This window comes from Odontesthes bonariensis, chromosome 18 (assembly GCF_027942865.1).
Source record: "Odontesthes bonariensis isolate fOdoBon6 chromosome 18, fOdoBon6.hap1, whole genome shotgun sequence".
Taxonomy (NCBI): Eukaryota; Metazoa; Chordata; class Actinopteri; order Atheriniformes; family Atherinopsidae; genus Odontesthes; species Odontesthes bonariensis.
The window spans coordinates 2,473,214-2,617,392 of record NC_134523.1 but is presented as its reverse complement, the minus strand read 5'-3'; the positions used below and the strand labels follow the sequence as shown (position 1 = coordinate 2,617,392).

Sequence of the window (144,179 nt, the reverse complement as noted above, 5' to 3'; positions counted from 1 at the left end):
CCTTAATCCCTGCTTTTGTGATGTTAACAACAAAGAAAGAGAAACGTATGTAAAACAGTGTAAAAAAAACCAAAAAACCTGTTACTAAGATTCTAGAATGGCGCTCCTCTGGAGGCAGACATCTTGCTGCAGTTGCTCTGGATATGTTGTCTTTTTTTGCATCTACTTGAGATTTTCCTCAGATTTTTTTGTTTGTTTGTTTCTTACCCTGTGGGAGCAGCTAACCGAGCTTTCCAAAGCCCAAGTATTGCCTGAATTAGACCTCAAATCAAGATGAGTTGCAGAGGAGACGTCTAGGTTACAGAGCAGGAGGGAAATGGGAAAAAAGGAGGAGGACATTTCCACAATTTCTTTCCTTGATTAGCATGGAAAGTGTGAAATCACTGGTAGATAAAATGGACAAACTTGGACCCCTGATGAGGACACAGCAGGGATATCAGGGAGAATATATTATTTTTTCATTGAGAGATGGTTGCAGGAACAACTCAAACACCGCTCTACTCAGCTCCTAGACTATACGGGAAGAGAGGCTGCAGACAGAGAGGTAACAGTGAAAGAGGAGAATTACAGTGCAGATGGTGTAATACTGGACATGTCGCTGTGAGTGTTTATGTCCATGTTCACCCGTGCTACCTGCCAATACTCTATGTGTACTCATCAGCTAAATTGTTGCCAAACCGCAATAACAGCATCCTAATCCATTCATGATGATCTATGCAGATTTCTACCACACTTCTCTTTACTACACTTTTAGTTTTGTTTTCTACCTATTACAACAGCATCTCTTATAATAATTTATACCGCAGCAATATAACTTGTGGATTAATAAAGTATTATTGAGTTGATCGATGTCTTAAGCCCAATTCACACGGGATAAGTATTACCTATGGATCACTGGTAATTCGCAACTACCCCCGCACCTCTGTAATTTTTTGTGGCACATTCGGACGGGACAAGCAAAAGTCTGTAATTTACTGAAATCACAGACATCATGAGCGGATATTCCGTAATTGTCGTAACTTCCTGTTTTGCCCCGTTGTACCTGGTTGTACACATAGGTTGAACACACAGGTGTGCGTTCAGACGGGACTTAAATTACCACAGGACGTCTGTGTTTCGCCGAAATACAGTAGGTAATTCGCGGCAGAATTATTACCCCACAAATCACGGACATGGCGCATTCGCACAGGACTAAGAACTCAGACATTCTCCGCAATTATTCCGAATTACGGGGGGTCCATAGGTAATACTTATTCCGTGCGAATTGGGCTTTAGAAGTCGATTATCACTTAGCAACATTTTATCTTAGAAAAGTTACTGAAGAAGTTAGAAAAGCTGAAGAAAGTTGATGTTTAGGTAACAACACATCTCTGAAAGCTGCCCAGGAACACTTATTACATGCTTAATAAGACAATCTAATATCAGATCAGGTTTTGATATGGCCCAGCTGTTTATATTTACCATATAAATAATAAAAATATCTCAAATAAAAATGAATTGTCAAATTAATAGTTTTGATTTGACAATTGTAAGTGATTTGAAATGCCTTTGTTTCAACCTTCACCTGTGGCCATAAGATCTGAGTAGTGACAGAAAGAATGAGGTCACGGATACAAACAGCTGAAATGGGTTGTCTTCGGAAAGTGGCTGGTCTCAGCTTTAGAGATAGGTTGAGCAGCTCAAACATCCGGAGGAGCTCGGAGCAGAGCCGCTGCTCCTCCCTAAGGAAATAAATCAGCTGAGTTGGTTCAGGCATCTGATTAGAATGCCTCCTGGCTGTATCCCTTTGGACATTTTTCGAGCAACTCCAACTGGTAGGAGGCAGACCCAGAACTCGGTGGAGGGATAACATGTCCCATCTGGACTTGAAATGCCTTGAAATCCCCCAGGAGGAGCTGGAAAGGGCAGCTGGGAAGATAGAGGTCTGAGTCTCCCTCATGGACTTGTTGACTATCATATTCACACGCTGGCTCTGGAAGCTACCAGCTGCTCACTCACACACGTTATTTAAATTAATTTATCATTCTACATACCATAACAAGATCCAGCAATGCTCCCACATGTCGAAGACGCCTTCGCCTGATGGCACTCCGTCGATTCGACGCAGATATTTCTAAAAATATCCGAATAGCCCAGGACAGCGCGAACACCACAGCACCGGTCATGTTTGTTTACTTCTGGCTAAAGCTGTCGCTTTTGGTGACGTAACAACTGACGGCGCGGACTTATTACGTTCGTGAGTGTGAAGTGCTGTCCCAATTCGAAGGGGTGACATTCCTAGCCCTTCGCCTACCCCTACGTTTGAAGGGGCGAGGGGTAGGAAAATAGAATTGGGATTGGGCCAGAGAACTGCTTCAACAGATTATTACCACCTTATATTTATATATATATATTTTTTTTTTTATAACCTTTATTTAACCAGGACGATCCCATTGAGATTAAGAACCTCTTTTTTAAGGGGAGACCTGGCAAAGATGGGCAGCAGCAAATACAAATTACACACCCCCTGCTGCGTCCTGTGAGCAGAGTTCCAGCCTCGTTTTGGTGTTGATGAAGGTAGTCCGGCTAGTTGGCTGGGGTTTAAAAAATAAAGCACCTTGCTTCTCAGAACAATATGCGTTCAACAGAGTAATACATTTGCATCACAGAATGGTTCTCCAGGAAAAAGTCAGACCTCACAATCTCTTGGCCCTATTTTCTCTCCCTTCGTATCACTGCCGCCTGCCGACAGCCGCGCCTGTTACGCTGTTTGCTGCTCGCTCTGCACAGCAGGCAGTGATACGCAGTGATTGGAGTTAGTCAGAGAATTTGAGAGGTTGATCTCGCCTCATAGCTGAAATTCTCTAAGTGTCAGCTCTTTAGTAGTTATATTGGCTGAAAGAGGACAAATGTTCCTACATTTTAAGGTATAATTTGTTTCTCTAAGTTAAACTGTATAAACTGAAAGTTAGAGGTATTTGTTTGAAAAAACTGAAAAAGTTGAAACTTATCAGCACGCACTCAGCTGTGTGCTCATTCATAAAAATCAAGAAGGAGCAAAATGTTCATGTTTTTGAAACTGTCATATTTAAAAATTGGCTGAAGATTTGAAAAAGCTGAAACAATTGGTAATAGCTGAATGTCTTGTGACCCATTTAAAGTTTGAATGGTGTCTCTAGCTGAAAGCATGCAGAAGTAGTTGGGTTGGAAAGAGGAAGATGATTTGGAAGAGCTGAAAGCAGTTTCCATTCATTTGAATGACGGGAAAATTTGAATAAAAGTTGAATATCTTAAAAAGCGTAAAAGTTAAAAACACCTGAAATGATGGCAGGAATCTGCTGAAGGAGCTGAACGTTTTGATACCACAATTGTAGAAATAGCTGAAAGTATGCAGGAGTAGTTAGGTGCCGAAAACTGGCGGAATAATAATGATAAAGGGAAACAGGAACTTAATCAAAGTAGTTTCCCAGAGAGAACGTCTGGTCCAGCATCTCATGGCTGTCTCTGCGTGTCTCAGTTCTGTCCATGGACATCAGTGAGGAGGATCTGAAGTACGCTCTGGAGGGAGTCGCAGGGATGGGCCGGCTGAAAGTGGCAAAGCAGGGAAGCTGCAGGCGGCCCAAGTGGAGGGCGGAGTGGCTGACGGAGCCCGGAGACCAGCCTCTGATGAAGGTCCGACTCTGTGCTCCGAACAGCTGTTACTGACACAAAAAGATCCCACAGACACGTGAAATAACCTGTAATTTACAGGGTGGAAGTTTGTGCAGTTAGATTTAAGGTGAAATGACCTGCTTATGTCTGTGGGATACAAGATTTAAATGAGTCAAAGTCATAAAAAGTCATTTTAAAGAGTTAATGCATCACCTAACTTCTCTGTTTCCCTCCAAGCAGCCAGACTTTCCTTTAATCTTTAAAGTGTCCTGATCAACACTTCTCCAGCTTTCTGAAGCTCTTTCAGAGTTTTTCTTTGTTAAGCCACTTAACTCTGAACTATGAACCATTCAGGCAGGAAAAAGGCTCCTAACTCAAGGGATGAACCAGTGCTGTGTCCACATTTTAAACTGGATCTTTTGGCACTTTGTTCCCAGCAGCCTGTCACAGAGACACATCATTTGTTCCCATTTCTTTAGCTGCATCTGTGAAAAACAGCTTCATAGTTTCAACTTTTTTCAACATTTACGTTAAAACTGTTTTCAGTTACCAAAAGAGTCAAATTAATATATGAAATTCAGATTAAAAAAAATCCTAATCCCAAAATAATGAACGTTATCACGTCTAAAAGTAGAAAAAAAACGACAATAATAAGAATTATATGTTATTCAACATCAAGAAAAAGTCAATAAGATTCAATTTAAAGCTTAAAAAGGAATATAAGATATAATCTAATGACTAATTATGGAACAGTTAATATAAATGAAATGATTAAACTGTTTTATGCCAGCAGAAATGAATAATCTAGAAGCTCTTTGTGGGTTTCAGACTGGAATTAAGATTTGTTCCCATTTCTTTAGCTGCATGTGTGAAAAACAGCAAAGATAACACAGTGTGACAGACAGAAAACAGGATTTCTGCAGCAACAAGGTGATTCCCAAAGAGCTGTTAGCTGAAAACTTGGCATATCTCAGCCTGGTGTGCAGATATTCACTTTAAAGCTGCTCAGAACCGAACAAACAGTTTGTGTGATGCTACCTTTGCTTGCCTTTAGAAAACATGGCATCTTAGATATAGAAATGAACGTGTTTATGGCTGAAATTAGGGATGATTGTGCTATAAAACTGCACAGTGAGGCTTTACACTAACATAACCCATTACGGATGCAACAATAATTAATTTTATGGTCAAATTACAGCATATTATCATATTATATAGATTCAAGATAGTTTTATTTTCATACACAGTACAATGTGCAGTGAAATTCTTCCTTGTCCTGCTACCAATAAAAAGAGAATTAAAATTAAAAATGAATAAAAAATATTTAAAAAAAAATGTAATACATTTTTTAATGTTTAAAAAAATTAAATAAAAAGAAAAAATTTTAAAAAAATTTTACTTTATTTTTTTTAAATGTTAAAAAAATGTTAAAAAAAAATACGGTGCTTAGAATCAGTACTTTTATTAGCACTCATTATTCACTCATTATATGTAACCAATATACAGAGCAACATGTGTATTGTTGTACACACCTTGTACATTTTATATACATATATTTTTATTCTTTATTTTTATCATTATATCCTATGTTACATGTTTGCACCTTACGCCGCAGCAAATTCCTAGTTAGTGAACACTGTTCACTAACAATGGCAATAAAACGGATTCTGATTCTGATTCTGATTCCGATTCCGATTCCGACCTCCTCTGTTCGGACTTTTGGAGTTTCTCCAGGAAATTTGTGACCACCTGTGAAAGTTCTGGTTCTGATGGTGACTCCTGCTCCTTTCAGGTCGACGGCTCGGCCGTTGTGGGCAAAGACGTCGTCGTTTCGGCCAACGAGAAGAAGAAAGGTGGACTGCTGATCCGAGGCCTGGCGGGAGATTTCTTCCGTGTGGTGGAGAACAAACCCCAGGTGCAGAAAGCGCTTCAACGCCACCCGTCAGCTGATGTGTTTGCATCTATAAAACCTTCAGAGCAGACGCTGTTTTTGTCCCTCTGCGTAGAATTTATGTCATTTGTGCCTCCGGGGAGCAGAAATTAGATGCTGAGGTTTGCAACGCTGTTCGCACATCAACGGCATTCCCTCGAAATGTTCGGGCGACTGCAGCTTTGAGCGGTCAGAGCAGGAAACTCCAGTGGTGACTGGGATCAGCCCGTCTTCAGGTGTGTTGGAAACGAGACTCACGCATGTGACGCATGCTTCACGCTGTGTGTGTTAAAGCTGGCTAAATACCGCTGATGGTTTCAGGATCGAGCGGCCTCGGGACCCTTCTGACGGTCACTGGGACGGGCTTCAGCAACGAAAACGCAACCATCGTGGTGGGAAGAGCCGGGTGTCGGGTGGAAGAGACCACAGGTGAGTCGGCCTTACCCCGGCAACAACACAGCAACACATTATTTGTATTATTTTATTATATATAATCTTAAATACAAAAAAGGTACAAAAGAACTGGACCTTATATTAGATATCACCATGAAACTTCCTCAGCTGATTACTTATACAAGTATGAAAAAAAATGTATTCCAAGTTTTAGAAATTTGTATGTTTAATTATGCAAATTAGGCATTATCTCATTAAATATGCGCACATTTGCATATATTTCCGGAAGATAGATCCAACATATGTGACCTGATCCAGCAAAATGAGTCACAGTGACCCAAATGTCAAAATTGAGATTTTGGTATCAAAAGAAAGGAATGGAAATGAGCTTTAAAATGATACCACAGTCAAAGTCATACGTTGGATGGTTTTTTGAGAAAATCGCGTTTAAAGTCTTTTGCCCATTTTTTTGTTGATAGCTTTCAAAATCCTGTGAATTTAAGGGGATAAACTCTTTATCTTAAAGCTTAATTTTACCAAAGGCATTTGTACACATATAAAATGGTATTAAACCAGACTGAAGCCCAAATGATTAGAAAATATTTATTTTTGTTCCCACACACGCTGCTCGACAGCTCGACATAGCCCTCGTCACCTCATTAATATCAGTCACAGGTTGCTCAATGACTTCATCGTCATCTTCCACATGAGTGGCGAATTCTTGCTCCTTTTCCATATCCGAGTCTTCGACATCGCTGTCATTTTCTTCTTCAGAAGATATCACCTCAGTAAAAAAATCCGTAACTAGCGCTGGCAAGTCTTGCTGTCCAGCAGCAGAGCTACAATTGGACGCCACGAGAGTTTAAAGCTTTCGCGACTTTCTTTAGCGAATGACATTTTAAAACAAAAACACAGATCAACACACTACACTATACTACAGTACTACACGATACTAATATTGTAATAAGACGATGACTTTTTTGACAATGGCGAATATTGAGAGACTTTCTACGATTAGTTTAGGCTACACCAACACAGATAGCTAGTTTGACAGAGTGATGGCTGGACCAATCGCCTGCACCAGTCACTCAAAACGTGACTTCCCGCCTATTGTGGGCCTTTGTGTCACTGTGTGTGTACATTTTTAAGCATTTTGATTGGTTTTATGAAGTGAGCAGAGATAGAGACGTTTCAGAGGTAAAGGGAAATCCTCAGAGGTATAGGAACGGTAGACGTTAACGGGAGAGGAGTCGATGAATTTGTTCAACCTGTTAAATTTTAACGCATTTAATACAACTTGCAAGTCAACTTGAATTGTCATTTACATGCCTTTCCTCAATTATATGGACTATACAACTTTGGGAGATTGTTTTTTAATGTCTATTCTTTGAAATTAGCTAAAAAAAAATTTTTTTTTTTAATTCATTGTTTTTTCACGTTATCTGCCCGTACCTCAAAATAGAACGTTGCGACTTCCGACTCATTTCGCCAGAGCGGGTCACATATGATAAAGCCAGGTGCAAAATTCTTTGTTCATTTTGTTTACACACAAAATGAAAAGAAAATTACAGAGGGGTTTCAGGATATCTGCTTTCATTTCCTAGGAAATCAAAATCTACTGCCCATAGCCTAAAAAACATCAATTTTCGCCATATTTTTTTATTATAATGTCACATAAATCAGGCCAGAAAATATTTATCAACAAATCCTTCTGTAAATATCTTCAGAATACTGCTAAGTGTATAACTGGAAAGTTTGGTGTTAGTAGGTGCTCCATAGACTGAAATTTCGATAATGGAAAAATACAAAAAACTGATTTTGAGAAAACGGCATTTAAAGATTTAAATAGTGGGAATTCATTTTGGTAAATTTGGGCGAAACGCACTGCCACGATTAAACAAAATGTGATGAAATAAACATTTTAATTTATGTTTTGAAATGACACATATTGAAGTAGACTGGCCCAAAATCAAAAAATTGACCACTGCATTAAATCATTGTTTTTTCCCGTCGTTTCTCGCCTTAACAAGAGAACTATTTCCTGTCTGGCGTACAAAATAAAAGCTCTTAACATTACTACAGGATGTTACGTGTCCCTGCTCAAACATCCCTCTCTCTATCCAGGGCTCATAAAAATAGCTTACAATAATAATTCTATATAGGCTATCACGTTCTCCCAAATAACCAGCAGTTGTAGTTTCACTTACATAAAATAAATGCAGCCTACTACCTACAATGGGTGTATAAAAAGCAGTAAATATGTTTGATATTAAATTAGCATGCTACTTTTATTTTGGCGTTACTTCCGCTTCCGGTCTGCCCGCCGTCATGTTCAAACCCACGCATACACGGGGGGAACATGCAGAGTCAGAGAGTCTCTATTATGAGGAGAGGGAAAACTATTTCCGGGTGGTACTGCACTCTAGGGGGCGCCAACGAAGCAGTGCAGAGCACGCCGAACTCTATGGTGGTACTATGAAATCCACCTTAGATGCAGCCATTGCTTTTGATAGAATTTTTTATTATTTTTCATTTTAATTTTCCTAAAGGCAGGATAAATTATCCTTTCAAACCGCACTTGGTTTGATTTTTTTAGACTCACTAGATTTGTTTAAAATACACATTTATTGTCAGTATTGCGTCCCGAGTAACGTCACGCATGTGGCATCACTTTACGGCATGGTCAGTCCTAGCGCTGAGCTAGCAGAGAGGTGTTAGCTCAAATAGTTACAGATTTCAGCACAGCCCTTTTACATACTCTCTGACTAGCCTCTGGTTTAGCTTTGGTTGTTGTTAGCGGCACCAGGTTAGCACTCTGGCACAGTGGACGAGTGCCGTAAAGCAGCCGGTCGTAATCAGCCGTGTGTTCTTCAGATTTCGTTAGCTAGATGCTAGCGGATACTGACTCGCAAATGCCAGACCTGTAAGAAAACAGAAAGCTATAACTCCCAGGTTATTGTACTTTTGATATAAATCCACATCCCTCTGTCAGAAATCACAGTATTATTTTCAGGTTTCAGCCGCTAGCGGGGAGATTTTTTGAGTTATTAGCGCATGCCAGCGCCCCCAGAGAAAATCAACTGAACTGCAGCCAAATTTTTTATAATGGGGCGAATAGGAAGTGGAACGGCTGTCTGTAAAAGGGCTGTGGCAGAGTCCACACAGAAAGGCCCCAGCCGGGAGTTGAAACGAAAAATGAAAAAAGTAATTTCCAAAAAAACAAATTTGGGCCGTTATTTGATTTGGGTTTTTTCTTTTTTTTATGAAGATAGCAAAATCTGTTTTTTCGTTTTTGGTTTAAAACGAAAAATGGAAAAAGGACAGCTTTTTCCGTTAGAAAGATAAGTAAATAGGGACGACTCAAGATGGCGGAGGGAGTAGGAGTGTAGTAAGAGAGCTCGCTTGAGTCGGGTCAAAAATGCCCACAACTAAATCGGAACACGATAGATGAAACTAAGGCATGAGTGGGTTAAACAAGAAAAGAAGCAGGAAAAACGATAAGAAGCAAAAAGGAACTGAAGAGCGGCCAGTAACTGAAGAACTCTCTGAACACGAAAAAGACCCAACAGAGAGAATGGAAGAACACGAGGACACGGAAACGCTGCAAGACGGGTTCGCAGCTATCAGAAGTGATATTAAAGTTCTCCAGCAAGAGCTGTGCAGGGACCTGGCCGTGTTCAAGGACGAGCTGAAGAAAGAAATGAGAGAGGAAATAAAGAATTTTCGACAAGAGACGGAGCGCAGGCTGTCCGAAAGCGACCGGGAGCTACAGGCACAGCGAGGGAGAATAAGCGAGGCACAGACGCGCATAGCGGAGGTGGAAGAATGGAAAATGGATGCTAATGAGATGCTAACAAAGGTGGTAGAACAAGTGCAGCTAATGCAGGAAAAACTAACTGATCTCGAGGGAGATCAAGGAGAAACAATATCCGAATCTTCGGCTTGCCAGAAGATGTAGAAGGGAAACCCACAGCTACATACCTGGAGCAACTTCTTAAAACGGAACTCGAACTTCCGGAGGGGATCAATCTCCAGATTCAACGAGCCCACCGAGCCCTCAACCCGAAACCAAGCCCAAACGCAGCACCGAGGTCGGTCGTGGTTAACTTCCTACAATTTGAGACCAAAGAAATGATCTTGAAGAAAGCATGGCAGAAAAAGGTCCAAGTAGCGGGAAAACATATCTACTTTGATCATGACTACCCGACCGAGATTGTCCAGAAACGAAAGACATATACGGCCATTAAAAAAACATTGAAGGAGAAAGGAATACGTTTCCAAACACCACTCGCTAAAATACGGATACATTGGGAGGACGGAACGAAGACATATGACAGTGCCAGGATAGCAGCGCAAGACCTGAAAGAAAGAGGCTACACTGTTGCTGAGCCAGGAGGAGACGCCGCGGCAGCGGAGGAGAAGCAGCGAGGAGCCGCAACGAGGAGCCGCAACGAGGAGCCGCAACGAGGAGCCGCGGGGTGGCAGCGAGTGAAGGGGAAAGAACGAGATGCAACGCACCGAGTGAGAGAAAAACTGCCAAGTTTCCAATGGAAATCTTAAAATGATGTGCTCCTAGGAGAAGTCGACACTGCGGGACACGGAAGAACGGATCGCGTCATTGAACAGGGTATTCTACCATACCCATGTTGTGTATAAAATAACTGACAGAAGAAGAGACCTGCAGAGGGACGGCTGGGAGTTATTCAGGCTTCTTTTTTATTTTATAAGATTTAATTAGAACCGACTGAGTGAGGGTGAGATGTTAAAGTTGGACATGTCTAGATGGAGTGGTACCCCACAAGATGGGAGTAGTACTAGATCTAGGGAGAGGCCCTCAACAGAGGTGAGGATTTCCTCTCCGCCCACCAACAGGGACCTGGGGAAGAGGGGTACCCCATGTTTGAAAGTCCATTGGGACTTTGGTTTATGTTTGTTCAGCAAAAGTTCATGCTGGTTCTGTTTTGAATTGCTTGGGAACGTATCTGAAGGGACTGGTAAAATGTAGTTATGACTGATATCAAGATAATGTCACTGAATGTGAATGGTCTGAATAATCTGAGTAAAAAAGAAAGGGTGATGACAAAACTGAAAAAAGAAAAAGCACAAATTATATTTCTGCAAGAGACTCATTTATCCAAAACGACACATGAAACATTAAAAAAGTATGGTTACAGGAATTTATATTACAGCTCATATAAGGAGGGATGTAGAAGAGGAGTTGCTATATTAATTTCGAACACAATACAATTTGAATACAAAAAGAAATTAAAAGATAAAGAAGGAAGATACATAATATTACAAGGCAGAATAGAAAATGAATTAATAACCTTGGTAAATATATACGCACCCACCGAGAGTAACAAAAAGTTTTTCAAAAACCTATTTGATTTAATAGCAGTTGAAACAGAAGGAATTTTAATCTGTGGGGGCGATTTAAATGTAGTCCTGAACCATAATATGGACACAACGAGCCACAAAAAAGGTAAAATGCAGTTATCAAAATTTATAAAAGTCTCATTAGAAGAAATGGGAATGATAGATGTATGGAGAAGCTTGCATCCATCAGGAAAAGATTTTACGCATTACTCGGCTGCTCATGGAGTACATTCAAGAATAGATTATTATAACAAAGGTGGATGACAAACACAGAGTGAAGGAATGCAAGATAGGGGCGGCAGATGTTTCTGATCATAATCCAATTTATTTGGAGCTTCGTTTGGGTAATAGGAAACGAAATACGGTATGGAGAATGAACGTGGGAGTATTAAATAGCGAACAGCAGAAAGAGAAGATAAAAGCAGAAATAAAGCAATATAATGAGGAAAACAACAACAGAACGGTAGACCCGACAATACTGTGGGATGCCATGAAGGCAGTCATCAGGGGAAAGTTAATAGCTGCAACTGCGCTGGATAAAAGACTACAATTACAGACATATAGGGCAAATACAGAAAGACTTAGGGAATTAGAACAGGAATACCAGCAAACAAAAGACCCAACAATATATCAAGAAACCAAGGTGGTAAAAGACAAAATAAACGACATACTAACAGGAGAGATTGAAAAAAGAAGCATGTTTCTGAAACAGAATTACTATGCAGCAGGTTCAAGGGCAGCTAAACTGTTAGCTAAACGGATACGTAAACAGCAAACACTCAATTCCATCCATCCATCCATCATCTTCCGCTGGTCCGGGGATCGGGTTGCGGGGGCAGCAGCTTGAGCAAAGAGACCCAGACGTCCCTGTCCCCGGCCACTTCCTCCAGCTCTTCTGGGGGGACCCCGAGGCGTTCCCAGGCCAGCCGAGAGACATAGTCTCCCCAACGTGTCCTGGGTCTTCCCCGGGGCCTCCTCCCAGTGGGACGGGCCCGGAACACCTCACCGGGGAGGCGTCCAGGAGGCATCCTAACCAGATGCCCGAGCCACATCATCTGACTCCTCTCGATGCGGAGGAGCAGCGGTTCTACTCCGAGCCCCTCCCGGATGACCGAGCTTCTCACCCTATCTCTAAGGGAGAGCCCAGACACCCTGCGGAGGAAACTCATTTCGGCCGCTTGTATTCGCGATCTCGTTCTTTCGGTCACTACCCACAGCTCGGGACCATAGGTGAGGGTAGGAACATAGATTTACCGGTAAATCGAGAGCTTGGCCTTCTGGCTCAGCTCCTTCTTCACCACGACGGGCCGGTGCAGAGCCCGCATCACTGCAGACGCCGCACCGATCCGCCTGTCAACCTCCTGCTCCATTCGTCCCTCACTCGTGAACAAGACCCCGAGATACTTGAACTCCTCCACTTGGGGAAGGATCTCATTCCCGACCCGGAGAGGGCGTTCCACGCTTTTCCGGCCGAAGACCATGGTCTCAGATTTGGAGGTGCTGATTCTCATCCCAGCCGCTTCACACTCGGCTGCGAACCGCTCCAGTGAGAGCTGAAGGTCACGGCCCGACGACGCCAACAGAACCACATCGTCCGCAAAAAGCAGAGACCCGATTCTGAGGTCGCCAAACCGGACCCCCTCAACGCCCTGGCTGCGCCTAGAAATTCTGTCCATAAAAATTAGGAACAGAATCGGTGACAAAGGGCAGCCCTGACGGAGTCCCACCCTCACAGGAAACATGTCCGACTTACTGCCGGCAATGCGGACCAAACTCTGACACCGGTCATACAGAGACCGAACAGCCTGTATCAAAGAGTCCGGCACTCCATACTCCCGGAGCACCCCCCACATGTGGGGGGTGCAAACACTCAATTCGATATATAAAATTAAAAACCCATATACAGGAGAACTAACGGATAATCCAGAAGAAATAGAGGAAATTTTTCGAGAATTCTATGAAAAACTATATACACAGCCTGAATTTCCACATGAAGAGGAAATGAGAACATTCTTAAATGCATTAGATCTACCATCAATTGGCAAATTACAAAATGAGACACTGACAGCAGCAATCACAATAGAGGAAGTGAAAGAGGCAATAAATACATTAAGAAATAATAAGTCGCCAGGCAGTGATGGATACCCGGCAGAGTGGTATAAGACGTTTAGAGAGGAGCTCACACCAATACTTACTGCGTCATTCAATTGGACACTTAATAACAATAAAATTCCTCCATCTTGGAGAGAAGCCATTATATCGGTCATACCAAAACCAGGAAAAGATAAAGAGCACTGTGGTAATTATAGACCAATCTCACTATTAAATGTAGACTACAAGATATACACATCCATAATTGCTAATAGATTAAATAACTTTATAACAGATCTGATAGAGGAAGACCAAACAGGATGCATGAGAGGACGTCAAACACATGATAATATCAGAAGAGTACTACACATAGTAGATCAGGCGCAGCAGAAAAAGCAAAGTACCGTATTATTAAGTGTTGACGCAGAAAAAGCATTTGATTTAGTAAATTGGGAATTTCTATATAAAACGCTAGAACGATTTGGATTCAGTAATAAATCAGTACAGTGTATAAAGACATTATATCAACTCCCCACAGCGAGGATCAAAATAAATGGAAGCCTGACTGACAAATTCAACATGCAAAGATCAACCAGACAAGGATGCAGTTTATCGCCTACATTGTTCGGCCTCTTTATAGAGCCTCTGGCACAAGCAATACGACAAGAAGAAAAAATCAAGGGAGTCACAGTAAAGGGAGAGGAACACAAGATAGCAAGATAACTTTCAAGATAACACAAGATAACTTTCCTCGAACAGCCAAATGAATCGTTACCAGAGCTGATGAATCTTTTTGGAAAGTATGGTAATCTTTCGGGACATAAAATAAATATAACCAAAACACAAATTCTAACATTTAATTACATTCCGACAACAGAAATACAGGAATCATTGCCCATTAAATGGAATATGAAAGAGATTAAGTATCTAGGGGTTAACATTACTAAAGGGACATCTTCACTGTACAAAGCAAATTATGATAAAATAAGCCAGGAGATACAAAAAGATATAGATAGATGGACTACTTTACCTCTAGATTTGAATTCAAAAATTGAAGCTATTAAAATGAATGTGCAAGCAAAACTTTTATATTTGTTTCAGGCACTACCAATGGAGGTCCCTCAAAATCAATTTGTGATATGGGACAAGAGAATATCTAGATTTATTTGGGGTGGAAAAAAACCTAGAGTTAAATATGAAACTCTTCAGTTGCCAAAAGACAAAGGAGGTATGGGTCTTCCAAAATTAAGAGAATACTTTTGTGCTGCCCAACTCAGACATATTATATGCTGGTGCACACCGGACTACATGGCCAAGTGGAAAGATATGGAGAAGGAATTTGGAGGATACCCAATTCAAAGTGTTATCGCGGACAAAGATAGATATGAAAAAATCAAGAAATATATGGATCCGATTACAGTATTTACATTGGATTTATGGTTCGAAACATTAAAAGAATACAAGATTAAAAAAGAAATGAAGATGCTCAGGTGGGTAGCGTATGATAGCGATTTCAAACCAGCAATGTATGATAAAGGGTTTAAACAATGGATAAACAAAGGAGTCACAGGGTGGTACACACTTCAGAAGGATGGAGAGCTTGAGAGTTTTCAAAAACTGAAGGACAAGTATAACTTAGACAAACACGAATTTTACAGGTACCTACAATTGAGAGATTGTTATAGAACAGAAATAAAGTGGGATCCCTGTGTTGAAGTGAATGGTATGATTCAAATTGTGATAAATTCATTCAGTGGAACAAAAATTAAAATCATTTCCACTTTATATCAAAAACTGAGGATGAATAAGAATTCAACTAAGTATGTTAAAGAAAAAATGGGAATCAGAACTTAACGTGACAATTCCAGATGAAGATTGGCTAGACATGTGGAAAACGCATCAGACATCCACCAGTTCACGGATATGGAGGGAATTTGCATGGAAAAATCTAATAAGATTTTTCATTTCACCTAAAGTCAAGAATAAGTATAGTGACACCAACCTGGGATGCTGGAGAAATTGTGGATCAGTGAATGCCGATCATGCACACATATTTTGGAACTGTTCAAAAATTGTTCAATTTTGGAAAAATGTACATGAAACGGTGAAGAAGATTTTGGGATATGATATCCCCTTGAGTAGCAGGGTACTATATCTGTGCATTTTTCACGGTGCCAATATAAGGGGAAGGACAGGTATCTGATTAAGATAATGTTAGTAGCTTGCAAGAAAGCTATTACGAGGAACTGGAGAAAGACTGACCCCCCTTGTGAAAACCAATGGACTGACATAATAGAAGAAATTTACACTATGGAGAAACTGACGCATCGACTGAGACTCCAACAGGCACAAATGGACAAAAAATGGACAAAATGGACAATATTTAAGACGAAAGATACTGACAACAAATAGAGAATAACCTACTTATACCAGATAAGTCAAAATTTATTAGAATAACGGCTCCCAAGTGAAAGTTCTGTGTAAAGCGATGTTTAGTGTGTAATGTTCATGTATGTAAAAATGTGAAAAATCCCAATAAACAGAAAATTAAAAAAAAAAAAGAAAGATAAGTAAATAACATCACTGTCCTACTAACAGTTTTTCATACTTATTGGCTTGGCACAACAATGCAAATCTATATTAAACACAAATAACTCTCTAAAAACCCTCAAAGCATTTTTATTAAAACCTGGATTTCCTCATCTGCATCTTTTCGTGGGTTTATCCACCAAAGCAGTTCCAGAGATGGTTCGGAGTCAAAGCCTAATTTATCGAGAGCTGAAAGCCCCGAAGAAGCTCTGGAAGCGATGGTGGAAATGTTTTGGCCCAATAGTACAGACGTGGCTATTGAAAATTTGGAGAATCAGACAACAACAACCACAAACTGTTGAGCAGCTGAAATCTTGGATTCAACCAGAGTGGACACAGATTCCTCTGAAAAACAATCAGTATCCTCAGTTCCCAAAGCATTAAAAAGTGTCATTAAAGGAACACAAAGGGAAAATTGACTCTAGAACAACTTTTATTGAGTTTGTTGATGCATCAGATTCTACATTTAGTTTAATTTTCTTTGGTCAGAAGCTCTGAAAACCCCTTCTTCGTCTTTTTAAATAAAGGTTGGAATCATTTACAAATTACAGGTAAACATTTTTGTTGACTTGCTAAGTTCTTCCTCTAGTGCCTCTGTTTTTTGACGTAGTGACTCGTTCTCTTCATGCATGATCTCAGCTTTTCTTTCAGATTCTTGGGAATTTCCAAAAGTTTTGCAATGTTTTCATTTGTGCTTTAAGAGGTCACCCTCAACGCCCTGGCTGCGCCTAGAAATTCTGTCCATAAAAATTATGAACAGAATTGGTGACAAAGGGCAGCCCTGACGGAGTCCAACCCTCTGGGAGGAGGCCCCGGGGAAGACCCAGGACACGTTGGAGAGACTGTGTCTCTCGGCTGGCCTGGGAACGCTTCGGGATCGCCCCAGAAGAGCTGGAGGATGTGGCCGGGGACAGGGACGTCTGGGTCTCTCTGCTAGAGCTGCTGCCCCCGCGACCCGACCCCGGAATATAATGGGTGGATGGACTGATTCTTGGAAATTTTCTAAAAAGATTTGCCATGTCTTCATTTATGCTTTTAAGACGTTTCATATCTTCAGCGATGGAGTCGTTGGCTTTGATCAACTTTTTGTTGACTTTTGTTGGTGCCTCTGTTTTTTTGGTGTTTTTCCAAAAGATTTTCAATGTTTTCATTTGTGCTTTGAAGAAATTTGCTATATACATCAACAGAATATTGAAAATATCCACTTTGTCTCAGGAGCGCATCTTTCTTTAAAGGCTGATTCATACTCGGCGCAAACGCGCAACCGTTCTGGCTCGAGAACCATTAATGACGTCATCGAAAGCGCCAGCCCCTTCACAGTTCCTTCAGCTCATAAGCGCAGTTTGCGCCGAGTATGCGTCACATTTGCAGTTCTCTCCAGACCAGCGAGCGTCACTGTTGAGGAAACAAGCTGAAAAGCATACGAAGAAAGCATACACAATGCCACCTGTGGTGTCACGTCAGCAGAGGCTGGCACATCTGATGCGGAATGAATTTACTCTGGGTGTAGAACTGTATATGTATCTCAGAGCTAAGCGGCTGCGGCAAAAACAGAAGAGAAGGTGGAATGTTCGTCCTTTGCAACAAGACGAACTTTGTCAAACGTTGTCCCAGTGTAACTTCATAGACGTGTCGTACAGATGTTTGTAGAGGCGCACCGTCTCGGTCACCGCGGTCTCTGCAGTGTTCATTTTTTCTTTTTCTTGGTCAGCTGTTTCCAGTTGAGCGCGCGCGAAGTCAGAAAAAAAGTTGTGTGCGCGACCTTGCGACGCGTGAGGATTTTCTAGCTTGCGAAGGGGGGCGTGGCGGAATTTTGGGACACGTGACCGTTTGCGCCATTTGCGACCAGCTAGTATGAGCGAGGTCGCGCCGAGTATGAATCAGCCTTAAAGCTGCTGTCGGCAGGTTTTCAAAATTCCGAGGCCAAAGTCGGAAAATTCGAACTGATACAACTATTTTCCTGGGTCATGTCTCGCCAGGTCTGCGCTGTTACTTCAAGCTCTTGGGTGATTTTCTTCATCTGATCCTTGAGTTTCTGCAGAGCAGTGGCTTAGTGGGTTAAGCAGCCGCCCCATGTACAGAGGCTATAGCCCTCGCTGCAGCGGGCTCTGGTTCCAGTCCCGCACCGAGCGGACCTTTGCTGCATGTCTCCCCCCTCTCTCTGTCCCTTCCTGTGTCTCTCTAACTGTCCTGTCATTAAATGAGTAAAAGGAGCAAAATGGCCCCAGCGAAAAGGACCCATACAAATGTACAAAAACAGCAATTACATGCCTTTAGCTCGTTGTACTTATCGTCCATCGTCTGCTGCTTTGGTTTGTTTTCTGCATTGTTTGTCAGAATCTGTTGCTCCAAAGTCCTATTTAACGTCTCCTTTGGTTTGTTTTCTGCATTGTTTGTCAGAATCTGTTGCTCCAAAGTCCTATTCTTATTTTGCGTGTCCTGAAACTTTTCCTCCATTTGTTCGTTCTGTAACTTGTAGGTATTGTTTTGGCTTTTTAGGAATTTGGCATCTTTGACCAGTGACTCATTCTCTATGGTCAACTGTTCATTTTGTATCTGGAGGTCCCTTTTCTTTTTGTTTTGGCTTTGCAAACGCTCTATTTCTTTGCGAAGGCTTTCAATCAATCTGCTGTGTTCCAAGTCTTGTAATTCTTCCGAAGTCCCTTGGAACTGAGGACTTTCTTCGACCTCCCTCCTCTGTTTTATCGTTTCTTCTCCATCCTGAATTTTTTCCTGGAGCTCACAAACTGCCTGCTTCTCCTGACGGACAGAAACATTTTCCTGGGTCACGTCTCGACTGGTCTGCGCTGTTACTTCAAGCTCTTGGGTGATTTTCTTCATCTCATCCTTGAGTTTCTGCAGAGCAGTGGCCATGCTCTCTTTTTCCACTTGTAAACTTACCTCCATTGTTTGTCCTTCTGCATTGTTTGTCCGAATCTGTTGCTCCAAGTTCCTATTCTCATTTTGAAAGTACTGTAACGACTTATCCAATGCTTCTTTTTCTGCAATTTTTGTCTTGTCCAAATCCTTGAGTTCTTTCTGAAGGATTTGATTCTCACTTTGGAGAATCTCATTCTCTTTTGAGAGAGCCTGGAGAGAATCTGACATTGTGTTGTTGTTCCAAACACTCAGATTTATGATCTTTGTGTGTTCACTGTTAACTTGTCCAGATGTGTCCGTTACCAGTTGGGGAGTTGGTTAACTATTTGGCTGGGGTATGCAGTCATGACATCATTAATGATGTCATGGAGTCGTGACATCATTAATGATGTCATGCAGTCATGACATCATTAATGATGTCATGACTGTTTGAATGTTTGCTGACATCACACTGATGTGTCTGATCTCATTATGACATCACAGTGATGACATTCTTTTGGTGACTGTTCTATCATTTTTGGCTATGTCACAGTATGTGGGCGTGGCTAAGCTTTAAAGTCTGACCTTTCAGTAAGCCCCGCCCCCTTTGAACAGAACTGTGTTTTTTTTTTCTTTTTCTTTTCTTTTTTTTTTTATCAAAACCCATCCACCATCCAGAACTGTTTTTTTTTTACTTTTACATTACTCCTAAATTCATGCAGGTTTAATGCTGTGTTTGACATTCAACATCCTTCTCTCACCACTGGCTGCAGACTGGAGCCTGTGGGCGTGGCAGAATGGCAAATTTCAATCCCTCGCCGCTTGCATAGTTCAGCTCTAAATCACACATACATCATCCCATTTGCACCTAACTAGATAAGAATGACAATTGTTGGGGGCGCTCGTGTGCTGTAATGGAGTAGACGTGTTTTGCCTTAGCTCCGCACTTGAACATTATATTTATCGCTGCCCTGTCGCCGTCCTGCATCGTAATCGATTGCACTTTGTTTTTTTACGCTATGCCTAAGAAGGACGAGGGTAAAAAGATGACATCCCAGGCGAGCCCGTCTGCTGCTAACATCGATGCTATATTAGCCGCTATCGCTAGCCATGGCGTCGAACTCGTCAAGATTTGCACGCTTGTGGATGACCTGAAGAAGTCCTGGAGGGGCGCCTTGACTCAATCGAAGCATGCCTATCCACTCTTCAAAAAGAACACCGCGAAGCTGAGCACCGCCCGGACGACATGGACGAGGCTCTCTCCGCCACCGATAGCCGCATCGCGGCGCTGGAGGCCACATGCAGGGATTTATCGATGGCTAACGGGCTCCTCAAAGCTAAAGTGAATGACTTGGAGGGCCACTCTCGTAGGCTTAACGTCAGGATAGTGGGCATTAAAGAGGGGGAAGAAAACGGTTACCCAACTGAGTTTGTCTCGCGGCTGATACCTGAGCTTCTTGGCCGGGATAACTTCACCAAGCCCGTCAAAATCGATCGGGCCCACCGCAGCCACTCGCTAACGAACGACCACGGATCATCATTGCAAGAATCCATAACGACAGCGACCTGGTCAGTATCCTCCAACTCAGCCGCCAACAAGCCCCGCTACAGTACCAAGGTGAGAGGGTCTACATATTCCCCGACTACACGGCTGAGGTATCGTCCCAGCGCCAGGCCTCCGGCGCCGTGAGGAAGAGGCTTATGGATGCAGGCGCTAAGTGCTCCCTTCGTTTTCCAGCCAAACTCCATGTTGTCCACAACAACTCCAGCTGACGCTGAACGGTTTGCCATCTCACTAGTTGACAAAACTTGACTGATAAAGCTTCCCATATAGATGTATATACTCTGTATTTAATGTACTTTTATAACTGATGCTGTGGTTTAGCATTTTGTCATTCTTAATGTTTAAGTGTCTCAGCATTTTAACTCTCAGCCCGGGAGTGAAATATGTCACTGGGTTCTTTTTCCCCTTATTTTACATGGTGTAGATACCCCACCGGGATTTTTATTTTTTTAATCCATTACTTAAAGTATTTAGCCCAACTTTGTTTACCCCGGTACGATTTTGATCCATTTTTCTTTTCTATGTTTGATCTACCTATGTTTCACTCCCTCAAACATTCCAAGTATGGGCTTAAGTGACTGTTTGTTATAACTATGTTCCTACAGGTGCACCTTTCTTTCATTAATCTACATTTTGGAGGTGCTCACTGTGCTCTTAGTATAGGCGAGTTTATTTCCGTGCGGTTTAGCCGTCTCTGTTACCCGGCAGCCTCCGCGATGGACAGAGGGTTTTGCCACTTAGTTCTTGTTGTGGCTTTTGGCGTGTTCTGGGGTTTTTTGTTTTTGTTTTTGGTGTGTATTAAGGTAGTACTACGGGGTTATATCATTTCATATCAATCCTCCATTAAAAGGTCCCGGCTGAGGCGTCTTGCAGCTATTGAGGCTGACTTGGCAGCATTGGAGGACACTTACCGCAATACAAATGATGAAGACACCCATAGCGCCATCCTGAAGATAAAGTACGACCATAACCAGATGTTGGGAGAACAGGTTGGAAATTATATACGCAAACTTAAGCAAAAGCACTTTGAGCTAGGAGATAAGCCTGACAAATTACTTGCTAGGCAGTTAAAAGGCATACAGGCAGACAGGGCAATACACAAAATTTCCTCTGCCACTGGACAATTGATAACTGATCCCAAACTTATTAATGACAGATTTTTTGATTTTTTTTTTTTCAGTCAGCTGTATACCTCCAAATCTAACCCCACTGACTAACTCTTTGAACATTCCAACTCTTAATGAAGCCGCCAGGCTTGAATTGGATTCTTACCTCACACTAGAGGAAATAAAAACAGCCATTCGCTCCTTTCCCAATACCCGTCGTCTGCTAAATGTTATGTATTCCACCAATCTATCGCACTCTGCTGCTATTTCATTAGATGCTAAACAAGCGTTTGACCAAATTGAATGGAGATACATGTTTGCGACACTCAAAAAGTTTGGATTTGGTGATAAATTCATGACTCTTTTAAAAATGCTTTATGCATGCCCCAAGTCCACGGTCCTGACTAACCATGACAGAAGTCCCCCTTGCTCATTGTATCGCGGAACTAGACAGGGATGCAGCCTCTCCCCTTTGCTCTTTGCACTTGCTCTAGAGCCTCTGGCTATCTCCATTAGATCTTGTCCTCAGATTACTGGCATCGGGCGTGGAGCATCTGATAGTCCCATTGGTCTGTACGCAGATGACGTAATTCTGACTTTGTCGGATGTTAGAGTGTCCCTCACTCCACTTTCTCATAAAGAACTTCGGACAGCTCTCTGGCTTTACTATTAATTGGGAGAAGAGTGTGTTTATGCCTCTGTCTGATGGGCCCAAACCTGTCTTTCTCGACAACTTGCCATTTAAAGTCTCCACAGAGTACTTTGTCTATCTTGGATCAACATTACCAGGAATCCAAAGCTTCTTTTTAAGTTAAACTATTCTGCCCTGATTGGTGAACTCAAAATTATGATCGACAAATGGAAACTTCTTCCTCTCTCGTTAATTGGTCGTGTCAATATTGCCAAGATGGTAGTTCTCCCGAAATGTATGTATCTTTTCCAAAACGTACCCATATATCTCACAACCTCTTTCTTCAAGTTGATAGATTCCATCATTATTCCCTTTATTTGGGCTGATAAGCCTTCTCGTATCTCTAAGACTCACCTACACAAACCCACAACCGAGGGAGGTCTCAGCCTCCCTGTCTTCTGCCATTACTATTGGGCCTGTAATGCCAGAGCATTGGTTTTTTGGAGTCACCCTGCTGCTGCTGCCGAGCAGAGAGATTCCCTCTGCCCCAGTTGGCCTGTAATAGAGACTCGGGCAGCTTCAGTGCACGCAGGTGCCTCCCTAGCAGCCATCCTATTCTCAAAACTAAATCTCCCTTTTAGATGTTTTAAAGGGACACTATGTAATTTCGTCCCCCATCTAGTGGTGCAATTTTATTTTGCAAAGTTGAATGAATTTGCTCTCTAGTGCCTCACGTTTTCAAATGTGCGCTGCAACTTCTTGAACTACGGCAAGCGGAATGTGTCAAGATTCAAGAAGCTTTAGCTTCAGACTCAAGGTCCATACAAACAAAAAGAAATCAAGACAAACAGTACAAAGGATTATATAACACACATACAACAACACTATGAATACAGATGACAGATAACATGTCAGATAACATAACATCTCCTTTGGTGTGCAAGCAATGCAATTAGTCATATTCCGGGAGTTACCGGAAGTGACGTCGATGCAGCGTTAGCATTAGCAGCGTTAGCAATAGGAGCATTAGCAGCGGTAAATAAACTCCCGGTAAACTTACAAACTTTCTAATGCCTCGTTTTGTGAGCTAAGAGCCTATGTGTACTACGGCAGAAGTTTGGTAACAATCAATGCATTATTAGTGGGATCATTTACGAGATAAAATCTATTTAGCATTTTTTTTTTTAAACTTTATTAGTAAATCAACAAAATAACAGTTTACAAATGTGAGCATAACGCCAAAAAGAAGATATCCAGGGGGAGCATAGGAATAATAATAAAAAGAAGAAGATGATGCACTTACAAAAAGAAAGCTAATGAACACAAAGACATATGTGCCAAGGAATAAAATCTATTTAGCATTAGCGGCTGTAATAAGCCATTTGGCGGAAATGACGTCACAATGACGTCATTTCTGCTTTTAGGCCTGGTGGGGAAATCGCGATTCGAAGTGCTTTATGTCCCTCTCGGCACTTCGTCATTTTTCATAGACCGGAAGGACATGGCAGCCTCCATAGAGCTTACCTGCTCTATGTAGATACAGACAAGTTATTCTTCACTCAGGAGGATAAGGGAGATTTTTGACAGAGATCATTTTACACCAATGAGAACTAACTTATGAATGAATTTGTTGATTTGAGCTAATAAATTACTTAATTTATTACATAGTGTCCCTTTAAGGATGATTTTGCAATGCGTAATACATTGAAGATTCTGAAACAGATAAAGGGTGTGTTAAATCTCCCCGGACTGTCTATCTACGCCCCTATTTGTCAGAACCCTTGTTGTAAACCAGGCACAGTGGATGCTGCTTTTGTACAGTGGTCCAACAAAGGCTTGACTGCCATCATTCATCTTTACATTAACGACCGCTTTCCGTCTTTTGCACAGTTGCAGGCAAAATTCGGTCTCCCTTCCAGCCATTTTTTCCGATATCTGCAAGTCAGAAATTTTGTTAGTCGATCAGTCGATTCCTCACTTTGAAACTTTGCCTGAGCAACACATCTTTTATGACCTAATGTCCAAACCTCCCACCTCCAAACGCTTGATCTCTCAATTTGTTAACCTTTTTAGTTTGGCAGCCCCTTCCCTCCATCTTAAAGAAGCCTGGGTGTCAGACACCGGTGTAGAGATTTCTGATGCGCTCTGGGCCCAGGGATTGAATAGGATCAAATCTTGCTCTATCAATGCCAGACTTCAACTTATTCAGTTTAAAGTCATTCACCGGTTACATTTCTCTAAGACCAAACTGAACAGGATGTTTCCCTCTGTTTCTGCTATCTGTGATAAATGCAAATTAGATGATGGGACTCTGGGTCACCTTTTCTGGTCTTGCCCTAAGCTTCAGAGTTTTAGGGATGACATTTTCCACTTGTACAGGTGACCTGGTGGCTCTTTAAAGACGCTGATGCTTAGAAAATTAACTTTTTCTGTGGCTTTTATTGCAGCTACCACTCAGGTGTGCAGACTGGGCGCCTCCAGCGTTGGGACCTACCCGGTGTGGGTCAGCTTCCCCTCTCTGGGTGATGCACGCTACGCCGGCGGCAGCATCCTCCACTTCACCTACCGGCTCATCGTCTCCTCTTTCTCCCCGTTGTCTGGAAGTCTTGGAGGTGGAACAATAAACTGCTCACGTTCGACCCGATTTCATCTTTTAAATCAGTTTTGAACTAAAATCTTATGGCGTTTCTCTCTCAGGAGGCACGCTGCTGACAGTGAGGGGTTTCGGCCTCGGCCATAACGCCACGGTTACCGTTGGCGGCGACGAGTGTGAGCCGGTTGATGCAGGAGACACGGAACTGAGATGCAGAACACCAGCGGTGAGTCTGCAGGGTGCTGCACACCTTCATACCTTTATCTACCTCACACAGTCAGGAGATACGAAGAAATGTGTAAAATCCCTCCCAAACCATTCAAAAGTGTGATATAAACTAGGGCTGGGCGGGTTAACTCCTTATTATCGAGTTAACCTGTTAGTTATTTAACGGCGATAAATATTTTTGCATTAACAGTTTTTTTGTTTTTTTTATATAAATCCGCATCCGGGGCCGAGGTCAGCAGAGAGGGAATCACTCACAGCTTTAAAGCTGCAGTCTGCAACTCTTTTTCAAGCATAATGCCTGGAACTGTCCGGGGATTCTGAAAGTAGTACATTAAATACCCCAATACAAAAAAAAATTAGCTCTCTAGGTCCCCTATATGTCCCGCTAGGTCCCTCCAAAGCCAGCAGGTTTGTTTACAAAATTGCAGACCGGACCGGTAAAAGGTAACCAATCAGGTTTACGAGCTGGGCTCTGCTGCCTGTCAATCACCGATTGTGCACGCGCGATACAAGGTAGGCTCGTCCCCACGCTTATTTATCTGGACTATTGAACTTCATTACGGGCTGGTCTACTTACTGTGTCTTCCATGATCGCAAATGACAGGTGAGTTGATGAATGAGGAGTCGTGTAAGCGCATCTGGTGTGCACGTCTACGTGCACACCAGATGCACGTAGACGTGGGGCGGGACAGGAAGTTGAATAACTTTTTATTTTTCGGTTAAAAAATAAGCATTTCTTGCATTTTGCGACTACGGAGGTCACCGTTTTCAACTTCAAGCGTTCTGATAGATCATGTAAACTCTTAAAATGCCAAAAAGTAGGACTTTACGTATGACAACAACAAATCTTGCAGACTGCAGCTTTAATAGATTTTATATCTTTTATTCTTAAAGAAGGTCAAAAGCACACAGATACTATCAGATATTATACTGGAAAGTATTTGCATACGTCCTCTTTTAATTCCAAAGGTTTGCACACAAATAACCTGTTCCTGACAACATCAGTGCTGATGTCTTTCCTCCTTGGCATCGTGTTAACACACACCAGTAAACTGACAGAACTTTTGCTTTTATGTAAATGTACTTTATTCATACAGCCCTTTACAGACAATCCTTACGGTGTAACCAAAGTGCTTTACAGCAGGTAATAAATAAAGAGAAGAAGAAGTAAAAACAAATTAAAACAATAAAAGAACAGCGAAAAAATAAATAAATAAAATACAACAATATCGATTAAGATAAAATAAGATAAAAGTGCCATCATGCTACTGGGTATTAAAGCCATCCTAAATAAGAAGGTTTTTAGCCGAGATCTGAAGAAGCCCCGGGGCCCATTGCACAAAACTAAGATAAGAGATTAAGCTGGGATATGTTGGCTATCCTGGCTCAACTTATCCGTGATCCGGTTGCACTAAAGTGGGATAGAGGGGGGTGGGATATGTTCAGACCTAAGTTACCATGGAGATTTATTCTGTGAAGCTAGCCTGCTCCAGACCAGGCTAAGTTCCAGCATCTATTTAATCTCATTCCTTATCTCAGTCAGCGGTCGCCACATATGGAAACCAATATTTATTCCACTGCCCAGAACATATTGTTAAAACATTTAACTATACCCACTATCATTAGTGAAACATTTGTGATCATTAATTGCAATAATTTTAGATAACTGATGACAGAAGCAAAGCATGCAGTTTGAGACAAACCGTTTGTAAAAATGGCCTATACAAATAAAATTGCCTTGCCTATACAGCACAAAAACCTAACAAAAATTCCTCTGCCATTGCAGGCCCAACTTAAATCAACATGAGTATTAATTAAAATAATTTAACACATATTGGTCTCTGACCAGCCGACCACAGTCGTCATCCTGGAAGATGGCAGGAATGTCCCAGTCTATGAGAGCTGGCACTCTGGGGGCCCTCTCCTTTCTCAGGCAGGCCACATGGTGGAGGACAGCACAGGCCACAGTGATATCACATGCCCTGTCTGGGCCGACTCTCAGGTGGGTCAGACACTGAAAACGTGCCTTCAGCAGGCCAAATGTCATTTCTATCCGGCCCTTGTTCTGGCATGGGCATGGTTGTGTGCCAGTTGTGCCTCCAGAGGGTCTGCAAATGGAGTGAGCAGAAAAGGCTGGCAGGCGTACCCTCTGTCACCCAGCAATACACCCAGGAATTCACCTGTGAATACAAAATGTTACCATCACAACCTCATAAGTAGTGACAGTCTTAACACAGCCATGATGTTAAAAGTGGTTATCCATAGAGGTTCTGTGGCTCACCTTGTGATAGGCGCCGATAGATCTCTGAGTACCGAAACACTCGGGAGTCGTGGACCGAGCCGGGCCACTTTGCCACAACATTACTGATCAAATAATTAGCATTGCAGACCATCTGAAATGATAAGATGTTAAACCAATTAATGCACACTACAGGCAATGTGTGGGCAGGCACATTCTTAATAAAAAGTACACTTGTTAAGTATTTGTCAGGGGACTTACCATTCTGCAGGATGTTCTTATATTTCACTTTGACTTGCTGCCATGTCCGTTTTGGCCCAGTCATGTTAAATCTACACACACAAAAACACACGCACACACACAATGAAACAGTGGAGGAGCATGGAGTTACATTTAGATAATTTCACTCACATGCAGTCAATTTCAACTTATTCATAATCAAAGTAGGCTACAAATATGTTTTCAAATATGTTAATTAACATTTTATTTGGATTGTAGCCTAATTGTGATAGTTTCAGTGGAGTGGTGAGTGTGATTTGTGCACTACTTACGCATTCAGGCGCTCAGCAATGGTTTGCCACGCTTGCTCCCTTTGTTTTTTAACTGTGGCAGTATTTCCTTTTTGTTTTATTTTCTCCGTCACCTCTTCATATGCTTCCATTAATAATTTTTGCTCCGCTGGGGAGAAATACGCCGGGATCGGTTTCACCTGGCTTAATGAATCCGTGTCTGCTCATCCTGGCTTGGCCTTTGTGCAACAAACTAAGCCTGGGCGCCATGTTTTGGATTCCTTGAACCTGGCTAAGTAATTCATCCTGGATGTCTAAATCCTACTTTTGTGCAACGTGCCCCAGGTGGGCATCATCAGACTGAAAAGCGATGTAAACAGCAGTTTTATGTGAGGTTAAAGGTTGAATTTGCTCGTTTTTGCAGGTGCAGCTGACGTCCTTCCACGTGTCGAACACCAGGGGGCAGCATCGCGCTGACATGAACCTTCAACAAAGGAGAGCAAATTAGACCCCTCTGCATCTTTGTGTTCATGACCAACTGGAGTGAGTGTCTCCTTTGACTTCTCGGTGATATTCATCACGGTGCTGCTTTATTCGGCCATCATCATGAGAACTTTACACGTAAATAGTTTATTTATTTCTGCTCTAAATAAGCTAAATCACTTCTGTGGTGATTTGTAAAGTTCAGTCTGTGGTTTTAAGAGCAGGTCTGATCTGAATTAAAGGCGCCATTTTGGGTCAAAGGAAATGAAATTCAGATATTTGTGATCGGTGAAAGACAAAGTCGAGTTAAATTCTCCTTCTTTGGCTCGGAGAAGGTTTCTCGTGCACCAACGGAAACGCTCCTTTAACTTAAACTTAAACTTCTTTACTTAAATTTAAAGTTTATGTAGCTTAAACTTAAAGTTTCTTTAACTTAAACTTAAAGTTTCTTTAGCTTAAACTTAAACTTCTTTAACTTAAAGTTAAAGTTTCTTTAACTGAAACTTAGTTTCTTTAGCTTAAACTTAAACTTTTTTACCTTAAACTTAAAGTTTCTTTAGCTTAAACTTAAAGTTTCTTTAACTGAAACTTAGTTTCTTTAACTTTATCCCGAGATGTCTTCAGTTGCCTTGGGCTCAGATTTACTCAGGAAGCTTCTGACTGAAATGAGCTGGACGTATGTGAGCAGCAGCTTTATTTAGTGCTGTCCTTTAGGAGAGAAAGGAGTTCATTCTGTCCCATAATTCCTTGCAGCTGCAGCTTTGACGGATTATTTTCATCCAGTCGTACTTACTGTGATTCATAAATCTGAGTGACAGCACTATATTTACCTTTTAAACAGTTTCTGTCCTTTTTCAGCTACGAGCTTTGTTGAGAAATATTTTCTATACATATTATATTCTATATTCTCTCTAATCTAATATATATGACTCCATGTAACACTGATAAAATCCCATCAGATGAAGCATCTGCAGCTGTTTCTGTAGAATATTTATTGAACATCTGGATTTTCAGAGCTGCAGACCCACATCTCAGCTGAGGGTCGTCTTTTCCTGAGTCCTGAAGGAGTTTTCCTCCATCTGACTTTAACCCCGTTATGTTTCTGACAAGGTGAAGGAAAAGATTATCAGAGAGGTTTGTTCTTGTTTTATTTCCTGCTCTACCGGTACCATCGGTCTCATTCTCACCTGTTATCACTCAAATCTTCATCTTCTTAGTTTCCGAGTGAGAGATGGAGGAAAGAAAACTGGACTCGTTTCTCTGTGATGAAGCTGTTTTATTGAAGGAAGTCAAAAGGACAAATATTTCACTGGAGAAAAAATGCCCCTCCAAAAATAAGTAAAAAAACAACAAATAAAAGATGTTTTTGCTTGAAATAAGCAAAAAAATCTGCCAATGGAACTAGTGAAAATTGTGATATTTAGGACTTTTGAGTTAAAAGTGATCTTGAAATTAGCTTAAAAAAAGCTTGTTTCATGTGAAATGTGACTCAAAATAATTTTTTTTCAAGACTTTTTCACTTAACAAGATATTCCAGATGTATTGTATTAAAACAAGTCCCTATATCTGGCTGAAATGGTGCTTGTTAGGCAGTTGTGTCTTATATTAAGTGTAATGAGATACTCAATGAGACAAATATACTTGGTAAGATTTAGATTTTTTCCAGTGTTCCTGCTCTGAACATGAACTCTGGACTTTGTGCTGTTACAGGAAAACTGCCTCAGTTAGACCCTCGTATCAGTTTGACATTTCCTCCATCAGATTCCACAGAAACTCTGAAATGACAGTTTCTGAACACCTCAGAACAGACTTCCTCATGTGTTGGTCGGTTCAGAAAACAGCAACAACATTTGATCTCTGAAACAAACCAAAGTCAGCGTAACTCCAGGATTATTTTCCCATTTCCACAGCGATGAGATGTGAAAAGAGTCTGTGATAAAGGAAGGTCTGCTGATTCCTCTGCTGGGCTCCATGAAGTGGAAGAGAAACAACAACATGCAGACACACCGACACCAGGATCCCACTGATGTTTAGAGCTCAGAGAAGTTTAGATTTTCATGTGGAGAAATATTTCTGTGAATCAAACTCCTGATCAGCAGTGATATCCTCCATGGCTGCACAGACACAGGAAACAGCAGCAAATAAACAGCAGAACAGCAGAGACATCCCAGCAACCAGCTGTCAGCAACCAGCTGTCAGCAACCAGCTGTCAGCAACCAGCTGTCAGCAACCAGCTGTCAGCAACCAGCTGTCAGCAACCAGCTGTCAGCAACAAGCTGTCAGCAACCAGCTGACTGAATACATTTATTCCACTTTACACAAACTCTGCTGTGGATCCAGAATAACAAAGCCTGATCCCAGCACAGAGCGGCTGAGTGAATGTGGTCTGGACTCTGTGGAGGAGAGTCATGGTTCCAGAGACGCTGTAGAAGGACAGAATACCTGCTCTGTGATCCAGGTACACTCCCACTCTGGAGGCCCCAGGACCTGAGATGGAGGTTTGCATGTTGTTGTACAGAAATATATAACTGTCTAGGAAATAATCTAATACCCAAGATTTGTCATTATAACCAAATGCACATTCAGTCCCTCTTCCTGCTCTGCTGATGTTCTTGTATGCGACTGCTACACCAACTGCTCTCCCTCTCATCTCCACCTCCCAGTAACAACGTCCAGTCAGACTCTCTCTGCTCAGGACCTGAAAACACCATCCAGTGAATCTGTCTGGATGATCAGAATAAGACTGAAGTTGTCTCATTAATGTCACTTTTCTGTTCCCCTCTGACAGTAACAGCTGTCTGTTTGCTGTGTTTGGATCCAGTGTGATTTCACCTGAATATCTTAAGAATCCAGCTCTGCTCGTTGGTTCTGGTCCTGGTTCTGGTTCTGGTTCAGGTTCTGGTCCTGGTCCTGGTTCTGGTCCTGGTTCAGGTTCTGGTTCTGGTTCTGGTTCTGGTTCTGGTTCAGGTTCAGGTTCAGGTTCAGGTTCTGGTTCTGGTTCTGGTTCTGGTCCTGGTTCTGGTCCTGGTTCAGGTTCTGGTTCTGGTTCTGGTTCTGGTTCTGGTTCTGGTTCAGGTTCAGGTTCAGGTTCTGGTTCTGGTCCTGGTTCTGGTCCTGGTTCAGGTTCTGGTCCTGGTTCTGGTTCAGGTTCTGGTTCAGGTTCTGGTTCTGCTTCTGGTTCAGGTTCTGGTTCTGGTCCTGGTTCAGGTTCTGGTTCTGGCTGTGACAGTAAAACATCCACTTCAGCGACTCTCAGTGAGATGTTGGCCCATTCCTCTCTCAGGATGTCCTGTAGTTTATCTCTGAGCTCTGACACAGCTGCTGTCACATCCTCAAAGTGCCTCAGAGGACGGATCTGGATGCTGGGTGAGTGTGTAGCCCCCCTGAGTGCTGCCACTGAGGGCCAGCTGTGCAGAAACTGGCTGTGATCCTCTGTGTGTGAGAGCTGCTTCAGCTCAGCATCTTTCCTCTTCAGCTCAGTGATCTCCTGCTCCAGCTTCTCCTGAAGCTCTTTGACTCGCCTCCCTTCGGCTTCCTGCCGGGATCTGATCTGCTGCTTCACATCAGAGCTTCTTTTCTGGAGGAGACGGATCAGCTGGCTGAAGATCTTCTGGCTGTGCTCCTCTGTTTTATCAGCAGAGCGATGGATGGCCTCCAGCTGCTGCTGAAGCAGCTTCACATCTTTCTCTGCGTCCTGGATTCTCTGCTGGATCTGCTGCCGACTCCCCTCCAGCTCTCTCTGCCTCTCAGTCCTTTCTGCTGCAGCTGACACTGTGTCGTGGCCTTTATGTTCCTCCATTAAGCAGAGATAACAGATGCACTTCTGATCAGTACGGCAGAAAATCTTCATCACCTCATCGTGATCAGAGCAGATGTTCTCCTGGAGCTTCTTGGAGGGCTCCACCAGCTTGTGTTTCCTTAATGGAGCTGAATCATAATGAGGCTGAAGGTGTTCCTCACAGTAAGAGGCCAGGCAGACTAAACAGGACTTGGTGGCTTTCAGCTTCCTCCCAGAGCAGACATCACAGGCCACATCTTCAGCTCCAGCATAGCAGTGATCAGCAGGAGCAGCACGGAGTCCAGTCTTCTTCAGCTGCTCCACTAAATCAGCTAACATGGTGTTTGTCCCCAGGACAGGCCTCGGTATGAAGATTTCCCTGCACTGAGGGCAGCTGTGGATCCCCTTCTGATCCTCTCCATCCCAGTGGGCTTTAACACAGCTCCTGCAGTAGCTGTGTCCACAGGCAATAGTCACCGGATCCTTCAGCAGATCCAGGCAGATCGAACAGGAGAAGCTTTCTCGGTCCAGCTGAACTCCTTTCTGAGCCATTTCTCCTCTCAGATCAGCGACTGAGTCGTCTGTTCCTGCTATAAAGGAACTCCTCACAGCTGGTGCTCTGAACACTTTGGACTTTAACTGGTGTCATCAGGCTCTACTCTTTTTTAGGAGGAGAAACTTGAGATAATATCCAGTAAGTAATAAAAACTGGGTGGTTTTATTCATCATAAAGACATAAAAACAGCACAAAGTCCATCTTAATGTGTCGTTTGGATTTAAGAGAATGAACTGATTAACTTTTCTGAGATGATTAACAGGGCAGGCTGGTTTCATATCACATCAGCTTCAAACTGAGCTGATGAGACGCTTTCAGGATGTTTTCCTCTGAAACTTCTCTGAAGGAGCTCAGAAACTGCATTTAACTGAAATATCAGACGGACGATAGAAGCTCTCACTGACCTGAGCACTAAATTTATCCTCCATTTAGTGTGTGTGAGCAGGTTTGGTGACACACTTTCACTGCAACTGTGGGTTGTAAGTGGCTGAACAAAGAAAAAACACATTAATCTGAACTGAAAATGGATGAAAAAGGCAGGAAATGTCCAAATAAAAGCTATCGATGGAGACCACTGTAAAATATTACAGGAAAGTCTGGCTGCTTGGAAGGAAAATGTGAAGAAATGAGATCTGGATCAGGACCTCTGCTCCATCTTTTATTTTCATGACTTTATTTACTTTATCTGTTCCATCTAAAAGATTTGACTCACTTCCTTAATTTTGTTGGAAAACAACGACTTTTAGTCATAATTGTGTTGTAAACCAATGTGTTAATGTGTTAGACCTGCCATGGGCTAATACCGAGGTATGCCACTAGGGGGAACTCAAGCCCCCCCATACATGTAAGGCACTGCACTGTATGGGGGGGGGGGGCACTGAGTGAGAGTAAACTTACGTAAACGTACTCCAGTCGTCTTGTGTTTTTTGAATCACACAACATGGTGTCAGAAGTGGAGACTTTCACGACCTGCGGACACGAGACAGCGTGAATGTCAGGATCCGGTTCCAGACGACGAAAGGATGAGCGGGCAAAACCAAAACCAGCAGGTGCACGCTGAAGCACCAGGCGGCCACGAGGATGCTAACGTTACAGACCAGCAGGAGGCTAATGCTGTACCCGAGAGCCAAGGAGCGGCTAACATGCTATGTGGACCAGGGAACGCTGCTATCCCAAGTGTAACGTTTACAATCAAGCCACCGGAACCGTTCGACTTTTCCAAACCCCAGGACTGGGAAAAATGGATCCTCCGCTTTGAGCGATTTAGACTGGCAAGTAAACTTAACAATTCTTCCGAGGCAAACCAAGTCAATACCTTAGTTTACTGCATGGGTGACGAGGCGGACGACGTGCTAAGAGGGCTAGAGCTAACCCAGCAGCAGCGCCTGCAGTACGGTGCAGTAAAGAAGGGATTTGATGGCTACTTCGTCCCAAAGAAGAATGTGATTTACGAACGGGCTAAATTTAATCAAAGAGTGCAGCAACCTACCGAATCAGTGGACGCATTCCTCACGGCACTTTATGCTTTAGCGGAGAACTGTGCTTACGGTCCATTGCATGATGAACTTTTACGAGACCGATTGGTAGTGGGCATTGGAGATATAGGACTGTCTCAGAAAATGCAGCTCGATAGCCAACTCACTCTCGCCAAATCGATCACCATGGCTAGGCAGTCGGAGGAAGTTCGGCGTCAACAGACTGACTTGAGGGGGGAGATGAGCGCTGCTAGCAAAGTAGCTGTGGATGCACTGCACAAATACAAAGGAAAACCGCGAAATGCAACGCAATTCAAAGCAAAAGGACATACACAGGGACATGCAAAGACAAAGAATACGACACACACTGCTACGGGACGGAAAGCATGCCACAAATGCGGAAAATCACCACCTCATCCTGCGGTTCAGTGCCCTGCACGGAATGCTGAATGCCACAGCTGCGGCAAAAGAGGACACTACGGAAAAGTATGTAGACTCGCCAGCACTGTGAATGAGCTTGCCGAGGACACAGATGGACTGTTTTTAGGTGTCCTCTGGTGAAGATCCATGGATGGCTGAGATAGGCTTAAAAGGCAGCAAAGTAACTTTTAAAATAGACACGGGCGCCGATGTAACAGCCATACCAGAGCTGGTGTACAAAAGTGTCTTGCATGGTGACGAAGAGATTAAAGCAGCCCTGAAACAGCTGTATGGTCCTGGTGGTGCAAAACTGAACGTGCTAGGTTCAGTCACCGATCACGGAGAAAATCTACATCGTCAAAGACCTACACGTCGGTCTATCGAGCAGGCCAGCTTCAGTGAGACTTAAACTGATTGCAAGAATGGACATGACAGACCAAGAGACAGTGAGGACGACGTACCCAAAACTCTGCGAGGGACTGGGGCTGGTCCAGAAGCCCTACACCATCAAACTCAAGCCGGATGCCCAACCATTCTCTCTGAAAGTCCCACGGCGAGTGCCACTGCCACTCATGGGCAAGGTGAAGCGGGAGTTGGAGAGGATGGAGAGTCTGGGCGTCATCAGCCGCATCGAGGCACCAACCGAGTGAGGTGAGGTGAGAGTATGTGTGGACATGTCACCCCTGAACGTGTCAGTGTGCAGGGAAAAGTTCATCTTGCCATCTGTTGAACACACCCAAGGCATGCTGACAGGGGCCAAGTACTTCTCCAAGCTCGACGCGAACGTGGGCTTTTGGCAGATACCGCTTTCAAAAGACTCAGCTCTGTACACCACCTTCATCACGCCATTCGGGCGGTACCACTTCAACAGGCTTCCCTTCGGAATCAGCTCTGCCTCGGAGCACTTCCAGAGCAGGATGACATCCCAGATCACGGCAGGCCTGGAAGGTGTTGTCTGCCATGTCGACGACATCCTCATCTGGGGGGACACGAAGGAGCAGCACGACAGCAGAGTGCATGCAGTCCTGGAGCGGGCAGAGAAGGCAGGCGTGGCGCTGAACATGGCCAAGTGCGAGTTCGGGAGACAAGAGGTAAAGTTCCTGGGGCACATCATCTCAGCAGAGGGGGTGAAACCAGACCCAGACAAAACAGAAGCAGTCCAAGACACGAGGGACCCGACGAACATCAGCGAGCTCCGCAGCTTTCTGGGAATGGTGAACCAGCTCGGGAAGTTCATCCCCAACCTGTCTGAGAAGGACAAGCCACTGAGAGCCCTGCTCTCAAAGAAGAACACGTGGTGCTGGGAGCACGACCAGCAACGTGCTTTCAGCAATCTCAAGCATGAGCTCTCCTCAGCGCCAGTCCTCCAGCTGTACGACCCAAACAGCCCACTCCAGATATCAGCTGATGCCTCATCTTATGGGCTGGGAGCCGTGCTGCTACAGAAAAGGCAGAAGTGTGGCTACCTGTCGCGTATGCTTCCAGGTCGCTGACGGACACAGAACAGCGATATGCCCAGCTGGAGAAAGAAGCACTGGCACTGACATGGGCCTGTGAGAGGTTCACTGACTTCATTCTCGGAGTACATTTTGAACTCGAAACAGACCACAAACCTCTAGTGAGCCTGCTGGGAGGCCAGGCCCTGGATGCATTGTTGTATCTTTAATCATTATTGTTCACATTCGGATTTAGTTTGGATATTGTATGGATAGTATTGAAAGAACGGTTGTTTCTAGACCTGATTGATTTGTTCTTGTATGTGGTGTTGCATGTTTGGACTACAAGGGGGCGTTTCTTTGTTTGTATGTCAGTTGAGAACAGGTGAAGGTTCGAATTTAGAACGAGAAAATAGCAGTGAGGAAAAACAACGTATATATCTCGAGTTGATAGTTTGTCGTTATTTTATTTGTCCTGTGATAGTCTTTTATTTGTTTCAGTAAAAAACCTAAAAAGACAAAGAGAAGTACTGCTTCGTTTGTACGAGAAGCTGCAGCTAAGTTCCCACATGCATTGCCACCACGAGTGCAGAGATTCAGAATGCGTCTAATGAGGTACTCCTACACAATCTCCCACACACCTGGGAAAAGCCTCACCTCAGCTGACACACTCTCACGCGCCCCACTGACAAATGCAGTGACAAGCAGCGACAACAACCTGATGGAGGACACCAACATCTACGTCAAATCGGTGATGGAGAACCTCCCGACCAGCGACAGATACCTGACGGAGCTTGGCGAACAGCTGCAGGACGACAGCGTCTGCGCACAGGTCATGAAGTACTGCATGGAGGGGTGGCCAGACAGGAACCAGCTACAGGGGCCTGCCAAGCATTACTGGCACGAGAGAGCGGTCCTGAATGTGCAAAATGGACTACTCCTGCGAGGTTCAAGGTTAGTCATTCGTGCTATGAGAGACACCGTGTTAGAGAAAATACACGAGGGGCACCAAGGCTTAGTGAAGTGTAGAGAGAGGGCTACCCAAGCTGTATGGTGGCCTGGGCTGAGCAACCAGATTAGGGAACTGGTACTCAACTGCAGGGAATGCATCAAGGAGAGAGCCAACCCCAAAGAGCCCCTGATGCCAACCAAACTACCTGAGAGGCCATGGCAAAAAGTAGGTGCAGACCTTTTCATGCTGAGAGACAAAACTTACCTTTTAGTTGTTGATTATTTCTCTCGTTATGTTGAGATTGCCCAACTCAGCCCCACAAGATCTTAAACGTCATCGTTCATCTCAAATCAATGTTTGCACGTCACGGCATTCCAGAGACACTTATTAGTGACAATGGGCCACAATTCTCTGGACATGAAATGAAAGCCTTTGCCAGTGACTATTGTTTTGAACATGAAACCAGCAGCCCAAAATACCCCCAGAGCAACGGCGAGGCCGAACGTGCCGTTCAAACAGTGAAGAACCTGCTTAAAGGCGGTAGCATGGTTGACACGTCTGTCACGGCGGTGGCGGACCGTGACGTCAAAATGACGTTTCAGGCCTGGCGCTTCCCTTGAAAAGACGGCGCAGCGCGGTGTCGTGCACGGGTCGATTTTTGTAACTTGGCGGCGCCAACAACGACAGACCGGATGGACCGATGTGAGACCAGGCTCAGTGAGGAGGTCCCTGTGCAGTAAAACAGCACAGGGACCAACGTAAACTCCCCAAACTGGTGCACAGAGATTAGCAGAACTTTGGGGAAAGAGGGAGAGTTCTGTAAGAATGTGTGGAAGAAGCTACGGGACAGATACGTGAAGGCAAAGAAGAGGGCAGAGACTCTGTTGATGCCGGGGGCTTCAGACCTTCACCTCTTTTAACTGAATTAAACAATTAAAATGATCCGAATACTGCAGCAGTATCATTAATGACAGTATTCCTGCTCTTCATTGTTTTCTTCTCCACTTTCGTGGTTGTAGAGTAGCGGTAACCTTCACGTAGCAGCAACACCTCTGTGACGGAGAAAATTGCAACTACTGGCGCATCGACTTGCGCCACTATATATGGCGGGCACGAACTCGTGACGTCATCAACACGCTCGCGCTAGCAGACGCGGCAACCATGCTAGAGCCTTAAGAAAGCCGGTGATCCATACCGCGCTCTGTTGGCCTACAGAGCGACACCCCTGAGCAACGGCTACAGCCCTGCCGAGCTGCTCATGGGACGGCGCCTGCGAACCACTCTGCCCATCCTGCCAGAGAGGTTACAGCCGGCACTTCCAGACCTTTGCGATCTTCGGCAGAAGGAGAGGGAGAAGAGGCGGGCAGACGCACAACACTACAACAGCAGACACCGAGCACGAGACCTGGGTAATGCTGCGTGTACACCAAGAGCGACCTACGCTGCCTGGTAGCGGAGGTCGCTGGAGAAGCTTCGCTTGAGAATTTGCTTTGGTAGCTTTGTTCGCTCGTGACGTCACATTTAGAATGTTAAATTCTTAAAGGCCCCGCGGCTGTGCAGCACCCCCGCGGAAAAAACATGAGGAAAGAGAGGGCAGGGACACGAATAAACGTGATGTTATTTACAATTTGTTATACAAGATATACATCATGTTACAAATGATGTAAAACTACATTAGGTACATCTGAGAAGAGCAGGAATAGCAGAGGCAGCTGTGAAAATAAACTAAATTCGAAATAAAATCCGAAACAAAACTTAATTGCAGTGAGAAAGGTATGCGTGGGGTTACTACACTATTGTATTGAAGCACTCGACACGGCAATTGCAACAGTCTCAGGATTAAACGACTATTGTTTGGATAGGAACTAAAGTTTACACGTCTGTTTCCGTGAACCCCGCGGATTGTCGGACCCCTACAATCTGTGGATTATCATTGGTTTTCGCCGAAACGCGTCATAGCTCATTACCATAATGTTAGCTTGAGTTTAATCGCTGGAATCCGCTCTGGTAGCCCAGGTAGCTCACCCTCCGTAGAGAAATAATGATTTCCGGCGCTCAGGTAGCAGAGGTCGCTTTTGGTGTACACGCAGCATTTCTGTCACCAGGAGACGACGTCTGGATATCCGACACGGCTGAGCCAGGTACTGTGACATCCGCACACAGCGCCCCACGATCTTACCTGGTCACGGGACTACAGGGGACACAGGGAACCGTTCTCACCTGATTCCTATGCCAGAGCTGGGGTCAGAGTGTGAGCAGCAGCCACTTAAAGGCTGATTCATACTCGGCGCAAACGCGCAACTGTTCTGGCTCGAGAACCATTAATGACGTCATCGAAAGCCCCAGCTCCTTCACAGTTCCTTCAGCTCATAAGCGCAGTTTGCGCCGAGAATGCGTCACATTTGCAGTTCTCTCCAGACCAGCGAGCGTCACTGTTGAGGAAACAAGCTGAAAAGCATACGAAGAAAGCATACACAATGCCACCTGTGGTGTCACGTCAGCAGAGGCTGGCACATCTGATGCGGAATGAATTTACTCTGGGTGTAGAACTGTATATGTATCTCAGAGCTAAGCGGCTGCGGCAAAAACAGAAGAGAAGGTGGAATGTTCGTCCTTTGCAACAAGACGAACGTTGTCAAAAGTTGTCCCAGTGTAACTTCATAGACGTGTCGTACAGATGTTTGTAGAGGCGCACCCTCTCGGTCACCGCGGTCTCTGCAGTGTTCATTTTTTCTTTTTCTTGGTCAGCTGTTTCCGGTGGAGCGCGCGTGAAGTCAGAAAAAAAGTTGTGTGCGCGCCCTCGCGCCGCGCGAGGATTTTCTAGCTTGCGACGGGGGGCGTGGTGGAATTTTGGGACACGTGACCGTTTGCGCCATTTGCGACCAGCTAGTAAGAGCGAGGTCGCGCCGAGTAAGAATCAGCCTTAAGTCAGACAGAGGGGAAGAGACTCCTTCAACAGTCATACCGACTGTGAGCTCACCTCACATCACAAGAAGCAGGTCTGGCAGAGAAATAAAGAAACCAGACAGACTTAATCTGTGAAAAGAAAAAGAAAAAAAGTGGTTAAATGTTTGTTGTTATGAAATGTTTGAAATGAAATGAAACTTTTATCTGGTAATGTTAAAGGAAAGAAAAATCTATGAGTTTCAGGAATATTGTTGGCTTAAATGATTTCATGTTGATGGTAAACTTGAAAGAGTAATCATTTTCTCTTCAACTTCCAGTAAGGGGGATGTGGTGTAAACCAATGTGTTAATGTGTTAGACCTGCCATGGGCTAATACCGAGGTATGCCACTAGGGGGAACTCAAGTCCCCCCATACATGTAAGGCACTGCACTGTGTGGGGGGGGGGGACACTGAGTGAGAGTAAACTTACGTAAACGTACTCCAGTCGTCTTGTGTTTTTTGAATCACACAACAATAATTTACCTTTTTTTTCAGTATAAAAGCATTAACTTTCCTCACTTTTGTCCTGTGGGATCATTCGAATCTTAACTAACTGAACATCAGTGTTCTAATCTTGAACTTTCCTGCAAAAAGAACAGTTTTATTACTCATGTTTAGGTAAATTCAGCCTTTTTCCTGCCTGAATGGTTCACAGCTAAGTGGCTTAACAAAGAAAAAACACATTCCTCTGAAGATGCTCAGGTACAAGGACTGGACTGAAGATGAGGGAAGAAGCAGAAAATATCCAAAGAGAAACTCTGAGAGAGCTTCAGGAAGCTGCAGAACTGCTGATCAGGACACTTTAAAGGTTCCAGAGATGAGGCTGAATCAGTTTCTGTAAAGAGTCGCAGGGTAACCCCCAAATATGAGCTAATAGTTGTTTTCTTGCTTTTTCCACAAAGTGTCCAAAGCCTTTTATTATAAATATCTGATAAAACTCCTCCATCCATATTCCCCCAGGTATTTGAGCTGGAAAACTTTCTGTTGAAGCTCCAGAAAAAGTCTTTATTTTTAAGACTTTTACACGGAATGAGCTCTGAGATGTGAATATAAATGAGCATCATCCGGCCTGAATAAGACTCGGTCCGCCTTCAGTTTGTTCTGGGTAACATGCTTAAAACCAGGTGGGCATCATCAGACTGAAAAGCGATGTAAACAGCAGTTTTATGTGAGGTTAAAGGTTGAATTTGCTCGTTTTTGCAGGTGCAGCTGACGTCCTTCCACGTGTCGAACACCAGGGGGCAGCATCGCGCTGACATGAACCTTCAACAAAGGAGAGCAAATTAGACCCCTCTGCATCTTTGTGTTCATGACCAACTGGAGTGAGTGTCTCCTTTGACTTCTCGGTGATATTCATCACGGTGCTGCTTTATTCGGCCATCATCATGAGAACTTTACACGTAAATAGTTTATTTATTTCTGCTCTAAATAAGCTAAATCACTTCTGAGGTGTTTTGTAAAGTTCAGTCTGTGGTTTTAAGAGCAGGTCTGATCTGAATTAAAGGCGCCATTTTGGGTCAAAGGAAATTAAATTCAGATATTTGTGATCGGTGAAAGACAAAGTCGAGTTAAATTCTCCTTCTTTGGCTCGGAGAAGGTTTCTCGTGCACCAACGGAAACGCTCCTTTAACTTAAACTTAAACTCCTTTAACTGAAACTTAAACTCCTTTAACTGAAACTTAAACTCCTTTAACTGAAACTTAAACTCCTTTAACTTAAACTTAAACTCCTTTAACTGAAACTTAAACTCCTTTAACTGAAACTTAAACTCCTTTAACTGAAACTTAAACTTCTTTAACTTAAACTTAAAGTTTCTTTAACTTTAAGAAACTTTAACTTAAAAGTTAAAGAAACTTTTGAGATAAAAGTGATCTTGAAATTAGCTTAAAAACCTCTTCAAATGAAAAAAAAAGCTTGTTTCATATGATATGTGACTCAAAACAATTTGTTTTCAAGACTTTTTCATTTAACAAGATATTCCAGATGTATTGTATTAAAACAAGTCCCTATATCTGGCTGAAATGGTGCTTGTTAGGCAGTTGTGTCTTATATTAAGTGTAATGAGATATTTTTACTAGAAATTAAACAAATATACTTGGTAAGACTTAGATTTTTTCCAGTGTGGGCTTCTTCAGATCCAGGGTAAAAACCTGCTTATTTAGGATGGCTTTAATACCCAGTAGTGTGATGACACTTTTATCTTATTTTATCTTATTCGATTTTGTTGCATTTTATTGCTTTCACTGTACTTTTATTGTTTTTATTTGTTTTTACTTCTTCTTCTCTTTATTTATTACCTGCTGTAAAGCACTTTGGTTACACCGTAAGAATCGTCTGTAAAGGGCTGTAGAGATAAAATATTTACATTTACAATGCATTCAGTTCTGTCATCATTTAAATGAAGAAAGTTTTGCTTAATATCAGCAGTAATATAATATATAATATAATTTATCTTATGAAACATCTGCCTCTTTTCAGCCCTGAAACCTTCAAACTTTCAGCTGCACTGGAAAAAATCAAAGTCTTACCAAGTATATCTGTCTCATTGAGTATCTCATTACACTTAATATAAGACACAACTGCCTAACAAGCACCATTTCAGCCAGATATAGGGACTTGTTTGAATGTTTTAATACAATACATCTGGAATATCTTGTTAAATGAAAAAGTCTTGAAAACAAATTGTTTTGAGTCAGATTTCATATGAAACAAGCTTTTTTTTTTACATTTGAAGAGGTTTTTAAGCTCATTTCAAGATCACTTTGAACTCAAAAGTCCTAAATATCACATCTTATTTCAAGAAATCTTGACAAGCCGATTTTCACTAGTTCCATTGGCAGATTTTTTTTGCTTATTTCAAGCAAAAACGTCTTTTATTTGTTGTTTTCTTACTTATTTTTGGAGGGGCATTTTTTTCCAGTGCTTTTATTGTTTTTACTTCTTCTTCTCTTTTTTTATTACCTGCTGTAAAGCACTTTGGTACATCGTAAAGGATTGTCTGTAAAGGGCTGTAGAGATAAAGAACATTTACATTTACATTTACAACAAGGATTTCCATAACTGTCGTGCATGAGGGCCTCCTCTGCAGGGCAGAAACAGTCACTAACGAGTTTAAATAACCAGTTTAACTAACCAGTTTAACTGCGATCTGTTGGAAAATCCAAGTTGGATCAGATTTCAGCAGATGCTTAATCTTAAATGACTTTTTTTTTACAAAGCAGTAGAAGAGCTGAGAGCTTCCTGCAGCCCAGGAGCAGCTCGGTGAAAGCCTTCGACATGCAGAGCTCCGTGTTTAAGGAACAGCAGCTGAGCAGGATTTAAGGAAACCGCTGCGACGGCCAACAGGATTCGAGTTGTGTCGGTCCTAATGAAGCCTCCTCTCCCTCAGATCCGGCTCGCTTTGGTTTCCGTTTGCAGCTTTTTTGGAGAGATGAAGCTGTAATTTCAGAGCCTGCAAATACTTCACAGGAAATGTTTGTGGTAAGCCAAGGAAATGACAAAACTCTGCAGAGCTTCTCTGATTCCGTCTGCAGAAAATATGCACGTACAGTCGGCTCTGAGTCGTGCTGTTGCTGCTGACCTCTGACCTCCCACCCAGGTGAGTTTCCACACCTGTTTGCCATTTTTCAGCCGGAGTCGGCAGCTCCGGGGAGCTTCAGCCATTGTCTCTGCAGCGCCTCGTGCTGTTGTATCAGGGCAGAGAGTTATTTTCTAAGAAATCTGGCCCACTGCCGCTGGTGACAGAAGCTTCTGCTGCTGTTCAGTCTGGGACTCAGTGTTCTGGCCTGAGAGGATGAGTTACAGCTGCCAGGCCCAAAATAACTCAGATCCACAGAGCTCCCCCTGGGTCTCTAACATCAGCCAGAAGCTACTCCTCTTACTCGTTTGGAGCCACTAGACGCTTCTTTTAGAAGTCCTGGGAGCCGTGCTAGGTAAGAGTCAGCGCACACCTGGACATGAAGCTGACCTATAAGAGGCTGGTGTTGGGATTAAAGGAAGAAATCCAGAGAAAACCCAAGCAGACACGGGCAGAAATTCTATTGTTTCAACACTGATGAAGCATCTGATTCAGATTCAGTTTTATTTATAAAGCTCCAACTGTCTGGTGGAAATGTTCTGCTGTCAGCTGCTCTGAGGAGCATTTATCTTCCATCCAGCAGCAGCCTCAGAGGACATCAGAGCCCAGTGGATGAACTCTATCTGAGGCTAATGTTCCAGCAGAGTTAGCTAAAGACTGTGGGTAAACTCTATCTGAGGCTAATGTTCCACCAGAGTTAGCTAAAGACTGTGGATAAACTCTATCTGAGGCTAATGTTCCAGCAGAGTTAGCTAAAGACTGTGGATAAACTCTATCTGAGGCTAATGTTCTAGCAGAGTTAGCTAAAGACTGTGGGTAAACTCTATCTGAGGCTAATGTTCTAGCAGAGTTAGCTAAAGACTGTGGATAAACTCTATCTGAGGCTAATGTTCCAGCAGAGTTAGCTAAAGACTGAGGATGAACTCTATCTGAGGCTAATGTTCCAGCAGAGTTAGCTAAAGACTGAGGATGAACTCTATCTGAGGCTAATGTTCCAGCAGAGTTAGCTAAAGACTGTGGACAAACTCTATCTGAGGCTAATGTTCCAGCAGAGTTAGCTAAAGACTGTGGATAAACTCTATATGAGGCTAATGTTCCAGCAGAGTTAGCTAAAGACTGTGGATAAACTCTATCTGAAGCTAATGTTCCAGCAGAGTTAGCTACAGACTGTGGGTAAACTCTATCTGAGGCTAATGTTCCAGCAGAGTTAGCTAAAGACTGTGGGTAAACTCTATCTGAGGCTAATGTTCCAGCAGAGTTAGCTAAAGACTGTGGGTAAACTCTATCTGAGGCTAATGTTCCACCAGAGTTAGCTAAAGACTGTGGATAAACTCTATCTGAGGCTAATGTTCCAGCAGAGTTAGCTAAAGACTGTGGATAAACTAGGGTGACCATACGTCCGTATTTCCCGGGACACGTCCGTATTTCACTTCCTGTCCCGGGCGTCCCGTGAAATACGGACATGTCCCGGGAAATACGGACGTATGGTCACCCTAGATAAACTCTATCTGAGGCTAATGTTCCAGCAGAGTTAGCTAAAGACTGTGGATAAACTCTATCTGAGGCTAATGTTCCAGCAGAGTTAGCTAAAGACTGTGGATAAACTCTATCTGAGGCTAATGTTCCAGCAGAGTTAGCTAAAGACTGTGGATAAACTCTATCTGAGGCTAATGTTCCAGCAGAGTTAGCTAAAGACTGTGGATAAACTCTATCTGAGGCTAATGTTCCAGCAGAGTTAGCTAAAGACTGTGGATAAACTCTATCTGAAGCTAATGTTCCAGCAGAGTTAGCTAAAGACTGTGGATAAACTCTATCTGAGGCTAATGTTCCAGCAGAGTTAGCTAAAGACTGTGGATAAACTCTATCTGAGGCTAATGTTCCAGCAGAGTTAGCTAAAGACTGTGGATAAACTCTATCTGAGGCTAATGTTCCAGCAGAGTTAGCTAAAGACTGTGGATAAACTCTATCTGAGGCTAATGTTCCAGCAGAGTTAGCTAAAGACTGTGGATAAACTCTATCTGAGGCTAATGTTCCAGCAGAGTTAGCTAAAGACTGTGGATAAACTCTATCTGAGGCTAATGTTCCAGCAGAGTTAGCTAAAGACTGTGGATGACCTCTATCTGAGGCTAATGTTCCAGCAGAGTTAGCTACAGACTGTGGATAAACTCTGAGGCTAATGTGCCAGCAGAGTTAGCTACAGACTGTGGATAAACTCTATCTGAGGCTAATGTTCCAGCAGAGTTAGCTACAGACTGTGGATAAACTCTATCTGAGGCTAATGTTCCAGCAGAGTTAGCTAAAGACTGTGGATAAACTCTGAGGCTAATGTTCCAGCAGAGTTAGCTAAAGACTGTGGATAAACTCTGAGGCTAATGTTCCAGCAGAGTTAGCTACAGACTGTGGATAAACTCTGAGGCTAATGTTCCAGCAGAGTTAGCTAAAGACTGTGGATAAACTCTGAGGCTAATGTTCCAGCAGAGTTAGCTAAAGACTGTGGATAAACTCTGAGGCTAATGTTCCAGCAGAGTTAGCTAAAGACTGTGGGTAAACTCTATCTGAGGCTAATGTTCCAGCAGAGTTAGCTAAAGACTGTGGATGAACTCTATCTGAGGCTAATGTTCCAGCAGAGTTAGCTAAAGACTGTGGATAAACTCTGGCTGCGGCTAATGTTCCAGCAGAGTTAGCTAAAGACTGTGGATAAACTCTGAGGCTAATGTTCCAGCAGAGTTAGCTAAAGACTGTGGATAAACTCTGGCTGCGGCTAATGTTCCAGCAGAGTTAGCTAAAGACTGTGGATAAACTCTGAGGCTAATGTTCCAGCAGAGTTAGCTAAAGACTGTGGATAAACTCTGAGGCTAATGTTCCAGCAGAGTTAGCTAAAGACTGTGGATGTGCATCTTGGTCCAGTTCCAGGACTGAAGAAGCTGAGCCACAAAGAGGGATCAGTTCCAACTCTGAGAGCCTGAACTTCAGAGCAGGGAAATGGAAGCATCTGAGAAATAATTCCTCTGGGTTTATTTACTGAGTTATTTTCTCCTTTAGCAGCAGCTAAAGCTAACAGTTTAGCTAATGAAGATGACGTACATCAGCTTCTAAGGAGTTATTGCTGTTCCTTTCGGAAAGATGAACATTATTGTTCCCACATTACTTTGTTAGCTGAAGCTTTCTAGCTAACGCTAACAGCTTAGCTAATGAAGGTGACGTACACCGGCTTCTAAGGAGTTATTGCTGTTCCTTTCTGAAAGTTGAACATTATTGTTCCCACATTACTTTGTTAGCTGAAGCTTTCTAGCTAACGCTAACAGCTTAGCTAATGAAGGTGACGTACACCAGCTTCTAAGGAGTTATTGCTGTTCCTTTAGCTGCAGCTAATGCTAACAGCTTAGCTAATGAAGGTGACGTACACCAGCTTCTAAGGAGTTATTGCTGTTCCTTTCTGAAAGATGAACATTATTGTTCCCACATTACTTTGTTAGCTGAAGCTTTCTAGCTGAACGGTTCCGTTCTGTAACTCATCAACCTGCAGCTGTGTGGATAAGGTGTGTTTCCAACACAACACCGGCCCTCTCCTCACTCTCGCTGGGCTAACGCTACATTATCGGCATGTTTCCGGTCTCCTAATACAGTTGTTTAATGACATAAATGTGTATAAAGTGTTTAAACGCAGTAATTAACGGTACACATGCGTTACTACGAGTTACGCTGCGTACATCTCCTAGCATCTGCTGCTAGCTTACAGCTACACTGCTAAACTATTTCCCTCTGGGATCAACAGAGGAACTATCTGTATGTAGTCTGACTGCAGGAACAGCTTCATTACGTCTGTGTTTCTGCATTAAAAGGGTGGAGTTGAGCACCTGCTAAGTCAAAAACTGTTAAAACAGGGCTAACCAACAGATAATTAGACCAAAGTCTGTTTCAAACATCTCAATAAGACCTCAGAAAGTTGTGTCAAAAGAAGGCAGAATGTCACCTTTACTCAACTCAATACAGACCATGAGACGCAGAAGAAGAAGACTGAACAATAGTTTTTAAATGTCAGATTACTTTGTCGACTTGGTGCTGAAACGTAGATCTGAATCGGACAAAAAGAGATTTAATATTTCACTTTATCTCGGCCCTTTCCACCTGAGTAATAATCAGTAAGTTCAGAAGTTTTCTGTAAACTGGGACACAGACGCTGACGCCGCCTCGTGTTGAGAACAGTCCTTTACTTTGTGGCGAGCTCCACGAACACCGACACGATTTACACGGAGATTTACTGTCACACCAGCCACATCTTACAGTTGACGATGAAAAACAAAACAAGCTCATTAAGGTGCTTCGTAAAACGGGAATGTCATGAAAAATGTCCACAGAGTTCTACAGACACCAGTACTGCATCTACATATATACTCAGACCATAATATAAAACTATCTACACAAAAGTAGAGCAGATATTTACAGAACAGACTATTTACAACAGAACGTTTGTTCTGCTGCAGGTGGTCACAGGCTGGCCATCTGCAGCAGCTGCTCTTTGAACTGCTGAGCGTGGTGCGACAGGTCCGTCACCCTGTCCACCATCTCCTGGATGGCGCCGGTGTTGGGGTAGTTCAGAGCGGCCGTTTTGGTGGCGGCCACCACCGTCTTCAGCAGGTCGCACAGCACGTTGCTGGAGTTCATCACCCGGTTGGCCAGCTCGGGCGCGGCGGCCTGCCGGGACAGCGTGTCCCCGATGAAGACCAGTTTGTGGGCGCTGAGGATGACGAACTTGCTGTGCGCCACGAAGATGCGCGGAGGCTGGCCGGCTCGGACGCAGCTGAAGAAGGCGTCCACGGCGCTGAGCAGGGTGACGAAGTGCTGCTCGCACTGCTGCGAGTAGAAGCTGAGCAGCTGGCGGTCCCGGGCGCACACGTGGGCGGAGGAGGAGTCGGACGGCGAGCTGGATATCCACTGCGTGATGTCATTCTCCACGGGTTTGGTCACTTCCTGCTCCAGCTTCTTGAACTGATTGATCTGTGAAAGATGAAAGACGGTCATTTTTCACCATCCATAAACAACAAATATGAGATTTGTTGAGCTTTTTTTTATGCGAAAACACGGATTTCTGAGCTGGTTCGAATGCGTAACCATGGCAACGGGGAAGTTGTTAACCTGTTGGAGCAGCTAACTGAGCTTTTTCATCTTCTTCTTTTTAATGTGAAAACAAAGATTTCTGCAGCTAACTGAGCTTTCCAAAGCCAAAGTAACGCCTGCAATAAGACCTCAAATCAAGGTGAGCTGAAGAGGAGACGTCTGGGATGCAGAGCAGGAACAAAACGGAGGAAAAGGAGGAGGAAGTTTGAACCATTTCCTCCCCTGGTCGTCGTGGGAAATGTGAGATCACTGGAGGACAAAATGGACGAGCTCGGAGCCCCGATGAGGACAGAATTTAAATTCTGTTGCTCCTCTCTGATAAAGTGTAAAATATCTTTATCTTTATGGGCCAGTTTAACTGTGAAAGAACTCAAGGATCCAACGGGAGAATCCATCCTACGGAAAGCTGTGACGCCAAAAACAAAATGAACCTGCAGCGACTTTAAAGTGCTACATATCTGCTGGTTTCAGAGTTTCTACACGAATTAAGAATAAAATGGAGACTGTAGTGGCCACTTGTCCATAAAAAACAAATTAAACTTAAACCAAACAAAATCAAAAGGCCACTGATGCATCATGGGGGATGTGGTTTAACACAGGCAAAAGAAGACGAATGTCCAAAATGAATTCTTGCGTTTTCTGATGATTTAAAACAATAAAAACAAACAAAAGAACAAAGAAAACCTGCTGCTCTCTCCTTTCCCCTGTCTTTTGATTTTGTTTGGTTTAAGTTTAATTTGTTTTTTATGGACAAATGGCCACTACAACAAGTAAAAAACCATCGGCCCACCCAGGTGCATGCTGGTACTCCAGGTGCCCAGTGTGACCCAATTACCAAAAATATTCTAAACAAATAACAAGGAATATTAGCAATAAATCTAATCTAAATAGAGCACTGAAATTAATCAAATAAAGTTACTCATAATTAGCTAATTAAATTTACAACTAGAACCAAAAAACAAAAACTAACTTTACAAATAGCTCCTACAGAGACTAATTCAGAATAATCTGCAGATTAATTAGTTAATCAGTTTTACCCGCAGCTCTTTAACCCCCTGAAAACTAAATTGGTTTCACCCTCTACACTTAAAGGGATAGTTCCCCTCTTCTGACATGAAGCTGTGTAACATCCCATATCAGCAGCATCATTTCTGAACATCTTCTTACCCCCTGCTGCGTCCTGTGAGCAGAGTTCCAGCCTCGTTTTGGTGTTGATGAAGGTAGTCCGGCTAGTTGGCTGGGGTTTAAAAAATAAAGCGTTTTGCTTCTCAGAACAATATGCGTTCAACAGAGTAATACATTTGCATCACAAAATGGTTCTCCAGGAAAAAGTCAGACCTTTCCTTTTGTTTACCTGCTGTGCAGACCGAGCAGCAAACACTGTAACAGGTGCGGCTGTCGCTAGGTGGCTGTTCGCATTGATACGAAGGGAGAGAAAATAGGGCCAAGAGATTGTGAGGTCTGACTTTTTCCTGGAGAACCATTTTGTGTTGCAAAACGAGGCTGGAACTCTGCTCACAGGACGCAGCAGGGGGTAAGAAGATGTTCAGAAATTATGTTGCTGATATGGGATGTCATACAGCTTTATGTCAGAAGAGGCGAACTATCCCTTTAAAGAGGCGAACTGTCCCTTTAAAGAGGCGAACTGTCCCTTTAAAGAGGCGAACTGTCTCTTTAAAGAGGCGAACTGGCCCTTTAAAGAGGCGAACTGTCCCTTTAAAGAGGCGAACTGTCCCTTTAAAGTGGCGAACTGTCTCTTTAAAGAGGCGAACTGTCCCTTTAAGGAGGCGAACTGTCCCTTTAAGGAGGCGAACTGTGAACTGTCCCTTTAAAGAGGCGAACTGGCCCTTTAAAGAGGCGAACTGTCCCTTTAAAGAGGCGAACTGTCCCTTTAAAGAGGCGAACTGTCCCTTTAAAGAGGCGAACTGTCCCTTTAAAGAGGCGAACTGTGAACTGTCCCTTTAAAGAGGCGAACTGGCCCTTTAAAGAGGCGAACTGGCCCTTTAAAGAGGCGAACTGTCCCTTTAAAGAGGCGAACTGTCCCTTTAAAGAGGCGAACTGTCCCTTTAAAGAGGCGAACTGTGAACTGTCCCTTTAAAGAGGCGAACTGTCCCTTTAAAGAGGCGAACTGTCCCTTTAAAGAGGCGAACTGTCTCTTTAAAGAGGCGAACTGGCCCTTTAAAGAGGCGAACTGTCCCTTTAAAGAGGCGAACTGTCCCTTTAAAGTGGCGAACTGTCTCTTTAAAGAGGCGAACTGTCCCTTTAAGGAGGCGAACTGTCCCTTTAAAGAGGCGAACTGTCCCTTTAAAGAGGCGAACTGTCTCTTTAAAGAGGCGAACTGTCCCTTTAAAGTGGCGAACTGTCCCTTTAAAGAGGCGAACTGTCCCTTTAAAGAGGCGAACTGTCCCTTTAAGGGCCTCCTCTGTCCTTCGGCAGCAGGTAGCCTCACCTGTTCCTGGCCCAGCAGAACTTGGCTCTGTTTGATGATGTTTTCCTTCTCCAAAAGTTCCTGCTGCTGACGTTCAAAGTCTTCTTTACCCTGCGGGGGGGAAACAAACGGGTGAGAAAACAAACGGGTGAGGGGGAAACAAACGGGTGAGGGGGAAACAAACGGGTGAGGGGGAAACAAACGGGTGAGTGGGTAACAAACGGGTGAGAAAACAAACGGGTGAGGGGGAAACAAACGGGTGAGAAAACAAACGGGTGAGGGGGAAACAAACGGGTGAGAAAACAAACCGGTGAGGGTGAAACAAACGGGTGAGAAAACAAACGGGTGAGAAAACAAACGGGTGAGGGGGAAACAAACGGGTGAGGAAACAAACGGGTGAGGGGGAAACAAACGGGTGAGGAAACAAACGGGTGAGAAAACAAACGGGTGAGGGGGAAACAAACGGGTGAGAAAACAAACGGGTGAGGGTGAAACAAACGGGTGAGAAAACAAACGGGTGAGAAAACAAACGGGTGAGGGGGAAACAAACGGGTGAGAAAACAAACGGGTGAGGGTGAAACAAACGGGTGAGAAAACAAACGGGTGAGAAAACAAACGGGTGAGGGGGAAACAAACGGGTGAGGGGGAAACAAACGGGTGAGTGGGTAACAAACGGGTGAGAAAACAAACGGGTGAGGGGGAAACAAACGGGTGAGAAAACAAACGGGTGAGGGGGAAACAAACGGGTGAGGGGGAAACAAACGGGTGAGTGGGTAACAAACGGGTGAGGGGGAAACAAACGGGTGAGAAAACAAACCGGTGAGGGTGAAACAAACGGGTGAGAAAACAAACGGGTGAGAAAACAAACGGGTGAGGGGGAAACAAACGGGTGAGGAAACAAACGGGTGAGAAAACAAACGGGTGAGGAAACAAACGGGTGAGGGGGAAACAAACGGGTGAGGAAACAAACGGGTGAGGGGGAAACAAACGGGTGAGGGGGTAACAAACGGGTGAGGGGGAAACAAACGGGTGAGAAAACAAACCGGTGAGGGTGAAACAAACGGGTGAGAAAACAAACGGGTGAGAAAACAAACGGGTGAGGGGGAAACAAACGGGTGAGGAAACAAACGGGTGAGAAAACAAACGGGTGAGGAAACAAACGGGTGAGGGGGAAACAAACGGGTGAGGAAACAAACGGGTGAGGGGGAAACAAACGGGTGAGGAAACAAACGGGTGAGGGGGAAACAAACGGGTGAGAAAACAAACGGGTGAGGGTGAAACAAACGGGTGAGAAAACAAACGGGTGAGAAAACAAACGGGTGAGGGGGAAACAAACGGGTGAGAAAACAAACGGGTGAGGGTGAAACAAACGGGTGAGAAAACAAACGGGTGAGGGGGAAACAAACGGGTGAGGGGGAAACAAACGGGTGAGGGGGAAACAAACGGGTGAGTGGGTAACAAACGGGTGAGAAAACAAACGGGTGAGGGTGAAACAAACGGGTGAGAAAACAAACGGGTGAGGGGGAAACAAACGGGTGAGGGGGAAACAAACGGGTGAGAAAACAAACCGGTGAGGGTGAAACAAACGGGTGAGAAAACAAACGGGTGAGGGGGAAACAAACGGGTGAGAAAACAAACGGGTGAGGGTGAAACAAACGGGTGAGAAAACAAACGGGTGAGAAAACAAACGGGTGAGGGGGAAACAAACGGGTGAGGGGGAAACAAACGGGTGAGTGGGTAACAAACGGGTGAGAAAACAAACGGGTGAGGGGGAAACAAACGGGTGAGAAAACAAACGGGTGAGGGGGAAACAAACGGGTGAGGGGGAAACAAACGGGTGAGGAAACAAACGGGTGAGAAAACAAACGGGTGAGGAAACAAACGGGTGAGGGGGAAACAAACGGGTGAGGAAACAAACGGGTGAGAAAACAAACGGGTGAGGGTGAAACAAACGGGTGAGAAAACAAACGGGTGAGAAAACAAACGGGTGAGGGGGAAACAAACGGGTGAGAAAACAAACGGGTGAGGGTGAAACAAACGGGTGAGAAAACAAACGGGTGAGAAAACAAACGGGTGAGGGGGAAACAAACGGGTGAGAAAACAAACGGGTGAGGGTGAAACAAACGGGTGAGAAAACAAACGGGTGAGAAAACAAACGGGTGAGGGGGAAACAAACGGGTGAGGAAACAAACGGGTGAGAAAACAAACGGGTGAGGAAACAAACGGGTGAGGGGGAAACAAACGGGTGAGGAAACAAACGGGTGAGGGGGAAACAAACGGGTGAGGGGGAAACAAACGGGTGAGAAAACAAACGGGTGAGGGGGAAACAAACGGGTGAGGGGGAAACAAACGGGTGAGGGGGGAAACAAACGGGTGAGGGGAAAACAAACGGGTGAGGGGAAAACAAACGGGTGAGGGGAAAACAAACGGGTGAGTGGGTAACAAACGGGTGAGAAAACAAACAGGTGAGTGGGAAACAAACGGGTGAGGGGGAAACAAACGGGTGAGAAAACAAACGGGTGAGGAAACAAACGGGTGAGAAAACAAACGGGTGAGGGGGAAACAAACGGGTGAGAAAACAAACGGGTGAGGGGGAAACAAACGGGTGAGGGGAAAAAAAACGGGTGAGGGGAAAACAAACGGGTGAGGAGGAAACAAACGGGTGAGTGGGTAACAAACGGGTGAGGGGGAAACAAACGGGTGAGTGGGTAACAAACGGGTGAGGGGGAAACAAACGGGTGAGAAAACAAACGGGTGAGGGGGAAACAAACGGGTGAGAAAACAAACGGGTGAGTGGGTAACAAACGGGTGAGGGGGGAAACAAACGGGTGAGGGGAAAACAAACGGGTGAGTGGGTAACAAACGGGTGAGGGGGAAACAAACGGGTGAGAAAACAAACGGGTGAGGGGGAAACAAACGGGTGAGAAAACAAACGGGTGAGTGGGTAACAAACGGGTGAGGGGGGAAACAAACGGGTGAGGGGAAAACAAACGGGTGAGTGGGTAACAAACGGGTGAGGGGGAAACAAACGGGTGAGAAAACAAACGGGTGAGTGGGAAACAAACGGGTGAGGGGGAAACAAACGGGTGAGAAAACAAACGGGTGAGTGGGTAACAAACGGGTGAGAAAACAAACGGGTGAGTGGGTAACAAACGGGTGAGGGGGAAACAAACGGGTGAGTGGGTAACAAACGGGTGAGGGGGAAACAAACGGGTGAGAAAACAAACGGGTGAGGGGGAAACAAACGGGTGAGTGGGTAACAAACGGGTGAGGGGAAAACAAACGGGTGAGTGGGTAACAAACGGGTGAGGGGGAAACAAACGGGTGAGAAAACAAACGGGTGAGGGGGAAACAAACGGGTGAGAAAACAAACGGGTGAGTGGGTAACAAACGGGTGAGTGGGTAACAAACGGGTGAGGGGGGAAACAAACGGGTGAGGGGAAAAAAAACGGGTAAGGGGAAAACAAACGGGTGAGGGGGAAACAAACGGGTGAGGGGAAAACAAACGGGTGAGTGGGTAACAAACGGGTGAGGGGAAAACAAACGGGTGAGGGGGTAACAAACGGGTGAGTGGGTAACAAACGGGTGAGGGGGAAACAAACGGGTGAGTGGGTAACAAACGGGTGAGGGGAAAACAAACGGGTGAGTGGGTAACAAACGGGTGAGGGGGGAAACAAACGGGTGAGGGGGAAACAAACGGGTGAGGGGGAAAACAAACGGGTGAGTGGGTAACAAACGGGTGAGGGGAAAACAAACGGGTGAGGGGGAAACAAACGGGTGAGGGGAAAACAAACGGGTGAGTGGGTAACAAACGGGTGAGGGGGAAACAAACGGGTGAGTGGGTAACAAACGGGTGAGGGGGGAAACAAACGGGTGAGGGGAAAACAAACGGGTGAGTGGGTAACAAACGGGTGAGGGGAAAACAAACGGGTGAGTGGGTAACAAACGGGTGAGGGGAAAACAAACGGGTGAGTGGGTAACAAACGGGTGAGGGGGTAACAAACGGGTGAGGGGGGAAACAAACGGGTGAGTGGGTAACAAACGGGTGAGGGGGGAAACAAACGGGTGAGGGGAAAACAAACGGGTGAGTGGGTAACAAACGGGTGAGGGGAAAACAAACGGGTGAGTGGGTAACAAATGGGTGAGGGGGAAACAAACGGGTGAGAAAACAAACGGGTGAGGGGGAAACAAACGGGTGAGTGGGTAACAAACGGGTGAGGGGGAAACAAACGGGTGAGGGGGAAACAAACGGGTGAGGGGGGAAACAAACGGGTGAGGGGGAAACAAACGGGTGAGGGGGAAACAAACGGGTGAGGGGGTAACAAACGGGTGAGGGGAAAACAAACGGGTGAGTGGGTAACAAACGGGTGAGTGGGGAAACAAACGGGTGAGGGGGAAACAAACGGGTGAGGGGGAAAACAAACGGGTGAGTGGGTAACAAACGGGTGAGGGGAAAACAAACGGGTGAGGGGGAAACAAACGGGTGAGGGGAAAACAAACGGGTGAGTGGGTAACAAACGGGTGAGGGGGAAACAAACGGGTGAGTGGGTAACAAACGGGTGAGGGGGGAAACAAACGGGTGAGGGGAAAACAAACGGGTGAGTGGGTAACAAACGGGTGAGGGGAAAACAAACGGGTGAGTGGGTAACAAACGGGTGAGGGGAAAACAAACGGGTGAGTGGGTAACAAACGGGTGAGGGGGTAACAAACGGGTGAGGGGGGAAACAAACGGGTGAGTGGGTAACAAACGGGTGAGGGGGGAAACAAACGGGTGAGGGGAAAACAAACGGGTGAGTGGGTAACAAACGGGTGAGGGGAAAACAAACGGGTGAGTGGGTAACAAATGGGTGAGGGGGAAACAAACGGGTGAGAAAACAAACGGGTGAGGGGGAAACAAACGGGTGAGTGGGTAACAAACGGGTGAGGGGGAAACAAACGGGTGAGGGGGAAACAAACGGGTGAGGGGGGAAACAAACGGGTGAGGGGGAAACAAACGGGTGAGGGGGAAACAAACGGGTGAGGGGGTAACAAACGGGTGAGGGGGTAACAAACGGGTGAGTGGGTAACAAACGGGTGAGTGGGTAACAAACGGGTGAGGGGGTAACAAACGGGTGAGGGGAAAACAAACGAGTGAGGGGGAAACAAACGGGTGAGGGGGAAACAAACGGGTGAGGGGGTAACAAACGGGTGAGGGGGAAGCAAACGGGTGAGGGGGAAACAAACGGGTGAGTGGGTAACAAACGGGTGAGTGGGTAACAAACGGGTGAGGGGGAAACAAACGGGTGAGGGGGAAACAAACGGGTGAGGGGGTAACAAACGGGTGAGGGGGAAACAAACGGGTGAGGGGGAAACAAACGGGTGAGGGGGAAACAAACGGGTGAGGAAATGACTGTCGGACTATCGTTCCGTCTTTATTTCACTGAATAAATCTTCTCTTAACGAAGACGTTCTGCCTCACCTGCAGATGCACGTAGTCGTAGTCTTCCATCCAGCTCTTCACGCACTTCTCGCTGTTGTTCATGGCGTCTTTGTCCTGGCCGCAGGACACGGGGAACGGTTTGGTGCGGCCCTTGTAGTTGTCGTTCTCTGAGGAGGGCGAGCTGAGCGGGTGGGTCAGGGTCTCCTCGGGTGTGTTCCCGGCGGAGAAAGACCCGTCGCCGTGCGTCCGTCTGAACAGCAGCTCCGTGTTGCCGCCTATCGTGGACGCCAGCTGCTTGGCGTCGTCCGGGACGGTCCTGGACACCATGACGAAGCGGTCCAGGTCGTCGCTCTTGCCGTGGTGCTTCCCGGCCGCCGCCAGCGCGTTCAGGGCCCAGCCGCAGCCCTCCAGGGCCTGATGGGTCTGCAGCAGGATCTGCTGCGAGTCCTCCAGGCGCCCCAGCTGCCGCCGCAGCTTGTTGTGCAGCGCCGGGTCCGACAGGGACGTGGCGTTGGCCGCGGCGCCTCTGCCGAACGCCACCAAGTCCCCCACGGCGGCCCGGACCCTGTCCAGCGCGGCCCGCACGTCGTTGGCGTGGCGCTCCATGAAGGGAAACGTCCTCCAGTGAGGGGACGCCGCCATGGCGCGCAGCGCCCCCGCGGCCTGCTCCACGCCCTGCTGCAGGCGGTGCAGCCGCTGCACGGCGGCGTCCACGTCCAGCGCCAGCCGCGCCTCGGAGCCCGTGGAGGACGAGGACGTGGACATGCTGCTGCGCGTGCTGCCCGTGCTGGAGAACGACAGCCGGTTCACGCCGTCCTGAGCCGGGATGTCGTAGACGCCTCTGCTTCCGTCCCGGTCGGCGGGCGAGTTCCTGTGCTGGGGGGGCGGCGGCGGCGGCACGCCCCGCGGGAAGTCGTACACGTCCCGCTGTGACCCCGCCCCCGAATGGAGGGCAGGCGGAGGCACGTCGTAAATACCCTCGTTGCCGTTGGAGTGTTGGGCGGCGGCGTCGACGCTCGGGGGGAAGTCGTAGTGAGACTGGGGGCTGTTGGCAGGCTTGGTGAGGATGGGGGGGGGCACGTCGTAGATGCCCTCCTGTTTGGGCTTCAGAGGCTGCGGGAAGTCGTAGTTTCCCTCCTGGAGGGCGGCGGTGGTCCTGCAGGGCGGCACCGAGTACACCTGAGGACGAGGATAACCATCAGAGGGTTTTACTGCACAATCTGTGTTCACCACTCATCTTTAAATCCAGGTTAGAAACATTTCTGTTCTCATGTGAAATCTGCACGATATCTTTGAACTTATCTGGACTGTTGCTTGTTTTTAAAATCATTTAAATGATTTTATTTGTTTCTCTTTATATTCTTTTATGCATTTTTAATGCTTCTTCCACTCCCTGCTGCAATGCTTTTATTTTATATAAAGCACTTTGAATTGTTTGTACATGAAATGTGCTACAAATAAATTTGATTTGATTTTATTTAAATTGATTTATTCACTCATCGTCACAAAGGTTGCAGAGTTTCATCCCACCTGCTCCTCCTCTTTGGTATAAATCAAAATCAAAATTAATTTAAAAACCAGCAACAGTCCAGATAAGTTCAAAGATATCGTGCAGATTTCATGCATAGACACATGAGAACAGAAATGTTTTTAACCTGGATTTAAAAATGTCTCCATTTGGTGAAAGTTTAAGTTTATAAACTCACAAGTCATTTATTTTTAAATCATTTCCGGCATCTTTAAGTGGTTTACAGTGTTTGAACTGTGAGAACCATCAACTCTACCACTTCTGCCTTCAGTTACCTCACTAATCTTCACCTTTTGTCTGTGCACTCTTCATTTAATTACACCCTTATTGTTACACCCTTACACCCAGATTGTTTATTTCTGAAATAAGTGTGGTCCCAGCATCGATCCCTGAGGAACACCTGAAGTCGAGCGGAAATTATACTTCTGCCTGCACACCAGGGCTGCAGCAACCATTATTTAGGCAAATGATTATTCCATCGAAGATGAAAGAAGAACGAAACGTTTCCGCTAGGGCTGTAGCGATACACTAATCTCACGATACCATTTTTGCTATGTCTGACAAAAATGTCCCTTTTCAGAAATTAAGGATTTTTTTTTTCATGGTATATGACGTGTGTTTGAAATTTGGAAAAAATAGTCAAAAATGCACAACTGGACCAAATATGATGAGAATCACTATCCACAGTGTGACATTAGAGGAGAAAGTACACCCAAAGTGGAGCAAGATGTCCCCTATCAGGGTTAAAGGAAGCAGCCAGCTCAGTTTATTGTTTGCAGAACTGCAGTTTGTTTGAGGAAGTGAAAAAACGACCGGAGGGTGTAGATTGTAAATGTGACGCCTCAAAGTTTCTGCCCCAGATTCCTTCCTCTTAACGCAGTGTGATACAACAAAGCGTTTGGCCCTTTTCCAGCCTGACAGAGCGCAGTGTGTTACAACATGCGCCCCACAGGGCATGGCGGGAGCACAGCGAGGTGAGCGAAAACACTGGCCTGCAAGTCATTTCCATCTAAACCTCAGAATCAGCTCCTTCCAGCTCAGACGCGCCTCAGACTGTAATTAGGAAGGACGCAAATAACAGTCCCCCGGCATATTTCAGGTTATTACAAACAAACGTGTGGCGGGCTGCCTGCTCGGCTCTGGTGAAATCCTAGAGGCTCTGGGAACAGAGTTTTTCAGTCATGCAGCCGCACACCAGAGGAGATTTTTGGTTGAACTGGCAAAGTGGAGCTTTAATTTACAGCCGCCACAAGAATGTCATAAATATGTCATCTGATGTATTATTAATTTAATACGGACAATTAGAGGAATACAAGGAGCTGTGTCAACAAACCCTTTTTCCAGCTTCCTTAACTGGGTTTCATTCGACCGAACAGATGGAACTAATGTACGGAAGCTCATTGCATTCACTTTAAAAATAAATAAATAAAAAAAAACTCCGGTTTTTCTGTCACATTCATTTTTTGGTTTGTTTTTCTGGCAATTTTTTCCTGTTTTTCTGTCTGATTTCTTTTTTTTCTGTTTTTCGAGGCAATTTTATTTTTTTTAGTTTACAAAGCAACAATCGATGCATTCATTCCTTTATGAGGGCTCGATTTAATGGAAGCAAACATGACTGGTTTGTTTAGTTTAATCAAGTTTTACTTTGACCTGGGTTTAAGACACTGGGAGATAGTCCTGTCTTTAAGTCATGTAGATGGTAGAACTATTAAGGGCCGTGCATACTCTCGCAGCAGTGTGTCGCAGACACGACGCAGTTATTTTTGATTTATGCCCACTTTTGAAGCGCGGTCTGCGCTACGTTAATTCCACGCCACAACGCAAGAGGGACAATCACGAACAAGCTAGGATTGTGGGTGTGGTGGGTGGCGCGTTTCTCTTCCGGTTACGGAGGTCATTCAACAACAATGGCGACTGGACGAATGCGCACTTTGATTGAGATGCAGCTGATCGATCTAGAAACAGAAGAAATATTGCTACTACTGGAGCTGGCAGAGAGGGAAAGAATCGTCACGGTTAGCACGGTTAGCGTCACCGTTAGCCGGTTAGCAAACCGGAAATACGCATAGTGTAGAGCGGATGTAGAGTTGACCAATCAGAGGCCTCCTTTCTCTCCTCCCTGCGACGATATCTGCGGCACTGTCTGCGGTGAGTTACAATTTTCAAAGTATCTCGGTATTTCCGAAAAAAATGACCACGAAAAACAGAAAAAATTTCCCCGAAAAATAAACCAAAAAATAAATTAGACAGAAGTTTTTTTTCTGTTTTAAGCTTCCGTACTAATGTGCAGTTTTTTGTTGAGCTGAAGTCTTACCGCTTGTGAGGAAGGAGGTATGTCGTAAACGCCTTCTGTCCTGAGGTCCATCTGGGATGGAGGAACGTCGTAGACTCCTTGGTTTCTGGCTGCGCCCTGCTGACCCGGGTACCCCTGCCCCGGTGGAACATCGTACACCTGAAACATGGATTTAATGGAAGATAAAACACCAAATATTTTGTAAAAAAAAGGGATACAGATAAAGTTAATGTCTGCCACATTTGTCTGATTAATAAGTCAAATTTATTTATATAGCACATTTCATGTACAAAACAATTCAAAGTGCTTCACATAAAATAAAAGCATTAAAAATACATATAAGAATATAAAAAGAAATAAATAAAGCAATTTAAATGAATTTAAAAACAAGTAACAGTCCAGATAAGTTCAAAGATAGCGTGCAGATTTCATGCATAGACACATGAGAACAGAAATGTCTTTAACCTGGATTTAAAAGTGTCTCCATTTGGTGAAAGTTTAATCTCCTCTGGCAGTTTGTTCCACTTGTTTGCAGCATAACAGCTAAATTGTATTGAGCTTGTATTCTTTATTAATAAGATTATTTTATTCAATATTGGTATTTAAATCTTTAAATGCCGTTTTCTCAAAATCTTTTTTTTTTTGTATTTTTCCAGTATCAATATCTCAGCCTATGGAGCACCTACTAACACCAAACTTTCCAGTTATACACTTAGCAGTATTCTGAAGATATTTACAGAAGGATGTGTTGATAAATCATTCCTGGCCTGATTTATGTGACATTATAATCAAAAAATATGGCGAAAATTGATGTTTTTTTAGGCTATGGGCAGTATATTTTGATTTCCTAGGAAATGAAAGCAGATATCCTGAAACCCCTCTGTAATTTTCTTTTCATTTTATGTGTAAACAAAATGAAAAAAGAATTTTGCACCTGGCTTTATCATATGTTCAGATCTATCTTCCGGAAATATATGCAAATGTGCGCATTGTGAATGAGATAATGCCTAATTTGCATAATTACACATACAAATTTCTAAAACTTGTCATACATTTTTTTCCATACTTGTATAAGTAATCAGCTGAGGAAGTTTCATGGTGATATCTATTATTTTAAAACATTACTCTATTCACCTGTAGTGTCTCGCCACTGACTGGAAGCCGGAGGAAAGACTGTAAAGCTGGTTTTTGAATGATCTGGTGTGTGGAAGAGTGGTTTTATCAGCTCGATAACAAGATGACTGGACGAAAACCGCCTTCTGAGAAAAAAAAAGGCCAATACGAAGAACAGGATGTGTGGCAGATTCACGCTGAGCAGCCGTGTGGCGGCTTTCTCGTTTCCATTGATGTGCTCGTGTTAAAATATATGCAGAAACCCTGGCTGCTGTTGTTGTTGTTCACAGCTTTATTCCACCTGACAGAAAGGGTCGGTCCTGGCTAGATTTACGCCCTGGGCGAACCATCCCTTATTATATATATAATCTTAAATAAAAAAAAGGTACAAAAATATTCCACATGTAGCTTACAAAATGCCATGTCGATGTATATTAGAAGTTATTTAAGTTGTTTAATTTAGCATATAGCTCATAACAATAAAAATAATCCTCAGTCAGGACTTCTTGTTGTGTTGCAAACACAAACCAGACCAGGTTGCCTTTGGGTGAAATTAGCTGCATGACATGATGCCTCAATTCTAATTCTAGTTCAGCAAAACTAAGAATCAAACACAGTAATAGCAACATGTTAGCAAGAGGCTAACAGATAGCCTATAGCCTACAGCAACATGTTAGCAAGAGGCTAACAGATAGCCTATAGCCTACAGCAACATGTTAGCAAGAGGCTAACAGATAGCCTATAGGCTACAGCAACATGTTAGCAAGAGGCTAACAGATAGCCTATAGCCTACAGCAACATGTTAGCAAGAGGCTAACAGATAGCCTTTAGCCTACAGCAACATGTTAGCAAGAGGCTAACAGATAGCCTATAGCAACATGTTAGCAAGAGGCTAACAGATAGCCTATAGCAACATGTTAGCAAGAGGCTAACAGATAGCCTATAGCCTATAGCAACATGGTAAATGGTAAATGGACTGCATTTATATAGCGCCTTTCCACTCCTTCGAGCACTCAAAGCGCTTTACATTGTATGCCTAACATTTTACCCATTCACACTCACATTCACACACCGGTGGCAGTGGCTGCCATGCAGGGTACCACCCTGCCATCAGGAGCAATTTGGGGTTAAGTATCTTGCTCAAGGACACATCGATGGGGTCAGGTAGAGCAGGGCTCGAACCTGCAACCTTTGGGTTGCCGAACGGCTCCTCTACCACCTGAGCCACCACCGCCCCCTGTTAGCCTCATGTTAGCAAGAGGCTAACAGATAGCCTATAGCGTACGTCCCTGATAGAAATCTGCATCCCTTTATCTTCTGCCCGTTTCTCCTCTTCTTCTCTTTCTAAACTGGGCACCTGATGGCTTCTTTGGTCTTTCACCATGATGATGATCCATGATGACTCCACATTATTACCTTTGCTTTTCCCATTAAAGGGATAGTTCGCCTCTTCTGACATGAAGCTGTGTAACATCCCATATCAGCAACATCATTTCTGAACATCTTCTTACCCCCTGCTGCGTCCTGTGAGCAGAGTTCCAGCCTCGTTTTGGTGCTGATGAAGGTAGTCCGGCTAGTTGGCTGGGGTTTAAAAAATAAAACGTTTTGCTTCTCAGAACAATATGCGTTCAACAGAGTAATACATTTGCATCACAGAATCGTTCTCCAGGAAGCAGGGCACTGCTCATTCTGCACAGCAGGCAGTGATACGAAGGGAGAGAAAATAGGGCCAAGCGATTGTGAGGTCTGACTTTTTCATCGAGAACCATTTTGTGATGCAAATGTATTACTCTGTTGAACGCATATTGTTCTGAGAAGCAAAACGCTTTATGTTTTAAACCCCAGCCAACTAGCCGGACTACCTTCATCAACACCAAAACGAGGCTGGAACTCTGCTCACAGGACGCAGCAGGGGGTAAGAAGATGTTCAGAAATGATGTTGCTAATATGGGATGTCAGAAGAGGCGAACTGTCCCTTTAACGCCGTCCGTTCACCCGTCAACCAACCGGAGTCACGTGACGTAAACACATTCAGTAGATGGCTGCACAGATTTTTATTTATTGTATAGGTATATGGGTCTATGTTAATTTTAGGAATGAAATACAGTTTATTTGGATTGGCAGCAGCTTGTGTTGTGGCCTGGGATCAGTCTACCCCCCCCCTCTGGAGGTGGGGAGGCAAAAAAAGGGGGGGGGGGGATTTGTTTACCATTACATCAGAGCTAGAAAACTGGTGATTGTTTTTTTTTTATTTGTTTTTATTTTATTGTATTTTATTGCATTTCATTTTTAAATTTTTTATTTTAAATTTTTATTGATTTATTTTATTTTTTATGTTTTTATTTATTTCGCCCTCACATAGAGGGCGCCCTGGGCGGTCGCCCACATTGCCCATAGCAAACACCGGCCCTGACGTGGGACACCTACCCCCTGCGACCTGCTGGGTGGGACGTCGTAGAGGTCCTGCTGGTTGTGCTGTCCGGGGCTGAAAGTGTAGGACTGTCCCACTCTGGTCGGGGTCACCACCTGTCGGATCACAGCAGAGACAAACAATAAGAGTCTGAAACAACAGCAGCTCTCAGACTGATGAATCACCAGCAGTCCTGCTTTGTCCATTGTTTCTGCCTTTTTCCCTTTTGTTATGTCTGTTTCTCGTTCCTCGTCCTCGGGCGACCCTGGGACGGTAAGTTATTACGTTTGAGTCATAAACCAGAGCTGGCTACTGCAGAGCAAACGTCCCGGGTCAGCTGTTAGGAAGCTTCCAGAGGAGCATCCAACTCCCCGGTCTGAATCTGACGGGGGCCATTTCTCATCTTCGGACATTTTCTTAGTTTGGATCCAGTGTCCACTTTTTTTAATGAATGAATAAAACGTCTCGTTTCCAAGTTGTTTGAAAGGAAAAAGGCCAGCACACATTTTTTTTTTTTTGTCTGGATGGATCAAGTTGCCAATTATCACTTTTACTATTTTCTTAAGGGGGAAAACACCCAAATCCAAACATCGTTAAGGAAATTATAACGGGACTAAATGCAGGAATTGGTTATATGTTGGTGTGTCCATTGTGTTAATGTTCATGATGGTGATAAAACCTGCTGTTAAATCTAAAAATGCAGTGTGATAACAACATATAACCGACTCTTTTTCTTCTGAAAGTTGATCTTTTTAATAGTCTAGAAGTTTAAGTATTACAAGCAATTTGAAAATAAAGCCAGTTAATATAACTGAGTGTACCAAAATTAACAGTATTTATCTTTAACCAGCTGAAATGAGAATTTTTATGTTGATTTTATGTTAAAAAAAACACAGCCCTCCTTTTAAAAAGCCTAAAAGTTAAAAGAAAGCTAACATTAGCCGTTAGCTAACATTAGCCGTTGTGCTAAAAGCAGTCAAATCACAGGGAAGCTGGTTGTTGTGCCAAAACAAGAGTACAACAAAGTCAACAATACTACAAATTTGTATAATTTTAACCAGCTTTAATAAGAAATTTCATGTTGATTTTCTGTTTTTTAGAAAAACAAAGTCCTCCTTTTAAAAAGCCTAAAAGTTAAAAGAAAGAAAGCTAAAATAGGCCGTTAGCTAACATTAGCCGTTAGGCTAAAACCAGTCAAATCACAGGGAAGCTGGTTGTTGTACCAAAACAAGAGTGCAACAAAGTCAACAATACTACTAAGTTCAATTTTCTAAAAGCACAACTAAACCAAAAATGATTAGCTAACATTAGCCTGAAGTAGCTGCTTAAACAAAACAAAGGAAGGGTGTTAAAAGCAAAACGGTGAATTTACGTGAATAAATGTTTATTTTTTACTGTGTTATTCTTAAACAGCATTTGTTTTGGTCAAATTTAGTTTTGAAGAGGCAACAATGTTAGCCTGTAATGTATACTCACTGAGGAAAAACGGTGTTGGCAGCAAAACCTCATGAATGTACATTTTATTTCTGAGGATTTATGGTTAACGGCTGTTTAAACATTAAGGGGGAGCCGGGAAGGATTTTGTATTCCAGCCAGAATATTCACTGGAAAAAGAGAGAATATTATAAAATACAGCAGGTTAAACATTTAAAACTAGAACCAAACTGATGATGACTCAACTAAGCAATAAAAAATGAGCGAAACCTCAAATCTGAATGGAGGGTATTTGAGAGTCCTGGCTGGGTTGTGAGTTTTTGAATCCCATCGATGTGTTCCAGCACCTGCTGAAGTAATCATTAGGTCACCGATGGACAAACAGGATTTATTTAGTGACATTTCACACTGCGGCGCAGACGAGCTGAAGAAAAACGCCGTGAACACGGCTGGTTTCACTTTTACTCGTGACATTTTTTGACCTCTGGTTAATGTTTTATCACGTTTTCCTCCCCTCTTCCCGTCAATGAGCCCCTCCCACACCCAGTGTTTCCACCCCCCCGCCTAACAGCGTCAGACAGACAAAAGGAATGCTGGGAATGTCTTTCCCCAGCGCTCCTCTCCTGCCCTCTTCACACCACTACCACTCTGGAACGAGCCGGCTTCGTTAGCAGGACTCTAAAACAGGCTCAACCTCCCGGCTTCAGGCCCAGTGTCGGCTCTCCGGCTGCCGCTGATCTCCTAACCTTCAGGGAAAGGTGGAGGTGGTTTGTGATGTGGTATTAAAAAAATAAGGGTAGCAAAAGTAGAAGAAATGTAAAGTGAGAACGGTGGAAAAGGATTCGCCTTGTATGGAAAGGAATGCCATTCATACGCGTCTGACTAACAGTTAGTCCATATGGTTCTCATAAGTGAGCGAAGTGATTTAAGGAGTTCATTTCTGGCATTCCTGTCTGTGCGTTCATCGCTGAGCTGAGAGCTTCAACCCATCAGCAGCAGCAGGATAAACAGATGCTGTTAGAGCCGGTTTTATCCGCCGTACAGGGCATTCAACACGGTGTCTTTGGTAACAAAAAGGGCCTAAAGAGCCCATTTAAAAAAAAATTAATCACGATTAATCGCATTTGTACACAAAATCCAAAAATGAATCCAAAAGGTGCAGCTTACTTGGGGTTATCTACGGTCTGCTCATCCATTTGTGTATTTACTGTATTTATGTTTCACTGTTTGAATGGAGCGCGGTGAAAGGTTCAGCCGAGTGTCACAAACAGATGGCAGCGAGGTGTCCGGGGACCTCCGTGACCTTTACTGCAGGTAAATGCCCCTTTATCCCCCGTCTCCTCCCTCTGTTTACCCCAAATGCCAGCGGGTAAATATTTACTCGGGCGTTTAGGACTGATGACATCATGAAGAGCCACAGGGACTGAGCAAACATTTGTTCCCGCTCAGGTGAGAGGTGCTCAGGATTCCTCCCTGGAAGAAGAGGCGGTGACTAAAGAGGGATCAGGCCCAACCTGGCGCCCCGCGGAGTGGAACGGACGCCTCGTTAACACTCCCACGCGCTGCGGCGACCGACTCAAAGCTCTTTCAGAGGAGACGTGTTTACTCGGCGTGCTGGCAGGCTAAAGTTCTGGCAGGTAGGACCGTGTAGCCTTTACTTAAGAGCCATTTGAGAGGCCTCGCCATGACATCAGCAACGACCTCATGGGTTTGTTTTAAACCCTCTTAGTTACCGTAAGCATTCAGCTTCTCTACAGATTCTTCTTGGATCAAAGTCACAACAAAATGAAGGTTTGTCTTATTAAAAAGCAGATTTTCATCCCGGTTTTATAACATGTTGGTTGAAAACCAGAAAGTATAAATATAAATAAGGAAAACTCTGATAGTAACACACGGCAATGGATATACGAGACCTACAGGAAGATATTTAGTGAAATATGTTTAAAAATACACACTGAAACCATTTTAATTGGATAACGCGAACATATATCTCTCCTGTACAATTAAATAAGTTTGATCCTAACATACTGGATCTCTGTTATAAGTGCAGCAATCACCAGGGTGCATTATGTTTATGGAGATGTGAAGAGATTCAACCATTTTGGAGCTCAGTGTTAAAGTATAACTCTCAGATACACCTTTATGCCCTGAGGTGTGTGTTTTAGGCATTTATCCAGATGTTCTTTATCTAAGGAAGGAAAATGGTCGAGCTTTGTTTACTGCATTATGCTGGAAGAAAGTTGGTTTTTTTACCCGCTGGTTAAATAACTTAACATCGAGTTTAGCTCTTGAGAAACTGACCTATGTTGTTAGAAAGAGGGCTTCTGAATTTTATGATATTTGGGTATTTCTGGAACTGTTGAGATAATGAAAATTATTTAAAATGTTGTTGGGAGTGCAAGCTGCTCTGTTTTTATTTATTATTAATATTTTTATTCATATACGTGTTTATTTACTTATTTATTTTTATTATTTCATATTGATTGCACAGTAATTTGCTGACTAATTACTGCGGTTTAATGCATCTTTTTTAATCATTTAATTATTATTTTCTTTACTGCCATTTGTGTTGGATGTTGTTATATTAACATGAAAAACCAATAAATATATGCTACAAAATGTAGCTGTAACCTACATTTTGAATAATATTTTTAATTTATTATTATTTTTATTATTTTCATTATTTCATATTCATTGCACAGTTATTTACTGACTAATTACTGCATCTTGTTTTAATAATTTAATTATTATTTTCTTTACTGGCATATGTTTTGGATGTTTAAATTGTTGGATGTTGTCATAGCAACATGAAAACCCAATAAATATGTGTTTTAAAATGCAGATGTTCTCTCAAACATCTGCAGCCACCTTCTGTAACTAAACCCTGGAAGACAGATGTTTTAATCCTCGTCTCTCTGCCGTGGGTCACCTCTGAGTTATTGCCGGTGAGCGTATCGCAGTCTCTGACTGAGGCGATGCGTTGCTTCACACCTTTTAATCGGTTGCAGGCGCCCACAACACCACTTCCCTCCTGCTAATGGCCCGCTGACACGAATCAACGACCAAAATGAGGCCGTCTGTCAAATGTCGACATATAGAAGATGAACGCTCTTATCCATCGATCTGGAAGCTGCTTCTGTGCAGCGGATAGAATCTGAGCCAGCAGACCGCTCACACGCTGGATAAGAATTTATTTTATTTATTTAGTTTGATTTATTTATTATTTATTCATTTAATTTATTATTTATTATTATTGTTTCAAATTATATAGCTGTTTTATGTCTTATTTTATTCTTTTAATTTCTTTGTTTTTATTTTTCTGTTGTAAAGTGCTTTATAAATAAAATTGGATTGGATTGGAAGAAAGGAGCTTTTTGTGTGGCCGTACAGCCTAAATGTGTGCGTTTGTATCCTTTAACGATAACCTTTCTGGCTCTGCTGAATCACAGCACGATGACGTGCTTATTAAAGCTCCAAACTAATTAATGCAGGTAATTAAGTCCTGATTCCCACGAGGCCGCCGGCCGTCTCCACAACACATCCGAGCGGCTGAAGCCAAACAGACAGCGAGCTTTGATGAGGAGCGTTAACGGAGAACAGAGCCACTTTGGCTCTAATAGGGCTCATCGTTCATCCTCTGTGATCAAAGCAGCTTTTTAATCCTGTGGCACCGCGAGCCGACAATCAGGAACGTTAATGGATGCGTCTGACGTTCACCGTTTACCTTCCAGGAAAATCCTGAACAAGACGACGGATAATAAGCCGACGAATTCACCAACATATGCAGCCGAAGGGAATCTGCTGCAGATCTATTTTCTTATTCTGGGTTTTATAAAAGAATCCTTTGTGTTTCTTTCTCCTGATTGGTCAACTTCTGGAGGGACGTCACTAGGGATGGGAATCGAGAACCGGTTCTTGTTGAGAACCGGTTCCCAATGTTTCAATTCCTTGGAATCGTTTGGCGACTTTGCAAACGATTCCCTTATCGATTCCAGTGGGCGCGAATGGCGTCACCACGCAACGTTGCGTGGCGAGTCCAGTGCAGCCAACAGCCAACAGTAAACATGGCGCCAAAGCGGTACAAACGCTCGAAAGTTTGGTTACACATCCCTAAAAAAGACGACAACAGGGCAACTTGCAAAGTGAATATTTCACCAAAGGGAGGAAATACTACCAACATGCAATAACTATGAATGAATGATTAACGTCGGTGAATCTGAACCCAGCAACGTTAGCAACGTTAGCATGTCCTCGGCTAACACTGCAGGTAACTAACTAACAAACACTGCCTATCATGTTAGCGCCATTTGCCTGATTGTAAAAGCTGCTGTTAGTAACGGTTAAGGTTAAATGAATGCCTTCTCAGGCATTACATTTAGATGAAATCATGAGAGACAGAGCCTGACTGGCTCAGAGCCAGAGGCTGGTGGTGCTACCCCCAGTTCACCTCTACCTCCAGCTTCTCCTTTCACCAGAGCAGGAAGAGTTAAATTACCCAGGCCAGGATAGACCAATGTGGACCTCACCGTTGTTGGGTTTGTGAGGTCATGACTCGTGTTACTTCTAAACTAAACAAAGTTGATGCTAATCGACCGGTTTGTTGTCCTTTTTCTCCAATGAGAACCGATAAGGGAACCGACAAAGAACCGAATCGTTAAGCAGAATCGGAAATGGAATTGGAATCGTAAAAACCTTATCAATTCCCATCCCTAGTCGTCACGGAAACCTTTTGACCACATTAGTGACCTGAAGCACAATAAGTTGAGTCGTTAGAGTTGCTGATCTGCGGGAGATTTCAGGCCGATCGGCGGAGTCGTTGTTGAGATACTTCGTTCTGAACCAGAGTGGCGGGCTCCACAGAACCGCCGCTGTGGCTGGAAACGCTGAAAACTCGACGCCCTTTGGCTTCTTAAATGAAAGTAATTCCTGGTTTTGTTTGTTTTTGTGATGCGAAACTGAATCTGTTGCAGTTTGGGTTTATGGCTAAAAAAGGACGCGTCGACTCGAGCTTTTAAAGGCGTTCAGCAAAGCATTTCCTGTGTTGTTCTTCTTCTGCTGCCTCGTCACCATCAATCGTTCAAAAATTATGATTACAATGAATTGAATTCCAATTGGCTTGAATTGGACTTTATTATCTAAGTCCCTTGAGATGACATTTGCTGTACTTGGCGCTTTATAAATAAAACTGAATTGAATTGGAACTGCTTTAAACTTCGGGGAGGAGAAAGATTGCTTCGCCGCGGCTGATTTACGAGCTCAGCCTCTCTGTCGAATCTCAGAGAGCAGCGATTCATCACAAACGCGACAGCAGTGAGCGCTTACAGCAGCTGGCCGGCTTCAGGAAGGAATAACTCACTTATGTGTGCCGGGTTTGTGATTAATCTGAGATTAAAAAAAAAAGAGCAGACGCAAACAAACAAGCCTTTTGTTGCACAGAACCTGGTCACCTGGAGTTTTACCCGGAGGCGGCACACCCCGGGCGGGAGCCCATAAACGGTTATCAGACTTCATTAAACCTTTTGTTGCAGCGGCACCTCTTTATGGCACCACGGAGCTGATCGGATCTACGAGAATGGGAGGAATACTCCTACAAGGAGCAGACCTGGTGACGGCAGGAAGAAGGGAATGAAAAGGCCGTCTGGAAGGAGCAGATAAGAGCAGATGTTTGAACTCTGAACCCTCGGGTCGAGGAGGAGGAGGAGGAAACAGGAAGTGGGCCTGACGGGCGAAGACATACACCTTTCAGAGCAGAAGAAGAAAGGAGGACGATAAAAGGCCGTCGACTCTCTGTGTGGCCGAGCGCTCCAGCGTGGGGGGGGGGCGAGGAGGGCCGTCCGAGGACAAGGCCGCCGCACCAAACCAAACCTCCAGAGAGCACCAAACCTCAGGGTGCCTTTATATACCAGAGACGCCACATCAAGAGGAAATAACTGGGCTGGCGAGCACCCCAGAGGACCAACGGGAACGCTCCTCTGAGGCCGAGGACGGCGGCTTCAGAGTAACACGAGAGCGGATCATCAGTCCGGGAAGCCGGCCGAGGCCTCCGTAATCACTTTGGGAAGCAACAACACGCCGTGCACAGTTGGCACTCTTAGCCGGTCGATACACCAAGCTGTCGGTTCTTTAAAAGGAAACACTGGCTTTAGAGTTTCATGCATAAACAGCACAGCTCTGAGCTGAAGTCTGACCCAGACCTCAGTTCTGTGGCATGTGGAAACAGCGGAGAGTTACAGCCAGAAATAACTTACTAATAGTAGTAAAAAAAATGATCAAAACGACACTCCATCAAAAGGATTTTTATGACCGTCCAATCACAGTTCAAATAAAGTTTATTCAAACAAGCTGCTGGCTGCTCATTTAACTTAACGACGAATATGTTGAACACTTCCTCAGTTGTCACGGTAATAATCATCAAATTTAATCTAATAAAGTTGAATTAAAAACATAAATTTCTACTTTTTTTTGCCCAGAACTGTTATTACTTCCTGGTAATTAACCAGAACTAAAGGTTTATGTTCCAGTGATTGCTTTGATGCAGCTTTGATGATGTTTAAAGGGAAACCCAACCAGAAACCCAACCATTTCTGGCCCAAAATGCCAAACCAAAGCGCATCTCAGCATCCTGAAAACATCTCGTATTCTCGGTTTGTTTCTGGATGTTTCACAGCACGTTCTGTTTTTAACAGCCTGACGTCACCGCTGAGCAACAGGCGCTCGTTTGGACGCTCCAACACAAGGACGTGCACGTACGCACGGCCTGAATCTGTTCTTTAAATAGACCAGAAGAACCGCAGAAAATGGCTTTGATAACCACAGATTGGAGGGGCCTGTTACACGTCTGAGATTTAATCTCTCCAATAACACGATTACAGCACAAAGCGCGTCGTCATTAGAGGCGTCACCGAACCTTTCTAATGCCAGCTGAGCCTCGCGGCCTCAGAAGGAGGCGGGACCGCTGTGTTGGTGCCGAGTGATTGGCAGCTCTGCCCCCCCCACCAGGACTCTGGCTGTGTTCGAAACCGCATACCGCATACTACATACTTCCATACTACATACTTCATACTACATACTGCATACTACATACTTCCATACTGCATACTACATACTTCCATACTACATACTTCAATACTACATACTTCCATACTACATACTACATACTACATACTTCCATACTGCATACTACATACTGCATACTACATACTTCCATACTACATACTACATACTACATACTTCCATACTGCATACTACATACTGCATACTACATACTTCCATACTACATTCTGCATACTGCATACTTCCATACTACATACTTCAATACTACATACTTCCATACTACATTCTGCATACTGCATACTACATACTTCCATACTGCATACTACATACTTAAATACTACATACTACATACTTCCATACTGCATACTTAAATACTACATATTACATACTTCCATACTACATACTACATACTTCCATACTACATACTACATACTGCATACTTAAATACTACATACTTCCATACTACATACTGCATACTACATACTTCCATACTACATACTTCCATACTACATACTACATACTTCCATACTACATACTACATACTGCATACTTAAATACTACATACTTCCATACTACATACTGCATACTACATACTTCCATACTACATACTTCAATACTACATACTTCCATACTACATACTTCAATACTACATACTTCCATACTACATTCTGCATACTGCATACTACATACTTCCATACTACATACTTCAATACTACATACTTCCATACTACACACTACATACTTCCATACTACATACTGCATACTACATACTACATACTTCCATACTGCATACTACATACTTAAATACTACATACTACATACTTCCATACTGCATACTTAAATACTACATATTACATACTTCCATACTACATACTTCCATACTACATACTACATACTGCATACTTAAATACTACATACTTCCATACTACATACTGCATACTACATACTTCCATACTACATACTTCCATACTACATACTACATACTTCCATACTACATACTGCATACTTAAATACTACATACTTCCATACTACATACTGCATACTACATACTTCCATACTACATACTTCCATACTACATACTGCATACTTAAATACTACATACTTCCATACTACATACTTCCATACTACATACTGCATACTTCCATACTACATACTACATACTGCATACTTAAATACTACATACTTCCATACTACATACTGCATACTACATACTTCCATACTACATACTTCCATACTACATACTGCATACTTAAATACTACATACTTCATACTACATACTTCCATAATACATACTGCATACTTAAATACTACATACTTCCATACTACATACTGCATACTACATACTTCCATACTTCATACTTCCATACTACATACTTCATACTACATACTTCCATACTACATACTACATACTACCATACTGCATACTTAAATACTACATACTTCCACACTACATACTACATACTGCATACTACATACTTAAATACTACATACTGCATACTTAAATACTACATACTTCCATACTACATACTGCATACTACATACTTCCATACTTCATACTTCCATACTACATACTTCCATACTTCATAGTGCATCCTACATACTTCCATACTACAGACTGCATACTTAAATACTACATACTTCCACACTACATACTACATACTTCCATACTACATATTCATAGATCAGAAACAGTATGCAGAGTGTTTACCCACAATGCATTTCGCTCCTGCCCGAGCCGAAATCAGCCGGCCTGAAGCTGATTTCTCTTAAGCTCTAAACTCTGTAAACTTTAGCAACATTTGAAACATTTTCAGGAGAGAAAGTAGTCGTTTAGATCCCCAACGTGTTGAAAACCTGACAAAATACCGGCTGTTTACAATTTTGTTCCCACGAATTCGGCGCTACTAAAGCTAGCCGCAGTGAGCTAACGCACTTCCGGTTATTTTCACAAAATAAAATACCCGTTGCCTTTTATCACAGGGAAAGCCATTACCATACAATTGGTGCTTTTGTTTTGAAAACAGGAAGTGAACCTACCCTCGTTGTAGCTAGCTTGAAACTGTCGTTTTGACAGGAAATGACGATCGGCGACGTCACGTTACGTTGCATCTTGGGTAGTTTGAGTATGAGTAGTAACCTCATGATGCATACCCAACATTTCAGAGAATCTAGTATGCATCTGGGAACTTTAAAAAAAGTTAAAGTTAGTAGGAGTAGTAGGAGAAGTATGCGGTTTCGAACACAGCCTCTGACTTCATCTCAACAGGCTGGCTTTGGTTCAGTGCAACACGCCCTAAGCTCCTGGCGCCTTCTGCCTGTTTACCTTCTCAGATACCCACCTGAGCTCACTTCTGTGATGGCTGATTTACTTATTTGGGGGGGGGGGGAATCCCTCGGGACATCAAAAGCCCATCCGGCATCTAATTACTACCCATCTCCTGAAGGCTGATCCGATCTGAGGTGCCAGAACGAGTTAAACGGCTGAATGAATGAGACGTTTTCTAATCTGATGATGCCAGTTATCTACCGTCTATTATCTCTTTTCTTCTGTGCAAACTCTGGTTGTGGAACAGCAGCACAAAGAAATAAGAGTCATCAAAACAGTCCTTAAAAGCCAGTTATAAGCTAGTTTTCTAACAACTGAACACAGTTTATTCAATTCAGTTCAGTTTTATTTATAAAGCACCAAATCACAACAACTAATGTTAGCTGTACGTTAGCTCGTGTCACCATTAGCTTCTGGAAGTCAGTGGAATGACCAATCATTTACTGCCGCTAATGTTAGCTGTACGTTAGCTCACGTTTGATAACATTTTCTTTATTTAGTTACTTGTGGTAGCTTAGCTGACATCTGCTAACATAAGCTAACATTTTTCCTGGTGGCTAATGCTACCACACCCACAAGCTAGCCATATTGCCTCTTGGACTTGAACTGAGTAGAAATATATTTTAATGATTCTGATTGAAAGATGGTGTAATTCCTCCTTTTCTACGACAGCCTTGCTGAATTGCAGGTTTTCATAACCTCTCATTTTACAACAATACACATTTCCCTAAATGCTAATAACTGTCCAGATAATGTTTCTGTATCCAAGCTAATTTGACTGTATATGTTCTATAGGGCAGCCTGAGAGATGTGTTATGATAGAGCCACTAACACTCATAATAGACCTGCTGGTTGGTCGATTATTTTATATATTTATATATTAAATGACTGACCAGAGACTGTGGGTTTTCAGCTATCATGTGTGCATTACTTTTAAAAAAAATACTTTCAGGTTCAGCTCCATGAAAATCCAAAAAACACTCGGTGCTGTTTTCTTTTCCACAAGTTGCTCCCATTCGCTGCCTCGGTGACTCAGACGGGCACAAAAACACAACCTGTGGCGAGCGCCAGGCCCGACACACCCTGTCCACATCTCACATGACGCACCCACAATCCCTCTGCCTTCTGTGGGTGGAGCCGTGAGCTGGCAGAATAACACGCCGCGGGCTAAATGTGTAAATAACGTCTCGTGTCACATCCAAAAACCAACACCCGCCAGCTCAGGCCACGCCCACCACAGCTGATTGTTAAATCCATTGTGATCCCAGTGATCCGTCTCCAGAGAAGTCTTCTTCTATTCTTCTCTAAAACCCACTCCTCCCCCCCCCCTCACTGCCATCGAGAATAAACGTCTATTTTTTTCTTCCAGGCGCTTAAATCTGAGGTTTTTCTGTTTCTTTTTTTTTGTTTCCATGTCGCTGTCAGACGAATAATTTTAGGTTACTTGGATAAAAACGGCAGTAAATTGTTTCAGACGAGTTCTACATCGTGCCAGACGAATCGCTCGAGCAGCTGGTTTCACTGATGAGTTCCAACCCTCAACTTCAAGCAGCACTAATCGGAGAAATCAGCAGGTCCTGGATAATTTCTCATCCCTGGGCTGAATTAATCAATTTGGCCAATAAAATTAATGAAATTTCCAAGTTAGTCCAATTCATACAAAGGCAGTTACCGACATTACCAACGATGAGGGAGCTGAAGGACCCGACAGGTAGCTTTTCAAATCACCTTTGCTGCTCGTTAGCAAATAATGCTAATATGTCCTGTATGGTGTCACTCACATTAGCTTAGTGGGAGGACCAGTCAAGTTTTTCATGTTAATGTGCCGAAGAAGTGGTAACTAACGTTAGTTAATGTGTGATAATATACGTTAGCTCACGTCCGCTCACAGCGCTATCTTAATATTCAACAATATGGAAAGTCTGGTCACTTATCAAGCTATTGTTAGCGGTACGTTAGCTCATGTTACCATTAGCTTCTGGAAGTGAGTTGAACGACCAGTCATTAACTGCCGCTAACGTTAGCTATACGTTAGCTTGTGTTACCATTAGCTTATGGAAGTCAGTTGAACGACCATTCCTTTACTGCTGCTAATGTTAGCTGTACGTTAGCTCACGTTTGATAACATTTTCTTTATTTAGTTACTTGTGGTAGCTTAGCTGACATAAGCTAACATTTCTCCTGGTGGCTAATGCTACCACACCCACAAGCTAGCTACATTGTCTCTTGGACTTGAGCTGAGTAGAAATATATTTTAATGTTTTTGTACGTTAGCTTGTGTTACCATTAGCTTCTGGAAGTGAATTAATCAAGAACAAATTAACTGATAAAGGAAGTTATCGTTGGTTGTAGCTTTGGGGAAACTAACGTTATATCTCACCTTGCTGGGTGTGGTATCAGCAGCCAGAGTGCTCCTCGACGGGGGCACCTGGTAGATGTCCTGTCCTGGGGGCACCTGGTAGACGTCCTGTCCTGGGGGCACCTGGTAGATGTCCTGTCCTGGGGGCACCTGGTAGATGTCCTGTCCTGGGGGCACCTGGTAGATGCCCTGCTGCTGATGCTGTGGAGGCACCTGGTAAAGGCCCTGGGCCCCAGAGCCGCCCTTCTGCTGGTAACTCTGAGGAGGAGACTGAGTGGCGGCGGCGGCCGACGGCTGCGCCTCGAACATGGGTCCGATCAGCAGCTTGAGTCGGTTTCCGGGGGCGATGCCCTGGCGGCCGTGCAGGGAGCAGAGCCACCAGCCTTCCAGGCCTCCGGTGTTCTGCTCGATGACGGTCAGGATGTCCCCCTTCCGGAAGGCCAGCTCCTCGGGCGACTCCGGCACATTGTCGTACAACGCTTTGGCCATCAGGTTCTGCAGAAACAAAAGGTCAGAACCCACCGATTAACTTTCTGGAGAAGTGGAAGTAGGATGCAGAGGACTTGTTGAGGGAGCTGGGTGTAAGTGGACAGAGTGTGAGGAAAATAGTGAAGGAAGTGTCAGATGAGGCAGTAAAGTCCAGTCAGTGGATTTGGATTAGAAGAAGCAAAAGCAAAAGCTGGGGGCCCAGCAGGGGGAGCACTTAGAGTAAACAGACTTTTGGAAAAAGCAAGGAAGAAATTAGAGGTGCACCGAAATGAAAATTTGTAGCCGAAACCGAAACCGAATAATAATTAATCACTTGGCCGAATACCGAAACCGAAACCGAAGATTACAGTTCAGTTATCAAAAGTTAGATTTTTCACCATTTTTAAATATTGCTTAAATCTACGCCTTAAAATAAATGTTTAGACATGTTTTTCAAAGAAAATAAATGTTTATTTGAAATCTTCAAAAGTTATTACTAATAACTATAACTAATAACTAGAGATAAGTTTCATTAATTCCCATTTTCAATTAATTCTGGGTTTTTTTTCATTCACTTCATACAACAAAAAATACAACATATTATAAAAGCGTTCCAACACAAAAATGTAAAAACATGCAATATAACAAATTATCTGAGTGTCCTTTTTGGCATAGAGTCTAGGTAGCCTGCTCCTTCAGGAACAGTGGCAGCATTTTTTGTAGTTTGTGTGTTTTGCCTTTAAGTGATATTTTAGACTGAAACTACTACGGTGAGAAGACAATTCAACTTGGCTGTAAATGCAGGAGTTTTTATTTTTAATTTATTTTGAAATACATGCTTTTACGTGGAAACAAGTAAAACAGGAAGTAGCGCCGGTTAGCTCCGTTAGCTTCACACACAGACCGAGGAGCACCTGTAGCGGTGATGTTACCTGCTAGTTTATTTTTATTTTATTACTCCATGCTTGGTGGTGTTTGCTGTAACTGTGTGAATGTGATGCAGAGGAGAAGTGGAAGTTAAAGAATCCTAGCTCTGACCGTGAAGATTGCCTCTGGGGAATGACTCTGCCGTTGGTTGAGAAGCAGCTAAAGTGGCCAGTATTACTTTGATTATTTATTGGTACCAGCGACAATGCTAAGAATGCTATTTCTTTAAGGATTACAACAACTAATGTTGTCTTTTACTTTGTTTACTTGAACATTTAGTTATACGGTGTTGATGTGGCGTTAATAAACATCCGGAACCGGAGTCTCGCATTGAATCAATGGGCGGCATATTGGCAGAGTTTACAGATGACTTTGGTTCTGTCGACTCCGCCGTCTGGAAGTGGATAATTTTGCGTCACCACTATTCGGCCTCCGATTCGGCCACTCATTTGGTGCACCTCTAGAAGAAATTAAAGATATTTAAGTGGAGGGTTTGTCCCATGTGAGCCTTTTGGAACCAGGCGGCCAGTTGGCCTGTATGGCTTTGTTTTTGCTGGCATTTTTAGTGATTATAGGACTGTTTAGGTGAGTTTATGCTCTATACTTTCATTACCTGCAAAGTTTTTTTTTTTTCCATCTCATTCCTACTTATCTTTACCTCTTCTATTTGAATCCCCACCCCGCTGTGACTGGTGTGCAGTTGGTGAGAGGCTGAGGTAGCTTGTGGTTATGTAAAGACAAAATTGTTTGTTGTGGTGTGAGGAGCAGTGATGGCTGGCATTAGGGGGGTGACTCTGGGACGCCGGTGGTCATCGGCTGTGTTCCAAACCGGATACTTCTCCTACTACTCCTACTAACTTTTTGAGTTAGTATGTGAGTTTGAGTAAGGGAGAAGTTCCCGGATGCATACTAGATTCTCTGAAATGTTGGGTATGCATCATGAGGTTACTACTCATACTCAAACTACCCAAGATGCAACGTAACGTGATCGATCGTCATTTCCTGTCAAAACGGCAGTTTCAAGCTAGCTACAACGAGGGCAGGTTCACTTCCTGTTTTCAAAACAAAAGCACCAATTGTATGGTAATGGCTTTCCCTATGATAAAAGGCAACGGGTATTTTATTTTGTGAAAATAACAGGAAGTGCGTTGCTCACTGCGGCTAGCTTTAGTAGCGCCGAATTCGTGGGAATAAAATGGTACATAGCCGGCATTTTGTCAGATTTTCAACACGTTGGGGATCTAAACGACTACTTTCTCTCCTGAAAATGTTTCAAATGTTGCTAAAGTTTACAGAGTTTAGAGCTTAAGAGAAATCAGCTTCAGGCCGGCTGATTTCGGCTCAGGCAGGAGCGAAATGCATTGTGGGTAAACGCTCTGCATACTGTCTGATCGATCAGTATGGAAGTATGTAGTATGCAGCATGTAGTATGTAGTATGGAGTATGGAAGCATGAGTCTGGTCCATTTTTTCTTTAGCACCAGTTTCTTGTGTTTACCTTGAATCTGAAACACCGTAAAACTTTCTGTAGAAAGCAGCAACACTTTTTTTTCTTTGCTTCGTCCATCATTAAATGTACAGAAATGACAGAATGTCGGCGTGTTCATCTACAGCTCCACAACAAAGCGAACAGCAGCACTTAGCAAAGCGCCGTGCTGAATGACACGCCGCTGAACTCCGTGCAGAGCTGCCAGATGTCTTTCCGGCCAGCTCTGAACTGGATGGGATTTTCTCAGCTCGAGCCGGGCTCCAGGGCACAGCGCTCTGAGGGTCCGGTGAGGGTTCAGGGATAATGACAGAACACCACAGATTCTGCAGATTGGAAAAGCCCCAGAGCGTGCCGATTACGACTAATTGCCTGGGTAAATGCACCAGCCCTTCAGCCTTTATTCAATCACGGAAGGAGCTAACTGGGCATGAATACTCCCCTTTCAGGCTCACAACTTTAACTTTTGGGAGCTGCCCAGCCCAACAGCCATGAACTTTCAGCCATGCATGCTCCATTTAGAGCAATTAGGGAAATGAGTGATTTGCCCAAGGGCACATCGACATTAGATACGGAAGAGGACCACGAACTTTGTGCAGCGCCTCCTGTCAGGGTGGAACAGTTTGAATCCAACTCTTATTTTCCTCTGAAACTAAAAGAGTTCTCAGACATTAAACTGCTAAAAAGAAGACGTGTTTCCACGTAACGAGGGCGATCTGATCGGCTTGGAAGCAACTCTGCTGCCGAGTTTAAATCCGTAATCTTGGATTAAATTCATATCAGATTAAATCGGATGCATGAAGGATAAAAACTGGATTTATAATCGGACAGACTCTACATGAAATGTTTGATCTGAGAGGAACTGACTTCATCCCACGGTTTCTTTTATCTCTGGTACCTTTCCTCGCCCGTCCCCCCCCCCCCCCCCCCGCCCCGTCCCAGCAGCTCCTAATGGGAACCAGGAAGCTTATTTTGTGCCTTCTTTGGCCTTCTGTCTCTTTCCTACCAGCCTGATTCAGGCAGTTCCCACGTGAAAGTCTCCTCTGGCGACGCTGTTATCAACCCTCTGTGGGCCGACCCACCCCGACACAGCTACACCCTCACAATCACCCACCGGAGAGTCTGATCACGACCCCGAGCTGACCAATGAGAGCGGTGGGGTCATCCAGGAGGAAACACTTGGGTTGTGTTCGAAACCGCATACTATATACTACTCCTACTAACTTTCTGAGTTAGTATGTGAGTTTGAGTAAGCAGAAGTTCCCGGATGCATACTAGATTCTCCTAAATGTTGGGTATGCATCATGAGGTTACTACTCATACTCAAACTACCCAAGATGCAACGTAACGCGACGTCGCCGATCGTCATTTCCTGTCAAAACGGCAGTTTCAAGCTAGCTACAACGAGGGTAGGTTCACTTCCTGTTTTCAAAACAAAAGCACCAATTGTATGGTAATGGCTTTCCCTATGATAAAAGGCAACGATATTTTATTTTGTGAAAATAACCGGAAGTGCGTCAGCTCACTGCGGCTAGCTTTAGTAGCGCCGAATTCATGGGAACAAAATGTAAACAGCCGGTATTTTGTCAGGTTTTCAACACGTTGGGGATCTAAACGACTACTTTCAATGAGTATGCAGTTTGCAAGTGTGTAGTGTGCGGTTTCGAACACAGCCATGCTGATTACTGTGGTTAAAGCAATATTCAAACTGAAATTAAATGTATTTATCTCATCATTTCACGGCAGCAAACTGGAAATATCTTTCCCTTTGAGAAAGTTTTGATTTCCCAACATAAATACAATTTAAATAAGTTTCAATTGATCCAGTTTAATATTGATTATTTGAGCATATTTCCACCATAAATGCCACCTGTCCGTGATTCTGTGTCGTAACCGCTTTAAAGTTGTTTCCTCTCATGAACACCGGAGGTCATCTGAGAATTAGGGTCCGACTTTCTCCAGTTTCCTGTTCACATGTGCGCCTCAGAGATTCTGAGCTGGAGAGGCGTTCTCACACATGGAAACGGTCCAAAGTGGCGTCTAAGTGGAGCCACAGATCCCGGACACTGACAACAAAATGTGGGAAAGAGGCAAAAAAGAAGGACCACCTGCAGCAGTAAATTCACTGCGACGTGTCTGGAAACGAATATTTTCTATTCAAGGCAAAAAAACAACAACATGCAAATGGTGCCACAGAACATTTAAAGGTCCAATTTTAGGAGCAACATGGCTGCTTATTCAGCCAAGATCACCAGCTGTTGCTGTTCTTTCTGATCTGATGCTTCAAGAAAGAGTCGATTGGATATAATCAGAGGTGTAACGAGTTACATTTACTTGAGTAAGTTTTTGAAAACATTATACTTCTAGGAGTAGTTGTAAATCTCTATACTTTTTACTTTTCCTTGAGTAGATGTGTGCAGCAGAAACTGTCCTCTTACTCCGCTACATTAGGCTACAATGAGCTGGTTACTTTTCTTCTTACCTCTTTGGTATTCTACGCCTCATTATTTTTATCCCCCCGCGTACGCCTCATTTTAATGTTTTATTCTGACAGAGAGAGAGACTTCCGCCAAAGGCTCTACCACCTGACTGTGTTCCACCAATCAGACGCAGCCGTGCAGTCTGGTCACGTGACCGTACTCGATCTCAGCGGCGGGACGGGTTAGCTTTAGCATTAGCAGTCGTAGCAAACAAACAAAGAAACAGATGAAAAATGTCAGAACCAACGGTGGGAAATGAAGACGCAGACGAGGCCTCATACTGAAAGCATGTTTACCTTACAAAGAGTGAGAAACAGCAGCTACATTATGTGTCTTCTGTGGCAACCAAAACAAACGCACATTTCAGCAGAAACTCAACATCTAACTTGAGGAAACATGTAGCGCTAAGTTTCCTAAACTCGTTTTCCCCCATGGATAGGTGAATGTTTGTTTTTTAGGTTACATATGGGTTTCATATGTTTTAAACATTTCCTAAGTCTCTTTTATTCTTTATTGAAGTTCTTGAATTTACCTGGATTATTTTAATCTAAGCCATTTTATAATTAATCAATTCATTTTAATTTATTGTATCAATTGGATGAACTCTAATTTGCCTAAAGATGATTATTTAGTATTTTTGTCTGTCTGATTGAATGCTTGTGTTAACAAATAAATCAGACGTTACTCAACAGTTACTCAGTATTTTACTTGAGTCATATTATTCTGAAGTAGCAGTACTTTTACTTGAGTACATTTTTGGCTACTCTACCCACCTCTGGATGTATTTTAGTCTCCAGCTGCACACATAGAATTCAAGCTTGTGCATAAAGTACAAAACCTATTGAAAGCCCATGAAAACATGAGATGTAACGGGTTCCTTACAGGCTGCTGCAGAAATCAGATGATCATCGTAACCAGATGAGTGTCACCAACCACATGCACAGCTGAATTAAAAGCTGCTGAAACCAAAGTCTGAAGGGGGCTGTGACCCCAGCATCCGTCCTCCGACCACACCGAGCTGCTTTTTCTCTGTTTCACACAGCTGATCACAAACCTTTCCTCAGAGCCCAGATCTAACGCTACATCTGTGGTGACCAACTGTGGTCACCTCTTTGATTCTTAATTCTCCCATTACTCTTGATGTTGTTTTATTCGCAATTTATATGAACATCAGCCTCAGTGGAGGTTTGTTTTTAAAGCTTCTCGTATGAAAGAACTTCCAGAATTAATGAAACTTTACGAAAGAATACGCATTTAAATGAGTTTGAGAACCAATATTTTTACTACTTCCTGCATCTGATTACAGATGCAGGAAGTATTAAACCTCTTTGGAGCTAAATAAACCAAACCTTTCTACTGTCGAGGAAGTAGCTCTGTAGGTGACATAGCAGCAGAGGCCTTCTGTTCTCTGCTAGCTTTATTCTGTTCTCTGCTAGCTTCCTTCTGTTCTCTGCTAGCTTCCCTCTGTTCTCTGCTAGCTTCTGCTAGCTTCCTTCCGTTCTCTGCTAGCTTCCTTCTGTTCTCTGCTAGCCTCCCTCTGTTCTCTGCTAGCTTCCTTCTGTTCTCTGCTAGCTTCCCTCTGTTCTCTGCTAGCTTCCTTCTGTTCTCTGCTAGCTTCCTTCCGTTCTCTGCTAGCTTCCTTCCGTTCTCTGCTAGCTTCCTTCCGTTCTCTGCTAGCTTCCCTCTGTTCTCTGCTAGCTTCCTTCTCTTCTCTGCTAGCTTCCTTCTCTTCTCTGCTAGCTTCCCTCTGTTCTCCGCTAGCTTCGCTCTGTTCTCTGCTAGCCTCCTTCTCTTCTCTGCTAGCTTCCCTCTGTTCTCTGCTAGCTTCGCTCTGTTCTCTGTTAGCTTCCTTCTGTTCTCTACTAGCTTCCTCCTGTTTCTGCTAGCTTCCTTCTGTTCTCTACTAGCTTCCGTCTAGCCTCCCTCTGTTCTCTACTAGCTTCCGTCTAGCCTCCCTCTGTTCTCTGCTAGCTTCCGTCTAGCCTCCCTCTGTTCTCTACTAGCTTCCGTCTAGCCTCCCTCTGTTCTCTACTAGCTTCCTTGTAGCTTCCTTCTGTTCTCTTCTAGCTTCCTTCTACCTTCACTCTGTTCTCTGCTAGCTTCCTTCTGTTCTCTGCTAGCTTCCTTCTAGCTTCCCTCTGTTCTCTGCTAGCTTCCTTCTCAGCTAACAAGCCGACTGATTACCATTAAAATGCTAACATGAAATGTTCCCTTGCGTTTGTTCCGCTCAGTGGACTCGACATGTGAACCGGCTGCTTTCTGCTGAGATGCTGTAACATTGACGTGCTATCGTGCTAAGCTAACCGGCTTTTACAATGGAAACACTGTGCAGTATTTTCTCTTTTCTTTTCTTTGAAATGCTCCCAAACTTTAGACATTTTTCCTCTTTTTTTCTCCAGCTTCCTCCATTAAATCAAGCTGCTACAAACGTTGTGCGACAGTAATAACTTACACTTAATTAATTACAACACTGATTTGGATTAATGCTGCTTTCATCACAGACTGCTGTACAGCTAAACGCTGCCACAAACATGCCGACGATCATCTGTTGTGGTGAGTCTGCAGACCGCAGATATCCTAAAGGAAACGATGTGACACATTTTCACACGTTCTCACTGCTGAGTTTTTATTGGGGGGGGCTGAGCTGCTGGGAAGGTAAACATGCAGATGGTGTAAATGGATGAATCATCATCACTTTTATAGCCGAACCACAGATCTCTGAGGGCCCGTGCGAAGCAGTAAACATGACCTTTAGCTGTTGGCTGTAATAACAACCAGGTACGTGCTGGTGCTGCTGATGGGATGAAGAAGAGGCGGCCATGTTGGCTGTGAGAATTAGACTCGATTGTGACTAAAGGTTCAGAGCAGATGATGTTTTAACAACTCGGGCTCAAACTGAAACCAGATGAACAGGCTGCTAAAAAGACATGAAATCCTGTTCCTGAGCCGGGGTTTGGTTTGTCCCCTCTGGGCTGCTGTAGTCAGCAGGGGGAGGAGGAGGCAGCAAAAACACAACATTTCTTACTTTCAGGGGATTTCACACTGCTTTTCTGCTGCTTTTCTGCTGCTTTTCTGCTGCTTTTCTGCTGCTTTTCTGCCTCAGATCTCCTTTAATGTTTCACATAATTTTACGTCTCGTTAGTTGCTTTAAACCTGCATTTCCTCTCATAGCCAGCAGGGGGCTCCACTTCTCATTCTATTCGTGTCGTCAGAAACGTCTGTTTCGTAGCTTTAATGATTTTAAACGTAGAATTTTAACGTTATCTGGATCAGCACAAATGTTGCATTCGTTCGGAGCCTTGCATAACCTCAGTTTTATTTTTATTTAGCTTCATTTTCACTTGTTCTGCAGCGTTTTTGGATAAAAACTTTTCATTTTAAGGCAACAAAAACAACATTTCTTATATTTTAGATCTAAACTTGAGTCTGGGACCCGCTGTGACTCACGCTCTGCGTCATCGGGCGTCTCGCCTCAACACAAACGGAGCGGACCGACTGTTTGACCTTTCCAGACATAAAGACCCCACCTTTGCTTTCACTGAGAGCTCTCTGGGTGGTTTTGGCTCCTCGTCTCTGCGCCACTAATCGGCCGAACAATGATTGAGGGGAGCTTTGCCTCGGCAGGCTCGCAGCCACTCAACTCCCCAGAAACAGAACCACATCACATGGAAGAAACCCGCGTCCCCATGGCAACCAGAGCCGAAAACAAACAACCTGCTCCCAAAAGAAGTGGTACGCTCCGGCTGTGAGAACCCCAGCGGGACCGTGAGGGCCGTACCACTGCAGCACGTGTCCCGGGGAGGCTCGTACGCGCTCCTTTGGCCTGGTTTCACGGGGCTAAATATAGGAAATAATTATAGTAATGACGGTAATGAGGACCTGATGACTTTTCCGAGCCGCTCCTCGGAGTGCGGCCTGCTGTGGGTGAGAGGCAGATAAATGGGCCGTGTGAAGGTTCTGGTTGGGACGGGCTCGTGGGAACGCTGAGCTCCGGTTCGGGTTGTTTTCAGGCTCGCTTTGAGCTCTGCCCGCGGCCGCGAGTTATAAACATAATTACAGCACGGAGGGGACGAGTCGTTCTAAAGGAAACGGGACACAACACATGCCCTGCTGCCTCCTAATGATCGATTACTCACAGCTGCAGATCAATACCCGGCCGCAGCTCAATACCCGGCAGCAGATCAATACCCGGCCGCAGATCAATACCCGGCCGCAGATCAATACCCGGCCGTAGATCAATACCCGGCCGCAGATCAATACCCGGCCGCAGATCAATACCCGGCCGCAGATCAATACCCGGCCGCAGATCAATACCCGGCCGCAGCTCGGCGGCAGGCAGAGACGTAACCGACTGTTAACGATTGATATCTGGTTTTATCTCGAGGTCGGAGCAGAAACCGGCTTCAGACTGCGTTTAATGCTTCGTGTTTCTGTGTTTGAACGAATGCAACATTTGTGCTGATCCAGATCACGTTAATATTCTACGTTTAAAATCTTTAAAGCTACGAAACACAGATGCTTTGAAGTCTGTTTTATTAATCCTAAATGGGACATAACTCATAGGATTTGTGTAAAACTAGTGATTAATACCGTAAACTCGTTATGAAAAAACGCTTCTGACGTCACGAATAGAATGAGAAGTGGAGCCCCCTGCTGGCTATTAGAGGAAATGCAGGTTTAAAGCAACTAACGAGACATAAAATTATGTGAAACATTCAAGGAGATCTGAGGCAGAAGAGCAGCAGAAAAGCAGCAGAAAAGCAGTGTGAAATCCCCTTAAAGTAAGAAATGTTGTGTTTTTGTTGCCTTAAACTGCGTTTTTATCCAAAAACACTGTGGAATAAGTGAAAATAAAGCTAAATTAAAGTAAAACTGAGGTTATGCAAGGCTCCGAACGAATGCAACATTTGTGCTGATCCAGATAACGTTAATGTTCTACGTTTAAAATCATTAAAGCTACGAAACACAGATGTTTTAAATTATATGGAGGTGTTTTATTCATCCTAAATGGGACATAACTCTTATAATATGTGTGAAACAGGTGATTAACACCGTAGACTCGTTGAGAAAAAACGAACCCCCTGCTGGCTGTTAGAGGAAATGCAGGTTAACAGACCGTTAACGATCGATATCTGGTTTTCGGAGCAGGACTCAGCTTCAGACTGTGCTGTTTAATGCTTCGAGTTTCTGTGTTTGGGCTCTCACTCGACACTCGGCCCTCTGAGTCCTCAGAGTAAACAACACCTCTCGTTTGTGATTCACAGGCTGCGAGGAAGCCTCCACGCCCTGAGGCAGAGGCTGCGTCTGCCCGGCTCAGAGATGAGGTAAGCTCGGCCAGGACGCTGTTACAATCTGGGAGTTTCCACCAGGAAGGTTCCACCTAAATGTCAGAGCTCTGTGATGTGGTCAGAAACTTACTCATCGGCTCCTCCTGCGTTAGTCACAGAAAGTCCAGATGAAACATTTACACCTGCTTTTTAAGATAAAGTTTGCTTCTTTTTCTGTCTCCAAATCAAGGCCACATGTGCTTGTTTTCACTGATAACATCAGACGTCACATCATCATCTCCTCGGCTATCTTCAGATGTTCTAACTTGTGACTGAGATGAGATTTCGCTGCCGTCTCTGAAGCAGTAAAATGGGACTCGTTTACTTTCTAAAAGCCGAATATTCAGAGCTGCAGACCCACATCGAGCAGTTTAAACAGCCAACTGCCCGCTCAGATGCAGTTTGAGTCCTTTTAATATGCTGTGCCACTAAAGAAGTCACTCAGTGGGGTCACATGGCTCTGAAAGGATCGGATTATTGGCTAAATTACAATAAGATTGAGTTATTAAAGGTAATTCTCTTTGGATATGTGGCGGTGAATGAATGGGATCAGAGGCACAAAGCGTGTCATACCCCGGTATGATAGGTGGCGCTGTACCATTCCAGCTGTTGCTAATAGAGCCACTTCCTGTTGACCTCTTCACCACCAACAACAACAACAAACTCAGGCATTGGAGAAAGATGGAGAACGCAGAGCCAGATGAAGCTACGTCCCTCTACATTTGCTCTGTGATGAGCTGCTTGTTGCACAAACTCGATGCCCAACGGAGCATTCTCCATCGCGTTGTTTGTTTCTTTCTGACGGCGACAACAACAGGAATATCGTCTCCTTTGACTTCCGGGTCACGACCCCGGGAAAACATCTGGAGCATGCGCAGAACGCAAAGTCTAGGGCTGTGTTCAAAGCCGCATATTGCATACTGATCAGACAGTATGCAGAGCGTTTACCCACAATGCATTTTGCTCCTGCCCGAGCCGAAATCAGCCGGCCTGAAGCTGATTTCTCTTAAGCTCTAAACTCTGTAAACTTTAGCAACATTTGAAACATTTTCAGGAGAGAAAGTAGTCGTTTAGATCCCCAACGTGTTGAAAACCTGACAAAATACCGGCTGTTTACAATTTTGTTCCCACAAATTCGGCGCTACTAAAGCTAGCCGCAGTGAGCTAACGCACTTCCGGTTATTGTCACAAAATAAAATACCCGTTGCCTTTTATCATAGGGAAAGCCATTACCATACAATTGGTGCTTTTGTTTTGAAAACAGGAAGTGAACCTACCCTCGTTTTAGCTAGCTTGAAACTGCCGTTTTGACAGGAAATGATGATCGGCGACGTCACGTTACGTTGCATCTTGGGTAGTGTGAGTATGAGTAGTAACCTCATGATGCATACCCAACATTTAGGAGAAGCTAGTATGCATCCGGGAACTTCTCGCTTACTCAAACTCAAAAAGTTAGTATGAGTAGTGGGAGAAGTATGAGAAGTATGCGGTTTGGAACACAGCCTGATTCACCACGCGCTTCAGCGTCTACAAGCAGGTTTAGAGTGACTTCCAACCCAGTTATCTCGGGGTCTGAATCCGATCCGATCCAATTCTTAGTCAGATTAAGGTGTCTACATGCACTTAATAACTCAGTCTGATTGTGATTTAGCCAATAATCCGATCCTTTCAGTGCCATGTGACCCCACTGAGTGATCGTGTATCTCTTACTGGACAAAGGAAATAAATCTATATTAATTTTTTCACTCGTTAATTTTATGGTTTTGGCGGTTTCGGCCTTCCATACCCACTACATCAAAGCCATTCTGGATAAACAGGCTCTTAGTTAAAGTTTACAGATATCAGCATTTTCTGCTCCTCTCGCGTCCAACCAATGTTGTTCAACTTAAAGAGAAGAGGTCTTAATCCAATCCGATCCAATTTATAGTCAGAATAAGGTGTCTACATGCACTTAATAACGCGATCTGATGGTTAAGACGACGGTTATCCTGCCGCTCCTGCTGTCACATGACCTGAAAGGTAGCCCCTCCCCCTCGCTGCTGAGCCGGCGGCGCTTCCTGCGAACGTCTTACATCACAGCCCGGACTTTTCTTAAAGCTTTAGACCTGGAGAAGGTTTTTCTGCAGAGTCACTTCAGGACTTTGGAGTTTTTTAAAGTTGTTGCTCCTCACAGACGCCGTGGCGTGGACGGCGTGGACGGCGTGGACGGCGTGGACGGCGTGGACGGCGTGGACGGCGTGGACGGCGTGGACGGCGTGCCGGCGTTTTCCAGCCAGCGGGCGCTCGATCCTGCCAAAGTAAAGACGCAGATTATTCCCAGGCCCCGGTGTGGATGCCAAACGCTGAATGAGAGCATCGGGGGAAACCGTCTGAGACCGAGCCCTCCGGGGGGGCATTAGCCGGCATGCGAGCCGTGTTTCGTGGTATCTCCGCAGGGCCACATTGGACGGTTTTACAAACAGGAATAGCCAATGAGATGGAGATTCACTCCAGTGTCCTTCTGATTTCACGCTCCGCGAAGAACGTCAGACACACAAAGAGGAGCAGCCGAGGCCGCCGGCTTCCCCCGAGACGAAAGGAGAATCCTCCGGTTCACAGCACTGGAAAAATCTAAATCTTACCAAGTATATTTGTCTCATTGAGTATCTCATTACACTTAATATCAGACACAACTGCCTAACAAGCACCATTTCAGCCAGATATAGGGACTTGTTTTAATACAATACATCTGGAATATCTTGTTAAGTGAAAAAATCTTGAAAACAAATTGTTTTGAGTCATATTTTACATGAAACAAGCTTTTTTTTCCATTTGAAGAGGTTTTTAAGCTAATTTCCAGATCACTTTTATCTCAAAAGTCCTAAATATCACATCTTATTTGACTCTTTTGGTAACTGAAAGCAGTTTTAACGTAAATGTACAAAAAAGTTGAAACTATGAAGCTGTTTTTCACAGATGCAGCTAAAGAAATGGGAACAAATGATGTGTCTCTGTGACAGGCTGCTGGGAACAAAGTGCCTAAAGATCCAGTTTAAAACGTGGACACAACACTGGTTCATCCCTTGAGTTAGGAGCCTTTTTCCTGCCTGAATGGTTCACAGCTCAGAGTTAAGTGGCTGAACAAAGAAAAAACACATTCCTCTGAAGATGCTCAGGTGCAACAACACTCCAGCTTCAGCTGAAACATATTTCCATCATCTAAGGAAAATTTTTACATAGAAAATGAAGATTTTTAACAAATTTGAGCTCTAATCTTGTTTTTGAACTTTATTTCACTTTATTTCCCCATTTTTTTCTTATCTATGACTAAATTTTACTCAAATTTTTTTAAATTCTCGTTTATTTTTTTCTTGATTTTAATGGTTTTACTTGTGATAAAAATCTTTTTTTTGACAAACTAAATGAGAATAAAGTGAAACTGAAGACTGGATCAATTTCTGTACGAGGAAGAACATTAAAAACACATTAAAAACATTAAATTTTTAACAAATTTGAGCTCTAATCTTGTTATTTGAACTCCATTTCATGTATAAATTCCCATTTTGTTTATGTTTGTCTCGATTTTGATGGTTTTACTTGTGATAAAAATCTTTTTTTTGACAAACTAAACTAAATTTTACTCAAATTCTTTGAACTTTTTAAACTTTTTGTCTCGCTTTTAATGGTTTTACTTATTTTGAGATTTTTTTTTTCCTCGTAATCTTTTTTTTTTGACAAACTAAATGAGAATAAAGTGAAACTGAAGACTCTGGATCAGTTTCTGTATGAGGAAGAACATCATTAAAAGCAATTATTTCCTATAAAAGTGGGAAATGACGGTTCGCTGCAGACTCTGGGTCGTCCGAGTCTCGGTGGCGAGCGTGTTGGCGTATTAACGAGCGCAGCGGGGGGGGGGGCAGAAGGACCACCGTTCGGGTCGTGGGGCAGAAAGTCCTCACAGGAGGATGAAGTCCTGCAGCAGGACGCCGTAGGAAAGATAATTCCCGGCGTGTGAAAGTGTTTCACACACTCAAAGTTTCCTGAGAAACGGTCTCCGGGTTCCTGAACAAGCGTCTGCTTCCATACAAAGACCCGAGCAGACAGGCTCAGAGCAGAAAGGCCGGTTAACAATGTGAAGGGGCACCTTGAAATAATCCGGTGCATCTCCTGAACGAGCCTCCCATCGCTGGAATGCTCCATTCTCACGGAGCCCCCCCTCTCACCACACTCCCAGCTCTGTTTGCCCTCTGCTTCCCCCCCACAACTTCCTCTGCCTTTCATTTTCTGCAGCCTTACAGATCCTCCTCCTCCTCCTCGCTCTCAGAACAATGTCCGCCCTCCTCCGGCTCGGCTGGCCGGCTGCCGGCGGGCTGAACCCACCGAGCAGAAACGCTCGCCGCTTGGCCACGGTTTGGGTTCAGCTAATCGCTGCGGAGCTATTTCTGCAACACTTACATCGGCTGCAAAGGAATGAGCTGCGAGGCCGAGGAAGTCTCTGGGTGTTTACTCATGAAAGATGTGTTCCAACACTTTAACTTTGCGCTGTTCCAGGAAAAAAATCAGCCCGAAACCGAGCCCAGAGCAAACCGAGGACTTCTCCTGAGCCATTTAAGGCCACACTGGAGAAAAATAAGTTAAAAAACAACAAATAAAAGACGTTTCTGCTTGAAATAAGCAAATAAATCTGCCAGTGGAACTAGTGAAAATCGGCTTGTCCAGATTTCTTGAAATAAAATGTGATATTTAGGACTTTTGAGATAAAAGTGATCTAGACATTTGCTTAAAAACCTCTTCAAATGAAAAAAAAGAAGCTTGTTTCATGTGAAATGTGACCCAAAACAAGATGTTTTCAAGACTTTTTCACTTAACAAGATATTCCAGATGTATTGTATTAAAACAACTCCCTATATCTGGCTGAAATGGTGCTTGTTAGGCAGTTGTGTCTTATATTAAGTGTAACCAGAAAGAGCTGTTCCTGTGAAACAGCAGTGAGAATGCTTATGAGCTGAATGGGGATAGCTGACCATGCTAAAAAAAGCTGAAAATAGTTCAATTTTAGCAGTAAAAACTGTTGCTGAGGTATTGGTTGAAGGGATTTTGTGATTTTTGTGTACTACCAAACTTAACATTGGAGTTAGTCAGAGAATTTGAGAGGTTCATAGCTGAAATTCTGTAAATGTGAGCACTTCGGTAGTTACATTGGCTGAAAGAGGACCATTTTTCCTACATTTTAAGGTATAATTTGTTTCTCTAAGTTAAACTTTATGAAAGTTAGAGGAATTTGTTTGAAAAAACTGTGTGCTCATTCATAAAAATCAAGAAGGAGCAAAATGTTCATGTTTTTGAAGCTGTCATATTTAAAAATTGGCTGAAGATTTGAAAAAGCTGAAACAATTGGTAATAGCTGAATGTCTTGTGAACATTTTAAAGTTTGAATGGTGTCTCTAGCTGAAAGCATGCAGAAGTAGTGTGAAAGAGGGAGATGATTTGGAAGAGCTGAAAGCAGTTTCCATTCATTTGAATGACGGGAAAATTTTAATAAAAGTTTAATATCTTAAAAAGTGTAAAAGTTAAAAACACCAAAAATGATGGCAGGAATCTGCTGAAAGAGCTGAACGTTTTGATGCCAAAATTGTTGAAATAGCTGAAAGTATGCAGGAGTAGTTAGGTGCCGAAAACTGGCGGAATAATAATAATAAAGAGAAACAGAAACTTAATAGTGAGACACTCAATGAGACAAATACAGTTGGTAAGATTGGTAGATTTTTTCCAGTGTAATGCCTGATTTTTAACTTTTAATTGTCTCCAAACACTTAAAAAACAGAGTTTTATTCATGTCTGTGCATTTTCTTTAGATGCCCACAGTCCATGTTGCATCCAAGAATCTGCCACTTGCATTCTTTGGAGCGACCTCTGGTAACCATGGAGAAATTCCTCAGATTAAAAAAAAGCCTCTGGTACGTACAGCTGTAAATTCAGGCTGTGATGGAAGGTGACGCTTTAACTGAAGCACAAACGCATTAACGTGCACTTTCCCTCCTCGTGAAACTTAACGTCGGGCCTATAAAAGGCTCGTTGGGTGTCATTCTGACACATTTTTATTTAAAAACTCAGCATCTCGGGTTAGATTTTACAGCTCGGCACGTCCTCGTTTATAAGGTCGTTTGGAACCAGCTCAGCCTGCACGAAGCTTTCTTTCTGTTCCTATCAGCTAATGTTTTAGGCGTTTAGGACGTTTAATCCGTTTTTAAATCGGGAAATCAGACGTTTGGAAGCTTTCTTTCATATTCTTCAGATTTTTACTGAGCTTTTTTTCTGTGAAAACACAGATTTCTGCAGCTAACTGAGCCCAACGAATGCCTGCAATAAGACCCCAAATCAAGGTGAGCTGAAGAGGAGACGTCTCGGATGCAGAGCAGGAAAAAAAATGGAGGAAAAAGAGGAGGAAGTTTAAACCATTTCTTCCCTGAAACTTTCTGAGTTAGTATGCGAGTTTGAGTAAGCAGAAGTTCCCGGATGCATACTAGATTCTCTGAAATGTTGGGTATGCATCATGAGGTTACTACTCATACTCAAACTACCCAAGATGCAATGTAACGTGACGTAGCCGATCGTCATTTCCTGTCAAAACGGCAGTTTCAAGCTAGCTACAACGAGGGTAGGTTCACTTCCTGTTTTCAAAACAAAAGCACCAATTGTATCGTAATGGCTTTCCCTATGATAAAAGGCAACGGGTATTTTATTTTGTGAAAATAACAGGAAGTGCGTTGCTAGCTTTAGTAGTTAGCCGTCTGTTCTCTGCTAGCTTCCTTCTGTCCTCTCCTAGCTTCCTTCTGTTCTCTCCTAGCTTCCTTCTCTTCTCCTCTAGCTTCCTTCTATCATCCTCTAGCTTCCTTCTCTTCTCCTCTAGCTTCCTTCTGTTCTCCCCTAGCTTCCTTCTGTTCTCTGCTAGCTTCCTTCTCTTCTCCCCTAGCTTCCTTCTGTTCTCCGCTAGCTTCCTTCTCTTCTCCTCTAGCTTCCTTCTGTTCTCCCCTAGCTTCCTTCTGTTCTCTGCTAGCTTCCTTCTGTCCTCTCCTAGCTTCCTTCTGTTCTCTCCTAGCTTCCTTCTCTTCTCCTCTAGCTTCCTTCTATCATCCTCTAGATTCCTTCTATTCTCCCCTAGCTTCCTTCTGTTCTCCGCTAGCTTCCTTCTCTTCTCCTCTAGCTTCCTTCTGTTCTCCCCTAGCTTCCTTCTGTTCTCTGCTAGCTTCCTTCTGTTCTCCCCTAGCTTCCTTCTGTTCTCTTCTAGCTTCCTTCTGTTCTCCCCTAGCTTCCTTCTGTTCTCTTCTAGCTTCCTTCTCTTCTCTGCTAGCTTCCTTCTCTTCTCCGCTAGCTTCCTTCTCTTCTCCTCTAGCTCCCTTCTCTTCTCCTCTTGCTCCCTTCTCTTCTCCTCTAGCTCCCTTCTCTTCTCCTCTAGCTTCCTTCTCTTCTCCTCTAGCTTCCTTCTGTTCTCTGCTAGCTTCCTTCTCTTCTCCTCTAGCTTCCTTCTGTTCTCTGCTAGCTTCCTCCTGTTCTCTGCTAGCTTCCTTCTCTTCTCTGCTAGCTTCCTTCTCTTCTCTGCTAACTTCCTCCTGTTCTCTGCTAGCTTCCTTCTCTTCTCTGCTAGCTTCCTTCTGTTCTCTGCTAGCTTCCTCCTGTTCTCTGCTAGCTTCCTTCTCTTCTCTGCTAGCTTCCTTCTCTTCTCTGCTAACTTCCTTCTCTTCTCCTCTAGCTTCCTTCTATCATCCTCTAGCTTCCTTCTCTTCTCCTCTAGCTTCCTTCTGTTCTCCCCTAGCTTCCTTCTGTTCTCTGCTAGCTTCCTTCTCTTCTCCCCTAGCTTCCTTCTGTTCTCCGCTAGCTTCCTTCTCTTCTCCTCTAGCTTCCTTCTGTTCTCCCCTAGCTTCCTTCTGTTCTCTGCTAGCTTCCTTCTGTCCTCTCCTAGCTTCCTTCTGTTCTCTCCTAGCTTCCTTCTCTTCTCCTCTAGCTTCCTTCTATCATCCTCTAGATTCCTTCTATTCTCCCCTAGCTTCCTTCTGTTCTCCGCTAGCTTCCTTCTCTTCTCCTCTAGCTTCCTTCTGTTCTCCCCTAGCTTCCTTCTGTTCTCTGCTAGCTTCCTTCTGTTCTCCCCTAGCTTCCTTCTGTTCTCTTCTAGCTTCCTTCTGTTCTCCCCTAGCTTCCTTCTGTTCTCTTCTAGCTTCCTTCTCTTCTCTGCTAGCTTCCTTCTCTTCTCCGCTAGCTTCCTTCTCTTCTCCTCTAGCTCCCTTCTCTTCTCCTCTTGCTCCCTTCTCTTCTCCTCTAGCTCCCTTCTCTTCTCCTCTAGCTTCCTTCTCTTCTCCTCTAGCTTCCTTCTGTTCTCTGCTAGCTTCCTTCTCTTCTCCTCTAGCTTCCTTCTGTTCTCTGCTAGCTTCCTCCTGTTCTCTGCTAGCTTCCTTCTCTTCTCTGCTAGCTTCCTTCTCTTCTCTGCTAACTTCCTTCTCTTCTCTGCTAGCTTCCTCCTGTTCTCTGCTAGCTTCCTTCTCTTCTCTGCTAGCTTCCTTCTGTTCTCTGCTAGCTTCCTCCTGTTCTCTGCTAGCTTCCTTCTCTTCTCTGCTAGCTTCCTTCTCTTCTCTGCTAACTTCCTTCTCTTCTCTGCTAGCTTCCTCCTGTTCTCTGCTAGCTTCCTTCTCTTCTCTGCTAGCTTCCTTCTCTGCTCTGCTAGCTTCCTCCTGTTCTCTGCTAGCTTCCTTCTCTTCTCTGCTAGCTCCCTTCTCTTCTCTGCTAACTTCCTTCTCTTCTCTGCTAGCTTCCTCCTGTTCTCTGCTAGCTTCCTTCTCTTCTCTGCTAGCTTCCTTCTCTTCTCCTCTAGCTTTCTTCTCTTCTCCTCTAGCTTCCTCCTGTTCTCTGCTAGCTTCCTTACGTTCTCTGCTCACTAAACTGAGGTTCAGCTTAACTTTACTTTTATATAAAATGCATAAAAATCAGATCTCTGTTGTCACATTTTGGATAAAGAGGTCCAGGTCCTGGTTTCTGCATCATGTGACCCGCACCTGAACACCTGTTGGAAACCGTCTCTGCCTGCAGGTCAGCTGACGGGGCGCCGGGCGACCTCGCTAAGCTGGTGATGACACACCGGCGCCCCGGCTGTAAATAACGGACGCAGTAAACTCGATAATCCTGCTGTGACGCAGCGAGTGCTCTGGTTCAAACGCTCGCCGCCGGCCTGCTTTCCTCCGGCAGCGTTGCGTAACACAGCCGGTTTATTATGAGCAAAGAGCAGCAGAAACATGACCTCCTGCTATCTGCTCCAAGTGTGGCAAACAAGCACGTCAGAGCGAGCGCACGGCTGCTCCCTGGAGACGCCGCTGTGGATCAATTATCACCTTCCACTGATCAATCTTCCTGTGAGCATGGAGACCGGCTGCCTCTGCTGCACCCAGAGCACCGATGGAGCCTCTCTGCTACACCCAGAGCACCGATGGAGCCTCTCTGCTGCACCCAGAGCACCGATGGAGCCTCTCTGCTACACCCAGAGCACCGATGGAGCCTCTCTGCTGCACCCAGAGCACCGATGGAGCCTCTCTGCTGCACCCAGAGCACCGATGGAGCCTCTCTGCTGCACCCAGAGCACCGATGGAGCCTCTCTGCTACACCCAGAGCACCGATGGAGCCTCTCTGCTGCACCCAGAGCACCGATGGAGCCTCTCTGCTGCACCCAGAGCACCGATGGAGCCTCTCTGCTGCACCCAGAGCAACGATGGAGCCTCTCTGCTACACCCAGAGCAACGATGGAGCCTCTCTGCTACACCCAGAGCACTGATGGAGCCTCTCTGCTACACCCAGAGCAACGATGGAGCCTCTCTGCTGCACCCAGAGCACCGATGGAGCCTCTCTGCTACACCCAGAGCACCGATGGAGCCTCTCTGCTTCCTTCTGTTCTCCACTAGCTTCCTTCTCTTCTCCGCTAGCTTCCTTCTGTTCTCCACTAGCTTCCTTCTCTTCTCCTCTAGCTTCCTTCTGTTCTCCTCTAGCTTCCTTCTGTTCTCCTCTAGCTTCCTTCTGTTCTCTGCTAGCTTCCTTCTGTTCTTCGCTAGCTTCCTTCTCTTCTCCTCTTGCTTCCCTCTGTTCTCTGCTAGCATCCTTCTCAGCTAACAAACCGACTGGTTACCATTAAAATGCTAACAGGAAATGTTCCCTTGCGTTTGTTCTGCTCAGTGGACTCGATATGTGAACCGGCTGCTTTCTGCTGAGATGCTGTAGCGTTGATGTTGTGCTATCGTGCTAAGCTAACTGGCTTTTACAATGGAAACACTGTGCGGTATTTTCTCTTTTCTTTTCTTTGAAATTCTCCCAAACTTCAGACATAAAGTCTTTTTTATAATAGATTTAAATTAATTGTTTAAGCCCAACTTCAGACTCAACAACATAAACAATGAAGAAAGAGCAAAAATCATGATGATGATGAGTTTCACACCGAGGGCACCGGCAGCTGCACCAACACGACTAATCAGAGTGGTTAATAACGGAAATGATTACTCAGTTAATGGAGAGATAATTAACCAGGAACATTTAGATTAAAGTATCTTGTTTATCAAACATAAATGGAGAATAAAGTCACAGTTTTACATCAAATGCAAACAACCTTAAACCAACAACAACCATCCCCACATTTGTCACGGCGTTAAAGAAGCAACAAAAAGCAGAAAATATGTTCGAAGTGTCAGACTGACGTATGAAAAGTTAAAACCATTTCTCCAAATCTAACTTCTAACATCTTAAATCATTCGGGCAAACGTCCAACTGGCTCCTCGAAAAACGTAGTTACAGAAAAGTAGATGCACCTTTAAACGAGACCAGGCTGAAACAAACTGAATAAAATGTGACTTTAACAACATTAGCTGCTTTTATTCTGTCCACGAATGAAGCAGCAACATTTTTTTAATCAACGTGTTTTTATGTGAAATAAAATATAGTCAAATTATGACCATTTTTCGGGGGGGTATAAAGGGGGACTGGAGGCACCAAGCTGGCTGCGCTTTCCCTCTTTACGCCCCTGTGCGGGCAGATCCAGCCCACGGACGGCAGAGGATGCGGATTTAAAGCTACTTTAACTCTCAGACAAACCCGACAGCATCTCTTCAGCACAGTTTCCACTTTCCTTTGAACCCAAACAAGCCGGATGTCAGCAGGAGTTCTCCGACACAAACACATCAGCCGTTATTTTCCAGCCGTTAACACAGCTCTCCGAGCGGTCACTTACTTTATATTTCATCCTGCTGCGTGTCTCCGCGACTCCGGTAAAAAAAAAGTGACTAATTTAATCCCCTTTAAGGCGTCAGAGAGCCGAAGTGATGTCTGCTGAGCGGGTTAAGGATCCATCCGGAGTGTAAAGCCCGGAGAAACACGCAGAGATCCGCCTGAAGCCGCCACACAGCCGCTCTCTGCTCCGCTCCGCCGGACTGCCGCTGCCACAGCGACGCGGCGGCGCTCTGACACGCAGCCCGCCGCTGATTGGCTCACACCAACGTTCTGACTCCGCCCCTCACTCCCTCTCTTATAAACTTGACGTCACCATCTCTTGGCTCACACCAACATTCTGACTCCGCCCCTCACTCCCACTCTTATAAACTTGACGTCATCATCTCCCGAAGCGCCTCAAGCGTTGAAATAATAAAAACTGATTAAATTAAGGTTTTGGTTGATTAAAAAGAAATGAAAAAATATATAGTTAATTAAATAGAAATATTTTCAAAAATAATAAATGATCCTTTCTCTTAAAAAAAGTTCATTATCGATTATTTTTAAGTAATTGAAAAACTTTTATTTAAAAAAAGCTAAAACCCTTAAAAAATATTATTTTGATCAATTCTTTATCAATTAAATTAGATTAATTGTAAAAAAAAAAAGCTAAAACCCTTCAAATATATTATTTTGATCATTTCTTTATCAATTAAATTGGATTAATTTTAAAATACTTTATAAAAAAAAGCTGAAACCCTTCAAAAATAATATTTTGATCAATTCTTTATCAATTAAATTAGATTAATTGAAAAAAAAAAGCTGAAACCCTTCAAAAATATTGTTTTTATCAATTAAATTGGATTACTTGTAAAATACTTTTTTTAAAAAAGCTGAAACCCTTAAAAAATAATTGATCAATTATTTATCAATTAAATTGGATTAATTGTAAAATGTTTTTTTTTAAAAACTGAAACCCTTCAAAAACTAACAAATTGAAGGATTTATTTAGCAAATTAATCGTAAGAAAAAGAATAAATAAAAAAAATTGATGAACTCTGTTAATGGTGAAAACATGTGATGTGTTTGCATGGAGACATGAGTGAGGTGTAGTAGTTAAAAAACAGAACGCTAAGGATGTAATTCGAGTGTTCTTCTCTGAGTCTCTCTGAGAGGTGAAAGGTCGCCCAGTTGGCCTCATTCGAGCTCTGAGGATCGTTTTCTGCGGTTAAAAACTCACAAACTGTTATGGCCTCAGAAGTTAGAGAGAAGACTGACAGTAGACGTCTGGTAGCCAACATGTTCATCGTGTCATCTGCACCTAAACGTCTCAGAATAACGCCCGAATCAGGAAGTATCAGGAAGTGGCTTGTGTTTAGAGGAAGTGCGATTATGCAGCGTTTCTCCGTCTGCGCGGAAATGAAACTGCCTGTAACACGGCTTTCTGCAGCATCCGGACACCTTCGTCCTCCTCTTCAGCATCTGCCGCCGCCTCTGATCTCAGACCTACGGTCACACGTGCACACGTATGCCGTGCACGCCTGTGTTCAGCTGCATTACCTCTCCTGTACATTTGATTAATGAGCTCGCAGCCCAGGCAGTGAAATATTAAAGGTACTTCTCAGATCAACTTAAAGGCTCTTTTTTTTTTTTAAAGAAACAACAAAAACAACGAGAGGGAGATCAGAGCGGTGTGTGGAAACTCAGTGGGTCACATGGCACTGAAAGGATCCGATCCGATCCAATTCTTAGTCAGATTAAGGTGTCTACATGCACTTAATAACTCAGTCTGATTGTAATTTAGCCAATAATCTGATCCTTTCAGTGCAATGTGACCCCACTGACTGTGAAAGGCATCATAAAACCCTTTAATCCACTCAAAGTTTACTCTTTCCCGACCCGTTTAAAGCCTGAATAATGTCTCTGTGATGGAGTACGGCTGAGTTACACTAAAGTTGGTTTAGTTTGTCCCGTTAATGTTGGAATCCCATTCATTTCCTATGAGAAGTATTTTGTAGTTTTTTTTCCCACCACGAAATACTTCCAACTCGTATTGAGATAAAGCTCCCAGCAAGCTCCTCCCGATCGAGACGATGTATTTTCTGCCCGAGGTCAGAGCAACCAAGCGGGCCGAGTTACGCGCTAAAAGATAGAAGAAGAAGGCTGTGTTCAAACCGCCTACTACATACTACATACTACATACTACATACTACATACTGCATACTACATACTGCATACTACACACTGCACACTACATACTGCATACTGCATACTACATACTACATACTACATACTAAATACTGCATAATACATACTACATACTACATACTACATACTACATACTGCATACTACATACTACATACTGCATACTACATACTGCATACTACATACTACATACTACATACTACATACTACATACTACATACTGCATACTACATACTACATACTACATACTGCATACTACATACTACACACTACATAATGCATACTGCATACTACATACTGCATACTACATACTGCATACTGCATACTACAAACTACATACTGCACACTACATACTACATACTACATACTACATACTGCATACTGCATACTACATACTACATACTACATACTGCATACTACATACTGCATACTGCATACTACATACTACATACTGCACACTACATACTGCATACTGCATACTACATACTACATACTACATACTGCACACTACATACTGCATACTGCATACTACATACTACATACTACATACTGCACACTACATACTACATACTACATACTACATACTGCATACTGCATACTACATACTGCATACTACACACTACATACTGCATACTGCATACTACATACTGCATACTACACACTACATACTACATACTGCATAGTATATACTACATACTACATACTGCATACTACATACTACATACTACATACTGCATACTACATACTACATACTGCATACTACATACTACACACTACATACTGCATACTACATACTACATACTACACACTACATACTACATACTACATACTGCATACTACATACTACATACTGCATACTACATACTACACACTACATACTACATACTACATACTACATACTGCATACTGCATACTACATACTGCATACTGCATACTGCATACTACATACTGCATACTACACACTACTTACTGCATACTACATACTACATACTGCACACTACATACTACATACTACATACTACATACTGCATACTACATACTGCATACTGCATACTGCATACTGCATACTACATACTACATACTGCATACTACATACTACATACTACATACTGCACACTACATACTGCATACTACATACTACATACTACATACTGCACACTACATACTGCATACTGCATACTACATACTACATACTACATACTGCATACTACATACTGCATACTGCATACTACATACTACATACTGCACACTACATACTGCATACTGCATACTACATACTACATACTACATACTGCATACTACATACTGCATACTGCATACTACATACTACATACTACACACTACATACTGCATACTGCATACTACATACTGCATACTACATACTGCATACTGCATACTACATACTACATACTGCACACTACATACTGCATACTACATACTACATACTACATACTACATACTGCATACTACATACTGCATACTACACACTACATACTGCATACTGCATACTACATACTGCATACTACATACTGCATACTACATACTACATACTGCACACTACATACTACATACTACATACTGCATACTACATACTGCATACTGCATACTACATACTACATACTGCACACTACATACTACATACTACATACTGCATACTACATACTGCATACTGCATACTGCATACTGCATACTGCATACTACATACTGCACACTATATACTACATACTACATACTACATACTACATACTACATACTGCATACTACATATTGCATACTACACACTACATACTGCATACTGCATACTACATACTACATACTACATACTGCATACTGCATACTACATACTACATACTGCACACTACATACTACATACTACATACTGCATGCTGCATACTGCATACTGCATACTGCATACTGCATACTACATACTGCATACTACATACTGCATACTGCATACTGCATACTACATACTACATACTGCATACTACATACTACATACTACATACTGTATACTACATACTGCATACTACATACTACATACTGCATACTACATACTACATACTACATACTGCACACTACATACTGCATACTACATACTGCATACTGCATACTACATACTACATACTGCACACTACATACTACATACTACATACTACATACTACATACTACATACTACATACTGCATACTACATACTGCATACTGCATACTGCATACTGCATACTACATACTGCATACTACATACTGCATACTGCATACTGCATACTACATACTACATACTGCATACTACATACTACATACTACATACTACATACTGCATACTACATACTGCATACTACATACTACATACTGCATACTACATACTACATACTACATACTACATACTGCATACTACATACTACATACTACATACTACATACTACATACTACATACTACATACTACATACTGCATACTACATACTGCATACTGCATACTGCATACTGCATACTACATACTGCATACTACATACTGCATACTGCATACTGCATACTACATACTACATACTGCATACTACATACTACATACTACATACTACATACTGCACACTACATACTGCATACTGCATACTACATACTTTAAAACATTAGTATTTAAAACATTACAACAATATTACTGGGCATGTATTGTTGTAATGTTTTAAATATTTGAACGCAGTTTTTCTAGAGAATATAATTGTTTTGTATATGGGATTATTCTCCATCGACTCTTTTGGGCTTTCACATGCGCGAGCCTACAACTAACCGGTGAGTTACATGCTGTTTATAAAGTTGTTTTGTAACGTCCCCATGCCAGTAATGTGAGAACCATGCATTTGGTTTTGATGGTAAGGCTTGTGACTTTATTGTCGGATGGTTTATAAAGTGGTGTGACGTTTCTGCAGTGTGCAAGTTGTTGTTTTACGTGGAAGGGTTAGCACTTGCCCCTTAGCCACCACGTATTAGCCTCGCATGACAGGGTGTCCGAACAGCGCAATCTCCACACAGGGAGCGCAGATTTGCACCTCTCTGTGTCCTACTATCACTATTTGACAACCTCTAGCAATGGAAATGCGCTTCCAATGCCCCGGAGTTCCCCTTTAAGCTCTAAACTCTGTAAACTTTAGCAACATTTGAAACATTTTCAGGTGAGAAAGTAGTCGTTTAGATCCCCAGCGTGTTGAAAACCTGACAAAATACCGGCTGTTTACAATTTTGTTCCCACAAATTCGGCGCCACTAAAGCTAGCCGCAGTGAGCTAACGCACTTCCGGTTATTTTCACAAAATAAAATACCCGTTGCCTTTTATCATAGGGAAAGCCATTACGATACAGTTGGTGCTTTTGTTTTGAAAACAGGAAGTGAACCTACCCTCGTTGTAGCTAGCTTGAAACTGCCTTTTTGACAGGAAATGACGATCGGCGACGTCACGTTACGTTGCATCTTGGGTAGTTTGAGTATGAGTAGTAACCTCATGATGCATACCCAACATTTCAGAGAATCTAGTATGCATCCGGGAACTTAAAAAAAGTTAAAGTTAGTAGGAGTAGTGGGAGTAGTAGGCGGTTTCGAACACAGCCTAAGAGTGCGCAGTAGTAACTTGTGAGCCTTGATGCCTTCAGCCATGATAAATGATTCTTACAGCATTTTTACAACCTCAAACTACAACAACTGTTTGAGTCGAGCCAATAAAGTCGTTGTTTGATTCCTTCCTGCATCTGTTTCCTGTGCAGAAAACAACCACATATCATCAGCGTAAAACTCAGACACTTCCTCACCTGTACAAAATGAAGGAGTTCGACACGTAAAAGAACAACAAATTAGCTCCAGAAACATGGACCGTAGTATTTCGTGTTGAACTGGTAGAAACCAGCATGGCAGCAGTTAATTCCCCCTTAAACACCCTAAAAAAAGACCGATTAGCATCACTTAGGGGTTATTTCTGGAGCTCACTGTGACTCGAGCGCAGAAGACGGCTGAGACGTCTGATGGAGGTGAGAAGAATCACCCATGTGATGTTTGACGAGGCGTTTCTCTCTGCTCACACTTCAGCACGCCGGCCTGGTTTATCTGCTCGCCATCACGGCCGCTCTGAAGGGGCAGAAATCTGTAATTACCCCGCCTCTCGTGTGTTTCCCAGAGCTCTAATTTGAGTCGGCTCATTTATCAGGATCACAGGGAGCCGGCCTGTGAACAGTCACATCCTCTGATGAAGGCTCCTCGTGGGCCTGTTCGTGACACTTGTTTGTGTAATGTACACTGTGCCCAGCTGGAGCCCATTCTCTGGGCCACCGGGGGGCACCGGGGGGGCTTTTCTGCTCTGGATACATGTGATTATGTGGCTGTTAGCACCTGCTTCCTCCCACAGACTCATTCTGCCCTCGGCTCACATCAGGGAAGAAAATCTGCCCCGAACTCGAACGTCTGGCAGCACCGAGTCCATCAGAGTCACAGCTAAGGTCGCCTCAGCTTCAAAGATACGACCAGGCCGTTTCTCAGCACGCATACTCGTCTGTTCTTGGATGGCAGCCCAAGTTCTGATCCAATTCAAAGTGCCCAGGTGTGTTCCGCCCATTTTACCCAGGATGCATCTGGGGTGAGTTGTGAGTACTTGGGCGGGCCTAGTATCCCAGAATGCACTGCACTCCAGACAACAGGAAAGATTTTCAACAGATTTTTCTGTCTGGGATCGTGTTCCTGAATGATCCAAACTGGCAGCTGGTTCCACAGAGAGGGTCCTGATAACTGAAGGCTCCGCCTCCCAAACTGGCAGCTGGTTCCACAGAGAGGGGCCTGATAACTGAAGGCTCTGCCTCCCAAACTGGCAGCTGGTTCCACAGAGAGGGGCCTGATAACTGAAGGCTCTGCCTCCCAAACTGGCAGCTGGTTCCACAGAGAGGGGCCTGATAACTGAAGGCTCTGCCTCCCAAACTGGCAGCTGGTCCCACAGAGAGGGGCCTGATAACTGAAGGCTCTGCCTCCCAAACTGGCAGCTGGTTCCATAGAGAGGGGCCTGATAACTGAAGGCTCTGCCTCCCAAACTGGCAGCTGGTTCCACAGAGAGGGGCCTGATAACTGAAGGCTCTGCCTCCCAAACTGGCAGCTGGTTCCACAGAGAGGGGCCTGATAACTGAAGGCTCTGCCTCCCAAACTGGCAGCTGGTTCCACAGAGAGGGGCCTGATAAGTGAAGGCTCTGCCTCCCAAACTGGCAGCTGGTCCCACAGAGAGGGGCCTGATAACTGAAGGCTCTGCCTCCCAAACTGGCAGCTGGTCCCACAGAGAGGGGCCTGATAACTGAAGGCTCTGCCTCCCAAACTGGCAGCTGGTTCCACAGAGAGGGGCCTGATAATTGAAGGCTCTGCCTCCCAAACTGGCAGCTGGTTCCACAGAGAGGGGCCTGATAACTGAAGGCTCCGCCTCCCAAACTGGCAGCTGGTTCCACAGAGAGAGGCCTGATAACTGAAGGCTCTGCCTCCCAAACTGGCAGCTGGTTCCACAGAGAGGGGCCTGATAACTGAAGGCTCTGCCTCCCAAACTGGCAGCTGGTTCCACAGAGAGGGGCCTGATAAGTGAAGGCTCTGCCTCCCAAACTGGCAGCTGGTTCCACAGAGAGGGGCCTGATAACTGAAGGCTCCGCCTCCCAAACTGGCAGCTGGTTCCACAGAGAGGGGCCTGATAACTGAAGGCTCTGCCTCCCAAACTGGCAGCTGGTTCCACAGAGAGGGGCCTGATAACTGAAGGCTCCGCCTCCCAAACTGGCAGCTGGTTCCACAGAGAGGGGCCTGATAACTGAAGGCTCTGCCTCCCAAACTGGCAGCTGGTTCCACAGAGAGGGGCCTGATAAGTGAGACCCCCAGCAGCTCAGAGGAATTCACAGAGCAACAAAACCAGAGACGAGACATGTTTTATTGCCATGTTTGTGTGAACACGGTCAAACGGCTCTCTGTAGCTCCGATGTGATGAAAACCATCCATGAAGATGAGGCATACGGGGCAGACTCTGAAGAGCTAAAGTGAGATGGAGTTCGGGTGCACTGGAAAAAATGCCCCATCAAAAATAAGTAAAAAAAACAACAAATAAAAGATGTTTTTGCTTTAAATAAGCAAAAAAATCTGCCAATGGAACTAGTGAAAATCAGCTTGTCCAGATTTCTTGAAATAAGATGTGATATTTGGGACTTTTGAGTTAAAATTGATCTTGAAATTAGCTTAAAAACCTCTTCAAATGAAAAAAAAAAAGCTTCTTTCATGTGATATGTGACTCAAAACAATTTGTTTTCAAGACTTTTTCATTTAAAAAGATATTCCAGATGTATTGTATTAAAACAAGTCCCTATATCTGGCTGAAATGGTGCTTGTTAGGCAGTTGTGTCTTATATTAAGTGTAATGAGATATTTTGACTAGAAATGAGACAAATATACTTGGTAAGACTTTGATTTTTTCCAGTGTGTACATCTGCCTACACAGCAGGCAGTGATACGAAGGGAGAGAAAATAGGGCCAAGCGATTGTGAGGAGGGAGGATTCTGTGATGCAAATGTATTACTCTGTTGAACGCATATTGTTCTGAGAAGCAAAAGGCTTTATTTTTTAAACCCCAGCCAACTAGCCGGACTACCTTCATCAACACCAAAACGAGGCTGGAACTCTGCTCACAGGACGCAGCAGGGGGTAAGAAGATGTTCAGAAATGATGTTGCTGATATGGGATGTTACACAGCTTCATGTCAGAAGAGGCGAACTGTCCCTTTAACTTCCTGACTGATGTTGTTACCGTAAAATGTGTGAGCTGCAGGACTCCTACATGCTCTGGTAAAGTTCAAAGTTGAACCTCATTTTGAATATATTTTAGGATGATAGTGATGAGTCAGCTCAGTGCTGCCTCGTTTCCACTATGCAGTCCGGCACGGGTCGGATCTCTTTGGGGTCAGCTTGCGTTCCCACTGTACAAAGGGGACCCTCGGGGGTGGGCCTTCAGCCGTCAGCTGAGCGGCGTGTGCCGGCGCGTTGCCGGCGTAGCAGCTCGGAGGCTCCAGACAGCCCGACCTCACTCACATGAAGGCGTTCATTTACGTCTGATTGTCCCAGATGTGTTTCAGTGGCCTGAAAGCCTCCTTGTGCAAAGTTTGAAGGCTTCGCTTTATTCGGCCCTCAGCTTGGCGGCGAAAAAACGAGGCCATAAAAGTCTGAGCGGGACTCAGATTGTGCTCACCGTGAATCAAACTGGACGCCACGGCCGTCTGTAAAAGCCCACGGCTCAATGTTGGCAGTGTGTTTTCCAGCCCTCTCTTGTTCATTCAGCTCTCGTTGTCTGGGCGCACCTTCCCCTGCGAGTCATTTGCCTCTGGATGGCTCTGGTGTTGGGCCGCAGAGCCAGCTGTTCATCATTCTGTCACCAGCTGCTGCGGGATAATGCCTCAGTGTCGGGAGTCCTTTTAAGATTCAGGCGGCACGCTGATCCCTGCGAGCAGCACAGCTTTATGCATGGAAACAGCAGAGGTGGAAAACCTTTAAACGTGGGCTCGGACAACAGGAAGCCCGACGGGACGCCGCACGTCAGTCACTCAGAGCCGGATCTGTTTGTCTGACTGTCAGAGGCGCGTTTAGTCGGCCCAATTCCAGAGAACGATAAGATAACCGAGCTGGAACACGGATCATTTTCCTGCTGAGTGACGCCTTTTATCAGCGGTCGCCTGAAGGGTTTCCAGCTCCGTTTGTTCGAGTCAAGGCGACTTATGATTACAATTAATTGAATTCCAATTGGCTTGAATTGGACTTTATTATCTAAGTGCCTTGAGATGACATTTGTTGTATTTGGCGCTATATAAATAAAAAAAATGAATTGAATTCATCCATGTTTGAAATTTAAAAACAGTGTTTCTATAAATAACACATCGTAGATATTAAAGAGAAATGATATGCTCAGAGGATAAAACTCAACTCCGGAATAAGAGACGAGTCTTTAGCAGCAGCAGCTTTAAATATAGCTGCAAGCAGCGATGTGGGGGTCCTAGCAGAATGGCACAATAGGCAAGGCTTGGGCTGCTCAGGAAGGCGTCATGAGTCCATGCACCAAGTTTGGCATCGATGCATCAATGCATCGCAGAGATACGGCCTAATGTCCTGTTTGCGCGTCGACGTAGAGTTTGATTGGCTGCCACGGGCAAACGGAAGCGAATTGAAAAAATCAACATGATAACTTTTGTGCAGCTTGGTCTGAAGAGTCTATGTGCCAAGTCCCGTGGAGATCGGACAATCTGCGTGACCTTAAATGCTTTTTTAAGGTTTTTGATCAAATTCAAAATGGCGGAAAATCTAATATGGCGCAAATGACGTCATGAAGTGCGTTGGCCTCATCTGCATCCAGGGACTCCAACGGTACCTCATTTATGAAATTTGGACCAAGGGGTCCAAAGAAATTAGTGAAAATGTTTGCTACGTATAGCGCCCCCTAAGGGCCAAACGTCACCAAACTTCTTGGGCCTCTTAAAGATGTGGTCTTGAGTTTGTGTTAGGAGTTTGACGTCATAACATCAAACAGTTGCCAAGGTATGGCCTCACTTCCGGTTTGGCAGCGTCACTGCCGAGTTTGATTGGCTGCTACGGGCAAACGGAAGCGAAATGATAAATCCACATAATAGCTTTTATGCGGCTTGGCCTTAAGAGGCTATGTGCCAAGTCTCGTGAAAATCGGACAATTTCAGTGACCTTAAAGGCTTTTTGAAGGTTTTTGATAAAATTCAAAATGGCGGAAAATCTAATTAGATGGAAAAAGACGTCATAGACGTTGCACTCGTCATGATCAAAGGATTTAAACGATGCCTCACTTGTGACATTTGGACCAAGGAGTCCAAAGTTATGCAGCTGAATGCACTTTGAACTTTGACGTGTTGGTGGCGCTAGAGAGTACACTGATGGGGAATGAAAATTCTTGGGATTATCTTTGCCATGGTGCTGATTACGTGTGCCAAATTTCACAACTTTTTACCACAGCGTTCATGGGGCAGCGGGAACGGATCAATAATAATAGGAAACGCTACTTATTGGGGGCTTTATTGGCCCGATAATTAGTAATTAGGGACCGGAGTCCCGATCCGGTCCCTGTAGAACAGTCAGAGCTGAGTACACGTTCTGGGTCCAAAGTGGTTCTGGTTTACGGTTTCTGTTGGACTCCAGCAGGGCCGCCCCCTGGTCTCCGGTCCCGTTTGTGGGGAACCTCAGGATTACAGCTCGGCTTTATGCAGATGATGTGGTTCTTTAGGCCATGAAAGTCAGCTACTCCAGATCCGAGGCCCTGGTTCTGAACCTCCGGGTCGGGAGGAGTCTCTGCCTCAGGGGGAGGGGTCTCTGCCTCAGGGGGAGGAGCCTATGCCTCAGGGGGAGGGGTCTCTGCCTCAGGGGGCGGTGCCTCTGCCTCAGGGGGAGGGGTCTCTGCCTCAGGGGAGGTGCCTCTGGCTCAGGGGGAGGAGCCTCTGCCTCAGGGGAGGGGTCTCTGCCTCAGGGGGAGGGGTCTCTGCCTCAGGGGGAGGAGCCTCTGCCTCAGGGGGAGGGGTCTCTGGCTCAGGGGAGGAGCCTCTGCCTCAGGGGGAGGGGTCTCTGCCTCAGGGGAGGAGCCTCTGCCTCAGGGGGAGGAGTCTCTGCCTCAGGGGAGGGGTCTCTGCCTCAGGGGGAGGAGCCTATGCCTCAGGGGGAGGGGTCTCTGCCTCAGGGGGCGGTGCCTCTGCCTCAGGGGGAGGGGTCTCTGCCTCAGGGGAGGAGCCTCTGCCTCAGGGGGAGGGGTCTCTGCCTCAGGGGAGGTGCCTCTGCCTCAGGGGGAGGGGTCTCTGCCTCAGGGGGAGGTGCCTCTGGCTCAGGGGGAGGAGCCTCTGCCTCAGGGGAGGGGTCTCTGCCTCAGGGGGAGGGGTCTCTGCCTCAGGGGGAGGAGCCTCTGCCTCAGGGGGAGGGGTCTCTGGCTCAGGGGAGGAGCCTCTGCCTCAGGGGGAGGGGTCTCTGCCTCAGGGGAGGTGCCTCTGCCTCAGGGGGAGGTGCTTCAGCATCTCTGGATCTGGTTCTCAGTGATGGTGAGTCAGAGATGGACGGACGGATCGGGGCTCCGTCAGCTGAGGTGGTTCATCTGGTTTGGATGCCTCCTGGGAGGAGGCCCCGGGTCAGAACCAGAACTCTCTGGAGGGATTATATGTCTCATATCCCCCCCAGAGGGAAAGCTTCTGGGTCCTCCTGACCTCAGATGGAAGCTGTTTCATAAATTAAGAGCAGCGAGAGCAAAAAGCTGGATCTCCTTTAGTTTTTAGCCTGGTTCAGGTTCTGGTCCTGGTCCTGGTCCTGGTCCTGGTCCTGGTTCTGATTCTGGTTCTGGTTCTGGTTCTGTCTGGTTCTGGGCCCATGAAGCTGGACTCGTGAGCTGGAGCCTGTTCATACTGTAAATTTGTATATACCTAATGTTTATTCACTATTTTTATTTTATTTTATTTTATTTTATTTTATTTTATTTTATTTTATTCTATTCTATTTTATTTTATTTTATTTTATTTTATTTTATTTTATTTTATTTTATTTTATTTTATTTTATTTTATTTTATTTTATTCTATTTGCTTGTTTTTACAATTTTTTACATATCTTTCACTGTATGCTGCTGCAACACAACAATTTCCCAAATTGGTATGATCTATCTATCTATCTATCTATCTATCTATCTATCTATGATGACGTAGGGTTGGAGATACTCGGGTGTCATCAGGTCCATTTCCTTCTTTCCTGCCGGCAGCTTCTAAACTGACTGCAGGTGTCGGACGGATGAAAGATTTGAACCCACAAAGAAGGTTGTGAATCCATGGAGATCTGGACCCTGAGATGAGATTCTACTTTACAGAAAAACTGGTTCTGTTATGGTCCCGATCCTCAGATCTGGAGACCCCGCAGAGTCACTCAGGAAGTCCACTGAGACGGTTGTTCTGGTTCTGACTGAGCCCGGTTGGAGCTACAGGTAGCAGCAGATTCTCTGCTGAGATCGATGACTTTGTGGAAGAAAGTAACGATTAACTGTCTGCTGGATCGTTTCTGGATTCATTCAAAGTTCCTCGAGCTCGTGGAGTTGATGCTGAGGCGGTTCTGGAGGATCTTCGGGGCCCAAAATCGTACCGAGAAGTTTCCTTTGTCACCTGGAGGTTGGAGCTTAAGAGGTGTCAGACGGAGCGTATTGATCCTCCACTCTGAGTCTGATAGGTGTGCACGTGTGTGTGCATGTGTGTGTGCATGTGTGTGTGCATGTGTGTGTGTGTGCACGTGTGCATGTGTACGTGCACGTGTACGTGCACTCGCAGCTTTAATCAGGCCACAGATCCCAGGCAGCTTTAAGCAGCAGCACAGTGGGGGTGAAATAAGACTCTGAGAGCTGCTGTGTTTACAGAAGGACTAACCTTCGGTTTTATACAGGTTTGATTTCAGGAAGAAGAAGAAAAATAAAGTAATATGTCACCTTTATGGTTGGACCAAAACAACACATCAGCATTAATGACTGACCTCACTTCGCTGCTGAACGTGCGGCGTTGGCAGAGGTGGGTAGTAACGAGCTACATTTACTCGAGTACGTTTTTGAAAACATTATACCTCTAGGAGTAGTTTTAAATCTCTATACTTTTTACTTTTCCTTGAGTAGATGTGTGCAGCAGAAACTGTCCTCTTACTCCGCTACATTAGGCTACAATGAGCTGGTTACTTCTCTTCTTACCTCTTTGGTATTCTACGCCTCATTATTTTTATCCCCCCGCGTACGCCTCATTTTAATGTTTTATTCTGACAGAGAGAGAGACTTCCGCCAAAGGCTCTACCACCTGACTGTGTTCCACCAATCAGACGCAGCCGTGCAGTCTGGTCACGTGACCGTACTCGATCTCAGCGGCGGGACGGGTTAGCTTTAGCATTAGCAGTCGTAGCAAACAAACAAAGAAACAGATGAAAAATGTCAGAACCAACGGTGGGAAATGAAGACGCAGACGAGGCCTCATACTGAAAGCATGTTTACCTTACAAAGAGGGAGAAACAGCAGCTACATTATGTGTCTTCTGTGTCAACCAAAACAAACGCACATTTCAGCAGAAACTCAACATCTAACTTGAGGAAACATGTAGCGCTAAGTTTCCTAAACTCGTTTTTCCCCCCATGGATAGGTGAATGTTTGTTTTTTAGGTTACATATGGGTTACATATGTTTTAAACATTTCCTAAGTCTCTTTTATGTTTTATTGAAGTTCTTGAATTTCCCTGGATTATTTTAATTTAAGCTATTTTGTTATGAATTAATTCATTTTAATTTATTTTATCAATTGGATGAACTCTAATTTGCCTAAAGATGATTATTTAGTATTTCTGTCTGTCTGATTGAATGCTTGTGTTAACAAATAAATCAGACGTTACTCAACAGTTACTCAGTACTCGAGTAGTTTTTTTTCACCAAGCACTTTTTGACTACTTTTTACTTTTACTCGAGTCATATTATTCTGAAGTAACAGTACTTTTACTTGAGTACAATTTTTGGCTGCTCTGCCCACCTCTGGTCTGCAGGCAGGATGGGACCATAAATCTGTTTCACCTGCTCAGAAAACCACATCTACCTTCATTCATTTCGTAAAAAAAACAGATGTCCTAAACCAGAGCCTTGGGGAGCGCCTCCGTGATGTTACTCAACAGTTACTCAGTACTTGAGTAGTTTTTTCACCAAGAACCTTTTTTCTCTTACTCAAGTAATTATTTGGATGAATACTTTTTACTTTTACTGGAGTCATATTATTCTGAAGTAACAGTACTTTTACTTGAGTACAATTTTTGGCTGCTCGACCCACCTCTGGGCGTTGGTCGCACCGAGTTCTGCTGAAGTCGGATGTTAAACTTCTGATTTAGAAGCAGAACCGAGCTGACGTTTTGCTGTAGTTTCAGCTCTAATCTGAGTTTCAGATGATCAGAACCATCCCAGACCAGCACGCTGAGACTCGATCCTTTGCTTCTAACTTCATGTGCAGGCACGTCTCTCCAACCTCTCCTTCTTCCTCTATTTTTCAAATTCCGAGCTTCTGTTTTTCCTTTGTCCACATGCATGCCAGAGCTTGGCGTTGGGACCTCTTTCTGCCCGGGCTCCCAAACAAAGCACGGAGAGGAAAACATGGTGGTTTTGGCTTCGCTCTGCCGGTTATTTATGGAGAGGATCCATCCATCCCTTTGTGCTCTGCGGGCGGAGGCGATGCGGGTGGGAATTCTGGGAAGTGAGGGATCTGAACCAGGCCCCCCCCAACATGTTGGTGGACAGCCTCTGGCTCTAAACGCAGAGAATCCTGAGCTTCGCCTGCTCCTTCTGACCCACTTTTAGCTTCTCCTACCTGCTTCCTGCTGCTTCCACTCAGCACTCCTCCTGTTCTGATTGATTGATAGATTTTTTTTTTTCGAACATGTATAAAAAAGAAAATGTATTTTCTATTATGTATTTGTATTTGTACATACAAAAGAAAGAAAAAGACAAATAAAATAAAAATATAAAATAAAATAAAAATCAGATAAAGTGCAAATACATAACAAAACACCACACATTGTTCACAAGTACCATTTCAGCCAGATATAGGGACTTGTTTGAAGACAATACATCTGGAATATCTTGTTAAGTGAAAAAGTCTTGAAAACAAATCGTTTGGAGTCACATATCATATGAAACAAGCTTTTTTTGACATTTGAAGAGGTTTTTAAGCTAATTTCAAGATCACTTTTAACTCAAAAGTCCTAAATATCACATTTTATTTCAAGAAATCTGGACAAGCCGAATATCACTAGTTCCATTGGCAGATTTGTTTGCTTATTTCAAACAAAAACGTCTTTTATTTGTTGTTTTTTACTTATTTTTGGAGGGGCATTTTTTCCAGTCTAACTACTCTTCAGTTTTCAAATATCCTAACTACAATACACCTATATAAATATATGCCATATATACACTTCCTAAATATTAAAATAAATATATACTACACACATATCCTTGTAAATATAAATGTAAATATGAAAATATATATATATATATATATATATATATATATATATATATATAACTATCCTAAATAAAATAAAAAAATAAAATAAAAATAAATTTGAAAATTTGATATCCCCATAAATAAATATATACCATATACTTATTAAATTACAATATAACAATTAAAACTTTTCTATTCATATATTTATCCCTCATCGTCCTTCCTCTTCCATGTACTTGTTTAAAAATGTTTTTTTTTAAACAGAATTATATTTGCACTTTGTTTTATTTCTGTCTCCAGACCGTTACACAGAGTGTTCCCGGAGGCTTCGCTCTTCTGTGGTCCCACCTGTGTGTTAATATTTGCTTAACTGAATCCTACGAAAACACAATCCTGCCAAAGGGTGATGCCCTTTCAGGGTCTTTGTGTGCCTCTGGTTTCCCTCTGCCTGAGGTAAATAGCTGCAGAGTGGGGAGTTTCTTAATGAACTCATAGCAGGGTGTAGTCTGAGGCGGGTGCGTCGCTGTAAGTCTGGAGCTACAAATCTAATTGTGGGTCTGGAGAAGAAGCGGCTCAGATTGCGGAGTTCTGCCCGGGATCTGCGGCCGGGCGGCCGGGCGAGCGTTAGCTCACGTCTGGGTTTGTGTTTGGTGGAGGAGACGTGATGAGACACGGCCAGAGGAGGAACCTCTCTGGTAATAAACGTCTGCAGAGCGACGTGTAAACAGATGACATCAGTCAGCTGAAACCGCCGCTGCTCCACCCGTCCTCCACCCGTCCTAACGTACCTGCAGCATCGCTGAGAGGCCTGAGGACTGATCCCAAGAGGCTGCCCACAGAGATCGCTCAGTAACAGCCACCCTGCATCCTTTCCTCATCAGTTTTGTGAGGTAATGGAGAGGAAACTTCAGAGAGACAGGAAGCAGGGGGCAGAGAGAGGGGGAACAACACGCAGCACAGGGCCGTGCGATGCGGGACTCAAACCGGGGCCAGCTGCAGGGAGGACTATAGCCTCTGTACATGGGACGCCTGCTCAGCCCACTACGCCACAGACCGCCCCTGTTTTATTATTTATTTTATTTTGTAAAAGTCCGTTGCTCACAGGCTTTTATTTTGTAAAAGTCTGCTGCTCACAGGCTTTTATTTTGTAAAAGTCTGTTGCTCACAGGCTTTTATTTTGTAAAAGTCTGCTGCTCACAGGCTTTTATTTTGTAAAAGTCTGTTGCTCACAGGCTTTTATTCTGTAAAAGTCTGCTGCTGTCTGCTGTGGAACAGGAAAAGAAAGTAATCGGCGGATCCACCAAACATGGAGAAGGGTACGGAACTTTTACTCGGCCATTTTCATGTTAAAGTTCTTCCAGACGGCGGAGTCGACAGAACCAAAGTCATCTGTAAACACTGCCAAGTTGAATTGTCTTCTCAGCGTAGTAGTTCCAATCTAAAATATCACTTAAAGGCAAAACACACAACTGATAGCAGCAAGTCATTCAAGGAAACAGACAGTGGAGCGAGGCTTCTACATAAAAACTACAGAAAGATGCTGATGTTAAAAGTGTGTTTGCACAACAAATGTTATGGCACTTTCATTCATATGGCAGCACATTTAAAATAAAGCTAAATGCTAAAAGCTATACGCTACTTTTGGATTCTGCGTACAAATGCGATTAATCGTGACTAATCAGGGAAATCATGTGATTAATTAGATGATCAGATTTTCTCAGAAACTTCCTCTAGCTGCAGCTATTTAGACATTTTCCAAAGTTTACGGTGCTTCTGGTTGAAAGGTGAGATGGTGTCCACAGCACAAGGCTGAGCCTGTTGGCTCACAGTGACGGAGGCCATGTTCCACAGAAGAAACCTCAGAATCAGACACTTTTACATGGAGGCACTGAAACACCACCTATAAGTCCTCCACTTAAACAGCCTCTGACTCCCTCTTCCTTAAACAAACTGCAGCTCAAACACAGCCAGATGTGTGGTCAGGAGTTTGGTCCAGTTTCTGCTCTCAGCCATCCGGAGTGGTTTCGTCTCAATGTCCTACCCCCCCCCCAGCCACACACAGCAGTTACACACAGGCCTTCACTTTCAATATGAGCAGATTTAACAAGAGTTCAGCTTTAAGGCTGATCCTGGAAATCTCTTTTAAAGAACCAGGGCTGTGTTCGAAACCGCATACTTCTCCTACTTCTCCTACTAACTTTCTGAGTTAGTATGCTAGTTTGAGTAAGGGAGAAGTTCCCGGATGCATACTAGATTCTCCTAAATGTTGGGTATGCATCATGAGGTTACTACTCAGACTCAAACTACCCAAGATGCAACGTAACGTGACGTCGCCGATCGTCATTTCCTGTCAAAACGGCAGTTTCAAGCTAGCTACAACGAGGGTAGGTTCACTTCCTGTTTTCAAAACAAAAGCACCAATTGTATGGTAATGGCTTTCCCTATGATAAAAGGCAACGGGTATTTTATTTTGTGAAAATAACCGGAAGTGCGTTAGCTCACTGCGGCTAGCTTTAGTAGCGCCGAATTCGTGGGAACAAAATTGTAAACAGCCGGTATTTTGTCAGGTTTTCAACACGTTGGGGATCTAAACGACTACTTTCTCACCTGAAAATGTTTCAAATGTTGCTAAAGTTTACAGAGTTTAGAGCTTAAGGGAAATCAGCTTCAGGCCGGCTGAATTCGGCTCGGGCAGGAGCGAAATGCATTGTGGGTAAACGCTCTGCATACTGTCTGATCGATGAGTATGTAGTATGTAGTATGTAGTATGCAGTATGTAGTATGTAGTATGTAGTATGTAGTATGCAGTATGTAGTATGCAGTACAGAAGTATGCAGTATGCAGTATGCAGTATGCAGTATGTAGTATGCAGAATGCAGTATGTAGTATGCAGTACAGAAGTATGCAGTATGTAGTATGCAGTACAGAAGTATTCAGTATGTAGTATGCAGTATGCAGTATGCAGTATGTAGTATGCAGTATGCAGTATGTAGTATGCAGTATGTAGTATGTAGTATGCAGTATGCAGTATGCAGTATGCAGTATGTAGTATGCAGTATGCAGTATGTAGTATGCAGTATGCAGTATGCAGTATGTAGTATGCAGTATGCAGTATGCAGTACAGAAGTATGCAGTATGTAGTATGTAGTGTGCAGTATGTAGTATGTAGTATGCAGTATGTAGTATGCAGTATGCAGTATGCAGTATGTAGTATGCAGTATGCAGTATGTAGTATGCAGTATGTAGTATGCAGTATACAGTATACAGTATGCAGTATGTAGTATGTAGTATGTAGTATACAGTATGCAGTATGCAGTATGTAGTATGCAGTATGTAGTATGTAGTATGCAGTATGTAGTATGTAGTATGCAGTACAGAAGTATGCAGTATGTAGTATGCAGTATGTAGTATGCAGTACAGAAGTATGCAGTATGTAGTATGCAGTATGCAGTATGTAGTATGCAGTATGCAGTATGTAGTATGCAGTATGTAGTATGCAGTATACAGTGTGCAGTATGCAGTATGTAGTATGCAGTATGCAGTATGCAGTATGCAGTATACAGTATACAGTATGCAGTATGTAGTATGTAGTATGTAGTATACAGTATGCAGTATGCAGTATGTAGTATGCAGTATGTAGTATGTAGTATGCAGTATGTAGTATGTAGTATGCAGTACAGAAGTATGCAGTATGTAGTATGCAGTATGTAGTATGCAGTATGTAGTATGCAGTACAGAAGTATGCAGTATGTAGTATGCAGTATGCAGTATGTAGTATGCAGTATGTAGTATGCAGTGTGCAGTATGCAGTATGCAGTATGTAGTATGCAGTATGCAGTATGTAGTATGCAGTATACAGTGTGCAGTATGCAGTATTTAGTATGCAGTATGTAGTATACAGTATGCAGTATGCAGTATGCAGTATGCAGTATGTAGTATACAGTATGCAGTATGTAGTATGCAGTATACAGTGTGCAGTATGCAGTATGTAGTATGCAGTATGCAGTATGTAGTATGTAGTATGCAGTATGTAGTATGTAGTATGTAGTATGCAGTACAGAAGTATGCAGTATGTAGTATGCAGTATGTAGTATTTAGTACAGAAGTATGCAGTATGTAGTATGCAGTATGCAGTATGTAGTATGCAGTATGCAGTATGTAGTATGCAGTATGTAGTATGCAGTATGTAGTATGCAGTATACAGTGTGCAGTATGCAGTATGTAGTATGCAGTATGCAGTATGCAGTATGCAGTATGTAGTATGCAGTATGTAGTATGCAGTATGTAGTATGCAGTATGTAGTATACAGTATGCAGTATGCAGTATGCAGTATGCAGTATGTAGTATGTAGTATGCGGTATACAGTGTGCAGTATGCAGTATGCAGTATGCAGTATGCAGTATGCAGTATACAGTATGCAGTATACAGTGTGCAGTATGCAGTATGTAGTATGCAGTATGCAGTATGCAGTATGCAGTATGCAGTATGCAGTATGTAGTATGTAGTATGCAGTATGTAGTATGCAGTATGTAGTATACAGTATGCAGTATGCAGTATGCAGTATGTAGTATACAGTATGTAGTATGCAGTATGCAGTATGTAGTATGCAGTATGTAGTATGCAGTATGCAGTATGTAGTATGCAGAATGCAGTATGCAGTATGCAGTATGTAGTATGCAGTATGTAGTATGTAGTATGTAGTATGCAGTACAGAAGTATGCAGTATGTAGTATGCAGTACAGAAGTATGCAGTATGTAGTATGCAGTATGCAGTATGTAGTATGCAGTATGCAGTATGTAGTATGCAGTATGTAGTATGCAGTATGCAGTATGCAGTATGCAGTATGCAGTATACCGTGTGCAGTATGCAGTATGTAGTATGCAGTATGCAGTATGCAGTATGCAGTATGTAGTATGTAGTATGCAGTATGTAGTATGCAGTATGTAGTATACAGTATGCAGTATGCAGTATGTAGTATACAGTATGCAGTATACAGTATGTAGTATACAGTATGCAGTATACAGTATGCAGTATGTAGTATGCAGTATGCAGTATGTAGTATGCAGTATACAGTGTGCAGTATGCAGTATGTAGTATGTAGTATGCAGTATGCAGTATGCAGTATGCAGTATACAGTGTGCAGTATGCAGTATGTAGTATGCAGTATGCAGTATGCAGTATGCAGTATGTAGTATGTAGTATGCAGTATGTAGTATGCAGTATGTAGTATACAGTATGCAGTATGCAGTATGTAGTATACAGTATGCAGTATACAGTATGTAGTATACAGTATGCAGTATACAGTATGCAGTATGTAGTATGCAGTATGCAGTATGTAGTATACAGTATGCAGTATACAGTATGCAGTATGTAGTATGCAGTATGCAGTATGTAGTATGCAGTATACAGTATACAGTATGCAGTATGCAGTATGTAGTATACAGTATGCAGTATACAGTATGCAGTATGTAGTATGCAGTATGCAGTATGTAGTATGCAGTATACAGTGTGCAGTATGCAGTATGTAGTATGCAGTATGCAGTATGCAGTATGCAGTATGTAGTATGCAGTATGTAGTATGCAGTATGTAGTATACAGTATGCAGTATGCAGTATGTAGTATACAGTATGCAGTATACAGTATGCAGTATACAGTATGCAGTATGTAGTATGCAGTATGCAGTATGTAGTATGCAGTATACAGTGTGCAGTATGCAGTATGTAGTATGCAGTATGCAGTATGCAGTATGCAGTATGCAGTATGCAGTATGTAGTATGCAGTATGTAGTATGTAGTATGCAGTATGCAGTATGCAGTATGTAGTATGCAGTATGTAGTATGTAGTATGCAGTATGTAGTATGCAGTATGTAGTATGTAGTATGTAGTATGCTGTATGTAGTATGTAGTATACAGTATGCAGTATGCAGTATGCAGTATGCAGTATGTAGTATGTAGTATGCGGTATACAGTGTGCAGTATGCAGTATGCAGTATGCAGTATGCAGTATGCAGTATACAGTATGCAGTATACAGTGTGCAGTATGCAGTATGTAGTATGCAGTATGCAGTATGCAGTATGTAGTATGCAGTATGTAGTATGTAGTATGCAGTATGTAGTATGCAGTATGTAGTATACAGTATGCAGTATGCAGTATGCAGTATGTAGTATACAGTATGTAGTATGCAGTATGCAGTATGTAGTATGCAGTATGTAGTATGCAGTATGCAGTATGTAGTATGCAGTATGCAGTATGCAGTATGTAGTATGCAGTATGTAGTATGTAGTATGTAGTATGCAGTACAGAAGTATGCAGTATGTAGTATGCAGTATGTAGTATGCAGTACAGAAGTATGCAGTATGTAGTATGCAGTATGCAGTATGTAGTATGCAGTATGCAGTATGTAGTATGCAGTATGTAGTATGCAGTATGCAGTATGCAGTATGCAGTATACAGTGTGCAGTATGCAGTATGTAGTATGCAGTATGCAGTATGCAGTATGCAGTATGCAGTATGTAGTATGTAGTATGCAGTATGTAGTATGCAGTATGTAGTATACAGTATGCAGTATGCAGTATGTAGTATACAGTATGCAGTATACAGTATGCAGTATACAGTATGCAGTATGTAGTATGCAGTATGCAGTATGTAGTATGCAGTATACAGTGTGCAGTATGCAGTATGTAGTATGCAGTATGCAGTGTGCAGTATGCAGTATGCAGTATGTAGTATGCAGTATGTAGTATGTAGTATGCAGTATGCAGTGTGCAGTATGCAGTATGCAGTATGTAGTATGCAGTATGTAGTATGCAGTATGCAGTATGCAGTATGTAGTATGCAGTATGTAGTATGTAGTATGCAGTATGTAGTATGCAGTATGTAGTATGTAGTATGTAGTATGCTGTATGTAGTATGTAGTATACAGTATGCAGTATGCAGTATATGGTATGTAGTATAATTTTCAGGAGAAACGCGAACAACAAGAGCTTCATCGACTTCCTATCAGCTGTGTTTGACGTTCATTTCACTGATTTTCTGATGTTGTTATGTGGATAAAACGAGAGAAAAACATGAAAAAGATCAGAAGTTGGGACAGCTTTGTTTGTGGGCTCAGAAGAGGGGAGAAAAAAAGCAAATTGGGTGATTAAATTTACTACCTTTCTTAAACTTTGGGCCACATTTATTATCTTTAACCATTTTTTAAGCTGCAGCCTTTAGAAACCCGGTTAAACCCGGTCGGTGTGTGAGTCGCACAGGTGGAAGCATCACAGAATCTCCCTTTAACGCCTGGAGAAGGCCCGTGGGACGTTTTCTCATCATCACCCAGATTTAAAAGCCAAAGTTTGAGCACATTCCCGTTTGCTTCGGCTCTGGAGCTGAAGCTTGTTCATCGGATGCAGAAGCAGATGAGAAAGCCATCGGTGGAAGAATGTGCACGAGGCTCGGTGCCTGGACATTTGTTTGTTTGTGCTCGTCTGGCTCCTTTATTCAGCGGCTCCCTGTAAATCATTTCATATTCCGAGCTGTGCAGGAAACAACTGGAGCCCGAGATGCTCTAAGATCCTGGAAAACGTTGTTCTTCCCGTCTTTGGAAAGTTGTTTTTAGGAGCGTTAATCGTTCAGCTGTTGTGTTCTGGGATAAAAACTGTTTGTTTCCTGCACGAAGAGGCTCAGAGGAGCGACCCCAGCCGCCAGCCTTTGTGTCTGAGCTGCACATGTCTTGGACAGATGAAAATATGGATTTCTCATCCACCACCCGGGGCTAAACCAATTCCACCGGCGCCGGGCCCTGAGCGGAGCGTGGAATGAAAACAGGGCGGGATGCTGCAGGGGATCCAGCCTCCATCCTGACCCGACGCAACCCGGCTGCGCAGAACCCCCCCGAGGCGCCGCTGCAGCCGGGCGGAGGCTGCATCCACTTTGCTTCGTGTGGTTATAAACACGCTGCGCTTTGAGGGGGGTCTGTGAGCGAGGAGGCGTCTCCAGGTCGTGCTAACGAAGCCTCCGGAGGCCCGCAGCGTGTTCAGGTCCTGAGGAATAAACTCTATGTTTGCTGCTTTTTATTCTAATGCAGGATCATCTCTGTGAGGAGCCCAGAGGAACCGGAGCACGCCTCAGGCTCGGCGTGCATATTAATGCACATACCAGATAAATCTGCTTATATTTGTTGGCTTTTTACTGTCAGCAACAGTAGAAATAAGTGAAATTAAAGCAGCCATGGGCGGGACTTTGGAAGTTTGGAGCTGTTACCATTAAATCTGTAGGAGTTTGTTCAAATGCGAGGTGTGGAAAAAACAAGATGTTTCCAACCACCAGCAGGTGGCGCTATAGGTGGTTGTCACTATTTTAAATGTGCGCGTTCAGACTGGTTCCAGCATTCACCGTATGAAGTTTGGGACAGATTGGATAATGTATGTGGGAGTTATAAGCGACTCAATTTTTTGTGGCGAGTGATGGCGAGTCATCAAACTTTGAGGCGTGGCCACGGCCACGCCCTTTAAGTTTTCAAAAAGTTTCTCCATGGTTTTTCCCCCCATGTCTTAAGAGTAACCTGGCCAAGTTTGAAGTCTGTAGCATTAAATCTGTAGGACGAGTTCGATCATATGCAAGGCGTGGAATCGGTCAAAATTGGCACGAAAACGCACTTTCCATCCAAAATGGCCGCCTTCCTGTGGACGTGGGACCATGGCGGCATGAGACTTTTTTGTGCGTCTGGGCATGATGAATGAGTGTAGCGAATTTCGTCATCCCACGCGAAACTAACCCCAATGCGGGCACCATTTTTAAGCATCGTAGGGGGCGCTACAGAGTCAATGAGCGACTCCCAAAAATATAAAGTTTAGATTCTTTCATGTCGTCGACTGGCAGGTGGCGCTCGCAAAATTTCAAGAGTTTTCGAGCACCTTTTGCAAAGAACAATAAGAACTCCTTCAGATACTAACTATAACAAACAGCTCTCTATCGTCTACAAACACTCGCGCTTCAAGTAAAGCAAACGAGCTTCTGGGTTGTTCGACCTCTGATGAAACGTCACTAACGTCCTGTTATAAAAACCGACCCGCGGCGCCGCTCTGAGGCGCTAACCGCACGCCGCTCTGAGGAGCTAACCGCACGCCGTTCTGAGGCGCTAACCGCACGCCGCTCTGAGGAGCTAACCGCACGCCGTTCTGAGGCGCTAACCGTACGCCGTTCTGAGGCGCTAACCGCACGCCGTTCTGAGGCGCTAACCGTACGCCGTTCTGAGGCGCTAACCGCACGCCGTTCTGAGGCGCTAACCGTACACCGTTCTGAGGTGCTAACCGCACGCCGTTCTGAGGCGCTAACCGTACGCCGTTCTGAGGCGCTAACCGCACGCCGTTCTGAGGCGCTAACCGCACGCCGTTCTGAGGCGCTAACCGTACGCCGTTCTGAGGCGCTGACCGCACAACGTTCTGAGGCGCTAACCGTACGCCGTTCTGAGGCGCTGACCGCACAACGTTCTGAGGCGCTAACCGTACGCCGTTCTGAGGCGCTGACCGCACAACGTTCTGAGGCGCTAACCGTACGCCGTTCTGAGGCGCTAACCGTACGCCGTTCTGAGGCGCTAACCGTACGCCGTTCTGAGGCGCTGACCGCACAACGTTCTGAGGAGCTAACCGTACGCCGTTCTGAGGCGCTAACCGCACGCCGTTCTGAGGCGCTGACCGTACGCCGTTCTGAGGCGCTAACCGCCGCCTCACAGAGACTGGACACGTCTGCCTCTCGGGATGCCTGCTTTTATTCAGGTAATGATTGAGCTTTATTGTCTGTTTTCAGGAACAAAACAACCAGGCTCGGCGTCCTCTTCGGACCTCTTTGCCTCCGGTGGGAGTTCCTCTTCTTCTGCTCTTTGTGCGGCGGCTGCATTTCGCCCCGACGGTTCTGCAGAGGAACGGCTCGGCCGCGCCCTGCAGCGCCACAACAAAACAGCTCTGCTGGGATTAGACTGCGCAGGATGTGGCCCGACCCCAAACAGCACGGCTCGGTTTTCACCCTCCTTGTTTGCCGGAGTCGGTGTTGAATGGACGGAGCTGCAACCCGACGCCTTCATTAGCCCGATAAGTGGAGATTCTGAGGGAGAACAGAGGACGTTTGGATGCTGCTGAAACACGAGCTGAGCGCAAACTAGGTCGAGGCGACCCCGTAAGAGTCCAGAAACATGACGACTGGTTGGGTTTCTGCACGGAAAGTGAGCTGCTCATAAAAACAGATGTGACAGAGGCTGTGGCGGGCCTCCGAGTACGGAAACCCGAGCCTGTAAACCGGGTGCTTGTTTTGCGCTCGGCTGCACGTCATTATGTTTGCACCGCGTTCCACATCCCGGATCGGTTCTGGTTCAGCCGCTACACACTCTGGCTGTTTCCTGTCGTCCGGCCAAGCACAGCAAAGAAAGCAGCTCCTCTCCTCGCCGTTGGGCCGGCGTCACGCGTCCAAAAACATGCCAAAAACACTCCAAAAACACTCCAAAAACACGCCAAAAACACTCCAAAAACACTCCAAAAACAGGCCAAAAACAAGCCAAGAACACTCCAAAAATACGCCAAAAACACACCAAAAACATGCCAAAAACATGCCAAAAAAACGCCAAAAACACACCAAAAACATGCCAAAAACATGCCAAAAAAACGCCAAAAACACACCAAAAACACTCCAAAAAAACGCCAAAAACACGCCAAAAACAGGCCAAAAACAAGCCAAAAATAAGCCAAAAACACTCCAAAAACACGCCAAAAACACACCAAAAACACTCCAAAAACATGCCAAAAAAAAGCCAAAAACACTCCAAAAACACTCCAAAAACAGGCCAAAAACAGTCCAAAAAAACTCCAAAAACACGCCAAAAACACTCCAAAAACACTCCAAAAACACTCCAAAAACAAGCCAAAAACACTCCAAAAGCACTCCAAAAACACTCCAAAAACACGCCAAAAACACTCCAAAAACACTCCAAAAACACTCCAAAAACAAGCCAAAAACACTCCAAAAACACTCCAAAAACAAGCCAAAAACACTCCAAAAACACTCCAAAAACACTCCAAAAACACTCCAAAAACAAGCCAAAAACACTCCAAAAACACTCCAAAAACAAGCCAAAAACACTCCAAAAACACTCCAAAAACACTCCAAAAACAAGCCAAAAACACTCCAAAAACACTCCAAAAACACGCCAAAAACACGCCAAAAACACGCCAAAAACACGCCAAAAAAACTCCAAAAACAAGCCAAAAACAAGCCAAAAACAAGCCAAAAACACTCCAAAAACACGCCAAAAACACTCCAAAAACACTCCAAAAACACACCAAAAACAGTTGTATTTAACCAGCTCAACGACTTTCTGAATGAAAGTGGAAGTCTTGATAAGTTTCAATCAGGCTTCAGACGTCATCACAGCACTGAAACAGCTCTGGTCAAAGTGTTAAACGACATCAGGTTGAATACTGATTCTGGTAATGTTTCAGTCCTGGTTCTGTTGGACCTCAGCGCTGCGTTTGATACTGTAGATCACAGAATCCTGTTGCACAGGCTGGAAAACTGGGTTGGACTTTCTGGAGCGGTCCTTAACTGGTTCAGGTCCTACTTAGAAGGCCGGAGTTATTTTGTTCCAATTGGCAGCTATGAATCTGAGCGAGTGGCCATGAGTTGTGGAGTCCCCCAGGGGTCCATTCTTGGACCTCTTCTGTTTAACTTGTATATGCTCCCTTTGGGTCAGATATTGCAGAACTTTAACATCAATTATCACAGTTATGCAGACGATACACAACTTTATGTGTCTCTGTCACCGGACGACTGCAGCCCAGCAGACGTACTGTGTCAGTGTCTGGAGGAAGTAAACACCTGGATGAGAGAGGATTTTCTACAATTAAATGAAGACAAAACTGAGATCATTCTGTTTGGTAGCAAAGAGAAGAGGGTCAGCGTTGGTAAATATCTTGAGTAGGGCTGGGTGAGATAACTCGTTATTATCGTGTTAACTCGTTAAATTAAAAAAATGTATTTAAAAAAAAGAGAATTTAGATTTTTTTGGGGGCTTTTGTGCCTTTAATGGAAAGGAAAGTTCAGAGAGACAGGAAGCAGGGGGCAGAGAGAGGGGGAACGACCCGCAGCACCCCTGTTTTATTATTTATTTTATTACTGTAAAAGTCTGTCGCTCACAGGCTTTTATTTTGTAAAAGTCTGTTGCTCACAGGCTTTTATTTTGTAAAAGTCTGCTGCTCACAGGCTTTTATTTTGTAAAAGTCTGTTGCTCACAGGCTTTTATTTTGTAAAAGTCTGCTGCTCACAGGCTTTTATTTTGTAAAAGTCTGTTGCTCGCAGGCTTTTATTTTGTAAAAGTCTGTTGCTCACAGGCTTTTATTTTGTAAAAGTCTGTTGCTCACAGGCTTTTATTTTGTAAAAGTCTGCTGCTCACAGGCTTTTATTTTGTAAAAGTCTGCTGCTCACAGGCTTTTATTTTGTAAAAGTCTGTTGCTCACAGGCTTTTATTTTGTAAAAGTCTGTTTCTCACAGGCTTTTATTCTGTAAAAGTCTGTCGCTCACAGGCTTTTATTTGTAAAAGTCTGTTGCTCACAGGCTTTTATTTTGTAAAAGTCTGTTGTTCACAGGCTTTTATTTTGTAAAAGTCTGTTGCTCACAGGCTTTTATTTTGTAAAAGTCTGTTTCTCACAGGCTTTTATTTTGTAAAAGTCTGTTGCTCACAGGCTTTTATTTTGTAAAAGTCTGTTTCTCACAGGCTTTTATTCTGTAAAAGTCTGTTGCTCACAGGCTTTTATTTTGTAAAAGTCTGTTGCTCACAGGCTTTTATTTTGTAAAAGTCTGTTTCTCACAGGCTTTTATTCTGTAAAAGTCTGTTTTTCACAGGCTTTTATTTTGTAAAAGTGTGTTGCTCACAGGCTTTTATTTTGTAAAAGTCTGTTTCTCACAGGCTTTTATTCTGTAAAAGTCTGTTGCTCACAGGCTTTTATTTTGTAAAAGTCTGTTGCTCACAGGCTTTTATTTTGTAAAAGTCTGTTTCTCACAGGCTTTTATTCTGTAAAAGTCTGCTGCTGTCTGCTGTGGAACAGGAAAAGAAAGTAATCGGCGGATCCACCAAACATGGAGAAGGGTACGGAACTTTTACTCGGCCATTTTCATGTTAAAGTTCTTCCAGACGGCGGAGTCGACAGAACCAAAGTCATCTGTAAACTCTGCCAAGTTGAATTGTCTTCTCAGCGTAGTAGTTCCAGTCTAAAATATCACTTAAAGGCAAAACACACAACTGATAGCAGCAAGTCATTCAAGGAAACAGACAGTGGAGCGAGGCTTCTACATAAAAACTACAGAAAGATGCTGATGTTAAAAGTGTGCTTTCAGCAGCCACATCAAAGCTGGCACCAAGGCAGCTTTGATGTGTACATGAGATCTGCTATACAAATAACTTTGACTTTGACTAAACCAGTTGTTCTTCCACTTTCGGAAACCTGGAAACTAACAGCTGCAGCAAATAACCGTTCAACACGCCGTTCATCACGGCTGCAGTGAAATGTAAATTATGGCTCCGGTTGTCCAGCCCGGCTCAGTTTACCACAGAGCTGGGCCCACACAGCAGCTCCCGACATGCCACATAAATGCTAATTATCTGGATAAACTGACAGTAACACATGACATCTGATGTGCTGGCGTCCAACTTTTAAAGAAAACTGGTGCTTTCATCTGTTAATCTGCTTTCAAAAACCCAAGATGTTCAACCCACCTTGTGTTTTAGCCTCCGTGTTTCAGCATGTTGGAGAAGCAACGAGTCCTTTTAGGAGTTAATTCAGAAAACTTCTTGACTTTAGGCGAGGCGAGTTTATCTGTACGCCACAATTCAACATTTTTGACTATTTTTTTCGAATTTCAAACACACATCATATACAATGCAATTTTTCATTGTGTAGTAAAAAAACTCCTTCATTTCTGAAAAAGGACATTTTTGTTCCCTTTTAAAACGACCTAAAACATCATATATTAATTTTTTTTTCCACTTTTTTTTTCATAGATCTTTTATTCCACTTCAGTTCTGATCATAACTACCAAGTTTTCAATTATTTTCAAATAATTAACCCTTTAGATGCCAATTTGAACTTTTTATCCCAAATTTGAAGCCTTTAGGTGCCAGTATTTTCAAAATATGGAATGCAAAGTGGAATTATTGAGTAGGGATAATTATGGTCTGGGATATGTCATTTATTTTTTAAATCAGAAATAGCAAAAAAATTAAAAATCCCTAAAAATCAATGTTGTTGTTAATCATTGACATATCCCAGACCATAATTATCCCTACTCAATAATTCCACTTTGCATTCCATATTTTGAAATTATAGCAGTTTTTGTGTTTTTGTGTTTTTTTTTTACAGAAATTGGCGTTTACATCATATAAACCAGTATTTAAAGGGTTAAATTTTTGAAAATAATTGAAAACTTGGTAGTTATGATCAGAACTGAAGTGGAAGAAAAGATTTACGAAAAAAAAAGCGGAAAAAAATATTAACATATGATGTTTTTAGGTCGTTTTAAAAGGGGACAAAAATGTCCCTTTTCAGACTTTAAGTGAAGTGTTTTAAATCAGATTAAATGAGGGTGAAAAAGCCGTTCGATGGTCTATAAATGAATGGGGATAAAAAACTTTCATCTGAGACATTTCTGTTCTCATGTGTCTATGCATGAAATATCTTTGAACTTATCTGGACTGTTGCCTGTTTTTAAATTCATTTAAATGATTTTATTTGTTTCTCTTTATATTCTTTTATGTATTTTTAATGCTTCTTCCACTCCCTGCTGCAATGCTTTTATTTTATGTGAAGCACTTTGAACTGTTTGTACATGAAATGTGCTATATAAATAAATTTGACTTGACTTGAGAGGAAATATTAAGGTTGATACATAATAGGTCTTAATAGACCATTTGAATATGACTAAGGTTTCCTCCTAGTGAAGCATTAATAAGACAAATCTATTTGATAAGAAACGTCGACATCTTCATACACTGAAAAAAGTGACTTTTAGGTGAAGTAAACTCTATTAGAGTAACATAATCTCTAACTTGTATTTGTAAGATTCAGTAAGAACTCGAGCTTCTTAAGTAAAATTAAACATTTAATTAACCTAACACATGAATTATGGGGGAAGAGTACGTTTTACTTAGGTTTCCTCATACAATTTAAATGTTTAATAGTTGTATGTACATAAATCTAGAAATACTACATAAACTTTACTCTGAAAGTGTATCGTTAAAATCTACTAAGTTACTTCATAACAGCAAATACTACAGATATATAAAATTTACTTAAAAGTTTGAGTAAAATGATGTTCCTGCCTATGAAAAACAAGTAGACTTTACTTCCTTTGTTTAAATAAATATAACTTAAAACTTAGATGTAATTAAGTAAATGTTACTTAATATCTTCAAAACTGTTTTATGGTAAGTAAGATTTACTTGATATTGCAGCATTAAATATTACTTAAATCATCTGAGTGCAAATACTTACAAAGGGTTTTTTAAGTGAATCTTATGAGTTGTTTATTTCAAAGTAAATTCAGCTAATAATTGGGACAAAAACAGGACGAAACTGCAGGAAGTTTGAACCCAATACGGAGGGATTTTCGAGGCCCAGACATAAAGATAAAACCACCTTTGTTTCCACGTCTGCTCGGCCCATCTGAGCCGATGGAACCCAGACGGGAGCTTCAGGAGCAGCAGAGAAGTGGGTCATCCAGCCTCTTCCTCTGCTGCATGGTGGGGCTGGAACTGCGGGGATGCCTTTGAAACGAATCCTCGGCCTTGTCACTGGAAATCACTGAAACATCAGAGTTTTAACGGGAGGCCCGCGGGGGTTCATGCCTGCTCCCCGCCGCTCACACATCCGCCTCTGCTGAACAGATGCAGCTTTGTTGCTGAGCCGTCACAACAGCTCCAGGTTTGCTCTTCACTGACATCAGCTCGGCTGTTTCTCCCAGCTGTGGGCAGAGCAGCCAAAAACTGAACTAAAGTCAAAGTACCGTTACTTCAGAATAATGTGACTCAAGTAACAGTAAAAAGTAGTCATCCAAATAATTACTTGAGTAAACTACATACTGCATACTACATACTGCATACTGCATACTGCATACTACATACTGCATACTGCATACTGCATACTGCATACTACATACTGCATACTGCATACTGCATACTACATACTGCATACTACATACTGCATACTGCATACTGCATACTACATACTGCATACTACATACTGCATACTGCATACTGCATACTACATACTGCATACTGCATACTGCATACTGCATACTACATACTGCATACTGCATACTGCATACTACATACTGCATACTGCATACTACATACTGCATACTGCATACTGCATACTACATACTGCATACTGCATACTGCATACTGCATACTACATACTACATACTGCATACTACATACTGCATACTACATACTGCATACTGCATACTACATACTACATACTACATACTACATACTACATACTGCATACTACATACTACATACTGCATACTGCATACTACATACTACATACTGCATACTGCATACTACATACTGCATACTACATACTACATACTGCAAACTACATACTGCATACTGCATACTACATACTGCATACTACATACTACATACTACATACTACATACTACATACTGCATACTACATACTACATACTGCATACTACATACTGTATACTACATACTACATACTGCATACTGCATACTACATACTACATACTACATACTGCATACTGCATACTACATACTACATACTACATACTGCATACTACATACTACATACTGCATACTGCATACTACATAGTGCATACTGCATACTGCATACTGCATACTACATACTGCATACTACATACTACATACTACATACTGCATACTACATACTACATACTACATACTGCATACTACATACTGTATACTACATACTACATACTACATACTGCATACTCCATACTACATACTGCATACTACATAATGCATCTACATACTACATACTGCATACTGCATACTACATACTGCATACTGCATACTACATACTGCATACTGCATACTACATACTGCATACTGCATACTACATACTGCATACTACATACTGCATACTGCATACTACATACTGCATACTGCATACTACATACTGCATACTGCATACTACATACTGCATACTGCATACTGCATACTGAATACTGCATACTGCATACTGCATACTACATACTACATACTGCATACTACATACTGCATACTGCATACTGCATACTGCATACTACATACTGCATACTGCATACTACATACTGCATACTGCATACTACATACTGCATACTGCATACTGCATACTGAATACTGCATACTGCATACTGCATACTGCATACTGCATACTACATACTGCATACTGCATACTACATACTGCATACTGCATACTACATACTGCATACTGCATACTGCATACTGCATACTACATACTGCATACTGCATACTACATACTGCATACTGCATACTACATACTGCATACTACATACTGCATACTGCATACTACATACTGCATACTGCATACTACATACTGCATACTGAATACTGCATACTGCATACTGCATACTACATACTGCATACTGCATACTGCATACTGCATACTGCATTCTACATACTGCATACTGCATACTACATACTGCATACTACATACTACATACTGCATACTACATACTACATACTGCATACTACATACTGCATACTACATACTGCATACTACATACTGAATACTACATACAGCATACTGCAAACTACATACTGCATACTACATACTGCATACTACATACTGCATACTACATACTGCATACTGCATACTGCATACTGCAAACTACATACTTCATACTACATACTGTATACTACATACTGAATACTACATACTGCATACTGCATACTACATACTGCATACTACATACTGCATACTACATACTGAATACTACATACTGAATACTACATACTGCATACTGCAAACTACATACTGCATACTACATACTGCATACTACATACTGCATACTACATACTGAATACTACATACTGCATACTGCAAACTACATACTGCATACTACATACTGCATACTACATACTGCATACTACATACTGAATACTACATACTGCATACTGCAAACTACATACTGCATACTACATACTGTATACTACATACTGAATACTACATACTGCATACTGCAAACTACATACTGCATACTACATACTGCATACTACATACTGAATACTACATACAGCATACTGCATACTACATACTACATACTGCATACTACATACTGCATACTACATACTGAATACTACATACTGCATACTGCATACTGCATACTACATACTACATACTGCATACTGCAAACTACATACTGCATACTACATACTGTATACTACATACTGAATACTACATACTGCATAATGCATACTGCATACTACATACTGCATACTGCATACTACATACTGCATACTGCATACTGCATACTGCATACTACATACTGCATACTGCATACTGCATACTACATAATGAATACTGCATATTGCATACTGCATACTGCATACTGAATACTGCATACTGCATACTGCATACTGCATACTACATACTGCATACTGCATACTGCATACTTCATACTGCATACTGCATACTGCATACTGCATACTACATACTGCATACTGCATACTGCATACTACATACTGCATACTGCATACTGCATACTACATACTGCATACTGCATACTACATACTGCATATTACATACTACATACTGCATACTACATACTACATACTGCATACTACATACTGCATACTACATACTGAATACTACATACTGCATACTGCAAACTACCTACTGCATACTACATACTGCATACTACATACTGCATACTACATACTGCATACTGCATACTGCATACTGCAAACTACATACTTCATACTACATACTGTATACTGCATACTGAATACTACATACTGCATACTGCATACTACATACTGCATACTACATACTGCATACTACATACTGAATACTACATACTGCATACTGCAAACTACATACTGCATACTACATACTGCATACTACATACTGCATACTACATACTGAATACTACATACTGCATACTGCAAACTACATACTGCATACTACATACTGCATACTACATACTGCATACTACATACTGAATACTACATACTGCATACTGCAAACTACATACTGCATACTACATACTGTATACTACATACTGAATACTACATACTGCATACTGCAAACTACATACTGCATACTACATACTGCATACTACATACTGAATACTACATACTGCATACTGCATACTACATACTGCATACTACATACTGCATACTACATACTTAATACTACATACTGCATACTGCATACTGCATACTGCATACTACATACTACATACTGCATACTGCAAACTACATACTGCATACTACATACTGTATACTACATACTGCATACTACATACTGCATACTGCATACTACATACTGCATACTACATACTGCATACTACATACTGAATACTACATACTGCATACTGCATACTGCATACTACATACTACATACTGCATACTGCATACTACATACTGCATACTGCATACTACATACTACATACTGCATACTACATACTGCATACTGCATACTACATACTGTATACTACATACTGAATACTACATACTGCATACTGCATACTGCATACTACATACTGCATACTACATACTGCATACTACATACTACATACTACATACTGCATACTACATACTGCATACTACATACTACATACTGCATACTGCATACTACATACTGCATACTGCATACTACATACTACATACTGCATACTGCATACTACATACTGCATACTACATACTGCATACTGCATACTACATACTGCATACTGCATGCTACATACTGCATACTGCATACTGCATACTCCATACTACATACTGCATACTACATACTGCATACTGCATACTACATACTGCATACTACATACTGCATACTGAATACTACATACTGCATACTGCATACTGCATACTCCATACTACATACTACATACTACATACTGCATACTACATACTGCATACTACATACTGCATACTGCATACTACATACTGCATACTACATACTGCATACTACATACTGAATACTACATACTGCATACTGCATACTGCATACTGCATACTACATACTACATACTGCATACTACATACTGCATACTGCATACTGCATACTACATACTGCATACTACATACTGCATACTACATACTACATACTACATACTGCATACTACATACTGCATACTACATACTACATACTGCATACTGCATACTACATACTGCATACTCTATACTACATACTACATACTGCATACTACATACTGCATACTACATACTGCATACTACATACTGCATACTGCATACTGCATACTACATACTGCATACTACATACTGCATACTGCATACTACATACTGCATACTGCATACTACATACTGCATACTGCATACTGCATACTGCATACTCCATACTACATACTGCATACTACATACTGCATACTGCATACTACATACTGCATACTACATACTGCATACTGCATACTACATACTGCATACTGCATACTCCATACTACATACTGCATAGTACATACTGCATACTGCATACTACATACTACATACTGCATACCGCATACTACATACTACATACTGCATACTACATACTGCATACTACATACTACATACTGCATACTACATACTGCATACTGCATACTACATACTACATACTGCATACTACATACTGCATACTGCATACTGTATACTCCATACTACATACTGCATACTACATACTGCATACTGCATACTACATACTGCATACTATATACTGCATACTGCATACTACATACTGCATACTGCATACTACATACTGCATACTGCATACTGCATACTGCATACTGCATACTCCATACTACATACTGCATACTACATACTGCATCCTGCATAGTACATACTGCATACTGCATACTTCTGCAACGCACTTCCGGTTATTTTCACAAAATAAAATACCCGTTGCCTTTTATCATAGGGAAAGCCATTACCATACAATTGGTGCTTTTGTTTTGAAAACAGGAAGTGAACCTACCCTCGTTGTAGCTAGCTTGAAACTGCCGTTTTGACAGGAAATGACGATCGGCGACGTCTCGTTACGTTGCATCTTGGGTAGTTTGAGTATGAGTAGTAACCTCATGATGCATACCCAACATTTAGGAGAATCTAGTATGCATCTGGGAACTTCTCGCTTACTCAAACTCGCATACTAACTCAAAAAGTTAGTATGAGTAGTAGGAGAAGTAGGCGAAGTATGCGGCTTCGAACACAGTCAGGTGGTAGAGCCTTTGGCGGAAGTCTCTCTCTCTGTCAGAATAAAACATTAAAATGAGGCGTACGCGGGGGGATAAAAATAATGAGGCGTAGAATACCAAAGAGGTAAGAAGAAAAGTAACCAGCTCATTGTAGCCTAATGTAGCGGAGTAAGAGGACAGCTTCTGCTGCACACATCTACTCATCTAGTTAAAGTAAAAAGTATAGAGATTTAAAACTACTCCTAGAAGTATAATGTTTTCAAAAACTTACTCAAGTAAATGTAACTCGTTACTGCCCACCTCTGCTTATCGGCTGTCTTCGTGTTTCCCGTCAGAAGAAGATCTCTGTTCCAGCAAACAAAGAAAAGTGAAGAGAAACCAAAACCAGAAGGATTTCTGTTCATCATGATGAACACACACCTCAGCTCGTGTTTATTATCATCACTGAAGACAAAGAAAATCAATCAAATGAGCGCGTTCGTTGTAAAGCTGCCTGACCTTTGACCTCTGTGATGAATGTGAAATACGATCAGACATTTTGTACAAAACTGGGAGTTTTGCTGAACGTGTCGGAGTGATATCAGTGGGATGGATTAATCCTGCTCAGGCACACGGCCTGCAGACATAATAAATCCATCCGGGTGAAGTCACACTGTTGTTTACGCAGGGAATCCCCTCCTGCCCCCGGGGCCGAGGCCGAGGTCACCCACACATTTTCCCTGCGAGCTGAGCTTTGTGATGAAACGGTTTGATGATGCAACACAAAGTTACATCAGTGTCCTCCCTCAGGGTTATAAAGATAGGTCTGTTTCCATTACACGTTCAGACTGATTCCATCTGATTCCATCTGTCCACAGGCTGAGCGCCGTGTTTAGGAAACACCCAAAGCTGCCGGGGTCCGGCTGCTGAACCTCAGAGCTTCACACAGGACGCTTTGTCCTGTGATTCCCCGTCAAGACGAATTAAAAGAGTTTTACACCATCTTTCTTTAGTCCGACCCGCAGCTTTTACGTTCATATTAAAACTTGTGTTTTATTTAATGTGCGTGTTCGCTTCGTTTGAGTTCAGTACGGCAGCGTCTCCGACCTTTTTACCCGGTTTAATGTCGGGCAATATTTTCACGGTGTGGCGGATAAATACTACAAAATAAAATGATACGACCAACACAGACAGATTGGTAAATGTAATAATAAACTTTAATCCACTGTGTACTTGTATGTAACTTTATTAGCAGCGTCCCCCTGACATAACGTCCTCTCTGGTCGCTATGGTAACGCTTAAACGCTTTTTTTAGTGGTTTTATGTGTTTTTACTTGTTGTGGTGATTCTTTGTGTGTTTTTATGATGGACTGTTTCTTGTTTCTTGTTCTTATTTATTTTTAGCTTTTTTTATTATTATGTGTTTGTCTATGTGTTTGTTCTGTGCTGTGTGGATGACCAGGTGGCATTTTAATTTCCCCATTGGGGATTAATAAAGTCTCTCAATCAATCAATAAACACACCTAATGTGAGACAATATTTTCACGATGTGGCAGATAAATACTACAAAATAAAATGATACGACCAACACAGACACTGTGGTGTTTAGTAAATATAATAATAATAAACCTGAACACGCCTTCAAAATGCAGCTTTCTTCTTCTTAGTGGTCTCAGCCTCTTCTTCTGTCTCCTTCACTGGGAAGAAACTCTCCAAACACGTCTGTTTTTGACTCATTTTGCTCGGTTCGTGGGTTTAATATCAGCGTCGATGTGACCGAGACGAGAGCGAGTCAAGAAAAGACGGATCTAACGGAGAGAATTCGGCCATTTTTAGAAAAATAATGTGGCTCTTTGTGGCAACACAGGAAAAAATGCGGCTCTTAGTCTCTAAGAGACTATATAGAGTTATAGATATAGAGCGGGTATAGAAATTGGATGGAGGGATGATCTTTCTCGCATTATGTCATCTACACACCAGTGTCTCATCCAACAAAGATCAGCTTTTGACTCCCACCAACACTTGGTGGTAACACAGGAAAAAATGCGTCTCTTATTGCGCATTTCCACTAGCGCGGCACGGCTCGATTTGGTTGTGTTTCCATTACAAATAATAATAATAATATATATATATTTTTTCCAAATCTCTTTATTGAGTTTTTGCAGACAGTACAGAATGAAAAAAGATGCTTGTCTGCTTTAAAATGAAAATAAAATAAATGATAAAAAGGAAACAGGAAACAAAACTATCCATGAAACAACCCATGTCAGATGTAGTCACATTAAACAACTTAGTTATTATATAGCATATGGCAACATAAGTGAAAAATTTAAGTATGGTAAGACAATAAATAAACAAATAAATAAATAATGAATAAATAAATAAAAATAATAACAATAATAATTAAAAGGATAAAGGACAAGAGAAGAAAATAAATAGATAATAATAATAGATAAATAAATAAATAAATAAATAAAAATAATAACAATACTAATTAAAAGGATAAAGGACAAGAGAAGAAAATAAATAGATAATAATAATAGATAAATAAATAAATAAATAAATAAAAATAATAACAATACTAATTAAAAGGATAAAGGACAAGATAATTAAATAAATAGATAAAGTGTGTGGAGGGGGGGTGGAATTGTTTCACATCAACAATCATTACCATTATTGTACTGTAGTACAGTCATAGTCCAATCAAATTTAACTCAATAAAGCCCTAATCAGTTCATTCAGAGCTAAGGAAACCAGCAGATTGAATCTAAACTGCTTCATGTGGTTGTTTTGGATGACTTAAACACAGATTTCCTTTGTTCTCTGTTGTACTCCTCACGTTTCAGCCCGTCTTTAATCTTTAAATCTGGATTTCTCTGCCGGATCACCTTCCTTTGCAGTTCTGTTAGTTTTCTGTAAAAACATCCGAGTAAAAAACTGAGACGCGGTTCTTTTTTTTAGTGAATGAAACCGTGGTTACTGGTTTTCTTTGTTCTGAGTCACGTTTGGGATGTTTTCCACAGAAAGTTTAACAGAAGCTTTGTGTTTTCGTTGGGTTTCACTTCTCTGAGGTGAGTCACTCGGTCGATGGAAGTTTAAAACGTGTTCGGCTCAGTTCAGAATGCGTTGAATCGTTAACGAGTGAACTGAATCGGTAAAGATTCCCGCCTGGGATGCTGTGTGAAACCGTGCTTGGTCCTAACTCAGCTCTGACCGAATGCTTTATTGATGTTTTGGCTGTTTTAGGGCAGAGAAGCTGAAGCAGTCCCAGAGCTCGTGACCCCGTCTGTTCTCCAGTTCACACTGTGAAGAATCGGCCTCATAGATTCATGGTTTTACTGAGCAACAAAACCAAAGAAAAACACAGTTGGTTTTATTTTCACCCCCCCCTTTTTTTTTCATTGCTTCAGAGAAGAAGCCTGCAGAAATCCTGCAGTAAAAGGAGTTAACAAGCTTGTTTCCCATGTACTTCTCTTCTCTGGAATAAGCGGCGCTCGAAGAGGGGAAACCAAAAATCCTCATGCTCGTCCAGACCGAGTTCATGCTGGAAACCAGAGCGCAGCTTCTGAGGCGCTTTAGTCATCACAGTGGGAGTCAGAGGTATCATTAGTTCTGTAGGGGGAAGAAATTATGCAGCAGAGCTGCTCTGGTTAATTGAAGCCTCTGAATGTTTGATTTCTGGTCTGACATCCAGCAGATGCTCATTTTCTGTCCTCAGGATGAACTGATTGTGGAAATCATAGTCGGCTCCGGTTTTAGTCGGTCAGAAGTCATAAAGGAGGATAAAGCTGAGCCGTACCACCCTTTGTTCCACATCAACACAGTTAAATGGACTGATTTGGTACATGAGATGTATGAAAACGCCTCTTTGTTAACGGTTAACAGCTAATAGTTTAGCAGTGTAGCTGTAAGCTAGCATCAGAAGCTAGCAAACAATGCTTCCTCATCAACAGTGATGGACCAAGCCGGAGATGTACGCAGCGTAACTCGTAGTAACGCATGTGTACCGTTAATTACTGCGTTTAAACATTTTATACACATTTATGTCAATAAACAACTGTATTAGGAGACCAGAAACATGCCGATAATGTAGCGTTAGCACAGCGAGAGTGAGGAGAGGACCGGTGTTGTGTTGGAAACACACCTTATCCACACAGCTGCAGGCTGATGAGTTACAGAACGGAACCGTTCAGCTAGAAAGCTTCAGCTAACAACGTAATGTGGGAACAATAATGTTCAACTTTCATAAAGAAGCAGCAATAACTCCTTAGAAGCTGGTGTACGTCACCTTCATTAGCTAAGCTGTTAGCGTTAGCTGCTGCTAAAGGAACAGCAATAACTCCTTAGAAGCTGGTGTACGTCACCTTCATTAGCTAAGCTGTTAGCGTTAGCTGCTGCTAAAGAAGCAGCAATAACTCCTTAGAAGCTGGTGTACGTCACCTTCATTGGCTAAGCTGTTAGCGTTAGCTGCTGCTAAAGGAACAGCAATAACTCCTTAGAAGCTGGTGTACGTCACCTTCATTAGCTAAGCTGTTAGCGTTAGCTGCTGCTAAAGGAACAGCAATAACTCCTTAGAAGCTGGTGTACATCACCTTCATTAGCTAAGCTGTTAGCGTTAGCTACTGCTAAAGGAGCAGCAATAACTCCTTAGAAGCTGGTGTACGTCGCCTTTATTAGCTAAGCTGTTAGCGTTAGCTGCAGCTAAAGGAAAAGCAATAACTCCTTAGAAGCTGGTGTACGTCACCTTCATTAGCTAAGCTGTTAGCGTTAGCTGCTGCTAAAGGAACAGCAATAACTCCTTAGAAGCTGGTGTACGTCATCTTCATTAGCTAAGCTGTTAGCATTAGCTGCAGCTAAAGGAACAGCAATAACTCCTTAGAACAGGGATCGGCAACTTCCATGATAAAGAGGGCCAACATTTTTTCAGCACTACCATTGGAGGGCCACATGACCATGCACTTTGAATAATTGGATATGAAAGACGCTACAAATGATTCTTAATAAGAACACATTTTATATTAATTTATATCTGTATGTTTATTGCACCAACATACAACTATTTTCTGCATATAAATGCATTTTAACACGTCCTTAATAAGCAACAAAGACAAAACATTTGCCTAAAAAAAAAAAAGTGCAAAAAGGAATTTGAACTCCTTCATAACAAAGAACAAAACTGAAGAAGTACTCTTCTTCCCATTTTGGCTGAAAAATGCGATTTTCTCGGTCAAGTTTTCTCTTTTTGCCACTGCTAGCGGCCATGGCTCTTAACTTTCCTATTCGCTGTTGCAGAAAGCGGCCCGGGCCCCGCTGTTGTTTGCGTATGGCACGCCCTCTATCGGTCAACAGTATAATTACAAGTTTTTTTAAATTATTATTAATCTATTTGCGGGCCGTACTGAGTGAGGACGAGGACCGTCAGTTGCCCATCCCTGCATTACACTATCTATTTAAATTATATGGACATTATCTCACTGTGTAGTAACAAGGAAAAATAGAAAGAGAAAGATTTTACAATGGTCTCAACATATTGCCTATTTTCTTTTACTTGTTTAGAGTGCTCCTTATTAAGCGCATCTGCCAGAGTTGCATTACTTCTGACCGCTATCTGGTGATCTCTCCACGCAATCATTGCCTGCTTGTGTCGGTCTGACTTTGTATGTACTGAAAAACCTCCCTCTCTTTCGTGTGACACGATGCAGCATTCAAATGCTGCCTCTGACCGCTGTGTATGATGTGTAACTTTCACCTGAAAGTTTAGCAATTTGGTTTAGCTGCTGTAAACAGCTCTAAGCTTATGTGTACTGCATTTGTGAAACCAAATACTCGAAAAACACTTGATGGTAATAAAGCCGAGGCGGCAAAAGGCGGTCTCAGCTTCCTATCAGTTCTATTTAGCTGTGCATGACAACTGAAAGTATTTTATCTGCACTCTTCACTTTTAAATTAATGATTTTTAATGGGTTTTTTACATTTTAATTATTTATTTCTTTTTAATTATTTTATTGCCTTCTTGTGATTTTATGTAGCTGTGAAGCACTTTGAATTGCGCTCTAAATAAAATTGCCTTGCCTATCTGACGTGGATATGCTTTTTTTTTTAAAGCATTTAATGAAAAATCCATTTCGAATCTAAATAAAAATAACCAACTGTGCACAAAGGGACACCATCCTGTCTATTGTCTCATTATGTCAAACCCTAACCCAAGGACAGCCGACAGGACAATTTGTAATTTTGATCAATTTATTAAATTAAAGAATAAAAATAATTTCAATGTACACATGTCAATGTATTTTCCTTTTTCAGACACCAAAAATGACTTTGAGATCAGCCAGGGAGAGTTTGGAGACGGTGCTTCCTGTTCCTGAAAGCACATTCTTGGCCAACTCCTTCTTCTTTAAGTGCAGCGTGGCAATCTTCTCCTCTACTGTGCCTTCGCACGAAAACCTGATACAAACACAGTCAGTGAAAGGGGCTTGCTTCATCAGTACAAACTAAAAATGATGAGTCGTTCCTGCTCACATTACAGGGAAATCTGACGTCATGTTTTAGAGAACATTGACGTACATATCGTCTTTTTTATCCAACAATCCTGTATGTTGGGACAGTGAGAAGTTTATTACCTGTGGATGGGGACATCTCTGCGTTGTCCAGCTCTGTAGAGTCGGTCACAGGCCTGATCCTCCAACGCTGGGTTCCTGCAAAGTGTTGGTGGAACCAGAGGTTGAAAAAAGCGTTCTGCTTTGTTGTCCATGTCAAACATTTGTGACGACTTATTGTGAAGCAGCATCAAAAAGTATTGATGGGTTAGGGTTAGATGATTTTGAACACTGAATTTTCCTTTTTTGACTTGCATTTCAACACATTAATGTCAAGTTTGGTGTAGAGAAGGGGAGGACACGGATGCGGACTTATAAAGAAAAGGGTGATTTATTAACAAAAAACAAAGTACAAACAAAAGGCGCGGCTAAGCCGGATTCAGAACACGTGACTGTGGAAAAACAAAAACACTTGGCAGGGCATAGAATAAATAGGTACTTAACTTGGACGAAAACTTGGCGTGGAAACATGACGTGGAAACTAACAGCAACACAGTAACAGTACCAGTGACATCAACAGGAACAAAGATCCGGCAAAACTGAAAGGGGAGGCAGGAAACTAAATAGGGAGTGAGAGTGATTGGGGAGTGAGTGCAGCTGAGGGAAAAAACACAGGTGAAGTGAGTGAACTAATGACCTGAGTGAGGGAAGTGAAGGGAAAACTAAACATGGACTGAAAAGAAACATAACCTAAACATGAAAACCAAAAAGGTGAGTCTCTGGGCGTGACAGAGCCCCCCCCTCAAGGGGTGGATCCCAGACATCCCAAAAAAGTCCAAGGGTGGGAGGGAGGGGCTCGAAGCCGGTCGGGGAACCAGAAACGGGCGTGGTACCGGCTTCGGGCAGCAGGAGGCAGTGGTCTGGCGGACGCCCAGACCGCAGACGGCGTAGCCAGAACAGGCGGTGGTCTGGCGGACGCCCAGACGGAACAGGCGGTGGTCTGGCGGACGCCCAGACCGCAGACGGCGTAGCCGGAACAGGCGGTGGTCTGGCGGACGCCCAGACGGAACAGGCGGTGGTCTGGCGGACGCCCAGACCGCAGACGGCGTAGCCGGAACAGGCGGTGGTCTGGCGGACGCCCAGACCGCAGACGGCGTAGCCGGAACAGGCGGTGGTCTGGCGGACGCCCAGACCGCAGACGGCGTAGCCGGAACAGGCGGTGGTCTGGCGGACGCCCAGACGGCGTAGCAGGAGACGGCGGTGGTCT

At 43.3% G+C, this 144,179-nt stretch overlaps 2 protein-coding genes across 2 annotated transcripts; both read right to left on the bottom strand.

The window, feature by feature from the left end:
* Window positions 1-29,896: 29,896 nt before the first annotated feature.
* Window positions 29,897-34,218, bottom strand: LOC142368200 (tripartite motif-containing protein 16-like). The gene is made up of 3 exons (XM_075450336.1): window positions 34,198-34,218; window positions 33,449-33,524; window positions 29,897-31,173 (listed from the first exon to the last, which is right to left on the bottom strand). Exons 1-3 carry the CDS (start codon window positions 34,216-34,218, stop codon window positions 30,536-30,538), a joined length of 735 nt encoding a protein of 244 aa, XP_075306451.1. The 3' UTR covers window positions 29,897-30,535.
* A 13,335-nt stretch (window positions 34,219-47,553) lies between these two features.
* On the bottom strand, window positions 47,554-98,978 carry nedd9 (neural precursor cell expressed, developmentally down-regulated 9). Its single transcript, XM_075449152.1, has 7 exons — window positions 98,764-98,978; window positions 76,865-77,338; window positions 63,689-63,787; window positions 60,170-60,307; window positions 56,367-57,506; window positions 50,930-51,019; window positions 47,554-48,360 (listed from the first exon to the last, which is right to left on the bottom strand). The coding sequence occupies exons 1-7, from the start codon at window positions 98,773-98,775 to the stop codon at window positions 47,851-47,853; spliced, it is 2,463 nt and encodes an 820-aa protein (XP_075305267.1). The 5' UTR covers window positions 98,776-98,978; the 3' UTR covers window positions 47,554-47,850.
* Window positions 98,979-144,179: the final 45,201 nt, after the last annotated feature.

Excerpts from the sequence above, each read along its gene's own strand:
- nedd9 (XM_075449152.1), bottom strand. Across the intron at positions 63,788-76,864 it reads CTGATACCACACCCAGCAAG|GTGGTGACCCCGACCAGAGT; the intron begins GTGAGATATAAC and ends GTGATCCGACAG. Across the intron at positions 51,020-56,366 it reads ACGACTACGTGCATCTGCAG|GGTAAAGAAGACTTTGAACG; the intron begins GTGAGGCAGAAC and ends TCCCCCCCGCAG.
- LOC142368200 (XM_075450336.1), bottom strand. The coding sequence starts at position 34,218 with ATGGTGATCGATTTGGCGAGA. Across the intron at positions 33,525-34,197 it reads TGGTGATCGATTTGGCGAGA|GTCGTGAAAGTCTCCACTTC; the intron begins GTGAGTTGGCTA and ends TCGTGTCCGCAG. Across the intron at positions 31,174-33,448 it reads ACTGGAGTACGTTTACGTAA|AACCAGAACCAGAACCAGAA; the intron begins GTTTACTCTCAC and ends AACCAGAACCAG.